The 119,312-nt window shown below is 49.7% G+C and overlaps 6 protein-coding genes and 1 non-coding gene across 20 annotated transcripts; 5 read left to right on the forward strand and 2 right to left on the reverse strand.

The window, feature by feature from the left end:
• Positions 1 to 923: 923 nt before the first annotated feature.
• On the forward strand, positions 924 to 17,204 carry Ano9 (anoctamin 9). Of its 2 annotated transcripts, XM_021227860.2 has the most exons (24): positions 924 to 1,020; positions 8,309 to 8,383; positions 8,602 to 8,727; positions 8,855 to 9,000; positions 10,576 to 10,622; positions 10,719 to 10,777; positions 10,865 to 10,938; positions 11,161 to 11,295; positions 11,401 to 11,497; positions 11,669 to 11,729; positions 11,841 to 11,923; positions 12,024 to 12,128; positions 12,204 to 12,356; positions 12,436 to 12,472; positions 12,653 to 12,764; positions 13,692 to 13,749; positions 13,838 to 13,935; positions 14,031 to 14,173; positions 14,264 to 14,416; positions 15,108 to 15,255; positions 15,842 to 15,943; positions 16,018 to 16,111; positions 16,242 to 16,354; positions 16,446 to 17,204. In XM_021227860.2, exons 1-24 carry the CDS (start codon positions 1,015 to 1,017, stop codon positions 16,471 to 16,473), a joined length of 2,253 nt encoding a protein of 750 aa, XP_021083519.1. In that variant the 5' UTR covers positions 924 to 1,014; the 3' UTR covers positions 16,474 to 17,204. The 2 variants fall into 2 exon arrangements, with proteins under 2 accessions (XP_021083519.1, XP_012967486.1); XM_013112032.3 differs by lacking the exon at positions 16,446 to 17,204 and having other exon boundaries at positions 16,242 to 16,358.
• LOC121135743 lies at positions 13,448 to 13,554 on the forward strand. Its single transcript, XR_005872852.1, has one exon. It is a non-coding gene; the product is annotated as a U6 spliceosomal RNA (small nuclear RNA).
• Positions 17,205 to 17,635: 431 nt separating the features above from the next.
• Positions 17,636 to 26,303, forward strand: Sigirr (single Ig and TIR domain containing). 12 transcript variants are annotated; one of them, XM_013115743.3, is made up of 11 exons: positions 20,274 to 20,955; positions 22,200 to 22,481; positions 22,582 to 22,723; positions 23,710 to 23,908; positions 24,242 to 24,372; positions 24,454 to 24,594; positions 24,854 to 24,997; positions 25,100 to 25,202; positions 25,279 to 25,429; positions 25,546 to 25,735; positions 25,978 to 26,303. In XM_013115743.3, exons 3-11 carry the CDS (start codon positions 22,717 to 22,719, stop codon positions 26,139 to 26,141), a joined length of 1,230 nt encoding a protein of 409 aa, XP_012971197.1. In that variant the 5' UTR covers positions 20,274 to 20,955; positions 22,200 to 22,481; positions 22,582 to 22,716; the 3' UTR covers positions 26,142 to 26,303. The 12 variants fall into 12 exon arrangements, with proteins under 12 accessions (XP_012971180.1, XP_012971186.1, XP_012971202.1 ...); XM_013115726.3 differs by lacking the exons at positions 20,274 to 20,955; positions 22,200 to 22,481 and adding an exon at positions 17,636 to 17,778 and having other exon boundaries at positions 22,568 to 22,723; XM_013115732.3 differs by lacking the exons at positions 20,274 to 20,955; positions 22,200 to 22,481 and adding an exon at positions 17,638 to 17,778.
• A 593-nt stretch (positions 26,304 to 26,896) lies between these two features.
• Positions 26,897 to 37,728, reverse strand: Pkp3 (plakophilin 3). Its single transcript, XM_013115717.3, has 14 exons — positions 37,566 to 37,728; positions 35,903 to 36,098; positions 33,778 to 33,857; positions 33,011 to 33,642; positions 32,801 to 32,924; positions 31,897 to 32,101; positions 29,572 to 29,746; positions 28,953 to 29,070; positions 28,709 to 28,879; positions 28,436 to 28,621; positions 27,967 to 28,120; positions 27,620 to 27,812; positions 27,444 to 27,531; positions 26,897 to 27,253 (listed from the first exon to the last, which is right to left on the reverse strand). Exons 1-14 carry the CDS (start codon positions 37,674 to 37,676, stop codon positions 27,218 to 27,220), a joined length of 2,469 nt encoding a protein of 822 aa, XP_012971171.2. The 5' UTR covers positions 37,677 to 37,728; the 3' UTR covers positions 26,897 to 27,217.
• Positions 37,729 to 43,434: 5,706 nt separating this feature from the next.
• B4galnt4 (beta-1,4-N-acetyl-galactosaminyltransferase 4) lies at positions 43,435 to 54,834 on the reverse strand. Of its 2 annotated transcripts, none has more exons than XM_040751743.1 (20): positions 54,650 to 54,834; positions 51,870 to 51,973; positions 51,477 to 51,572; positions 51,288 to 51,383; positions 51,112 to 51,202; positions 50,937 to 51,037; positions 50,718 to 50,785; positions 50,436 to 50,514; positions 48,859 to 48,925; positions 48,622 to 48,756; positions 48,433 to 48,542; positions 48,252 to 48,352; positions 48,064 to 48,161; positions 47,105 to 47,993; positions 45,236 to 45,519; positions 44,931 to 45,084; positions 44,739 to 44,811; positions 44,491 to 44,644; positions 44,078 to 44,204; positions 43,435 to 43,841 (listed from the first exon to the last, which is right to left on the reverse strand). In XM_040751743.1, exons 1-20 carry the CDS (start codon positions 54,798 to 54,800, stop codon positions 43,718 to 43,720), a joined length of 3,102 nt encoding a protein of 1,033 aa, XP_040607677.1. In that variant the 5' UTR covers positions 54,801 to 54,834; the 3' UTR covers positions 43,435 to 43,717. The 2 variants fall into 2 exon arrangements, with proteins under 2 accessions (XP_040607677.1, XP_040607679.1); XM_040751745.1 differs by having other exon boundaries at positions 54,715 to 54,832.
• A 47,073-nt stretch (positions 54,835 to 101,907) lies between these two features.
• On the forward strand, positions 101,908 to 103,048 carry LOC106021809 (interferon-induced transmembrane protein 2-like). Its single transcript, XM_040751755.1, has 2 exons — positions 101,908 to 102,149; positions 102,688 to 103,048. Exons 1-2 carry the CDS (start codon positions 102,003 to 102,005, stop codon positions 102,829 to 102,831), a joined length of 291 nt encoding a protein of 96 aa, XP_040607689.1. The 5' UTR covers positions 101,908 to 102,002; the 3' UTR covers positions 102,832 to 103,048.
• Positions 103,049 to 107,782: 4,734 nt separating this feature from the next.
• On the forward strand, positions 107,783 to 108,954 carry LOC101840863 (interferon-induced transmembrane protein 3). The gene is made up of 2 exons (XM_013116299.3): positions 107,783 to 108,122; positions 108,653 to 108,954. The coding sequence occupies exons 1-2, from the start codon at positions 107,874 to 107,876 to the stop codon at positions 108,812 to 108,814; spliced, it is 411 nt and encodes a 136-aa protein (XP_012971753.2). The 5' UTR covers positions 107,783 to 107,873; the 3' UTR covers positions 108,815 to 108,954.
• The last annotated feature ends 10,358 nt before the right edge of the window (positions 108,955 to 119,312 follow it).

The raw sequence follows: 119,312 nt of genomic DNA on the forward strand, positions 1-119,312 counted from the left end.
CCCTCTCCCTCCCTCCCTCTGTTTTCTGTTGTTTTATTTCTGACAGATCACAATTCAGTCTTAGAGCCTGCTACTGTCCCTAAGCAGAAGTAGGGGCATGCCATTCTTCCAAGAAACCTGAGCAAACATGCATCAACTCAATGTTTGAACTGCAGGAGAGTAATACATGGTGACACAGTGTTGAGCAGGTGACATTGGGTTCTTCCTGGCTGCCAGCCACCCTGTGATACTTTCAGAGATCCTGTCCTGACTAGCAACCTTGTCCCTGTGCCCTCAGCTTCACATTGGTTTTCAGATGTGACAACTGTCATGTTTGCAATGGCATTTACAGCTCAGTGTCCTACGTTCCCTCCCTGATGGAGGCCATCCACCCCCTGCCAGCTTCAGTGTCCTCAGGCTGATCCCACGTGTTGGTTACTCTGAAGCTGCCCATAGCCTCCTTGAGCAGCTGCCTCAGTGCAGGGTGCACAGTGGGGCTCATGATCTCAGCATCTTCCAAGATTTAAGGCTTCGAGCCATCACAGGTGGGTGAGAAGACCGCTCCCTTTGAGACCTCCCTTGCCATCCCCTTGCCCCTTTCTCCCTGTGGAGTCAACAGTACATTTGGAGGGGCAGAAATGAACTCTGCAGATGTCTTGGGGTCAGGTGCTACTGAGTACTTGTCTGTTAAGGTCATCTATGCCACCGTTTTCTCTGGAAGGGGAGTGCCATGGACCCCACCTTAGAGCAAATACATCCCTATAGGGAGAATGATAGGGAACTAGTGCTCTTATGCCCTCTTGCCCCACCCTCACCCCTGAAAGGAAGGTATTGGGGTTGCCAGACACTGGAAAGGATTTTCTTGGCGGGCCTGCTGCTGGCTCCTCCTCAGCACACTTGGGCAAGCTATCAGAGGAGAGGGCGGGGCAAATCACACACGGAAGTCAGGTAACAGGCAGCAGCCCGGCAGTCACTCTCATACCTGCCAGCACCAGCATCCAAAGCCCCACGTTGACTCAGGGACCAGCCACCAGCATGCAGGTAAGCCTGGGTTCTAAAGATACGTGCCTTCAGCCCTTACAGCTGCCACCCTTCCTTGGAAGGTTTGGTGACAGGCAGTTCCCAGCAACCTGCCATCCAGGGAGAACGTGGCTAGCGTTGGATCAGGACCTATAGGGCATGAAGTAGCTTCCTAGCCATATCTTGGAATTTTGGAGATCACAGGACTGGGCTCCTATGAGTGTGTGACTTAGGGTTTTTCTGCCAGAGTTGTCTGTGCAAGGTGAGGACAGATGCTGTGGTGGAACCCCTAGACCTGCGACTAGCACTGGGTGGGAGGGACTATGCACACTGGGATAGACTGGCCTGGGTAGCTGTGTGCATGCTCCAGGCAGAGGCCAGCCCTAATTGAAGTCTAGGTGTAGTGTGTGTGTGTGTGTGTGTGTGTGTGTGTGTGTGTGTGTGTGTGTGTGTGTGTTGGGGGCTACTTTTTTAGAAAGCATCATTTCCCCTCTTGTCAACCAAAAAAGTTCACCTGTGGCAGAGGCCAGCACTGGCATCCCCAGGGAGGAGGGAAGGGCGAGGCAGAGAGTGAAACTAACTTCCCACTCAGGCCCAGGCCTCCTGGTGTGGGCTGTATGGGTGGCTGCTCTCTCTGCTGTTACTCAGTCCTCTCACTGGGCCTTCCAGAACCCAGCTCTGGGAGCACCACTCAAGCCAGCACATAGACACCCCTTAGCCTGACCCTGTTTTCCAATCTGAAAGGGATAGAAAGGGAGAGCATAAGCCTCTAGGTACCTTGAGGACTTGGTGGTCCCAGCTCCTGGTTGGATCTGAGCCTGCCCTCCAGTGTCTAAATTTCTTCCATGGCTCTCCTTTGCTTTTACTGAAGTCTAAGAAACCTTCCCTGACCCGGCTTCTGTAAACTTTTAGTCTCACCTGTTAGTTCTGTCCCTGTTCTTTATATTCCTGCAAAGTTGACTGAGTCACCAGGAGTAGTGAGTACTGAGTTCCCAGGGGTGCTGAGGACTGCGTCCTGTCAGGACAAGCATGGAGAAGGTCAGAGGACAGCTCTTTGGAGTCAGTTCTCTCCTTTGACTATGTGATCTGAGGCTTGCTAGCAGGTGTCTCTGCCTGCTGAGCTATCTCACTGGTCCAGGACTGAGTTCTTGAGAGCAATAGCTATTGCATCCTCTGAGGTGGAAAGGACTGAGTCTCTGAAGGGCTGAGAACTGAGTGAAAATTCCAAGAGGCAACCTGCCTCTCAAGACTAACCCCACATACATTTCCCTCTCTCAGAAATGGTGCTCCAACCCCTTTTCCCCTCTTGCTGGTCTCTGGCCTTATGAGGTAAAGACTGGGACCAATTCTCCCACCAGGTAGACATGACTCCAGTCCCTGTGTGCACCGCCCTCCAGGGCTCAGCTCTGAGAACACAGAATAAATTGACTGTTTAGTGTCTAGGGATGAGCAGATGGACCAGCACACAAAAGGATGGACTGATGGGAGTTGGTCAGTTACAGACAGCTGCGAGGAGAGAGACAGAGGCCACAGGAGCCCCTAGGAAGCAGAGGAAGCAGAGACGGTGCCCAGAAAGGCAGTGGGAAAGCAGAGCCCTGGCCAGCAGATGTGGCCTCTATGTTGCACACTGTGGCAGGGCAGGTGGATCCTCCTGTAGAAAGTAAAACTGAAGAGTGTGGTGGGCCTCAGAGCACTAGCAAGGGAGGCAAACATGACCTTAGGGTAAGGTGGGCCACAGAGGAGGTGGGAAGTGAGGTCCACATGTCTTTTGTGTGTGGCTGGGATGCAGTCATGTGTGTGTACTGTGTACCCCCAGGTCAGGCTTGCTTTGGAGACGGATGGCACCTGTATGCACAACTGCTGACCAGGATGGCGGAGAGGAGATATCAGTAGGGAGCAGGACCGCCCAGCTCTGGTTTCCTGCATTCCTGGTCCTTCAAAGGGAGGATTCCTTAGGTGCTATGGTGTCCCACTCACTGCAAGGGTGGCCTGTGTCCATAGCAAGGAGCTATGGGTCCTAGCTGGGCCCTGAACCCTGAGCCCCAGCCCACCCTGTATGGCTTATAGGATTGGAAGTGGGAAGGGCTGAGGAAAATGACAGGAACCTTAGTGTCTAGGCACGTGATTTCCTTACTCCTTTTCTGTCTGTGTATGTTGTCAGGGTTCTTTGTTGCAGAGGTGATATCCTATAGGTGAAGAAATAGAATCTCTGAGAGGACTGATACCATCAGAGCGAGGGTGTCTGCCTGAGCTTGAATCCTAGTCTGACTATATATGACAAGGTTGGGACTGAAGGTTCATGGCCCCAGTTGAGTGTATGGGGACAGCCTGCCCCTACCTTGTGTATCCTGGAGTTTCAGGAGCCCACACAGCTTCTTGGAGGTGAAATCCAATGGATTAGGATCCAGAGATTTGGAATATTTCAGGAACACTGAGCAAGCTGCTGGCTGGAGGTAAAGATAGCTTCACCAGCTGGTCCCACCATGAACAACCCAAGGGCAGCACCAAGATGCTCATGGGTATCATCATCCATTGGGGATCAGCAAGATGTGACCCTGTACACACTGGCCCTGTACCGCCTGACCTTGAAATCTGGGTGTTATGGTTGTGGGTGGGTTTGTAAACCCTGTATACATGAATACAGAACTTAGTGACTGGCCTTGGCTTGCTGTGGGCTGGAATGGATGAACCAGGGCTCTCTAGGGAATCTCTGGCCTTGCTGATAGACTAGCCACTGTCCCTGTGCTATGGTGGCAGCTAAAAACTGATACAGCCCCCAGCAATGTAAATATTGCTTTGCCATGTATATATAAATAGTGGTCCTGTCCAGAGTGGCATCAGCTTATACTGACTGAAGTGACATCCCCAGCCCCATGAGGCTCCAGGTAATTGTTCCAAAGCTGCACACATCTCTAGTGGGAAGGGGCTTTCTAATCTAAGTTTTAGGCTGACTAGAGACAGTCTTCAAAGATATGCTTTGTGGACAGTCTCCTCTTCCTAGGACCCCTCTCAGTTTGGATTCCAAAGACCTACAGGTTCCTGATTCTGACTTAGGTCTTATCTCCATTCTTTTATTCCATACATTTTAACTCTTTGGTCCCATGCTGATGATTGTAGCTTATGGAAATGGAAGTCAGGAGAGGATGTCTGCGCAGGTCCAAAGTCAAACATATTTCACTCACCAGTTCATCCCACATGACTCTTGCTATGAGCCCTTGTGGTGGGTGGATTACATAAGGGTCCCCTGGCTACCTATCCTGTTGGTTGAGATGTCACCTTCTTCCCAAGTTGAGGCACGGGTGCTCACCCTGTCTTGCAGCTCTAGGTATAGGTTTCTCTCCTGGAGAAGTTTCAATCACTGCCCACAATACCTGGGTACAGGTGTCTGTGGGCAGTGGATGGGAAGCCAAGAGAGCCCAGGAGTCTGGGGAATGTTGTCAGAGGAGGGAGGGTAGGAGCAGACCGAGATGCTCCCCTGGGAGCCCAGGTGAATGAGGAAGTATAGCACACAGGATGCACACATGACAGGGAGATGATGTTCTGAGGTCTGTACTCCCTCCAGCAGCTAGATGGAGATGCAGGAAGGGGCAATACCAGCCCATCCTCAAACCAGAAGCCCCTTGGGGATGTGTGAGTGTGTGTCTGTGCACTGACGGGTACAGTAGGGTGTGGATTCAGCAGCAAGACAAATAAATGAAACAAAGCACCTTAGGTTAAATTGAATTTCAGATAAGCAATTTTACCCCCTCAGTATGAGTATGCCCAGGAAACATTGAAATATACTTTTACTTAAAGACAAACAAAATCCCTTCATTTTGTATTGCTTTGAGACAAGGTTTTGCTATGTAGATCAGGCTGGCCACAGACTCACCACAACCCTCCAAATTGCTGGCGTGTGCCACCATGCCCATCGCAAAGCCTGTTTGCCTATCTCAAATTCCTACATAACTGGGTGGCCTGTATTTTACCGGCAGCTCTTGAGCTGGCCTGTTGGAGCAGTATGGTGAGACTCTGGAGGAGGTAGGAGGAATGTGTTTGGGCAAGGGAAGCAGGAGCCAGACCTGGCATTGGGGTGACTTCAGGGATGGGAAGATGCAGTGTGGGGATAGAGGCAGGGACCACTGAGGATGGACACTAGGAACTGGTAACAGGATAAGCAAGGCTTGGGTCTGGGACATGGGATATGAGAGTAGCATCCCAACCTGCTAGACAGCCAGCTTCGTTTGGCTCATGTGCCTCCTAGGCACCTGAGTGTACCTGCTTCTGGGACAGTGGAGCCACAAGGTCCTTGTCACTCTGGAGTCCCTCCATCATCCCCTGTTGCTCTTAGGGACATGGACAGGATTGTGTTACCCATGCGCACAGAGCCAAAGGACACATCATGCATTACAAAACTGGCATCCTCAGCATCTACCAAATCCTGACTCCTTAGCCAGTGTATCTGTCCATTCCACCCTTCCCTCAGTCTTTACTCCATCAGGTTCAGGAAAGTGCAACCTGCTCCAACCTGCCTGGCAGCCCCCACCTCCCCAATTCTTCCTCCCTGCTTCCTATAGCCTACACCCTCAGGAAAGAAGCCCCAGCTGCCACCAACTTCAGTCCTCAGGCACCTTGTGTGTTGAGAGTAAATGAAGTCCTAAGAACCTAAGACCCGGCACTCACTGAGACAAGAGACCATAGCACCCATTGCCCTGACTCTGCTCCTCCCTTGGTAGTGTTTTGGTTTTTTGTTTTTGTTTTTGTTTTTTTGGTTTTTTTGAGACAGGGTTTCTCTGTGTAGCCTTGGCTGTCCTGGAACTCCACTATTTAGATCAGGCTGACCTCAAACTCATAGAGATCTGTGTGCTTCTGCCTCCCAAGTGTTGGGATTAAAGGTGTGCCACCACCCAGCTGGTAGTGTAGTTTTGTTACATTTGTGAGTGTTTCTAAAAATGTACTACTTTACTTGTGAGGATGAAAAACTTAAGAGCAGTCTGGGAGTCATATTAAAACCCTATTTAAGAAAAACAAAAACCCAGGCATAGTGTCCCTTACCTGTAATTCCAGCACTCAGGAAGTAGAGGCAGGATGATCAAAAATTTCAGGTCATCCTCCCTCTTAGCCAATTTGAGGCCTGAGTTACATAGCCTGGGGCAAACAAACAAACAAACAAACAAGCCAAAACAAACTGGATTGGGTATGTAGTTCAATTAGAAAGCCTGCCTAGCACACATGAAATCCTGAATTCAATCCCATGTACCACACAAACTAGGCTTGGTGATGTCTACCTGTAATTCCAGGGCTGGGGACATAGAGGCATGAGGATTAGGAGTTCAAGGTCATCCTGGACTACTGAAGTTAAATCAATCTAGGCTACATGAAACTCTATTTCAAAAATAAAATAAAATTGCAGAGGATGTGGGTTCAATTCTCAGCACCCACACAGTGGCTCACAACCATCTGTAATCCCTGTTCCAGAGTATCTGATGCCCTTTTCTTACGTCCACCAGGACCAGGCACACACATGGCAAATAGACATACAGGAAGGGAAAACAAAGAAAAACAATAAAAAACAAATAAAGATATAAAAAATAGGCCGGGCGGTGGTGGCATGTGCCTTTAATCCTAGCACTCAGGAGGCAGAGGCAGGTGGATCTCTGTGAGTTCGAGGCCAGCCTGATCTACAAGAATTAGTTCTAGTACAGCTAGGGCTACACAGAGAAACCCTGTCTCAATGGGGAAAATGGGGTCAGGTGTAGTGGTATGCACTTTCAATTTCAGAACTGGGTAGGCAGAGACAGATGGATATCTGAGTTCCAGGCTAGCCTGGGCTACAAAATGAGACCCTGCTTCAAAAAAAAAAAAAAGAAAAGAAAAGAAAAGGAAGAGAGAGAGAGAGAGAGAGAGAGAGAGAGAGAGAGAGAGAGAGAGAGAGAGAGAGAGAGAGAGAGAAACAGGTTGGAGAAATGACTCAGTAGTTAAGAGTATTGGCTGCTTTTCCAGAGGACCTGGTTCAATTCCAGGCACCCACATGGCAGCTCACAGCTGTCTGTAACTCCTCTGGTTCTTCTGTATTATCTACCATGGGCACCAGCCAAACAAATGGCAAAATAGACTTAGCTGGCAAAATGCAGGCAAAAATACCTATTCTATGCACAGTTTTTTAAAAAAGGCTATCATGGTAGATGTAGATTCCTAGGGTTTGTTTTCTTCAAAGCAAGCTTGTTTGAGATTTTGGTTAGCAGTAGAGCCAGAAGGTCTTTCTGGTGTTCCCCAGCCCTCCATTAACTTCCCATGATTAAGCACAGGCCACACCTGTGCTGCCCAGCACCTCCAGTTACACACCCGGTGTCTTCTCTTGTCACTATTCACCTATCCTTGTCGCTCAGGATTCTGAGTAGCTTTTAGTCACCATCCTCTTACTTCGTCTTGTGTTGGCGGCCCCTGAACCTCTCTGAGGACTTGCAGCGGGATGGGTTATAGGCTTCAGGACCGGCACTCACTTCCACACCCTGTTGTCCATTCCTGACTCCCAGGGATGTAAGGGGCAACCACAGCCTTCCTCACATGGATTGGGGTGATCCTGGTGCCCACTGTGTTTCCCATGCTCACAGCTTTCTTTAGGCGCTGCACCTAGCCTTCAGTGGGGAGAGATGTAAGCCTGTCTCCCAGAAGATCTGGGATCATCACTGTGGTCCAGTAGTGATCAAGTCAGAAAAACATCCGTCCTCCTGATTCCACGCATGGCTCTCAGTGATGGGGAATATGCCTGTCCTTAGGTTCTTGTCTGTGTCCTCAAGGATGACCAGGACACAGGGTCTAGTACCGTCCAGTTAAAAAAAACAGTGCAAAATGTCCCCCAAGTTTGTGTGAACCACCAGCAGTACACAAGTGCATCCCTGATGTCCCCTGACTTTGTCATCTTCAGACTCTTAAAGTGTATGCAGCTAGTGTCTTCTAGCCCGCTGGCCTGGCACTTCCTGGTTGCCATTTCTTCACCCATCAAGTGCTCACAGCGACTCCCTTTATTTAGTGACATCGGTGAGCCACTGTCGGTCTGCCATGGAGGAATGGGGCCATCTGACTTTCCTTAAAGCCCTGACGGAACTCCTTGGGTTTTCCACACAGACTGCCAGTTCTCTTGTCACCTTCTGCTACCTTGTGACAGCCTCAGCCTCACCCCCACCAGGAATTACCTATTTGCCAACAAGTTTCTGGTAGACCAGTCCCCAGTTGGTTCAGTGTGCCTGTGTGTACCTGCTCAGAGAGTGTAGGAGGAGGCTTGTGAGGGGCTTATATGCTCATCTCCCCATTTTTCTCTGTTCCCCAGGGTGATGAGAGCCTCCAGATCTTGGTGGGGTCAGAAGGGGACAGCTTGCCACTGATGGAAATGGGAACTTGTAGGGTGAGTCTGATCAGACCCCCCAGGCTTGATTCCACCGACCCCTCACCTACTCTGTGTATTCTGGCTTGGTTATGGTCCTACACTATTCGCATATCCATATCCTATGCTGGGTTCCTGCCCCATACATTTCCCATCCTGTGTCTTGCAATGGGATCCACATTGACATTTCCTCCTATCTGTGTCCAGTATTGTTTCTGCCCTATACCTTCTTCTTCCAGGTTGAGGCCTTTCATCAATGGGACTGTGTCCTGGTGGCTGATATCCAGACCCAGAAAATCCAGAAGCAGGTTCAGAGGCAACAGCAGTTCCTGGAGAAACTTGAGAGCAAGGGTTTCCACTTCAAGGTGGGCTAGTTTGCATCAGGGGTTGAATCATGGGCCAGAGAGTTGTGGGGAAAGTCATGTCATATGCCCCAGGAACAGGGGACAGGATAGTGCCTGTGGATAAGTTGGTTCCTTTGTGACTCTCAAGATGATAAAGGACCAGAAGAAGGTGTTCTTTGGGATCCGAGCTGACAGTGGGATCTTTGACCTGTACCGGACTCTTCTCATGAAGCCAGAAGATCCTGGCCCCAGAACCAAACTGAACAATATGAACTCCATTCCAGCAACCACAAGGTGAGGGTGTATCTAGAGCCCAGGCAGAACCCTTGTCCCGTGTCCAGGCAGAACATGGGCCACATCCCACCTGTGGTAGGACAACACCGCTCCATAGTGTGGATGTCATAGGGGATCAGAACCCAATCTTTGAGCAAGGCTCTGTGCCCCAGTTTTCATTTTGAAATAGTAATAATGACAGCTTGTACCAGGCTCTTTCTTTTAAGCCACCAACCAACTCCTAGATCATGGCATGGAAACTTATTATTAGTTTTGAATGCTCTGCCTAGCTTAGGCTCATTTCTGGCTAGCTCTTTTAACTTCAATTAATGTGTTTCTTTTTATCTAACCTTTGCCTCGTAGCTTTATATCTTTCATTCCTTCTGTATATCTTACTTTTACAGTTTCTCGAGTCTGTCTGTCTGGCAGCTGTCTGGCTTCTGGCTCTGGGCATCTCCCTCGTTTTCTCCCCCACACCTAGATTTCTCCTCCTTATTCTCTCTGCCTGCCAGCCCCACCTATACTTTCTCTGTCTAGCTGTTGGCCAGTCAGTTCTTTATTAGACCAATTAGGTGACTTAGGCAGGCAAGGTGAAACAAATGCAACACATCTTTACATAATCAAGCACACATACTTACATTGTTAAACAATGCAGCATAAACAAATGTAACCCATCTTTGCTCAGTTAAAATAACATTCCACAGCAACAGCTCACTTCTTGACACCCTGTGAAAACTCCTTGTGGTCCTTGAGTCAGAGTCAGCAGTGAAGTGAGCAGACATCCCCTGCAGATGCTGAGGTCTTTATCTCCCACAGTTCCCTTCCTTATCAGATCAAAGTCCCCTCTCTGGACATCTGGTCCTGACATCTGACAGGGAGAGCCTCCTGGGCCCGCAGTTATCTGCTCCTCCATGAACACTCATGCAGTCCTTTCTGGTCCTTCTGTGTCACCTACCCACCTCTAGGCAGAGCTGTCTGGAGGCCTGGCTAGTTGACTCTGCCAAAGGATAGTTCAGACTCTGTTCCAGGCACCAGAGACCCATGAACACAATTTTTTTGTGTGTGCTGGGAAGGGAGGGGAAATCAGAGGAACAGAGACACCTTGATGGGGACGAAGAAAGACAGACTCACGTGGGGGGGTGCTTTCCATGTGTTCACAAGGAGGCTGTATCTCAGACACTTAGGATGTGTCTGAATATGGCTCTACAAATGCCTGTGTGGCCTTGGGCGAGTTACCCTACCCTCTGAACATCAGTTTCCACATAAGCAGAATGATTCATAACCATGTAAGAGAGTTTTTGCACTTAAACATTCAGCATATGCAGGTGAGCATGGCCAAAGATGGGGGCTCTCGACCCTGAACCTGGGAGAGATGTGGAAACCTACAGTGAGGACAGGACCCCATCCTGGAGGCCAGGCAAACCTGACCTGAGCAGGCTTTCAGGGTGGTTTATGGACTCTGGGTTCTTATCAGTATTGGTGGGGTTTCTCTTCTAGAACAGAGAGGGCCTGGGTGTGTGGAGAACAGGGCCTTAAGGGGCAGGGTCCACTAGGCTACCATGGGGCCATTCTGATCCTTGGACTCTTGGGTTTCAGAATCCGAATTGTGAGTTTTGTCGTGAACAACAAGATGAAACCTGGTGGTGAGCACAGACGGCAGATGGCCTAGGAGGGTGCTGCTGTGGGCTGGACTCTCCTACCCTCCATTGCACTCTGACTGAGCCTCCTGTAACCCCTAGACACCTTCGAGGATCTGGTGAAGGACGGGGTTTTTGAGACCATGTTTCCTCTGCACGAGGTGAGGGGTGACAAGTTCAGAATGGGCCCGAGGGCGGGAACCTGAGGTAGGAAGCCAAGCTTTCATTGTCTGTCTCTCATGACACAGGGGGAAAAAGACCTGAAGAAAAAATGGGCCCGATGGAGAAACATGTTCCGGAAGCAGCCGATTGATGACATTAGGTAATACCACACCAAGCAGCTCATCTGTGGGCCACAGATACGTCTATGCTCAAACCAGATAACCTGTGGCCCAGCAAATCCAGTCCTAAGTGACAGATACAGTTCCCACTTACACTGATGCTAGGCAGTACCCTCCCTCCTACCCTACCCTCATATGCCTATACCCAACCAGGTACTGAGGCCACTGGGGAGGGTGGCCTTGATGGGGAAGCTTTCCCACAGGAACTACTTTGGCGAGAAGGTGGCTCTGTATTTTGCCTGGCTTGGCTGGTACACCTACATGCTGGTGCCTGCTGCTGTGGTGGGCCTCATCATCTTTCTGAGCGGCTTTGCCCTGTTTGATTCCAGCCAGATCAGGTGGGTTGGGGCTTGAGACCTATAGTCTCATGAGCCAGCAATGGAAGTGGGAGCCTGGGCGGACCCTGCACCTGAGAATCACTGGTCTTGTCTCTATACTCACAGCAAAGAGATTTGTCAGGCCGATGACATCTTCATGTGCCCCCTTGGTGACAACAGTCGTAGATACCAGCGGCTCTCAGAATTGTGCACGTTTGCGAAGGTTTGATGCTACTGGAATCTTTCCAGGGCTTATGCAAGGGTTGGTACAGTGTGTCCATCTAGAAGTGGGGAAGGCAAGGCACGTGGATGCCCTGAAGAACCAGGCCCTCCCTTCCCCACTGGGGACATGGTTAGGGGGCACAGCATGAAGCCCTTTTGCTCCTGTCCTCAGCTCACTCATCTCTTTGACAACGATGGCACTGTGCTGTTTGCCATCTTCATGGCTCTGTGGGGTGAGTTGCTGCTGGGCATTCCTGGAGGGGCCTAGGGCCAGCCAGCCTAAGCTCGTCAGCCACCCTGGGCCGCCCCAGGTGTGCTGTGACACTTCCCCGTGCTCACTGCAGCCACAGTGTTTCTGGAGATCTGGAAACGGCAGCGTGCCCGTGTGGTCCTGCACTGGGACTTGTATGGATGGGATGAGGAAGAGGTAAGACGGGGCCATCGGTATCAAGGTTGCTTGTTTCTGGTGTCCCATGTGGCCTTTACCTGTGTCCTTGTGTCTGAGGTGTGCCTGCTGACCTTCCTAGGAGGAGATGGCCCTTGAGCTCATTAACTGTCCTGACTACAAGCTGAGAACACATCATCATTCCTACCTGAGCAGCACTATCATCCTGATCCTGTCCCTGTTCATGGTACTGCTGGGAACCATGGTAAGGGCTGGAGATCCAGCCATCCCTACCCTTCATGGCCAACCCTACCCCTTGCAGATCTGTTTCATGATTGGCATGGCCCATGTGCTGGTTGTCTACCGTGTGCTGGCCGCTGCTCTCTTCAGCAGCCTCCTGGAACAGCAGGTGACCACTGTTGTGGTAGTGACCGGAGCCGTGGTGCACTACGTAATCATAGTCATCATGACTAAGGTAGAGGTCAGGCAGGGGAAGCCCTGGGGGACTCGACTGAAGTTCTAGGTAAGTTCCACTTGATTCAATCTTCCCTCAGGTCAACAAATGTGTAGCCCTGAAGCTTTGCAACTTCGGTGAGAAAAGGCCACGGCCTCTCTCTGGGAGCTGGGGAGGACTCAGGGCTGAGAGTCATGGAGCTGTGGTCAGACATGGGGTGGGGGCTTCCTGCCCTTCCGGGACCTCTTACTTGAGAGGTGTAGGTCATGCTGTCCAATTGGTCTAGGGAAAGACAGGATGGCCGTGTCTCTTTCCAGAGGATCCCAGGACCTTTTCGGAGCGAGAGAGCAAGTTCACGGTCAAGTTTTTCATCCTGCAGTTCTTTGCCCACTTCTCCTCTCTCATGTACATTGCCTTCATTCTGGGCAGGTACGCCCCACTGCCCCACTGCCCCACTGCCCATTGCCTTCATTCTGGGCAGGTACGCCCCCCACTGTCCATATGTCCATTGCCTTCATTCTGGGTAGGTACGCCCCACTGCCCCACTGCCCATTGCCTTCATTCTGGGCAGGTACACCCCCACTGCCCATATGCCCATTGCCTTCATTCTGGGCAGGTACGCCCCTACTGTCCATATCCCCATCCTCCACCCCAGCCCCTAGTGCCTTCAGCCCTCCAAGCTTGTTTCTTGCTTTTAAAAGTGGCCAGATCTCAGTCACACACCTTTAATCCCAGCACTCAGAGTTGGGGGGGCAGAGGCAGGTGGATCTCTGTGAGTTTGAGGCCAGCCTGGTCTATATATCAAGCTCCGGGAGCCAAGACTAAGTAGGGAGACTCTGTCTTAAAAAACTGAATGAGGTAAATACATAAATATGAGAAATAAGTAAAAGTGGCCAGATCTTGAGGCTGGGGGTATAGCCTGTGTAGTGTGAGTGACCGCTAGCACCACATAAACTGGGCGTGCTGGCAATACTCCTGTAATTTCAGGGTTCAATAACTGGAGGCAGGAGTGGGCTTTTGGTTATCCTGGGCTATAAGACCCTGGAAGGAAGGAAGGAAGGAAGGAAGGAGGGAAGGGAGGGAGGGAGGGAGGAAGGAAGAAAAAAACTTGCAAGCTCGCTTGGGCATCATATATACCAAAATTGGAACAATACAGAGAAGATTAGCATGGCCCCTGTACAAGGATGACATTCAAATTTGTGAAGTGTTTCATATTTAAAAAGAAAAAAAGGCCCAGGTGGTGGTGCCGCACGCCTTTAATCCCAGCACTCGGGACGCAAAGGCAGGTGGATTTCTGTGAGTTCCAGGTCAGCCTGGTCTACTCAACTTCCTCACAGACCTCGATTTTCTCCCTAGAATCAATGGTCACCCTGGGAAGTCCACGCGCCTGGCTGGCCTGTGGAAGCTAGAGGAGGTCAGTCTCTCGTCAGACCCCACTGCCTAGTTCCCGAATCCCTCTCCTTCCTTGAGCTCCATCCCTGACCCTCACATTGGCCCCACAGTGCCATCTCAGCGGCTGCATGATGGACCTGTTCATCCAGATGGCCATCATCATGGGGTTGAAGCAGACGCTGAGCAACTGCGTCGAGTACCTGCGCCCGTGAGGACCCTCCCACCCCACTCCAGCCTCCTGCCCTGCCTGTCCCTGTGCCCTGCAGTCTTTCTGTGTTATCCACACACTCTTGGTGCCCACAGGTTGTTGGCCCATAAATGGCGCTTAATGCGGGCTTGTAAACATGGTCACGAGTCCAAAGACCCAGAACTGGAAGAGTGGCAGCGGAACTACCGCATGAATCCAGTCAACATCTTCAGCCTGTTTGATGAATTCATGGAGATGAGTACGTCAAGCTCCAGTGGGCTGAGCAGATGGGGTGGGTGTGCAGGGTGGGTGCCCGTTCTGGACCCAGGGTGACGTTTCCACCCCACAGTGATCCAGTACGGCTTCACCACCATCTTCGTGGCTGCCTTCCCACTGGCACCATTGTTGGCACTCTTCAGCAACCTTGTGGAGATCCGCCTGGATGCCATCAAGATGGTCAGACTACAGCGGCGCCTGGTTCCTCGAAAGGCTAAGGACATAGGTCAGAGGGCAAACAAACTGTACAGTGGAGGAGAACAGTCAGGGCATCCAGAGGGTCAACTTCCAACCCTGGGTTTTTCACCAGTCAATATCAGGCCACCTTCAAGCAACTTGTAAGAGCTGGGCCCCTCCCCCTTACTCCAGAGACAGTCCCGAGGTATTCCAGATATGGGGACTAAACCTCATGGGATCAAACCCTGGAAAAAGGCAGGCTAGAGTACACCTGACAAGGCCCTCCCCTGAGCCTCCAGCATGTGGCTGAAGGTCTTGCAACCTCCAAGGGGACCATATGGAAGAACTGGAGTCTGGTCACGTGGCAGGGAACAGAGAGCCCAAGGCATCAGTCATCCTGACTTTCCATAGTGAGAATGGGGTTTAGCTGCTAGATGTGGGAGGAACATTAGGAAGACCCCCAGGAAGGGCCCAGGTTTAGGAATCCTCACTTGGGTGGGGTCCAGGAGATAGAGTGGGGATGGGGAAATCTTCACTGCTTACCTTAAGGAGAAAAGGGTGCAGCCATGCTGTGTCTGTCTTAGTTGGGATTTCCTTGTGGATAATTTGGCCCACATGGTTGCAATGGGGCCATGAACAGAGATGTCCCAAAGTTCCTTGAGCAATCAGGCTCTAAGCTTTTAGGGTGGGGGATTACCAATGATCAGGACTGGCTGCTTCACTCCACTGCTGTGGTTCAGGGACCTGGCTGCAGGTACTGGAGACCATTGGAGTGCTGGCAGTCATTGCCAATGGGATGGTCATCGCCTTCACCTCTGAGTTCATCCCCAGAGTAGTCTACAAGTACCGCTATGGCCCGTGTGGACAGAGCAGGAACTTCACTGAAGAGTAAGGCATTAAACTGTCAAGCCCCCCCTGAGAGACTGGCTCTTCCAGTTAAGCTCCTGGAGCCTAGTTGTTGGGCTCTCCTGAGTATATTTGGGTGCTTCCAGGGCTACCTGGGGCTGCACTGAGGCCGGGATTCGGCTACTCCTTGAACTGTCTACATGATTTACATACCTTGGTTAGATCCCAGGAATAACTGATGGGCCTTTGTAGGGAGACAGGTACCAGGCCCATTTGGTAATGAGCAGGGAAAACCTGAATGGCTTTCCTGCAAAATTGTACACGTCTGTCTTGCTTCTGGCATGGGAAGGCAGAGCACAAATGTGTCCAGCTCCCACTGCACCTGCACACTGGCTTGGCATTAGCCCTAGGCGTATTCTTCCAGCCTGGGAGGGAAGACAGTTGGTGGCCCCTCAGCCTCTTTTACCCCTCCCAAGAGTGGCCTTGTGCTTGGACAGCAGGCCTTTTCTCATGAAGGGAAATGGAGAAGGCCTTTCATGGTATGCACTCCCCCTCGTGCCCCCTAGATGCAGGTGAGTTCTTAGGAGGGACCTCAGGTCATGAGTATCCCACACTTCTCTCTCCCCAGTTGCCTCAAGGGCTATGTCAACCACAGCTTGTCTGTCTTCTACACCAAAGACTTCCAAGACCATAGCAGGATGGAAGGCCAAGAAAATGTGACCGTGTGCAGGTTTGGAACCTCTCATCCCCCATAAATGCCTTCTAAACTCCTGGTTCCTGACTTTAGGGACTTCTCTACCCCAGGTACCGGGACTACCGAAACGACCGTGGTTACAACTTCTCTGAGCAGTTCTGGTTTATTCTGGCCATCCGGCTGGCCTTCGTCATCCTCTTTGAGGTGGGTGGAATTGCGAAGGAGAACCTAAGTAAAGGCGGGTCTCTCACTTTTCTCTCCCAGCCTCCAAATCCTAAAGGTTCTTTTTAGCCACTGACCTTTCTGGGCCTTTGCCCTCCCTCCTACCCACCAGCACGTCGCCTTGTGCATCAAGCTCATTGCTGCATGGTTTGTGCCGGATGTGCCCCAGTCAGTGAAGAACAAGGTTTTGGAGGAGAAGTACCGGATACTTAGCGAGAAAATGTGGTAGGGATGCAGTGGTTTACTTGGCTGGGGCGGGTCTGTGCCTGGGGACAGGCCCAGCCTCTGACTCATACCAACTCCATCCTTCCCGCAGCTTCAGTTCTAGGAGCACAGATGTATAGACAACCCGGGGCAGGTGGAGAAATGCTGATATCCAGAAGCCTGGACTAGGAAGGAGTCCCCATCTCTACAGCTTGCCCCGTCCAGGACAATGTGCATCCGTGTGTTGAGGGAGGCTGTAAAATGTATATGTAGGGTCCTGGGTGGTCTACATATGTCAGCAAATGAAGTTCATAGGAGGCTGTGGAGTATAGTAGGTATAATGTATATATGTTAACCAAGGGAGTCTCTCGTATATGTAGGGGGGTCACTGGAATTCCATGTATATTTATGGTATTTATGAACAGCACAGATGTGTATGTGGGGTTTGCTCCAACTTTCCTAGGGTTTAAATGTGTCACAAACCTGACTTGAAACTTTTTTTTTTTTTTTTTTTTTTGGTTTTTACGAGACAGGGTCTCTGTATTGTTTTGGAGGCTGTCAGTCCAGCCCAGCCTCGAAATCACAGAGATCCGCCTGCCTCTGCCTCCTGAGTGCTGGGATTAAAGGCGTGAGCCACCACCGCCCGGCCTGACTTGAAACTCTTGAGTGGCCCTGGTACCCATAGAACTTCAGGCTGCTCATAAGATCCCATTGCAGTAAAATTAGCCCAAGTTCCATGGACCTCCTGGCTTCTGGGCCCCCATCATGCTCTGTGGCCTCCTGCTTGGTGCTTCCGGCACCACCCCCCATTAGCTGGATTCCCCATCGCCGGTGAAACTTTTTACAAACGAAATAAACTTGTGTGTATTGATTTCTGAGCCTCACGATGTAGATCCAGTTTCTAGGGATTATTTCTGCCCTGGGCTAGACAGAGAAGGATGCCCAGTGTGGGCAAGTCTGAACTGTGGTAGCCTCGGGCCAACTGACTTTTCTCTGGTTTGCCTTATCTCCTAGTCTGTAAGGCACACATTATTGAAGAAGGTTCTCCTTTCCAAATAGCTGGATTTTAGGATGGCAATAGAAGACCCAGGATCAGTTATGGTTGGGGTGTGGATCAAGACAGACTTCCTGGACGAAAGGGGAGAGCTCAGGCTAGAGAGGCAGAATACCATGACGGCGGGAGGGTGGCCTATTGTGGGCTGGGCTGGCTGGGCTGGTTTGGCCACTGCCCCAAAGCCAAAAAAGCTGAACTCCCTAGTCTCCAGTACTAGCTTCAGGCACAAAGCGGGCCACTAGGGTCCGCCCTCTCCCTGCCTGCGGGGCGGGGCTGCACCTGCCGCTGGGTCTGTCGCTGCTGCGCACCTAGGCCAGGTAAACCGCCAGCCTCCGCGCGACTCCCAGGTCTGAAAGCAGGTGGGTGACAGCCGTGAGTCAGATGCGTGGAGGTGAGTAGAGGTCATGGTTCCTGAAGTCGCTCCAGTTCTAGGGTTGGGGACCTGGGTGCACTTTGCTCCGAGAAACCTCGGGGCCATGGTCCCGCAGGAAGTAGCTCTGAACCAGGCAGGTTTCCTGAGCAGCCCGGAAGCTTGAGAGCGCTGCGTCTAGTCCCCTTCCCTGGCCTTGCTCTCTTCACTATGCCCGACGTGGTCAATAGCTTCCTCTTGACTTCAATACCAGCTTGCAGAGGTGGGCCAGGGGCTCAAGACCCCACCTTCGCTCCCAGGAGCGTTTCTCAACTTTGAGCAATTCTAGGACACCCTGGACCGACTGAGGGGCTGGCTGGGCTCCGGCTCGCAGGGACCCCAGCAGAGTTTCCGCCTTCCGGGGGAGCGCCCCACTCGGTGAGCGCCCAGGCTAGCTGTCGGCGCGCTTCCGCTCTTCGTGTGCGTCCCCGTCTTCTGCATGCTTGCTTGATAGATCTGCTAGCAGCACCTGTTGGGTCGCGGGGGGTGGGGGGACGGGGGGACGGGGACAGGTCTTGCTCCAGTCAGAGAAGACGAAGGGCAAGTTGTAGGAGCATGATGAATTCGGGGAGTCGGTCCCCTTGAGGCCTTTTATGCACAGTTCTTCCTTTAGAAAAGGATATTTGAGGACCCAGCACACACCAGGACCAGGGGCGGCATAGGTCAAGAGTTGAGCAGGAGTAGCATCCAGGTCCGGAGGCTGAGCAGCAAAATAGATCCGTAAGAGGGGAGCGGGCTCTGGCTTTGGGGTCCGCAGCCCCAGGGTACTAATTCTTCCAACAGCTCGGGTAGAGCTCAAGGACTGGGCCTGGCAGGAGAAGGACCTGGGCTTTCCAAGAACCTCATAATATGGAGGCAATGCTTAGTGATGCCAGGGTCCAGACTGGGATTTAAATTCCCAGTCCCTGGAGCGCCTCCAAAGGACTGCGGGGTAGGGGGGGAGCAAGTGCTTGAGGCAATCTGGGCTTTTTATGCAAGACTGGCCTGAGGCTGGAGTACTGGATAGAGCAGTGGTTCTCAACCTTTTTTGTTTGTTTGTTTCTTTTGTTGTTGTTTGTTTGTTTTTTGAGGCAGGGTTTCTCTGTAGCTTTGGAGGCTGTCCTGGAACTTGCTCAGTAGACCAGGCTGGTCTGGAACTCACAGAGATGTGTGTGTGTGTGTGTGTGTGTGTGTGTGTGTGTGTGTGTGTGTGTGTGTGTGTGTGTGTCCTGTGCTGGGATTAAAGGTGTGCGACCACTGCCCGGTGCTTCTCAACCTTCTTAATGCTGCCACCAGTTAATACAGTTCTTCATGTTGTGGTGGCCCCCAACCATAAAATTCTTTACTACTTTATAACTATAATCTTGCTACTGTTATGTATTGTAATGTAAATGTCTGCCTTCTCCGGACGGTCTTTGGCGACCCTGTGAAACGTCCCGACCCTTGGGTTGAGGGTGAGATAGAAGTTAACAGAGGAAAGGAGACTAGCAGTGACTCAGACCCTTCGAGGCTGACGGAGAGCAGGCGCAGGGGCTCAAACATTGTGCCAGGCTTGTTAGGAGGCAAAGGTGTTGGAGGGCACTGACCTTGGTGCTCCTGAGCTTTGCTGCATTTCACCTTCTTTTTTCATTTATTTATTTTTATTTTATGTGCATTGGCGTTTGCCTGCATATCTGTCTGTGTGAGGATGCTGGATCCCCTGGAACTGGAGTTACAGACAGTTGTGAGCTGCCATGTGGGTGCTGGGAATTGAATCCCGGGTCCTCTGGAGGAGTAGCCTGTGCTCTTAACGGCTGAGCCATCTCTCCAGCCCTGTTTCAGTTTCTTAATTTACGATGTGGGAAGCACAGAACAGCCTCTGGCGAGGTCATCTAATTACTACGTGAGCTACTCAGGAAGCAAGTGTCTCACAAGTGTAGAGGAAGGGAATACAGTCCCTTTCTTCTCTTTTCTAGCCCTGAGCCTAAGGAGCACCATTACCCAGAGGTCACAGGAACTTGACCAAGGCCTGCTCCTGTATTAAGCATGCTCCTGGGTGGCCTGAACCAGGGGCAGAAAGACCACAGGAGAGTATCCAGGACCTACTCCTGCAGCTGTGAGAGTGCAGGAGAGACAGGAACTGGAGAAGACCCTTGTCCAATTCTGTAAATAAAGCCCTTGGGCCGGGAGGCTCAAGTCAGTCTGGAGTCAGCGGTAACAATGGGAGAAACCAGCCGTGTTCTTCCCCTCCCACTCAGAGTCAGAGGCTTGTGGCTCTTGTGTTTGGCACTTTACCTTGAAAAGAGGCTCTTTTCTCTCACCCCCCCCTCAAGCTGATGTCTATGAGATGCCACAGCCTTCACAGCTATTCAGCATACGAGTCTGTTGCCTGGGAGGTGGACAGGGTGATATGCTCTAGGTTTCATTATTGGTCACCAGTTTCTTTACTACACTAGGTCAGAGGTGAGTCACGACTGGGGCTTTTGGAGGGGGGGCAGATAACATAATTCTTCCTCTCCACTCCTGAGTATAGTATAAAAAACGAGTGTTGCCAGGCTTGGAGCACGCCTTTAATTCCAGAACTTAAGAGAAAGAGGCAGGTGGAGCTCTATGAGTTCAGGCTAGCCTGGTCTACATAGACTGTTCCAGGTCAAGCAGGACTACACCAAGACCTTGTGGTGAAAAGGTAGGAGGTGAGGGATGGAATCTAGGAGGCCTCCTACCCAGTGTATGTTTAGGACAATTCTGGCTGGGGTCTCCTTGCCAGGATCTCTGTACATCATCACAACCTCTGCCACTTGAAGTGACCACCTACACTCTAGCACAGGCGCAAATGTGGTGCTTAGGGACTGGCAGTTCTGGGAGGAAGGGGCCGCTTTACTTAGAGTTACAGGAAGAGCCAGGCAAGGCGGGGCAAGGACCGCCAACAGCCCGCCCCACCAGGGGAAGGGGTGGGTACCTGGGTGGGGTTTAGGCTTAGGAGAGGATGTGACTGTAAGGCCAGGAAACTAAGGGGGAAAGTTCTGACTAAAATATATGTCAACAAAAGCCAGGTCCTCGCCCAAACTTGACGATGCATCGTGGGTAGCCACAATACTGTGGCTCCTCTCTGGGGCCGCGCAAAGGGGACAATTTGCTCACAAGTGCATGTTACTGACCTCAATGACCATCTCCCCTCTGGAGGAAAGATCCGGAAACCAGGTGACTGTGCCCTCGATATTGCTCTGAGTGATCTTGTGGCCTTGTGATCTGTCCTTGGAGGTAGGCTTGGCTGAGGAGAGGCCTGTGGTGCTGAGTTGCATAAAGGCACACTCTGTGTGTGTGTGTGTGTGTGTGTGTGTGTGTGTGTGTGTGTGTGTGACACATGAGTACTCATGTACGGGTGTACTTGTGACCCCTAAGGTATTTGGGAGTGAGCCCGTGGGGTGAGGTGCGTGCACCCATACATGTGAACTCAGTGCGGCTGAGTGGGGGCCAGCGGGGCTGTGCATGCATAGAATGTGAAAGAGAATGGGGCCCAGGAGAGACACCTGCTGCCTCAGTGAGTTACACCCTGGCAGGCTGGGCTTGATGTCTGGCGGTGTCTGTGGCTGCCTTTGCTGGGGTCAAGGTCTTCTGAGCTTGAGGAGGTTGGGGGCTATTGCAGGGCATGCTTTGGGACCTGCTGGGCTGGGGTACATACTTCTGATCACTCTGAGGGGTCAGTTGAGAAGCCTGTCTTCTACAGGCCCTTGGTGGGTGGTTCTGCTTTCAGGATTGTAGTAGGACTGCCCTTCACCCCAAAGGGTTTCTGGAAGGATCACCTTGCCACCTCTGATAGTAGTGTGCCTCTTACTGAACTAGCTCCCAAGGAGACTGATGTCTAGCCAAGCATGAACTTTCTGGCTGAGCATTACCCAGTGCAGAACAAAGGGAAACAGTAAAAAAAAAGTCTCTGGGGCCTTAGATATAGGAGGGGCATCCGAGGCAGGCCAGTCCCAGGGTCTTGGGGCTTGAACCCATGTTCCTGCTGCCCATGTGTCTGTACAGCATGGAGGAGAGTAGGAACTCAATTAAATGCTTGTTGTATAAAGAGAGTAAACTTGGGGCACCCAGGAAAGAGGGGTCACCTAGGGCTCTGGGTTGCTAAAGAAGAGAACTCTGAATTTCCTGCAGTCATGCCACTGTAGAACTTTTAGAGTCCCAGGTGTATATAATTGTGGGCTGAGAATGGCCCAGGACCCTAGGTAAGAGTCACCTGTGTTTTGGGTACACAGAAGGGGTTCCCAAGACCTTTCAGAGTGGCCTGTATACTAGCCTGGTCCCCATTTACCTCTCCCAACCCAGATGAGCCTCAAGGTGTCTGCAGGTGTGATGTGTCCATTCACAAGTGCATGTGTGACTGCATCCAGAACACACACTCACAGTTAGGTTTCACTTATGGCTCATATCCCCTTAATCCCCAGGTCCTGGCCAGGTGACAAGCACCCATGCACCCACCTGCACACAGCAGCAGTCCATTACAGGGGACAGCCAGGAGTGAGGCTAACTGCTATCTCCTGAGGTCAGATCCATCTTGGAGCATGTCTGCTGTATCCCTGAGTCACCACAATGGCTCCAGGACAAGTGAAGGCGGTCCATGCCACTGCCCCTCCCAAGCTGGTGAGGCAGAGTCTGCTCTGGCCTCGTGGTATCTCGGAGTTCACACAGCACTCTGAGACTGGCCGAAGTTACAAGAAAGCTCTCTGGTATGCAGCCAGTGCTGCTAGTGGCTGACAGTTACTGGTTAACTCATCCTGTTCCTGTTTAACTTGTCCCCTGGGGATGGTGACAGCCTCTGACCTCCAGGTACCCTGTCCAGCTGGATGAATAGACAGAAAGGAGTCCTTCTCAGCTTCCAGTGGACCCTTCTGCTCGCTTAAGGAGCCCCCGTGGAGTCAGGGGTGGAACCAGTGTTCGGCCTGAAGAGGCCCTGGAAGAGCCATGGCAGGTAGGCAGGTCAGAGAGGGCCATGACCAAGTCTCCACCCTAATTTCTGCCTGTTAGGCTGGCTCCACATGCCATTCTCTGCTGAGCTCTGTGCTTGGATACATGCCAGAGGTCAAAGCCTATGCTCATTTCTTCTCTCTAGTACTTGGTTCTGAACTTAGGGCAGGCAAGGATGATGAGAGCCTCTTCTTCTCTCATGCCTGAGGCCTACAGAAGAGCATACAAGAATCAGTAAGCCTGCCAGGCATGGTGGTGAATGCCTTTAAATCCCAGCACTTGGGAGGCAGAGACAAAGCAAGTTCCAGGACAGCCAGGGCTGTTACAGAGAGAAACCCTGCCTGGGGGAAGGGGGAAATTAAGTCTGGGAATCTCAGTGGGGGGTCTTGGGGGTGTGGGTGTTAAGTGAGGTGATGCAGTGTACCTCTCCATTCTCTTGCTAAGGTCATCAACCTCACTTAGAGCTGAAAAGGTTTAGGCCTCAGAGAAGTGGGAAAGCGGGTCTGTGGTTAGTGGAGGCTCTAGCTTGCCCTGTCCCTGTGAAAGATGCTTGTATGTATATGCATTCTTTCAACATTTGGTGTTTATAGTCCCTGCAGCTCTTCAGTAGAAGCTGACCAGGCTGTGGGAGGCGGGAACTGGCCCTGCTCTGAGAGGATAGTGTGGAGGCTGGACTCATGTCCTGCAGGGATAAGCTAACAGATGGGCCCCTGGGGCTGGGCTGGCTCAGCTCAAACATGACTCTGGCCATTCCTCTCCCTGTTAATGTTCTCCCTGAGCTGTCACATGAGGGCCAGAAGAGCACAACTGGCCACTACTGAGAGAAGAATGCAAGCCTGGGCTCTGGCCGGCAGGACCTACGGATGCATGTAGCGTGGTCACTGACACCATGTGCCCATTGCCTTGTTTCTCTCCTTGATCATAGAGCATCTATGAATAGCATGGGAGAAGGCATTCCGGCATGGCTGACCTGTTGTTCTCTTCCTGCAGGTGTCTGTGACAGGGCCCCTCACTTCCTCTTCCCACCTGAAGACCAAGCCTTAGGACCTGCCCTTGGCAGTGCAGTTGCTTTGAATTGCACAGCTTGGGTGGTCTCTAGGCCCCAGTGTCCCCAGCCCTCAGTACAGTGGCTAAAAGATGGCCTTCCATTGGGCAATGGAAGCCACTTCAGCCTCCATCAGGATTTTTGGTAAGAGACTGAGGTTTCCAGGATTAGAGTAACCACCAAGATATACCATGGCCAGCAACCTTTCTAACTTACATCCTAAACCACAACAACCTGGACACAGTTTCCTCATGACCCGTGTATATATCTTGTAGACTGTCTGGGAATAGAATCCGAAGTCCCGAGCGGGACATTTGCTAGCTAAGCCTGCAACCAGCGGATCCCCAGGATCCAGGCCCGAATTCTGATCACTTAGCCCAAATCTGCAATCTCCTTGGGTGAACCCCAGACAGGTGGGACTTGGGCACCCACTGATGTTCTTGGTCCCAAGGTGAGGGTTTGGTCTGGTTTTCCCAGGGTCAGTGCCAACTTCTCAAAGGTTGTGTCCAGTGTTCTAGTGCTCAACTTGACCAATGCTGAGGACTATGGAAGCTTCGCCTGCTCTGTCTGGAATGTCAGCTCGCCCTCCTTCACTCTCTGGAAAGCTGGTGAGGGAGTTCAAGGTGGCGGAGGGCAAGGGTTCCCTGAAGTCCTGAGGTTAAGGGAAGAGTGACTCCTCCTGTCTGCAGGCCCTGCTGGCCACGTGGCTGCAGTGCTGGCTTCCCTCCTTGTCCTGCTGGTCCTGCTGCTGGTGGCCCTGCTCTATGTTAAGTGTCGCCTCAACGTGCTGCTTTGGTACCAAGACGCCTATGGGGAGGTGGAGATGAACGGTGGGTTTGTGGAATCCCGCATGGATTAGGGCACAAGATTCTGTCAAGGGCCTTACTGAGGTGCCAGCTGCATGCTGTGTTCAGCCCTGGGAGGAGGGAGTTGCAGCTCTAGAGGGCTCTAGGTGTACAGTCTGGAAGGGAACAGAACTGGGGTCAACAGAAGAAAGCGTTCTGGGGTCTGGTTCACTTGTCAGAGAAGTGCTGGGCATGGGGAAGGGGTATCTCTGTAACTGACCGCGCTGAATGGCCTTCTCTGCAGATGGGAAATTATACGATGCCTACGTGTCCTATAGCGACTGCCCGGAGGACCGCAAATTTGTGAATTTTATTCTGAAGCCTCAGCTGGAGCGGCGTCGGGGATACAAGCTCTTCCTGGAGGACCGCGATCTCTTGCCGCGCGCTGGTACCGCCCTTGCCCGGCCTCCTGGTCCCCACCCTGTTCCCTGAGTCCCGCCCTTGTCACTGGACCCGCCCCTCATCCGCCGGCCCACGCCCTTGCCCACAGAGCCCTCTGCCGACCTCCTGGTGAACCTGAGCCGGTGTCGGCGCCTCATCGTGGTTCTTTCAGACGCCTTCCTGGGCCGGGCCTGGTGTAGCCAGAGCTTCCGGTGCGTCGGGTGCTTGGCTTGGGGAGGGGTACTGGGAGGTCTGGTCCTGCCCTGCCTGACGATCTGGTCCCCACAGGGAGGGACTGTGCCGCCTACTGGAGCTCACGAGGAGACCTATCTTCATCACCTTCGAGGGCCAGAGGCGTGAGCCCATGCACCCTGCTCTCCGCCTCCTTCGCCAGCACCGCCACCTCGTAACCTTGTTGCTTTGGAAGCCTGGCTCCGTGGTGCGAGGGCGGGGGGTTTGTGAGTGGGTGCCTGAGGTGGTCTTTGAATCTGGGTTGCTAGAGGCTTCCAGTTCATAAATCCCCATGTGTTTATCGGTCCAAACCTGGCCCCGCAGACGCCTTCCTCCGACTTTTGGAAGGAGCTACAGCTGGCATTGCCACGGAAGGTGCAATACAGGCCGGTGGAGGGAGACCCCCAGACGCGACTCCAGGATGACAAAGATCCTATGCTAATCGTGAGAGGACGAGCTGCCCAGGGCCGGGCCATGGAGTCAGAGCTGGATCCAGATCCTGACGGAGACCTGGGTATGCTCATCTGGCCACACTGCAGATTAGGGGGCCAGATACAGCTCCAGTGTCCTAGTCCGGCACGGAGAGATCCTGCGTCCTCTAGAGATTTGACCTCCAATGGCAGTGCCCTTAACTGCCTCTTATTGGGGAGGTGCTATGCCCCTAGGCCTCTGTGGGTGAGCTTCGGGGGTTTCTAGTGCCGTTGTGGCTGGTGGATGAGCATGGAGTAACCCCTCAAGCCTTGTGGTGTCCTGCAGGTGTTCGTGGACCTGTCTTTGGGGAGCCACCGACTCCACTGCATGCAAGCAGGGTCTCCGTGGGAGAGGGCCATGGCAGTGAGATGGATGTGTCTGACCTTGGCTCTCGTAACTACAGTGCACGAACAGACTTCTACTGTCTGGTGTCTGAGGATGATGTGTAGCCTTTACCCTAGCAGCCCAGATCATGGGGTCATGGCGGCAGCTTCTAGGGTAGAGGCAGACACCCCTTCTCCCTGGGACCACAGCCTTGCCTATTGCTCTGAACTCCTCAGGGAAGGAGTGTGGCTCTAGGGTGTCACAAAATAAAATCCTCTTTGCTCCTGCCTGGGCCTGTTTCTCTTCTGGGTGGTAACTGCTATGTCTCCTCTTGCCCTGGCCCTTCTTGTCATCTTCACAGGCACCAGGTTTCCCAAGCTGCTGGCCACTAAATTTGCCTTCTATTCTCAGCCACCCCTGGCATATCCCTTGCTCTAATAGTCTCTGGTATCCCTTCTTGGTTCTTGGTTGGTGTGACTGCCCCTAGCCCCTTATCATCTGGACAGGTCCTTCAGTAGGAAGCTACCGTTGATACTTTTACAAGGAAAAATGGGTAGCCTTGTTCCTGATGCTGCTGGACTTCAAGCCTTGGTGGCCAATCTGATCCTCTAGCCAGGGTACCTCCTAGCATCAGCTCAGGGTGGACAGAGGGTGTTGGATATCTTTAAGGTATGGATACTGCTCATGAAGTCCTCTCTGCTGCTATGTCTGTGCCTCAAATAGCAGTAACCCTGGCCATCCCTACTGTCTACTCCTTCCCTGTCCTGTCTCTTCTGTGTGTGGGCCTGGAGTTAATGTCTTCTGGGACAGTTAGGCATGTTTGGGGACAATGCACACTTGAGGATCTGTGGCCTGTTGTGGAAACACATGGAGCTGGGGCTATGTTCAAAACCACTTTTATTCCCAGTGTCGCTATCACAAGGCTGCCAGGCCACAGGCAGCCCCACTGGCCCTGCCATCGTGACTAAATCACCCAGAGCAGCTCAAGCCCCGCCCCCTTCCCCTGCCCCGCAGAAGCCAATCAATCCCCAGTTGCAAGCTCCCATTCTTTCCTGGTGGCCCTGGTCCCTCACGGGTACACACAGGACTCCAGAGATAGAGAGGTCCTGTGGCCATCAGCTCCTCTTCCATGGGCTGTGGAGCAGTAGGAGCTGAGCCTATCTGTTGGAAGCTGAATCACTTCACCTCCTGGAGGCTTCACCTATGGACCCAGGAAGTCCTCCTTCCGATAGCCCTTCTGCAGGGAACAGGAGACGGAGATCAGGACTGCTTTTGCTGTCCCTGAGATCCTGCCTTCCCCATAATGTTCTGGGCATGGCGTGGGCCCCTTGTCTCTGCGTTCCAGGCTTGTGTCCCTCCCCTGGTGACCTACAGCTTGCTCTGGACCCCATGCCCCGAGACCCTGTTCCCAGACTCTGTAAACATACCGCCCTGAAGTCACGGTGGAGCTTGCTGTACTGCCAGAGGTTGGCCAAGAGACTGGAGGCTGCCCGGGAGGACTTCTCACTGTCAGGGCTGGGTGCATTCAAGAGGGTCAGGGTCAAGGCTAGGAGGCAGGATGGTAGGGTGTACTTTGGCCATGTTGCTGTGGGCTGTTGCTCACCTGTCCCTCTTTTTTTTGATGAAGACCAGCTTTCGAAGTCCATCAAAGTAGAGCAGGTCCCGGGCAGCAATGGGACTGGCTACCACCAGGTTGTTGAGCACAGCTATGATGTTGACCAGCACCTCAGCTGGGGGACACTTCTCACCCACACTGCCAGGGAGCTTCTCAATCAGGTGGCTCACTACCTTCGTGGCTGATAAGGGGTTAGGGTCAGTCTGCCCTGGCACCTAAGACCCCTGCCTCCCCTGGAGGCTGGCACACACACCTGCCCACTCTGACTTGCTAGCTGGAAGCCAGCTTCGTGGGAGACATGGGCTGTGTGCTGGGCCAGGGGCAGAACAACTCACACATCTCATCCTTGTTCCTGGCATTCCGAGACAGGTTTCGGATGAGTCCAGTCAGTGAGCGCAGTTGGTTGTGGTCAGCGGTGCGAACTCGGTCCAGCAAGGGGTTCAGGATGCGCTCCTGTTCCAGGGCCAGGCGGCTCAGCACTCCTGCCCACTGCAGGGGAAGGCGGGAATGTGGTGAAGCCCAGCAGCACCCCAGCCCTGCTCAGGATGAGGCAGAACCACTTCTTCACCTCTTACCTGCCACCCCTGCCTACTCTGCCAACTCAGGACATGACCAGGTAACATGTTCAGAACATCAGAACCCAAATCCACAGAGGTCCCGTTCCTCAGGCTGAGCATGGGTCTCATGAGTCTTACTCTTAGGGATCCTTCCCTCAACAGACCATGGACTCCTAGGGTGTGGCTCCCATCCATGTGCCCTAGTGCCCATCCCAGGACCAGGAGTGGGGCTTGTCAGCTCACTGACCCTGCGGTCGCCGGCGGTGATATTCTGTAGCGCCCCTGCAGCCGCCTCTGTTGTATGCCGGTTTAGTTCACAGCGCTGCAGCAGTCGGTTGTACAGCCCCACAATCTGGGGACTCCACAGCCACTCAAGGCCCTTGGGATCCTTAGACACTTCCGCAAAGGTGAGTGCATCAGCTGTAAGAGGAAGCTGAGTGGGAGGGACCAGGGGTCAGCCGGGGCCAAGGGTGCACCTGAGGTCAGGGCACGAGGCTGGCACCCCCAGGGCTGTGCTCACCTCCCGCAGCCTTCTACTCTGTGGGGTAAAGCAGCCCACCACTTCACTAGGTGGTGCCCCCGTCATGTCCCTGCGGCCCCGGCCTTCAAGCCGCTGCAGTGCTGATGGTGGCATCTCATCATAGAGGCGGTAGGACAAGTTCCTCAGCACACAGACAGCATTCTCCACACTCTGTAGGGAACAGAGGGGGGGTCAGAGTGGGCCGAAGCCCCTGGGCCCCCTCAGCTCACCAGCTGCCCCTCACCTTGTCCTCACACTTGCCCACGTCCAGGGCATGGTTGATGTAGGTGACCAGAGCATCCACTAGCCCATGACACTCACGCATCTTCTGTCGAGTGGCCTGGGAGGCTGAGCTGAGGTTCCTGGGGATGGAGGCAGATCAGAGCTCCCCCAGGGATACCAACACAGTCCCCCCAGGGACCTTAGAATGCCACCTCAGGACCCTTAACTTGAAGCCCCTATCCTGGAGATGAACTCATCAGGCACTGATTCTGACTTGGGACTGTTCCATCCTTTTCCTAGACCTTGCCAGACACTTTCGGCCCTGCCTGCCCTTCACAGTCCCTGTCTCCCATTGACTTCTCAAAGGTTAGGAAGATGGATATCAGGACAAGTGGCTTGATCTAATGAGTCATAAAGCTCCAGGGTGTCCTGATAGCTACACCTGGTAGTCACACCTGGCCTATCCCACTCTTGCCTCAGCCCCTAAACTTTCCCCTGTGGTTACTTCTCCCTGCAGGCTTGGCTAACTGTCCTTGTCTAGGTGGAAAATGAACATACTTCTAGAAGCTTCCTTGATCCTTCTCTGGCACCTGGCTCTTTCCCCTCAGCATTACCGGGCCCAGTGGCTCCTAAGTGCACACCTGAGGAAGCCAGTAGCATTGTAGAAGATCTCTGCCTCAGAAGCATTCTGCTGGATGAGGGGGGGCCCCCCTGCCCCTGACAGGGGGCTTAGCACCAGGTCTGTGAGCTGCTCCAGTGTATCTCTGGCTAGGCGGTCCTTCAGGTGGTCACTGGAGGACAGATTCCACAGGATCCCTGCACAAGAGGTGGGGCCAATGTCAGCTCCCTGGCTCTTCTGCTCACTCTGGAGATGGTGCAGAGGAGGCTCTCCACATGTTTCTTTTTATAAAAGATTTGCTTATTTTTTAAAGCATGTGTGTGTCCATGCATATGAGTACAGGTACCCATGGAGTCCAGAAGAGGGCGCCAGATCACCTGGGGCTGGAGTTACATGAAGTTGTGAGCTGCCTGATGTAGGAGCCAAGAACGGAACATGGGTCCCTTAGAAGAGCAGCAAACACTCTTATTCACTGAGCCACCTTTTCAGCTCTTGCCCCCACATTTTCTTGGCCTTAATCTAGAGCTGCCCTGGAGAGGCCCTCAGTGTGACCTTTGGAAGCACGGGGTAGGAGCAGAGCAAGAGGGACAAACAAGGTGTGGGAGATTTGAAGGCCTGGGAGTGGAAGTGACTGGAGAGAGAGAGAGCCTGGGCTAGAAGATGATGCTCTGTGGTAGAGCACTTGTAGCCCTGCTTGTATGCATGAAGCCCTGAGTACCACACCCAGCACCACAGGAAATAAGAATAAAAGCCACACACCCCCCAAAAAAGTTTTGTAGGTATAACACTTGCAATTCCAGAATTTAGGAAGCTAAGACAGAAGGATTGTTGTGAGTTTGAGGCCATCCTGGGCTACATAGAGAGACTCTCTCTCATAAACAATAGCCAGGCATAGTGGTACATGCCTTTAATCCCAGCATTTGGGAAACACAGGCAAGCAGATTCCTGTGGATTTGAGGCCAACCTGATCTACATAATGAGTTCCAGGTTAGTCAGAACTACAAAGTGAGACCCTGTCTCATAAGCAGACAATACACACAACAATAACTACAAGTACCAACAACAATAAGGTGCTTGTAGGTAGAAGGATTACCATGAGCTTATGGTCAGTGTCTGATACATAGTAAGACAGAAGCCAGTTTGATGTGCAGAATGGGACAATAAAAATGGGGTGGGGCGGGCTGGAGACATGGCTAAGTGGTTAAAGGCTCTGGCTGCTCTTCCGAAGGATCTGGATTCATCTTCCAGCACCCACATGGTGGCTCACAATCATCTGTGACTTTAGTTCCAGGAGATCTGAAGCTCTCTTCTGACTTCCATGGGCAGCGGGCATGCATGTGATATACAGACATTCATGCAAGCAAAAGATTCATGTATATAAAATAAAGTAAGGCCGGGCATTGGTGGCGCACGCCTTTGATCCCAGCACTTGGGAGGCAGAGGCAGGCGGATCTCTGTGAGTTCGAGACCAGCCTGGTCTACAGAGCGAGTTCCAGGACAGCCTCCAAAGTCACAGAGAAACCCTGTCTCGAAAAACCAAAAAAATAAAAAAAATAAAATAAAATAAAGTAAATAAATAAAATGAATATATATATATATATATATACAAACATGCACACAATTCAGGGGCTGCAGAAATGGCTTAACAGATAAGAACATTTACTCCTCTTGTAGAAGACACAGATTTGGTTCCAATTACCCACATGGTTTTTAATAACTGTCTGTGACTCTAGTTTCAGGAAATCCAGTGCTCTTTCCTGACATGTGTGGGTACCAGGCGTGTATATGGTAAATGAAGATACATGTAGGCAAAAACTTCATGTACATAATAAAAATAAACAAATATTTAAAAAATAATGAAATAAGTGGGGCATGATGTCACATATCTTTAAACCTAGCACTCCGGAGGCAGAAGCAGGCAATCTGTATGAATTTGGGACTAGCCTGGTCTACATAATGAGTTTCAAGACAGTCAAAGCTACATAGTGAGTTTCTGTCTCAATAAAAATAAATAAATGGGCTGGCAAAATGACTCAGCAGGTAAAGGTGCTTTCTGCACAAGCCCAATTACTTGAGTTTGACTCCCCAGATCCCATGGTTGAAAGAGTTGTCCTCTGACCTTCACATGGGTGCCTGTGAAATGCATGCATATATACAAAGTAGTAATAAACGAGATAGAAAAACCCAACCCCCCAAAAACTTGAATATGGGGCAGGGAAGGCATAAGATAGACAGATTGTTGAGAACAAGGAAGGGAAAGAGAGGCGTAGAGGAAGAGAGGAGCAAGGACAAGACAGGAGAGAGGAGAAGAGGGGACCGAATGACGAGGCTGGAGGGACAAGGGTACCTGTAACGTTTTTGCGTAGCTCATCATCTTGCTCTCGAAGTGTCCGCAACAGTTCAAAAATGCCATTCTCTTCTACCAGCGCCAGCTTGTTGTCTGCATTGTCATAAATGAGGTTGCGCATGGCACCTGTGGCATGGCGTTGCACCTCTTGGTTGGCGTGGTTAAAGAGTTTCACCAGTCTAGGTACCGCCTGAAGGCTGCGAGCCTGTGGCACATATATACAAATGTATGTGGGCATATGCAGACTGAAAATGTATGCAGACATGTCCACGTGCATGGAAATAAGTGCATAGCCAGGCATTGGTGGTGCACGCCTTTAATCCCAGCACTTGGGAGGCAGAGGCAGGCAGATCACTGTGAGTTTGAGACCAGTCTGGTCTACAAGAGCTAGTACCAGGACAGCCTCCAAAGCCACAGAGAAACCCTGTCTCAAAAAACAAAAAAACCCAAAAAACAAAAAAAGGAAATAAGTGCATATGTATGTAGGTGACCCAGACGGTGCAGGTGATATGCAAGTCTGCACGTAATATATGTAAATGTATTTTGGGGGTGCAGGTGCATGGAAATGGTGACTATATACGCTACAGGTGGTGCAGGACTGTACATGCATATTCAGGTATATGGAGGTAATCCAAGTACATGTCGAGGATGCATATATGTGCCACAGGTATATGTATATGTATGCAGGTGTATATAGGTGATGCAGGTATATACAAACAGGGCATTTCTGCCCTTTCTCTGCTGAGGATATGGAGTGGTGAAGTTTGCTCAGCCAGCCTAGTGATCAGCAAGGGGGGCCAAGGAGCAGAGGTCAGGGAGGGTAGGTGAGGATAGTCAGTAAAGGCATCGGGCACAAGTGGGGCAGTCACCAAGAGATAACGGGACAGTCAGTGGGGTATGTCACCTGCTTCTTGGCTGCTGCATCACTGTAGCACCTGTGCTGGATGTAAGCTGCTCCCAGCACCTGCAGGTTGGGGTCTGAGGCCATGAGGTACTTGACTGCTGAGGGCAGGTCAATGTCATCAAAGCTGCAGAACGGGGCTTAGTCAGTGTTCAGGTAGACCTTAGGATTGGGCCAGATTGTCCCCTCCCTGCTTCAAGCCCAGCTCCTCACCCACTGCTGAGCCTCTGCAGGGTGCGATGGCCTGTGTAGCTGTCCAATCCACGTACATCTGGCAGGTGACCTGAGTCAGCCAGGCTAAGACTGAGACTGCGCACAGACGGGGCTCGGGCCACGGGTTCCAGGCCAGTACCTGACACTGACCCAGTAACGCCACGGCTTCGGTGGCTGCTCTGAAATCTCTGCAGGGTTCGCATGGCGGGTGCACGGATGGTCCGGCTGGGTGGGCCCTCAGTGGCCTCTGGCCAGTCCAGGCCTCCTGCCCTGCTAGAGCCAGAGCTGGCCTGGCGCTCATAAGCATAGGCCCTGTAGGTGGAGGCAGCTGCAGGCTCCAGTTGCTCAGATACCACACTGTAGCGGTCGTCCAGGCCTCCAGGCCCCAGCCTCAGCGAGCGCAGGGACAGTGTGTCATAATCGGCTCTGCTGGCTCCTCCACCTCGCTCATGGAAGGACACTGGGCGGGTGGGCATAGGCGGAGTGGGCTGGGCACCCCCATATCCCACAGCCCCAAAGGCACTGCTCCCATTGTGGGCAGAGCTCAGTCTCCGACTGCAGCTCAGGTCCACGGCTGAGCGGGAGGACCAGGAGGCTGGGCTGTAGGCCGGCTTGGCGATGGGCCGGATGGTCTATGGGAGGGGAGGGCACAGTGAAGGGGTATCTGGGGTTTACCCAGAGCCCTCCCCCTCTGATTCAGAACTCCCAGCCTCCCCATGGGGAGCCTCCCCCTCAGTGTGGACTGCAGAGCTGACTCCCTGACTCACCGAGGTCTTGTCCCCACTCAGGCCCTGGGATCGGGAGCTGAAGCCAGCCTGCATAGTGTGGTATTGACCCCTGGGCATGCCTGTGGACAGGGACAGTGACAGCTTGACCATGACAGATAACAAAGTGCTGGCTTTTCTTCTCCCTTCTGTCAGAGGTCTCTGGTCACAGCTCTGAGAGTGACATCAGACCCAGGGCAGGGAGGCCAAGTGGGCTTTGGGGCTAAGGCCTTGCCCATGTCTCTGCCGTGGCTGCAGCTTGGTTTCATCCAATCTGTTCTGGTAGGCCCCCTTTCTCTAGAACTCCAAAGTTCCTTCTCTGCTCCAAGGAATTCAGACTACTCAGCCTGCTGACCTCTGGCCTGCCTGGAGAAGTCAACAAGGCTCTCCATTAGCTGTCCAGTCCCCGCCAGAGCATAGCATCTGGCCCCCTCCAGGAAGCCAGCCCAGCCTGCCCCAACCCACAATGACCTCCTTTGAGATCCTCTTGTGCCCAGACTCCATCTGTACTGCAGTCACAGGGTAGTGACATTGTGCAGGTCGAGGATGTGGTCTCTCTGGTCCATCTGCTCTGATGGACAGTGGGAGAGACACCTGGTAGCGCCTGAGGCAGGGACCACACCTACCCCATCCAGCTGTATATTGGCTGCGGACAGGGCGTCGGCCCAGCTCCATGGTCAGTGGACAGAAAGGTGGGTGAGTGGGTGGGGAGAGCTGGTCAGAAGCTTGGAATGAGACACAGATGAACGGATTGGTGGGAAAGAGGGAGGTGAGAGGATCACACAGGAAAATGCACAACCAGACAGTGGGTGCAGAGGTGAGACCACCCAGGAACATCACCCCAAGATTGATGGTGACAGTGGGCGGGCCTGGGGTGGACTCAGCCTCTGCCAAGAGTCCTCTGCTCCCTGAGCAGAGCTACTACTATGAGGTCAGTATGGGTATGGGGAAGGGGCCTTCACTCCTCCCAACCCTGCCCAGGGGGTGGACAGTCTGGTGTTCCCCAGATCCACCCAGGTTAATGAGGCTTCTGGGCAGGGGCTGTTAACCCTTTGACGCTAGTGAGGGCCAGCCTAGGGGGCACACCCCAGCCTGGGGACCTTACGCCCACCCCCAAATTACTATCCTCCTCCCCCTAATTGGCAGGGTAGCCAGGTGGTAATTAACCCCTCCCTCTGTCCTCCCCCACCCCATGACCCCTGGGCATCAACTTGGCTCCAGAAAGGCTTAGGCTCAGGAAGATTTCGGGCAGCAATCCAATTCCTGACTAGCCCTTCTGCCAGACAGCCCTCTCCCTCTGGCTAGCAGCTAGAGGCCAGACATCATGTGGACCACTGTGAACTGGGGTCTGGACCTCTGAACAGAGGTCCATTGTGCTATCTGAATTTAATGCCTGTTGCTGTAGCCTGGCAGGTAGGGAAATGATGTTTGTGGAATGACTGCCTTGAACCCAGCATATCTGAGTGACCCTCTAACACACACACACACACACACAGAGAGAGAGAGAGAGAGAGAGAGAGAGAGAGAGAGAGAGAGAGAGAGAGAGAGAGAGAGAGAGAGAGAGAGAGAGAGAGAGGAGCCCCCCAAAGAACACCCTGCAGGCTATTCTCATGAAGAGTATCTGGGTCACTTCTGGGAGGCCCAGTTCTGAAATTCCTCAGGGAGCCCCTGCTCCAGACAGACCTGGGCTCTATCCAGGATCATCGTTCTCTCACACTACTGTTAAACTCACTCCCATCTGGTTAGAAGGCATTCTGGCCTCTGTCTGAGACCTCAAGTGAGCCTGTGGTGATGGGAGGGAATGGTTGGGGGTTTGCCCGATAGGTGGACCTGGCATTCTCCCTGACCCTCTCGGGTCTTCCCAACTTAGAGAGTGGGTGGGCCCAGCCTTAGGACCCCTGTCTTGGCTGGGGAAGAGGTATGCCCCACCCAAGCTGTTCCCCATGCCTACTGGGGCGGGGCGGTGACTCAGAGCAGGCCTCAGTGAGGTGAGTCAAGGCCTGAACCCCGAGCTTGTATGGCCTCTGCCCCTGGCACCAACACTCCTGCCCTAGCCACCTCTACCGGCCACTGTCACCACTACCACCTTCAACACCCTCTCTTGCCCACCGTGCCCAAGTTGGCGTACCTCTGGTGGTCTCGATGGCGCCATCAAGCTCAGCAGACCCATTGTGCCGCGACTGCTGGCCCAACTGCAGGAGGCGGGCTCGGACTTGCTCCTGGACTCTGGCAGCTCGAAGCCTATCAGCCTCCGGCCCCTCAGCACCCCGGCGATCCAGCTGCAGGTCCGAGGGCAGTGCCAGGGAGCAAACACCAGTTTCAGGCTGCAGGGCAGACAGCAGGAAGTTACCTTCCTGCATAGTGACAGGGGCGACTATCCACCCCACCTGTTCTGGGCCTCTTCCCGGTCTTGTCCCTCAAGGCTCGGTTCCAGAAGTCTCTTCCTGGCTGGCTCTCTTAGACAGACGCCCGCCCAGCCCAGAGCTTGGCTGGGGGCGGGGACACCTGGGCCAGGTGGGAGGGAGGGGCCTCTGCCTGCTTAAGGTGGAATTTGGGCGGAAGAACAGGCCCAGCGCGTCCTCAAGTCATGGCCCGGCCTTCTCTTTCCTCCTATCCGAGAACAGGGTCACAGAGACTTGGGTTCTTCTTGCTCTCCGCCTTCCAAGCCCAGACCAAGCCCCGTGGGAGCCAGCGATCTAAGTATGAGAGTAGGGCAGGGAGCCTGTGGAGGCCTGTCACTCCGAGCACATGAGAAGGGGTGTCCCAGCCTCGGGGTTGGGAGCTCTAGTGCATCAAAGACCAGGCAGCCTCCAAGACATCTGGGCCCCCGGCTTGGTGAAGTCCCGGCAGGGTTGGCATCTAGAGACAGTTCTGTATTTATAGAGTTCTGGTAAAGGATAAAGAACTTGAGTGCTGGAATTTTTTAAAAGTCAAAAGCAGCTCCATCAAGGTTCTAAACCTGGGCCCTACGACTCAGTAAGACTGCCCAGTGAGGTAGATAAATGTCCACCCCATGACCTGCAAACCTAGAAACTCACTCAGCCTCTACCTCTACAGAGGCTTTAGAAGAACTGCCTGGCCCTCTCTGGCACCTCTCCCCAGCTTCTGCCCCCCAGGCCTGGGGTGGGAGGCCCGTTCCCAACATATGAGTCAGGGCAGGCAGGCGGAGCTGCCCCAAGGGGTTGACTCAGAGGGGCCTAGGCTCATGTCAGCGCCTGCCAGGCTGGGGGGCCAGGAGGTTGGGGGTTGGGGAGCTGGCTTAGAGAAAATGGGAGGGCTGGGAGTGGGGGGCGTCAGAGCTTGTCCCTAGAAGTTCTCCCAAGTACCCCTGTCAGGTAGACTAGCTTGTGAGTTAGACTTGGCATCCAGGCAGATGGGGGGGGGGGTAAAGGAAAGAGCTAGGAGAACTGGAGGACGGGGACAGCTGCCTCCGCATGCCCCATGTACTTCCCTTAAGCATTCCTAGGACTCTATCCTAAGGCTCTGTCTTCCCAGAACCTAGTGCCTGTGCTCAGCCTGAGTTCTCCCTCCCACACCGGGCCCTTAGCCTTGAGTCCCTGTCTTTTAGAGACATTTGCTTTAACAGCTTGTGGCTAGGAGCAGAAGCCTGGAAATGGAGAGTGCTCGGAGAAAGTAGGCAGCATCAGGGACGAGGTCAGGGTGAGTGGGAAGGGCTTGAGGATAGGAGTCAGAGGTTGCTGAGGAGCGAGCATGGAGGGTGAAGCCCCTCCAAGAGAGAGGCTGGCTTGGGTCTACTGTTCATGGGTGGAGGCAAGGGCTGGGCAACCTACCTTGCTGCTGGCCTGGATCCCACAGGCCCCTTGGCTCATTCTGGAGGTCACTGCTGTAGGACAACTCCTCCTGGGCTCCATCCGGGTCCGAGATTCTGTGGTGGGCTCCATCAGGGCCCAGCTCCTGTGGGCAACAGCTTCTGTTTGTAGATGGTACCGTGGGGGCACCCAAGGGTGGGGTGGGAACATTGCACACCCATCTCATCAGACCGGTTGCTTCCCTGGGAGACGTGTTTCGTGTGGAAAAATCCTGGGAGACAAGTTTGTGCGGCGCCGTGCGGCCTGGAGGCACACGCCTGGTCTGAAGAGGCCCGCCCTGTATGCCCTAGGTCCACCCAGAGCCCTACAGCAGCCAGGCTGGGGGGCAGAGGGGACAGAGGGTTCCAGAAGAATGCACAGTGGGTGGGGGGCTTAATTACACATGACTTCAGGGGGCTTAGGTGTGGCTGTAGCCAGACAAGATGGACCTGGTAAGCAGCTGGATAGAAGGCCAGAGTCAGCTTTGGGGGTCCACTTGGCAGAGGGCTGTAGGTGCCACAGCTGTGACCAGTCTCCTTAAGGACATGGAGACTGAGAGCTGTGTCCACATCTGGGGCTCAGTGTCCTTAAAAAGCTTGAAACCTTGGGTACTTCCTTTAATGGCTATATGGTTTAAGGGATCAGTAATGCTCACTATGTCTGTTCCTCTCAGTCCTGTTTGGATCTGTATCTGACCTCTGTGACCAGCATCGCCTCAACTTTTGTGAGTGTCCCTCTCCCTTTTCTTGGAGACAAGATGGGAAGGATGCAGCAGGGCTTCCAGGAGGAGCTTAGAGATGGATGGTTGAATTTCTGCTATAATCAGCCCTAGAACCTGGAACCCAGGATCATGAAGAGTGAGTAAAGCTGTTGGTAGGCTGTCACTCTCCTTGTCATCCTCTCAGTAGCTGTCACCTCCCAGAGAGGAGTGCAAACTGGGGGGGGGGTTCTGAATGGAGGAGGAGTGGGAGAATTTTGCTGCATGTGGGCAGGCACTTGAGGAGAGAGCTGGGGGAGGGACACAGCGAGTGAGCCTATGGGCTGGGAGACTGTGCGCAGCATAAGCAGGAGGGATGGGCTTACTAAGGAGTGGGAGCAGAATGCCCAGGAGTGTGTCAGGATAGTAACAGCAGTTTCCCAAACACAATGTCATGAGTGTGCTGGGGCACAGACAGGTTAAGGAGGTTCCTGGTGCTCCTGAAGCCCGAGGGGCAGGGTGAGGGCGTGCCAGCACCGCTTTGGGATGAGCTGATGAACTGGCTGGGTGCAGCAGCCTGACCTGAGACCTGTGGTGCACATCCTTGTGCTGGTGATGTCCAGAAGTCTGAGAGTCATCACAGGCTACCTCTTTCACAAGGCCTACTCAGACTTGTCACTCTATGTCCCCAGACATTATGGCCCCCTATCCCATCCTGGGCCCATGGATGTGCTGGTTTTATCATCACTGCCCACGCTCCAATCACAGACTTACGCCCCAGGGGTGGAAGGTAGCTGAGGAGTGCCAGTCCAGGTCACCAACACATGTGGGAACATGTCCACCTGCCGGTTAGTCCATCCACATTAATCCATTCATTGGTCAAGTTCACCTCATCCTGTGCACCAGGCACGAGGTCCCTGTGACATGACACCAGGACTATTCCCTGAGTATTCCCTCCAGGACTTGCAGTGATGTGAGCAATGCAGGGCAATGGCCAGTTTGTGGCAGAGCAAAGTACCAAAGCAGAACCAAGTACCAAAGACAGTAGCACAATAATAAGGTAAAAATGGGAGGTTATGTGCTTGTGCACATGTGTGTGTGTTCATGCTCCTGTGCTCGTGTGTGTGTGTGTGTGTGTGTGTGTGTGTGTGTGTGTGTATTTAGCCTCTGTAGAAAAGGAATTAGGAGGGAAAAGTTGGGTGGCATCCTGCAGAAGGTGTGGTAATAGGAGGAACTGCCCCATGGCAGTGAGTTGTCCCCAGAGTGTGGCTAATGCTGATCCCTGAATGATGATGTACCACCAGGCAGGATGATGAACTCTTTGTTCATACTCTGCCCTTAGTCCTCACAGAAACTCCAGGAGAGTGGAGCTATGACTACCTCCATTTATAGATGGTGAAACCAAGGCTCCATAAGGCTAAATGAGTTTTCATAAGTTACACAAGTTGTATAGCAAGTCAGAATCTGTCTCTCTCTCTCTCTCTGTCTCTGTCTCTCTGTCTGTCTGTCTCTGTCTATCTCTCTCTCTGTCTTTCTCTTTCTTCCTCTCTTCTCTCTCCTCTTTAGCCAGAGTTTTGGGTTTCTCTGTGTAGCTCTGGGTGGCCCAGAGTTCTCTGTGTAGACCAGGCTCATTTTGAACTCACAAAAATCTTCCTGTCTCTGCTTCCTGAGTGCTGGGAATAAAGACGTGTGCTAGCACATGCAGCATCTAGAGACATTTCTGACTTTGAGTAGCAGCAGAACAGGGGTGATCAGGGTGTTACTCTCTAGCAGAATGGGGTCTTGGTAGAGTTGTTGATGGTCCATCTCTGTCTGGATACCTCCTCCAAGGGGACAGTCTTTTTCTCTTAGTGGTGGGGTTTTAGTCTGTCTTGAAGACTGCATCTTTGGTCCTGTGAGTCCCCTCCTGAGGTTACTGCCTCTATGGATCTATGGAGTTCTTGGCTGGCCCTAGTGATATATATATATATATATTATATATATATACACATGTATATATATGTATGTATATATGTGTGTGTATATATATATATATTTATTTATTTATTGTGTATACAGTCTTCTGCCTGCATGCCAGCAGAGGGCACCAGATCTCATTCAAGGTGGTTGTGAGCCACCATGTGGTTGCCGGGAATTGACCTCTAGAAGAACAGTCAGTGCTCTTAACCGCTGAGTCATCTCTCCAGCCCCCGCCCTAGTGTTTTCTTGAGGGTCACTTTTTTTTTTTTGAGAAAGGGTCTACGTATCCTGACTGTCCCTGGAATTTACTCTGTAGACCAGGCAGGCCTTAAAGTCACAAAGATACACCTACTTGTTCTCCCATTCCCCAGAGGGCGAGGAAGGCCTTTGCAGGCTTGCTTTTCCTGCCCACAACAAATGCAGTACCCGAATATACTTTCTTTTCTGGCCTTATTCATTGTAGCACTTGCCATTAACTGATACTATGATGCTAGACATTATACTAGTGTGTCTGCTGGGTGAAGCACCCAATAGCACCACCCAGTACTGTGCTAGGATGTAAGTTCTCCAAGGATAAATCCTATGCTCTGGCTGGTGCCCATTGAAAACACCTTAACATAAAAGCTCGAGGAGGCACACACCTTTGGGAGGAGAGCACTGGGAGGCAGAGGCAGGTGGATCTTCGTGAGTTAGAGGCCAGCCAGGTCTACATGGTAAGAACTAGAACAGCCAGGGCTATGTAGAGAGACCCTGGGGGAGGGAGGGGGGAGGGAAGGAGGGAAGAAGGAGGGGAGAGAGAGAAGGAAGGAGGGAGGAAGGGTGTGCTAGTGTGAATTTATAGTGTGAGCATAGCCTGCTGGCTTGGACTTCTGATATTAATCTGGTTCACTTTCCTTTTATTTATGGCTCCTCCCCCCCTTTTTAAAAAATCATTTGAGAACGTTTCTTTCTTGATATCATGTATTCTCTACCCCACTTTGGCACAGTCTTGCTAAATAGTCCATGTTGGCCTCAAACTTGAGACCTTCCCGCTTACTCTTCTGAGGGGTGGGGCTTGCATGTGCACATCATCACACCTGGCTTGTCGTCGTCGTTGTTTAATGTAAAGGATTTTATTTTTATATGTGTATATGTGTATGTATATCTGTGTGTGGGTGTTCACAGAAACCAGCCTGGATCTGAAAGTTACAGGAAATTGTGAGCTGCCTGGGTCTGTGGGCTGTCCAGTCTCTGGTTCTTGACCATCCGCAGTGGCAGACGTGGGCTTCCTCTTGTGATGTGGGGCTCAAGCAGGACCAGCCATTGGCCCACGGCTCCTACAAGTTCTCTGCCACCATTATCCCAGCACATCTCACAGTCAAGACAGAAGTTCCTATGACTGGGGGGCTGGTTTGATGTCCAATCCCACTACTCCAGAGCCTTGCCTGCTTCTAAAAGATGGCCAGTTTGGGCTCTGTATCCCCTGTTACTAGGGGACTTCAGTAGGCTCACTCCAGTAGATTCCAGGGAATTTCTACTGCACCAGCTATTTTTATTTTTTCTCTTAAATCTTATTTATTTATTTATTTATTTTTTTATTTATGGTTTTTCAAAACAGAGTTTCTCTGTGTAACAGCCCTGGCTGTCCTGGAACTCACCTTGCAGACCAGGCTGGCCTTACAGAGATCTGCCTGCCTCTGCCTCCCGAGCTCTGGGAGCAAAGGCGTGTGCTGCCACCACCAGCTCTAATTTGACACCTTTAATTGGCTTATAGGGGATAGGTGACTGCACCTGACTTGGGACAGGGTTAGGGGTTAGGGTTCTGTGCCTCAAATTCTATAACACTAAATTAGTACAGCAGGCAGGCACACGACAGAGACTCAACAGAGCTGCCTGATGTGGATGCCAGGACCCTAACTCAGATTCCCTGGAAGAACAGCAGTGCTTAAGCGCTGGGCTGTATCTCTAGCTCAGGTTTTGTGTGTATGTGCTCACGAGTGTGTATGTGGATGAATATCATGCCTGGATGTATGTATTGTACCACATACATGTGCATGCCTGGTGTGTATGGAGATCAGAAGACGGTGTTGGATCACGTGGAGAGAGTCCTGGATGGTTGTGAGCTGGGAACTGAATTCTATCCTCTGCTAGAGCAGCAAATGTTAACTGCCTAGCCAGTTCTCCAGTCCAGCCCATATCATTTTTTTAAAAGAGAGGTTCTTTATCTGGCAGCACTTTATTTTAAAAAATGTTTTAAAAAGTGTTTTTGAGACAGGGTTTCTGTGTATAGCCCTGGCTGTCCTGGAACTCGCTCTGTAGACCAGGTTGGCCTCAAACTCATAGAGATGCCTCTGCCTCCCAAGTGCTGGGATTAAAGATGTGTGCCACCACCACCCACAATTTTATGTTTTTATCTGCACATGTGCCATGGCAACTTGGAGAAGTTAGTTCTTTCTATTATAGGGGTCATCGGGCCATCAGATTCAGCAGCTGATTCATCTTGCCAGCCCTGGTAGCATGCGCCTTCTTTTTTTTTTGAGATCCGGGCCACAGAGATGTGACAGTCTTTTTTCCAACTGCTGGGATTAAAGGTGTACGTCCAGTTTATAGCACACCTTCTTCAACGTTCTTTAAAAAGAATATATGTATGTGTATGCATTTTGTCTACACATATGTATGTGTACCAGGAGACTTGAGATATCAAGAGGGTGCTGGGTCCCTGGAACTGGGGTAGGCGATAATTGTGAGACACCATGTGGGTACTGGAGACTGAACCCAGGTCCTCTGCAAGAGCAACAAGTGCTCTTAACCACTGAACTGTCTCTCCAGCCCCTAGGACATGTATTCTTAAACGTAATTCTTTTCTTGTAAAACATCTGTAAGCAGGAGCACTTCATCTGAACTAGATATAGAGAAGGCACTGTGGGTGACTGGGGGCTTCCGTGTGTCTGCTCTGGCTGTGTGGGTCATCCCCCGTGGAGTGACAGATCAAGGTCATACTGGAAACTTGGTGTCTCACATATGCTGGCTCAGCAACAGTTCCTGTGTGGGAAGGTCTCAAGCAATGTCTGTTCTGAGTAGCTGGACTCCACAGAAACCAGGTGGAAACACAGAAGCTAAGGGCAGGAAGTGGGTGTGGGGGGGGAGGCTGCACTGCACACAGCCACCCCGGTAACCAGGGCTCTGCCTCACAAGAGAACAGTCACAGAGAACAAGTCAGAACTAAAAAAAATATTTCATTTCATTCTGAATAAAAAACAGAACAGACAGAACTCTTGTAAATTCTGAAAACAATGTCATTGCTACAGAAAATTTCACAGAAATCATCAGGGAGTGTGGGGATCAAGGTACCAGCCCTGCCATGAAGGCTACCTATCTGGAGTCACAGAGGAGGCTTGGAGGGGCCAGCACAGGCAGTAATAGAGCCTGAATCAGGCTCAGGGTGCAGCATCTAGCTGCTGCCTCAAAACCCAGTGGCACGGAGAGGGCTGCCAGGTCTTCAGGATCGCTGTGTGCGGGCACTTTTGCGGCTGCGTGTGGCCCACATGCCCCGCTTCGAGTGGTAGTGGTGGTAAAAGTGTCGCAGTCGAAGCCGCTCCACCTCCAGCCCTGCCTGCAGGACCCTGGGAGGGGTGGGTGGGTGTCAGAGCCCTGGTTCAGGCGCTGCGGCTCAGGCCTTCCTTCCCTGAGGCTGCAGGAGCCTGGGGGCGGGAAGGGCTCTTGGGAGAGGGGCAGGTGGAAGGGGTTTTGTGGGTCTCTAAGGTCCTGTTAGGTCAGTTTAGCAAGAGGGGCCCCCTGTGGGGCTCTCCCGTTGGAAGAAGAGGAGATGTCTCGGTATGAGGTAGGGGAGGGCAGTCACCTGTCGAGAAGTTCCCAGTCCTCGCCTCCCCACTGGTCACGGAACTCCTCGGTGTTCATGCCTCCTACTCGGTCGAAGTCTGACTTATAGATCCCAAAGAGGCCAAATCCGTTCACTTCCCAGTAACCTTGGGGTGGGGAGGGTGACCATCAGGCAGTGGTCCTTAACATTCTCTCCCTAGAGAGGACTGGAGGACCTCAGCAGGAGTTCCAAGAAGCCTCCTTCTGTTGGAGTCTTAGGGGCACTGGTATTTGATAACCCACGGAGGAAAGGGTCGAACGAAGGCTGCACAGCCCTGCACTTCTGGGTACTTACTAAGAGCTATGGACAGGGTCCGGGGCTTACCCGGGAAGTTAGGCTTGCATTTTGCCCTGTGAGAACCTGGAGTTCCTGGGGAACACTCAGGTCCTTACCATGTGGATCCCACGGTGAACTCCCACATCCCAGACGCATGACCACAGGGGCGAAGGCCAGCTTGCCCTCCACACAGTGCTTGCGGATGCTGTCCAGGATGCTAGGCGGGAAGTGGATGTGCAGGTCACAGAGGAAGACGATGCTGCTGGGGTCCTGTGGGTCGGGAGGTCTGAGCCCTGCCCGCCTCCCCAAGGTGAGCTCAGCCCCCTTCACTTCTCTCCCCTAAGCCCTTGACTGGCCCACAGACCTCCACGGCATCCACTCCAGTTTGCAGGCCCGCAGAGCGTTCGAAGTTTCCAGTTCGTTTCAGGTACTGGTACCTGGGGAAGTGGAAGAGTCGCAGGGAATCTTCAAGGGAGGCAGATGGTATCAGCACAACCCACCTCCCACAAGAGGAAGATCGCTGGCCTCACTAGGTGGTGGCGGCAGTCATCATTACCGAGGTAGATGAGCCGAGCGCAAGGCCCGCTCCACATCCATGTCCTCGCTCTCAAAGTCCACTAAGATGATGTTGAAGTGCGAGTCCCCAGTATGCAGATGCAGTGCCGTCATATCTGCCAGGAACTGTACTACCCAGCGAGCCTGATTCTTCACTGGAAGAGAGGGTGCCTCTGAGCCACCATGACTGGAAAGCATGGTTTCTCAAATGAAGATCCTCTTCACAGTCACCCATGCCCTTGGCATCCCACACGGCCGCCACCGCCGCCATCACCACCGCCACCGCCACCACCAAGGCATACATACCTGGCACAATGAAGTGAACCATGACATCCTGACGCCAGGCCAGATGCAACGGCCTGCAGAGCCCTGGGCGACTGTCTGGGCGGATCGAGGCAGCAGGAGGGGGCTCAGGGCTTTCTCCATACTCGTCCCCAATACGTGCTCCAGGCAATCTCAGGAAGACGTATTCTGATAGACGCTGGCGGCTGCCTCCACGCTCTTGCAATTCCAATTCCAAGAGGAAGCGGCTTCCACGTGCAGAATCACGGCGCTTCTCCACATTGATGATACGCAGAAGAGAGAAGCGCCTGCCAGGCAGGGCTGATTAGCCAAAGGGTGTAATTCCGCCTAACACCCCCTGCCCCTCCCACTTCACCCCGAGAACCATAACCATGCACTGCAATAGTGATCCTCAGACTGCATGTAACACCTGCAACCTGCTCCGTCCTCCCCAGATGCAGGCTGACCTTCCTATATCTCACTTCCTCAGTCCAGCAGGAAGTAGGGAAGGCTACACTAGGAGGTGCTGTGAGCCCAGGGCTGCCAAGGTCTCCCAGATGACTTCCTTGTCTGACTTTCTTTGTCCTGGGGTGTTCTCAGTCTCTCAGTGCTATAATTAACCTCCCACAGAGCCGGTCCTTCCCTGGGGCCACCCCATCTCCAGCATGCCCATTCATTTTGACGCAGACAAGAGTTCTCAGGCCTTGGGCTATTCCTCCTTCTTCCCACCTTCTCTTGACAGCTAGTACTTCTCTACAGTAATCTGTCAGTGGGACTAAAGACGGACCAGACTCATACGTGTGGCTCACTGCCACTCCAAGTCAGGAACCTTTGCCCTCACAACCAAACACTCTTGGTTACTCCTTGGGGCTACCCACACCCTAGCACCCAGATGTGCAAAAGTGAGGCTATGCCTTGACCACTCAGGGTGGACAGTCCTGTAAAGAGACCATGGGACTGAACCCACAAGCTGCTTTCAGGAAACCTGTCCTCTGAACTACCTGGGACTGTACTGCACCCCTAATGATGGGAGGGTCTTAGGCCACCTCACCACTGCCCTATTTGAGGACTTTTTTTTTTTTTTTTTTTTTTTTGGTTTTTCGAGACAGGGTTTCTCTGTGGCTTTGGAGGCTGTCCTGGAACTCGCTTGGTAGTCCAGGCTGGTCTCGAACTCACAGAGATCCGCCTGCCTCTGCCTCCCGAGTGCTGGGATTAAAGGCGTGCGCCACCAACGCCCGGCTGAGGACTGTTATGCTCTTGACCTCTGGAGCAGCAGCGCACCTATGTACAGCTCCTGCCCTGTTCATAACTTCCTGTTGAGCCTGGCTCTTTCTATCCATTATCTAGACAACTTGTTCTTTTATCAAGACCCATACAAGTTCCTACCTTTCCTCAAGGCTGACAATGTACAGAACAGACTCGCATAAGAACTCCCTCAAAGACAAATTATGGCCCTAATCTCCCTCAAAATTGGGTAGAAACTTGGATTCCTAAAACCTGGAAGGCAGGGGGTCAGTGGGACAAGAGCCCTGGGCTTTCCCCTTGAGTTAGACATAGTCCCCTAGACCCTTCAGTGCTCTACGAGGAGAGATTTGGCCGTCCTGAGCTCAACCCTTCAGTGTCTCTTAACCCTGGCTGACCCTGAATACTGTTCCTCTGGATTCATCCTAGAGTCTAGGTTCAAGGGACGGATTTGGGGCTTGCAGTGAAGCGCTATGAAGCCAGTTTTGAGTGGAGCTTCAGGGAGCCCTTCAACCTGGGCAAAGCAGAACAGTAAGACACTCCTCACTGGAAAGGGAAAAGGGGATCAGAGAGCCACTGAGAGCCAAGGAAGGTCTGAGGCTCACGCGGGGAACAGCATGCTCTCTCTCCAAGCAGCAACCTGCCCCATACCCGCCATGGCGTGCATTAAGCCGCTCCATGTACTGAGCCACCACATCCACCGCCTCCGCCTCAGGAAGCTGCAGGTTCCCCGAGACATTGCAGCGCAGGTCATTCCAGTCAGAGCGCAGCAGCTCGAAGTCCATAGCACCCACGCTGAATGTACGCTGCCAGTCAATGGCGTCCTCGCGCCAGCGGCCCGGGGGGCGCCCAGCGGCCTGCTCTTCCTCTTCCTCACTATCTTCTGATGTGGCCTCATCACCCGGGACCCCATCATCCTCCCCTTCTTCACCCTCTCCAGGCAGCTGTGGCCTGGACACCTGAGACAAGCTCAGGAAGGAAGTCACTGGCTGTGTTTCCGCTGAGGAGTTCAAGTCCACTGTGGGCACCATGAGCCCCTGTCCATGCAACTGGCCCTCTTGGCCTCCCTGGGTGGTCTGTGCCCTGACTGGGGGCTTCAGTTCTGTGACCTTGGAGCTACTGGTCCTATAGCCCTGGGTCCGCGGCGGATGTGGGGGCGCCCGCAGCTGCACTCTGGGCAGAGGCTTGGGGCGTAGGAAGATGCCAGGGAAGGGTGGCCAGGGTGAGTCTCTCAGTGCCCTCGGGGAAGCCCGCTGTCCAGGTCGCACCCTGGTCACATACACTTTTGAGGGAGACTTTTCCACAGTTCGGGGAGGTGGAGCTCTCCCCAAGAAAAGGGGCAGGGGGCGTGGGGCCCAATTCAGTGCCCGGGAGTGTCTGGGGGTCTGCTCATCCAGAGGACTGGTCATAGGTGGGGTAGGGGTGTCTGTAGTGCCGGGGGAGGCTGTTGGGGTGGGGGTCCTGTGGCTCTGTCGCAGGGATGCGTCAGTGGGCTCCAGACTGTCTAACAGTTCCTGCTCATCCTCGTCATCAAGGAAGTCTGTGGAGAGTGTCTGGTAAGTGAAGTATCTGGCAGATGGGTGGGAGGACAGCAGGAGTGGGGTACTCACCATCTGGGTTGAGGAAGAGGAAGGCTCTACGCTGAACTTCTTCCTCATCTTCCTCTCCCTCCTCCTTATCCATCTTCATGTATTTATAGAACCCAAACCTGAGGGAGAAAGGGCATCAGAGCCCTTCCTCACTGAGGCTCCTCCTCCTCACTTCTGATAGGACGAGCTCCCTCCCCTCCCATACCTACCTTTCCAGGTATAGTGGAGACTCACGGTAGAAGCACTTGTTGTCCGTCTCCATGTGAGTGAGGCGGGTGTGGTCATTGGGATAGATGAAGGACAGGTACACCTGCAGGCAGGGCCACGAGCTTAGGGGCAGGGCTTGGGGGAAACGGTTGCTTTAGGAAGCCTCTCTCACTGGGCACTTACAAACTGCAGTCCTTGGTATCTGGCTATGGGAAAATCCTTGAGGACATAGGTAGGCGCATAGGCACAGGGCTCTAGTACATTCTCCAGGCTCAGAGGTTCCATCCGAGGAGCTATAACAAAAGAGCAGTCACTTGGTGGCCTGGCCCTCACCCCCCTCCGTCCTCACCCTCCTCCGGAGCCTCCTCTCACTGAGGAAGAAGGTGTCCCTGGGGTCTGGCTGCAGCATGTCGGCACTGGGTTCCTCGTGTGGTGGGTATCCCCCTACGTGGCTGGCTGGAGACTGAGGCACGTGGGTCACATGGTCCATCTTCAGAGATGACTCATCTGAGAGTAGAAGGATGTCTGAACTTCAGCCTACCCTTCACCATCCCCATGCTGAGCCCATCAGAACCCAGCCGTTCCCCTGAGGGAGTACCCAGCCCGCACCTGTATACAAGGATATGTGAGCAGAGCCAATGATCTCGAACTTCAGACCAGGCAGGAAAGCTCGCCACTGAGGGTGTGGGGATAGGAAAGAGGTTGGGTCATGGTAGGCAGCTTTCCTTAGTTCTGGGGTGAGGGACTAGAGAGTGAAAATCCTCCAAGGATGTAAGAAGCTCGGTGGGTAGAGAGGGAAGGCGGGGCTTAAGGAAGAGGCACCTGACAGAAGCCCCAAAAGGTTGAGGGGCTCAAGGGGCAGATCCAGGCCCCATCCAATTTCCCCCCCACTTCCTTTCCTCCAAGGACTGCTGGTTTTAAACTATGGCCCTATTTTCTCTCTGGTTTTGCATGTTGCCTTCCTGAGGTCACTGCTGGACTCTTCCTCGGCCCCAGACCTAAGACCTGCCACCAGGCGGCCTCCCCATGCCCCAGCTCCATGGTTGCTCCTGAGTCTCCTTGTAGATGTGTCCCTCCTACCTCTGTAAATGTGGGGTTCCTGGGGGGGGCTAACTCTGCACTTCTGTGGCCAGCCTGTCTTTGACCTTCATACCAATACCTCTGCTTCCCTAGGACCATCAAAACCCCGAGTCTCCATGCAACTGAGTTGGGGTAACATGTCATATCCTACAGTGCTGAGGCTGAGAGCCCCCATTCCTACTGTGGTCACCGCACCTTGTCTTCTAGGCTCTTCTATGTTGCTGTGAAACCCTTCTCCCTACCTCCCAGTTACCCGTCTTTCTTCCCCGTGATGGCTGATACTGATTTTAGACCTGACAGGATCTACAATCACTGGAGACAAACTTCTGGGCAAGTCTGTAAGGGGTTATCTAGATGAGGTTAATGGGGGAGAAGACCTACCCTACAATGTGGGCAGTACCATTCCATGGACTGTGGTCCAAAACTGAATAGAAAGGAGAAAGTGAGCTGAGAACCAGCATCCATCTCTCCTGTTCCAGACTGCAGATGCAATGTGACCAGCTGCCTCATATTCCCGCTGCCAGGACACCCCCACACCCCACAATGGACTGAACCCTCAAACTTTGAGCCCAAACAAACCCTTCCTTAAATTTCTTCTTGCCAAGTACTTAGTTACAGCGATGGTCATGGCAATAGAAAGACAGCAATACACTCTCACTTAGCTTCCCTCTGTTCCAGAGGCTGGGGGTTCCTGGCATGCAGAGCTCACTGCCCCACTGGCACATGACAGACAGTCTGAGCAGCTCAGCACAGCATTTACAGGGCAGGCCTGATCTGGTTACCAGACTTCTTGGGGTCTCAGAAGATGCTAGAAAATGGGGGCCAGTTCTCCAGGTACAGAATTTACATGCTGTACTTCCTGCTATACACTTTCTCCCCCACGTCTCCTGGTGAAGGGCCCCTTTTCAGTGCAGCCCCTCTGAGCATCCAGCAGGCACAACATGCCTCCGGAGCCTGGCCCATGTCCCTGAATATCTGCTTTATCTCCTAGGCTGGAAATCCCTTGTGTTGTGGACCACCCTGCAGTGACTGTCCAGTAAGGACATGGGAAGTGGATGGGAGAGCTGTGGTCTTTGGAGCTCCTCCAGGGGGCAGGCCACACTCACACCCACTTCCACATGGTCTGAGCCCTTGTCGTCTTGCTTGTGAAGCAGTTCAAAGTAGTATCTCCGGGAGGCCATGAGCCTGTGGACATAAGGAGTTGGGGTTGTCTCCCACCAAACAGATTAAGAGCCTGAAGAGTGGAGAAAGACTCTCACATCCCTCTAGGAGGGTCCCTCAGGAGGATGACGCTTGTGTAGTATGGGCAAGGGTGATACCCAGCCTCCCTCTCACATGCCAACACATATGTGTATACACATGTGATGCATACACCCTTAGTTACTCACCGCCGAGGCTTAGACACCTGGGAGCTGAACTTGGTGAATTCTCCAGGCGCTGTCCATTCAGAGCCAGTCTAGGGGTGACACAAGTTGGGTAGAGGAGCGATGGCATTTTCCTTGTGGGCATCTGACACATTCAATCTGTATTTTCAAGAGGCTGCAAGAGGCCCAGTGGAGAGAGGTGTGGTACTGATAGAGAAGCGGGGGCAGGAGGGCAGAACCTACCTTGCCCACAAAGGCTATAAGCTGGGCAGCTGCTGGGCTCTCATCCAAGCTCAGCCAGAACTCAGAGTTGTCATCCGAAGCCACAGAGAACTGGATGTCTCCTAGTCCATGGGACAGAGGCTCAGAAGCTGGATTGTTCAAGACATCTTGTCCCTGGCATGCCCCACCTACTCACCATCTCTGGCTGGGTGGATGAAGCCGAAAATCCGGAGTCCATAGTTCTTCCACTTAGGGGACACAGCTAGCTTTGTCACAGTAGTGCGAGTCTGCCGGTAGTGGGACAGCCATCGACTCACAGCTCACTGCATGCCATGCCCACTTCGCCCACCCATCCTTTCCTGGGGTACTCACATGAGGAAACAGCGGGAAGTGTAGATTCCTCCTCAAGTGGCCCACAGCACCCCCACACCAGTCCTCAAATACGTGCAGGTTCACCTGACCCTTGAACTGGGGGCAGAGGGGACTTCAGCTGCTATACAGACTGCCTCACCCGTCCTCCGCCCAGCCCAGCCCAGCCCCACTCAACCCAACAGAGCTCACCTCTTCCCGCCATGGAGGTGTCTGGTGGGTGAGGTTCAGTGGTGGTGGCTTCCTAGCTCCTCCAGGAAACAGCATGCTTGGGACCCGCCCCTCAGGCTGCAGGAAAGGGTAGCTATGTCAGAGTTCTAAAGACAGGAAGTGTCACAACTGCACGGTCCATCTAGGCACACGCAGCAAAGCAGAACTTCACGGTCTGCACACCTCTCCACACAGACACCCCCAGCCAATTTGCCCAGGTAGATATGCACTGACAGGACGCACAACATAAGCAGATCGCCCGTTGCCCAGACAGAATCCAGCCTGGGACGCTGGATCTCACATACCACCCCTGGCTCTACCGATCCGTCCAGGAGAGTGGCCTCCCGTGCAGAGTTATTTCTGGTCATTGCTCACCGCCTGCTCCTCTTCATGACTTTCACTGGAGTCCTCTGCCCTCTGCGTGGATGACACCAGTCGGACACCCCTGCTGTCTGTCACACCAGTCAGCTTCTCACCATCTGCAGGAGGCATGTGAAGCGTGTCAGGGTTGTTGGGTTCAGCTGGAGGGGTGGGGGCAGGAAGAATTGCTGAAGCTCCTGAACTCGTGCTCCTTCATTTTGGGGCTCTTCTAGAACCCACCTTGGCTGGGCAGTGCAAAGTAAGAGTCCTGCACCAGCTCTTCTCCAGCCCTGCATGAACGCTGGCAGCAGGACTACATACACTCCGGGTGCTGTGAAACTCTACAAGCTCACCCGCCTCTCACCCCTATCTGGTGACCTTCTGAATGGCTTTGCCATGGGAAGAACTGCAGGCGGCCTAGCACCCTCAATGCCTTCCCCATGTGCTAGGGTGTTTGCCTCCGGACTCTCCCCAGACCTAAGGAAGACATGGCCACAACTGCCCCTCCAGTTTGGGATAGACCACCCCTGTACGTTGTTTTGTCTCACTTCCTGGACCTTCTCCCTAAGCTGATTGCCCACTGCATGCCTGGGTGCCCACTCAAAGGAAGGTTTCACTTTATCCCAGTCCTGTCCCTCCTGGTGCTCCCAATGAGACACTGGACCCAGGAATCCTTTCTGTTTCAAAGTATGCTTTGCATCCACATCGGTCCCTCAGTGCAGATCTCAGAACCCAGGCTCGTGTACAGGCACAGCTGGTATCAGATGGGCCTGAACTGTCTCTAGGTGAGGGGCTGCCTGTGGTCTCCTCCCTTGAAATTCCTGGGGTGCCTCTCACTTGCTCCACACCTACAACCTTTCCTGAACAGACAGGAAGTGAGCAGCTGAGACTAGCTAGGTCAAATACCCAGAGCCTGGGGCTGGAGAGATGGTTAAGAGCACTGGCTGCTCTTCCAGAGGTCCTGAGTTCAATTCCCAGCAACCACATGGTGGCTCACAACCATCTGTAATGAGATCTGGCGCCCTCTTCTGGCCTGCAGATATACATGGAGGCAGGATGTTGTATTCATAATAAATAAACAAATCTTTAAAAAAAAAAAAACCCAGAGCCTGGCCTGGTGCCCACAGCCCATCAAGCTAAGTCCAGGCATCTGGAGTACACTGGGTTCCTTCTGTAGTGGGGTCTCAGCCCAGGCCACCGTCACCATCTTGCAGGAGCTGAGTCTCAGCATGGATGGTATATGGACAGGCTTCTCCCCCAACCTGACTTAAAGAAATCTGGAAGCAGAGATTGCTGGACACCCACTGAATGCTGCCTACCCCGAAGCCTGACTACAGTCAGAAAAGCCTTAGGCAGCCGCAGCTGCTCAGCTTCTCACAAGCTTTGTAGTGCCTGGTGGGATCCCAGGTGGCCAGACAAGAGATGGGGCTTCAGCCCAGAGTAGAGTGTGTGTGGTTGGGGCCCCATCTGTGCAGCCCACTGGGCAGCACTGATCTTCAGGAGCAGTCAGAGCCAGCTGCCCTAATGACCCAACCTTCAGCACTGGAGCTCCCTGTCTTCTCCCCTTCCTGGTTGGTCTCAGAATAAAAAATGCTCAGGGAAACCCTGTCTCGTAAAAACAACAACAACAAAAAATGCTCAGGAAGTCAGCCAGGAGGAAGGGAGGCCTGCGGCTGTTGAGAAACCCACAGGGGGAGCAGATGGGGGCTGGGTTTATTCGGTGCAAGGTCAGCTTTGGGTTCAGACATATCAGCTCACAGCTGAGGCAAGGCTTCTCTTAGGGATAGAGTCGTGCCAGGATTATCTTGAGGATGTCACAGTCATAAGGCGTATGATTGGGATGACCCACAGACTTTCTTTGGGGCTGGGATCTGTCTCAGATCATTGGCCCGGGATCTGCCGGAAGATGTATGGAAACAGGTGTCAGGCACATGAAGAGACAGAGGGCCTTCTGCAGGTGGGAGACAGGAGCAGGGCTGAACGGAGAGCTTTGGATCCATCAGGCAGAGTGGACCAGGATGCCATAAGTCAGTGTCACTGCTCTGAGTCTCTAGGAGGACACACACTTGCTCTCCTCGTCCTTGTATTGTCAGCTCACCAGCCTCCATCACAAGAGCCTGGCTGGGCTCTAGCCAGCTTGGTTGGGCTTCTCAGGTCCATTCTCTGGTCTTTTTCTACCTAGCTGTCATGGATGCCCACCCTGCTCTGGAGCTTTTCCACCAAAGTGTGGGTCAATGGCCACCATCTCCAGAGGCTCTCCCTACTTCTAGCCCACAGGGCTCACCAGGCCTGGGTTGTTTTGTGCATCCTCTACCCACTCTTAGATGTGCAGACTACAAGCATTTACTCAAGTTAGCATTGGTCCCTAGCACACAGGCATCTCAGTCCACAGTCACAGGTGTACCCAGGGTTTCCAACTGTTTTGGCTACTCTAGGCAGCTAGATCCCTCAACGCCACCCTTACCCCCACAGCAGACAAGGAAACTGAGGCCCTGCTAAGTAGGCAAGGAACTGCCAGGCCTCTTGGCTGCAGGCACCGGTGCCCGCAATAGCCCACCGTTAACTCCATCACCACTGGATCTAAGCCAGATTCCAGGGTCCGAAAAGGTTAGGGATGCGCCCCAAGACGGGCCCCCAGCGTTACTGCTGACGTAATCGGGAGTCCTGCCGAACAGAGCCGCGACCCCTCCCCCAAAATAGCGGAGCTGGGAGGAGCAGAACAGCGGGGGCTCTGGGCCATCAGACCCCCCGCGCCTTTTGAGGCCCGGGCCCTCACGCCGTGCGCCCTCGCGTACCTCGCCCGTAGCCCAGACGCTGGCGCAGCGCGCGGCCCGGGCGCACCAGGCTCCGGTGCACGTACGTGAGCCACGCGGCGCAGGTGAGCAGCAGCAGCAGCAGCAGCAGCTTCATCTGCTTGCGGACCTTCTTCACCGGGAACCACGGCATCGCGGCGCCACACTCAAGGGCGTCGCTACGGCCCCCCGGCCCCGCCTGCCCCGCCCCACATCCCCCGGCCCACCCTGCTGCGCTCAGCTCCTGCAGCCCCGCATGGCCCTTTGTCCGCTGCCGAGGCTACGGGATTCGGTCGCGACTGCCAGGCTGTTCGGGCCGCGGTCGGGGTGGGCGGCGGGAGCGGCTCCTCGAGGCGCTCCCCCGCCCGCCCCTCCCGCCTGCTCAGGCTCCTCTGGCTGCCGCGGGACCGAGCAGCATCCACTCTGCGGCGCTACCCACCGTGAAACGGGACCGGCGGCCGCGCGGCCCGAGCCAATCGGCCGCGGCCAGCCCGCGTACAACCAATCCGTGATGCTCGGAGGCGGGGCGGCGCGTTAGGGTGTGCCAGTGGTCCTCACGACGCGCGCACTCACCTGGTCTGCGCCGGCCGCGCGCCCGGGCATGCGGGGGTATTGCGGGGACCGAATCCGCGGTGAGGGACACCAGGGACGTTCCGGGAGAGGGATGTAAGAGGTTGTTGTACGGTGGAGGCCTTGGCAGGGGCGAAGGGTGCTGCGGGAAGCTGGCTGTATGTCTGGGAAAACCTTGGGGATAATGAGCTCGCAGAGAAAGCTTGCAGACCAAAGAAGAGCTCAGTCTATCTCTCAGTGGGACTTGAACCAGGCTCGGGTGTTCTCATTTAACTGTGATGGAGGGCAGGTGAGTGGAGGGTGGTTCTGTGGAGATTGTTTTAGTTGTGCACTTTATTTGCTTTCTTGCTGGCGCATCTAAACCCTCCTGACTACCACTGCTCTTCCATCTTGCAACCAACCGATTCTTCTTGAGGTTCCAGCCTATTGACCACAGTACATCAATTGGTGTAGCAGAAGGTGCTGTGAGCCTGCAGAACTCGTGGGTTAGGAATGTGGACTGGACATTTGAATAGTCTCCCCTCCTCTGTGGCCTTAAGTGGAAAGATGCCATCGGAACGGGGTGGGGCCACATAGAGACCTTCTCACTCTGGAGTGGTTGTGCCCCAATGGAGATGACTGGGCGCCTTCCTGTGTCTGTTCTAAGGGGTGACCTCCCGCTCAGCAAGCAGTGGAGCTACCCCACACCGCCTGCATCGGTCCTGTTTGTGAGGTTACTTTGTTCTGCCTTCTTTTCTTTTCTTTCCTTCCTTCCTCCCTTCTCCTCCCCTCCCTCCCTCCCTTTTTGTTTTGTTTTGCCACAGGGTCTCACTATGTGGCCTTAGCTGGCCTGGAACTCTTAGACATCTGCCTGTCTCTGCCTCCTAAGTGCTGGGGTTGAAGGCACGTGTCACCACGCCTGGCTTGTCTTTTGTTTTAACATTGCCCCACCATCACTGTGTAATCTTGGGACGTAAAATCAAATTGACCACATTTCTTTTTTTTCTTTTTTTGGTAAACTTTCTTCCAACCATCAGCTGCTGTTCTCATCAGCTTGCCCCTTGTTCTGATTTGTTTCTGTTGCCTGCATTTGTATATATCCTAAACATTGTTTCAATCAAGTGTTCTGTTTCACACACACCTTACATGCCACATGTTGTAGCTGCTTTTGTATTCTCATAGTCATTCAGCTAAGAAATGTTACCTAGTATTGTTACAACTGGAAGACTTAGTGCAATAGTGAATAAGAAATAAGGTCTCTGCTTTTGTAGAACTTATGTTTTACTGGGCAGAGACAAAATAAGCAGAATTTTTTTTTTTTTTGGTTTTACGAGACAGGGTTTCTCTGTATTGTTTTGGAGGTTGTCAGTCCAGCCTGGCCTTGAACTCACAGAGATCCGTCTGCCTCTGCCTCCCGAGTGCTGGGATTAAAGGTGTGCGCCACCACCGCCTGGCAATAGCAGAATTTTAAAGAAAGCAAATGTTGGGCTGGAGAGATGGCTCAGCGGTTAAGAACACTGGTTGGTTTTCCAAAGTCCCTGAGTTCAATTCCCAGCAACCACATGATGGCTCACAACCATCTGTAATGAGATCTTGGGTGTCCTCTTCTGGCATGCAGGGATACACACATACAGAACACTGTACACATAATAAATAAATAATTAAAAAAAAAAAGAAAGCAAATGTTAGGAAGCAGGTACTGGCAGTTAAGTGTTTGGTCCCTAGCTAGGGAATTTCCTCTGTTCATCTGGAATCCAGCAAGTAGTGTAAAGGGTGGTGGCAGAACAACTGAGTAGGTAATCTTTGACAAGCTAGACAGCTATTCCGCTTGCTGGCACATCTGGCTGTGACCACATCTCACCCCAACCATGGAGGGAAGTGTTCCAGTCTAACCAAGCTGACAAAAGACAACAGTCCTGATGAAAGCATGCATGAATATTAAAAATCTATTTACTAAAAAAATTAAAGTGTTTCATGTGTATGGGTGTTTTGCTGAAAACTCAACCTGACTCCTTTGCAGAGCAACTAGTGCTCTTAACTGCTGAGCCATCTCTCCAGCTCCTACAACTATGTTTAACCAAAGCAAAACCACAGTTAAACTCTGATAACCAAAATCGGCTGTATCTCCAGAGGAACCGGATCAAAATTTCACATTCACCTTTGGGTGCTATTCATTCCTGTAGCTGAGTCATACCCGCTGAGCACGTCCAAGAGGTAAATGATGCAAACACAGGAACACATTAGCCACTGTGAATACATGTTGTGTTAGATGGGAGGGGAACCAAAGAAGGAAAAAGGAGGCAAAGGAATTGGTCACCGGAGGGTAAGGGAAAGCACTTACCATTCAGTCACAGGCCTGTGGTGGCACTGACAATTACCGTGTTTGTTTGTTTTAAGATTTATTTATTACATATACAGTGTTGTGTCTGTGTCCCTGCATGCCAGAAGAGGACACCAGATCTCATTATAGATGGTTGTGAGCCATCATGTGGTTGCTAGGAATTGAACTCAGATCCTCTGGAAGAGCAGCCTCTGCTCTTAATTGTTGAGCCATCTCTCCAACCCCACAACTGTCCATTTTGATGGAGCATTCTGATACCTTTGCCCTCTGAAAAAGGCTGAGGGTCTTTGCTTGGTGTGGAAAAAACGAAGCCTGACTTCTCAAAAGATCTGTTCTTCAGAAGTTTTGTTTGTACAGGATGGATCTAGTTTTCTGTAGTTATTTCCCACGGGACTTACAGGTGCCAAGGGACACCCTCATGGAATTCCTGTCTTCTGACTCTCTCATCTTGTCTATAACACGGCTCTGATCTCCCCTTGATAGGACCTAGCATCCTGGACAGCACAGTGATGTTCTCTCTGTAGATCGCCTGCCATGACAGCCTTTTGCAGGATATGCCCCCTGGTAGAACACTTGTATTTGCTTGGTACTGAAGGGGCCCAGAAGACCAGGCACTTTTAGCTTTAACCCAGGGAGGTCGTGGATGAACCAGGATGAATTGATTGGTCCCTTGGGATCTGAGATCACTAGACTAGTGGAGCCCAAAGTTGTAGGAACAGGAAACAAGATAATTACACTGTTTCTCCTCCTGATGCCTGCACCTGTGAACCCTGTCTGTGGCGAGCTGTAGCATAGACTCTGAGCATCAGGCCTATCCTCGGTACATCCCAGCCCCACAGTGTGGCCACTGTGCTTGAACCAAAACAGCTTCTAGGAGCCATTTTACTGTTCAGTGGGAACATGGCCAGACAGACTGATGCTTGTGAATAGGCCCTCCTCTCAGTCCGTAAATTGCCCCTGGGGCAGAAGCATTCAAGCTGCCGGGGAAGGTGCTTGCACAAGCAGAGTAAGCAACTATCCTAGGGAGAGCAAAGCTCTGTGGCCTCCAGGATGGAAGGGGTTGGTGCCATTCTCAGCTGCAGTAGCCATAACTGAATGAGCCCCTGTGATGGGAAATCCAAGCTCTGATGCACATTGGTTTGCTCTCTCAGTTCCTGTGATAAAACATTCTGACGAAAAGCAGCTTGGGGAGGGAAGGGTTTATTTTGGCTTGCAGGAATCTGGAAGCAGGTACTGAAGCGGAGGCAGCAGAGGAGCACTGCTTACTGGCTTGCTTGCCTACTTTTTTTCATGCACAACCCCAGCCCACCTGGCCTGAGGATAGCACCACCCACAGTGGGCTGGGCCTTCCTGCATCACTTAGCAATTAAGAAAATACCCAAAGACAGGCACACAAATTAGTCCTTCAGTTGAGGGTCCCTCTTCCCAGGTGACTCCAGTTTGTGTCAAGTTGAAAAAAGAAAATAGCAGCACCTGAGGTTGTTTCTAACATGTATTCATGCTGCCACTGCGCTCTGCTTTTTTTCTCCCTGGTTAGGAGCAGTGTGCTGGGGGAACATGATAATTCCACAGATGGTCTGTCCCATTCACTTTGTTCTTAGTGCTTGGGTCAATATTCACATGGGGTGGCTCCCATGGAGTCATTGGTGTGTATAGCTTCAGAGGAGCTTAATGATATGGCAGGAGTGACTCTTGCCTTATTCATGGTCTGCTTCCTGGAGTTGCCTACTTGGGCCTCCAGGACCACTATATATCTCATTTCATTAGTAAGGGATATGACCATGAACTCCACCCTGAGGTTTAGTGGGTCAGATGTGCTAACAGTGGCTTAGGATGGATGCTCAGTATCTAGGGCACCGGTTGGAACCAGGATAGTTCTCTTCTGGTGAGGGCAGTACTTTGCAAAAGTCATTGCAATAATCATCTGAAGAGCTAGCCAGAGGCTCCACTGAATTAGTTTGTTGACAGCCTAGACTTATTGTAGAACACCCCCACTCAACTAAAGGTTTTGTTTTAGTTTGAGTGTTTGCCTGCATGTGTTTATATGTACCACTTGCACTCAGTACCCTCTGAGGCCAGAAGAGTGCCTTGCAGTCTGTTGGAACTGGAGTTACAGATGGTTGTGAGCTCCCAGGTGGGTGCTGGGAATCAAACCCTGGTCCTGTGCAAGAGTAGTAAGTGTTCATAATTGCAGAGCTTTCTCTTGTTTGGGGCTATTCAGTTAGGGGATTGCAGTGAGCACCCTGTCAGGAGTGACTGATATGTGAGCCAAGCAACTTTGAATTCAACTGAGCTCTTTGCAAAAGATCGTTCCAGTTGGACTTATTGACGATTTGCTCCCCTCATAGAGGGGTGGAAAAGGTTACGAAACTCCCACTTGAGAATCCAACTGCTTTCTAGCTTCTATTGTATGTGACTCTGCCTTAGTTGCCTGTGATCTTGGGGAGGGGCTAGAGGATATAGGCTGGGACAGCTAGGTGTGGGGGGAGACTGTCCATCTATGCTGCTATGGGAAGCTCTTACCCCTGCCAGATAAGGCTTTGCAGATGTGGCCTGTTGGGTGAGGAACATTCACACCCTGCAAACAACCCCTCACCTGTAGAGAGCTGCGAAGTGCTGCACCCTTGAGATGGTGCTGGCTTCCGCCTTCTGCTAGCCCGACAGCAGGTGCTCTCTGTGACAAACAACACCTGTATTTGGTTAAGGCTGGATATCAGGCTTGCTTCTGCGTACGTGGACCTATCTGCATGTTCCACGTGGCATACTGGGGTTGGCCGCCCAAGGGCTTTTAAGCTGTGGGTTGGTGCTCCCCGGGAGAAGAAGATTGTTCAAGGTTCCTGAATAAACTGCTTAAAGAAGAGTCTGGGCATTGTGTCTTCCTTGCTGGTCGAGGCGGCGCGACACTCACCTACACTCTAAGGACTCCAATAAGCGCACTGGTTCTCCTGAGTGAACTTGGGAGGAATTGTGCCTTGGTGTCACTGGGACCTTAGGAGAAAGGGTAGACATTTATTATATCTCTCCCTGGGAAGGAATTTTAGCATGTTGGTTAAAAAAAAAATGTCTCTCAAATAACAGGGATGTACTAAGCATGCTATCTGTCCTATGCTTGAGGAGACTGGATGCCCTGGACCCTGATATCTTCATTACTTTTCTATTGCTATGAAGACACAGCAAGACTAACGCAACTTAAAATAAAACATTTATTGAGATTCATGGTTTCAGAGGGCTAGAGCCCATGACCATCCTGCTGAGGAGTCTGACAGCAAGCAGACACGTATGGACCTGGAGTAGTAGCTAAAAGCTTACATCTGGACATGTAAGTTGGATGCAGAGAGAGAAAACTAGGAATGGCATAGGCTTTTGAAACCTCAAAGACCACCCCCAGTGATATACCTCTTCTAACAAGGCCACGCCTTCTAATCCTTCCCAAACACCATTCTAGTTCAAGACACCACACCTGGAATTTCAGGCTCTGTGAGATCTACTCTTCAACACATGAATTTTACTAAGAAAGATAGTAACATCTGATGTGGGATGTCCTTTTTTGGTATGTTTTGAATATATGTTACTTTTATTTGTTGATAAATAAAACTGATTTGGCCAATGCCCACGCAGAATAGAGCCAGGCAGGAGATCTAAACAAAGATGTGAGAAGAAAAAAAGTAGGGTTGGGAAGATGCTGTGTAGCTACTGAGGAAGCAAGATGTGAGGTAACAAGCCACAAGCTTTGTGGCAAAATACAGAGTAATAGAAATGGGTTAATTTAATTGTGAAAGCTAGTCGTCAAGAAGCCTGAGCCATTGACCAAACAATTATGACTAATATTAAGCCTCTGAGTGGTTATTTGTGAACTGGTGGGCCAGACAGAAAACACCCAACTACAAACATCTGCTTCCTGTCCACCCAATGCTGTCACCATTGTGTCGCCACCGGGATGGGGAGGAGAGGCAATGAAGGTCCCTCTGAAGTAGGGGATGACTGGGTCCCAGGAGAAAAAAAGCTGGTGGGGCATGAATGTGCAGCTGTCTGTTGAAAGTCATGTCTTCTCCCTCACTTCGTCATCCTCACTTTTATAACAAGTGTGGGAAAGGGCACCTGCACATCAGTCCAGCTGTGGGGTGGGGGTGGAGATGTGCTGTAAGTGTCTGTAGCAGTGGAACTAATCGGGAAAGGTAGTTGTCAGAGCCGTGGTCTGGTCACGTTTACTGTAACAATCCTGTAACAATCCTTCATTCTCTAGGAAGTACTGTTTTCTATACAGGCCAAGCAGAGGTGAAGTGTAGGGTGATGTGGAACCATAGCAAGTCTTTTATGGGAACACATGCCCCAGGGTGCAGTACACTTTCACTGTCCTGGTTTCTAGGTGTAGGCATTTCAACAACTTCTGCCTGGGTTGGGTTCTTCCTTTATGCCTGGGCCATAGGAGACTAAACAAAACATGGGCCCAGGAAGCCCTAGGCCTTCTGAGAGCTGGGCCTGGTTGAGAGCCCATGAATACACTGTCCTCCGTAAGCCCCTTTGACAGGTGGATTTCAGGTTCCTAGGAATTCATCAACTCAGAGCCAAAGTCCCTGGAAGTTCTCCCTGTTTCCCCTTCCCAGGCTCAGATTAACACAAGCAGAGTGATCATTCCTTCTAGTGATGGTTCTGCCTTGGCTCTTACTACAAACACAGAAGTCCCCACTGCATATGCTGGGGTCCTCAATTCCAGGGTCATGGTTTGAAGTGGTATTTGGGGGAGGTAACCAGAGTAAGGTGAATTCTCTTATAAGGGAACTCAGTTCCCACCTGCTTAAGAACAGAACAGGAAGGAAGTGTGATCCTGGCCTGACCATACTCACACGGGGATTTCAGACTTCTGGCCTCCAGAGTGGTGAGAAGTTCATTTCTTTCTCTATGTATGGATCCAACTTGCCCTGGCTGCAAGCATTGTGTGTTGTAACTACCATGATGCCTTGGGTAACCCTAGTTTCTTTTTCACTACAAAGTTTTTCTGCCAAACTATAAACAGGCAAAACCGTTAGGGTAGTGCTACTATACAACTGGCTGTTGGTGCTATCTGTGCCAGAATGTGCTCAATGTCATTGATAATAACTTGAGATAAACCGGCATTGGTGGCGCATACCTTTAATCCCAGCACTCAGGAGGCAGAGGCAGGCAGATCTCTGTGAATTCAAGGCCAGCCTGGTCTACAGAGTGAGTTCCAGGACAACCTCCAAAGCAATACAGAGAAACCCTGTCTCAAAAAAAAAAAAGTAGCTTGAGATGAACCAAGTGCATTCTGGCTTAGATGAGGTCACTTTTGTCTTGTCCATGTTCTTCTGACTCAAATATTTGGGATCCAGCCTGGTGCTGGTGGCGCATGCCTTTAATCCCAGCACTTGAGAGGCAGAGGCAGGCGGATCTTTGTGAGTTTGAGGCCAGCTTGGTCTATAAAGCAAATTCTAGGAGAGCTAAGACTGTTATACAGAGAAACCCTGTCTCAAAAAAAATTGGGGTATCACTGAGCTTTCTACTGCCAAGGGCCATACTTTGGTCATCAAGTCCCCAGAACCTTGTGGGAATATCTGCCTGTTTCTCTGGATTTGAACATCTTGGAGCCTTTCCCCATGCTCTAAGGTCAGAACTTTTCAGGACTTGGTTATGAATGTCCTAGCTGTCCAGCAAGTTTCTATTTACTGACTTTCTGTAAGTGAATACTGTTATAAGAAACTCGGCTCATTGGGGGAGCGGTCTCTTTCTCCAAGGCAGGCCTTGAACTCACAGTCTGAGGTTACAATTGTATACCACATTTTGCCTCAGTTTTTTTTTCCCACCATCTAACTGATTGGCCTAGATAGAGGGAAAATTTAACAGCTGCTTTTTGACTTTGTTCCTCTGGACACTGTGACAAACTAGCTAACAGCAAGGATGTTTGTGGCACAGGCATTGTGAGTGTGTGTGTGTGTGAGTGTGTGTGCGCGCGCGTGTGCATTCAGGTGCATTGTAAAGACAAGAGGACAACCTCAGCTGTCCTTCCTCAAGTGCCATCCACCTTGTTTTTTGAGATAGGGTCTTTCACTGTCCTGGAACTCATTCACCTAGAAGGCTAGAGTGGCTGCCACTGAGTCCTAGGATCTGCCTGTCTCCACCGCCCTGAGGCTAGGAAATAAGCATGGCATGCCCAGCATTTGCTACATAGGTTATAAGGGATCACACTCAGGTCCTCATGTTTGCAAGACTTCCTACTGAACTTCCACCCCAGGCCCTCAGCTGTGAGTAGTTTCCCTTCCCTTTTCCCCTCTTCCCCTTTCCCCTTTTCCCCTTTTTCCCTTTTCCCCTCCTCCTCCTCCTTCTCCTCCTAGCCTCCCTACCCCCCAGCTTCTCCTTCTTGGTCTGACTATATAACCTTGGCTGGCCTGGAGCATGCGCTGTAGACCAGACTGGTCTCTAGCTTGAAGCTGTCTGCCTGCCTCTGCCCCCTGAGTGTGAAGATTAAAGGTATGCACCGTCATGCCCGGTTCTGTCTCTTTAACTACTGCCCATTATAGTTGTCATTCTCCCTCATCTTTGGAGGTGAAGGCCTTTTGGCCCTGCCTTGCTGTAGCCCACTTCAGTGGCATTATTACCAGAGCTCCTAAAGCTGTCAGAAGGTCCTTGCCAATCAGTCTCAGGGCCCTTTGAATCGGGAGGATCTTCCAGATATTTCTGGGGGAGGCCATTCAGGAAAGGATTGGGTAAACAAACACGGAGTTCAAAAAAATGCAGCATTGAGTGTTGGCAGGAGCGGTGCCTGAAGAGTACTGAGGCTTCCAACTTTGCAGCAGACCTGAGTGTAGTAGGGCTTGGCGCAGTGCGATGTCTGACACCTTAAAATAATACGCTACCACAGGGTCACTATGTAACTCTGGTTGACCTGGAATTTGCTCTGTAGACTAGGCTGACCTTGAACACACAGACATCCATCTGCCTCTGTGAAGCTGTGGTTCTTTGCCTTTCTAAAACACCTGATGGTCTAACAAAGAGCTGAATGGCCAGTAGTGAGGCAGGAGCAAGGATAGGTGGGTCTGACAGGCAGAGAAGATAAATAAGACAAATGGGGAACGGAGGAGTAATGGGAGAACAAGGAGAGGAGGGCAGCAGGGCCAGTCATGCAGCCGCCCAGCCAACCCCAGAGTAAGAGTGAAAGCAAGGTACACAGAAGTAGGAAAGATAAAAGCCTAGAGACAAAAGGTAGTTGGGATAATTTAAGTTAAGAAAAGCTGGCAAGAAACAAGCCAAGCTAAGGCTGAGCACTCATAACTAAGAATAAGCCTCCATGTGGGATCCATTTGTGAGCTGGGTGGTGGTCCCCTCAAAAAAGAAAAGAGTAAAAAAACAAAACAAAACAAAAAAACAACATAGTACTACAGAACTCTGTCTCAAAAAACCAAAAGCCATGTCTCAAAAAAATAAAAAATGAAATCAAAAGCCGAGTGTGGCTGCACAGGCCTTTAATTCCAGCACTCAGGAAGTAGAGACAGGTGATTTCTGTGAGTTTGAGGCCAGCCTGGTCTACAGAGTGAGTTCCAGGACAGCTAAAGCTATGCAGACAAACCTTGTCTCAAAAAACAAACAAACAAACAAACAAACAAACAAACAAAATAGAATCAAGGCAAAGTGTAGTGCACACTTGTAGCCTCAGCACCGGAGGCTGGCAGAAGAAGACTGTGAATTCCAGGCCAGCCCAGGAATCATAGACTTCCCCAAATAATAGCAACTTTATAGAACACTATTACATTTACAAAAATTCAGAACATACAATACAGAGTTTGAAGCCATAATTTTTCTTTCCTGTGATATATTTGTTACTGTAATATCAATATATTATTGTCTGTGTGGTACACGCACGTGGGGTATGTGTGTATGAGTGAGTGCATGTTATAATATCAATACAATACTTTGTGTGTGGTGCATGCGTGTGGTATGTGTGTAGTGTGTGTATGAGTGTATATTATAATATCAATACATTACTCTGTGTGTGTGGTGCATGCATATGGTGTGGTATTGTGTGTGAGAGAGAAACAGACAGGGAGACAGAGGAGAGAGAGAGAGAGAGAGAGAGAGAGAGAGAGAGAGAGAGAGAGAGAGAGAGAGAGAGAGAGAGCTCACATGTACTTAGAGGTCAGGGGAAGACATCAAGTGTCCTCCTCTATCACTTCTGTCTTACTGTCTTGAGACAAGATCTTTTTTTTTTTTTTTTTTTTTTTGGTTTTTTGAGACAGGGTTTCTCTGTATTGTTTTGGAGGCTGTCCTGGCACTCGCTCTGTAGACCAGGCTGGCCTCGACCTCACAGAGATCCGCCTGCCTCTGCCTCCCGAGTGCTGGGATTAAAGGCGTGCGCCACCACTGCCCGGCTTGAGACAAGATCTCTTTCTAAACCTGGAGGCTCCTGTTGTTGGCTAGTCTGGCTCTCCAGCAAGCCCCAGCCTTTCTCTGGTTTCTGCCTTCTACTTCCTCAGTGCTCAGGTTAGAGACCCACATGGCCTGATTTCTAGAGCCAGAAAGTCAGGTCCTCGTGTTTATGCAATCAATGCTCTATCAATGCTGTCTCCCCAGGCAAACGCATGATTTAAACTAAGTTCATGCTCTATTCATATTTCCTCGGTTTTCTCGTATTTCCCGCAGTGTCCTCCTCTGCCCCAGATACCCACCCAGATAACACGGAGTCATCCCATCTCTTCAGGTGATGACAGAGGCCGTCTCTGATGACCTAGGTGGTTGAGAACAAGACTGGTCAGCCTCAGGATGGGGGAATCCTGAGATTTGGGGGCTTGGGAAGGGAGACTCCAAAGGCAATGTCCCCAGGGATCCTCACTGTTCTGCTCTGTGACTCAGGACTGCGGATACTGACACAGAGCATCCAGGGGGTGTTGTGTCTCTTCGGAACATTCACCTCTAGGAAAGGCAGAGGAAAGAGTGGAGGTGTGGGAACAACAGACTTTGGCCAGAAACCCACTCCTCCATCAGCCTGGGAGCAGGCAGCTGTGAGACAATGTTTTACTGAAAACATGCTTACTGAAAACAATCCAGTGCCCTAAGAAATGTTTACCGGGGGCTGGAGAGATGAGATGGCTCAGAGGTTAAGAGCACTGACTGCTCTTCCAGAGGTCCTGAGTTCAATTCCCAGCAACCATATGGTGGCTCACAACCACCTTGAATGAGATCTGGTGCCCTCCGCTGGCATGCAGACATACATGGAGGCAGGATGTTGTATTCATAATAAATAAATAAATCTTAAAAAAAAGAGAAATGTTTACCGGAGCTATAAGTTCCCGATAAGGGCTCAGTAAGGGCTCGCTTACTGAAACACCCTGACTTTGATCTTTCCAATGGCTAGCCACCTCTTCTTGCCCCCTGCTGCTGCCGATTCTGGTGTCAGGGATTTAACCACCAGCCAGCCTGGAGGAGGAAGGTGTGTGTGTGTGTGTGTGTGTGTGTGTGTGTGTGTGATGTATGGCAGAAGCTTTTCTGGAGGGAAGCGTTTTCTTGGGAAGTTCTCTTGAGCCTTCTTGGGGAGCATAAAGTTTTCTTAACGCAACCGTCTGGTCTCTGTGTCATCAATCCCGACACCCTGGCCACATTCTCGGATACAGGCTGCGCAGCGGGCGCGGCATGGAGGTTTAAGTCTCGGTGAAACCTGTTCTTTGCTGTAGGATTCTTGGTAAGAGCCGCTCCCGTTCGTTGATTTGGTCGCGAAGACCGAACTCCTGGACATTACTTTCATGCTTTTGAATATTCTAACACCCGGTGCTCTTCTTGCTGCTCGAATTGTTAAGCTTTGACCACCAGAGGGCTCTTTTGTCGGGTTCCCCGTGTTGCTGTGACAACTTCTCCTTATGGGCTTTGTTTTACTGAGTTCTTGACTTTATGGCATTTGGGGACTTTCCAGGCTCATCTTTGGGCCTTTTCTGTACAGGAACCTGCCATTGGCCCTATTTCTCTGTTTTGTCCTTAATTCTTGTGGAGGTGGCTACCTTTCCCTGGAGATGAATGGGTTTCGGGGACTTGTGCCCAGACTGCCTTTGCGACCCGCATCCTCTCCCTCCCTATGCTCAGTACACCCTGCTCCAGACCCTAGGGCCAACATGACCCCGACCTCTGTTTCGTGTCGCAATTCCACCTTCCTCCAATTACCGTGCCTGGATTTTTGGCTTCAATATAACCAAGAATGCTTGACATCTGGAAGAAATGAGGGCGGCTGGGGTCCTGACGAAATGCATGCCTTCTGGGGTAGCCCATTCCCCTCACCTACTCCCTCCCACCCCTCATGCTATCCGCACTGCCCTTTCCCCCTCCCTTCCCTGAGCCCCACCCCTCTGTCCGTGAGTTCCCTGTTAGTTAGAATGGTCACCAGGTGGCGCCACAGGCTCGCAGTTTGGGCCTCATAGTATTCAGGGCTTTGCCCCGGGTCAGGATCTGCATCAGGCTAGGACACATCTGCCAGAGTGCTCTGGAGTGCTGTTGGGAGTGAGTGGCACATTTTCTGATGTGCTTGGCGCCTGGCACACAATGTCAGGAGGGTATGTCCACGGTATCCTCGAATACAGAGGCCCCTAGTCTCCAGGCTGCAGGAAGGGACAGTCCGTGGATCGGGAGGGCAGGGGCATGGGACAATGTGGGCATCCAGCCAGTTACGCTGGAGGTCAAAGAAGGGGTGCGTGGGAATGTGTAGGGAACACGTGGAAACAGAGGAAGGGGCACACAGGGAGCAGGCCCGTTTGGATAAGGGCGGGAATGGGTGAGGGGCTGGAGCTGGGGAGCTGTGGTGCACCCCGGCATGTGCGGGGGCGTGGGAGGACAGAAGACTGGCTGCATCCCAGCTTTCCGCCTCCTCTCTTCCGAGAAGAGACAGTGACTGCCGGGTAGAGCGAATGGGGGCCTGGGGGAGGGACTTCCCAAAGAACGGGGTGGGGGAGGGGACCAGGAGACTCAAGCCCCAGGGGAGGGAGATCCTCGGGAGGTGGGAGGGGTAGGAAGAGGCCTGGACTGTGGAGGAGTCAGTGACTGGCCTGGGGTTGAGGGCCTCTGGAGCTCTGACTCCCTCCCTCCCGAGGAATGTCCACCCTGCTTGTCCAGATCCAGCTTCTGCCCTTGGTCCTAGAATCGTTCAGCACAGGGTAGAAATTAGGGAGTCCCGGGTGGGGGTGTTGCCAAGATCCCCTTCAATGCTCATTTCCCTTCTGAGGGAGGCTGGAGGAAGGAAAACCTCAGCCTTGTAAATTCATAGCTGGCAGCCTCTCGAGAGAAGCAGTGACAGGAGAAGAAAGGTCACTTGTGGCTGGGTCTCTGTCCTGAGCAGTACTAAATTGAACAGCACTAAATTTTAGAATGACCAGACAGTCCAATGAGCAGCTCAGGACTCAGAGATGGGGAAATTACTTGGTGTGGCCACTCCAGGTCCTGTCTGTGGAACCCTGTGCTCAGCCTCTCTGAGCACAGCGGGCAGAATTCCTTAGGCCAAAGGTCACACCAACTGAAGTATCATTCTGGACTGTGACACTGCAGGCAGGTGACCTTCTCTTCCCCAGGTTGGGGGATCCACAAGGTTTGGATCTCATTCGAAGACTCTTGTTCTCTGCTGGTTTCCAAGAACCTGGCAGACTCCCTGTTAGCTTTTAGTGGGGTGGGGTCCATAGCAGACCAGAAGCCTTGCAGCTCGGAATGTGGCAGCTCCAGCAGGGGAGCTGAATTTGTTTCAGGCTTAGGCCTCTCCAGGGCTGTAACTTCAAAGAGGGCTGTTTGGCCTCTTTCCTCACAGGCAGAAAGCCACAGTCTCTAAGCAAACATTGAAGCAGAAAACTGCTGTGGTCACCTAAACTAACTTAGCTAGTTAACTAACTGAGCTGACCAAACTGCCCAGAACCCGAAGTGAACACACTTGCTGCAGCAACCTTTACATTCCACTAACCCGAATCAACCCCTGTCTCTTGATGCCATCCCAGACCTTCCCACCCTTGTTCACAGATGAGTTTATCTTTGTCTTTCCTCCAGATCTAGTGGCTCTTTGTCTCGAGGCTTGCCTAGCACGCACCAAGCCCTTGGTATGACTGCCAAAACAGCATAGAGGGGGTATGGCCATACACACATTTAATTCTAGCATTTGGGGGTGTGGGGGCAGGAAGATCAGAAGTTCAAGGTCATCCTGGGTTCTGCCTTTTAGAAAATTAGCTTGTGAGCACATCGTACTTTGGTTTTCTAATCTCTTTTTCATAGACTGGCCAGGTCAGGGCACTTAGGCTTGACAGATCCCCATGACCCACACCGTAGGAGAGAACCGTCCTGTGACTTCCACTTTTATTTTATTTATGTGCTTATTCTGGAAGAAAAATTCTTACAATATATTCTGATCATGGTTTCCCTTTTCTCAGTTCCTGGCAGATCTTCTCCACATTCTTTTTTGATCTTAGAAAACAAACAGGAAAAAAAAACCCAAACAAACAAACAAAAAAACAAACCAAACTCTCCAAAAGTCAAAATCACAAAAATAAACACACATACAAATAAAACCTATAAAAACCCACAAATTTAGAAATCATATACGCAGAAGACCAACAGGGCCAAAAATGTACAAAGAAGGCAATATGTGACGAAGTCTACTACCAGTGAGTTCATTTGTGTTGGCCATCTACTGCTAGGCATGCGGCCTCCCCTAAGTGCTTAATATATCCAGTGAGACTCCCTTGGAGGAAACTGAGTTTCCATTTGAAAGTGGATGTGCAGAGAGAGAGCTTCTTGGTTAGGGCTGGGGTTCGTGTCCACTTCCCTCTGTCAGTGCTGGGACCTCATCTGGCTTGAAGCTGTGCAGGCCCTGAGCACGGTGCCTCTGTCTCAGTGAGTTCATATGGTGTCAGACTGTTTCCTTGGTGTCATCCATCCCCTCTGGCTCTACAATCCTTCTGCCTCCTCTTCCACATAGATTCCTGAGCCCTGAGGGGAGGTGTCTGATGACATCTCAGTTAGGCCTGAGTGTTCCAGAATCTTTCACTCTCTGCATTGACCAGTTGTGGTTCTCTGTGTTCGTTCCCAACTATTGCAAAAGGGAGCTTCCCAGATGGTGGCTGAGCAAAGGCACTGATCTGAGTCACAGCCCAGTGTGTCCGACTTCTACTTTTTTATGTTTTTCTCTTGTTAAACAAGAAATGGATTAGCTGTGTTCTTATATCTAGCAAAGAGTCCATCCAGGCATTAAGTGAGCCACAGGGCATGACCGTCCCTACCCTGTTCCAGATAGGAAGAACCCTCCTGGCTTCTCCAGAAATGATGAGGACCTCCCAACAGCCGTTTGTCATTGTCTGCCGTTCCAGGTCCTGTTCTTGCAACCAGTTAGACCTTGTGCTGAGTCAGCCACATGGCAAAGGCCTAGCCATCAGGCTGGGCATTCCTTCCTCAACAGACCGTAGCCTCAACAGGATCCTGGGGCTGCCCATGTCAGAGGTGGAGTGGAATGGACAGAGGGAGTGTTTGCCCCCTAGCATCCCAACATGAAAACAAAACAGCTCGTTCATTAGATTAACTCTGTATGACATGCAGTGACAGCAATTGAAATGACCATGTTTGAGTATAAACCCTTTCCGAAGGGCCAAAGTCTGCACATCACATCAGGAACATGGACATATTTTGTGTTTTCTCCATGATGACAGAGTTTATTGAATAAAAATAAGTTTACAAACTATGTTAGTTTTATTGGTTGTAATTTGAAGTGGTCCAGATTTCTTTTGACAGTATGGCCATGATGATCAGAGTTCCTTTATTTGTTTGTTTGTTTTAGGCAGGATCTCATTAAGTAGCCATGGTTGCCCTGGAACTCAATAGTAGACTAAGCTGCCCTCTATCTCACAGAGATCAATCTGCCTCTACTGCCTAATTGCTCGGAGTAAAGTTGTGTACCACCATGCCCAGACATTATTTTAGTTTTTTTTTTTTCCGAAGGGGGGAACGGGAGGCAGGGGAGTTTTTTTCCCCCCCCAAGACAGAGTTTCTCTGTATAACAGTTCTGACTGTCCTGGAACTCACTTTGTAGACCAGGCTGGCTTTGAACTCAAAGAGATCCACATGCCTCTGCCTCCTGAGTGCTGGAATTAAAAGTGCATGCCATGGGCCTGGAGAGGTGGCTCAGAGGTTAAGCGCACTGACTGCTCTTTCAGAGGTCCTGAGTTCAATTCCCAGCAACTACATGGTGGCTCACAACCATCTACAATTCAATCTGGTGCCCTCTCCTGGCTGAACACTGTATGTGTAATAAATAAATCTTTTTTTAAAAAAAGTGTATGCCACTACTGCCTGGCTTATAATCTTATTTGCTAATATTAACCTAGTTCATATATTACATTTTACCCAACTATATACAGATCACAGTTCAAAGACACCTTCCTGAAGGCAGAGTCAGAGAGCTGACATGGATGCTTAGATTTTTTTTCCTTAAAATTTTTTTTAATTGTTTTGAGATAGGATCTTATTATGTAGCTCTGACTGTCATGGAACACACTATGTAGACTAGGTTGGCCTCGAACTCACAGAGCTCCTTCTGCCTCTGCTGGGATAAAAGGCGTGCACCTCCATAGATTTTAAGGAACTCAGAGAGCTGCAGTAGGTAACAGAGGCCAGAGGCAGAGCTGAGCTGGTACAGGGTAAGTTGGCAGGAAGCTCAGGGCCAACCCAGATCAACATGGCAGTTCCAGAGGACAGACACATCATGCAGTAGGCACGGTACTGAGCTGAAGTCCCAGGGGCAGAAGTTCTCTGCCTATCTGCTCCTTCATGCAGCAATTGGATGGTTGAGCAACTGGTTGGTGGGGTTACTGCCGCCCCAGTGTTTCATGTCCCCCATTTTACATGAGCTAGGTGAGAGAGTGGCATCCTTTAGTTGGTCTGGTGTGCTTAATAAGTCAACAAGCCTGGTTTTTCTGAGATGCTTTTAATTTGGTCCACGTAATCCTGATCTGTTTTGATAAGGTCATGGGTGGTACTTCTTAACTTGTGTGAACAAGTTTTAATTAGAACTGTGCCTGGTTATTGATGCTGGACAGGTTGGGGTGTATGTGCACACATGCGAATACAGACGTGCACACAAATGAGATACAATTTTCCTGTGTGTACGCACAAATGAGATACCATTTTCCTCTGTATGTGTGTACAAAGGAGATACAATTGTCTTGCCTCTGTACCCTGAGTGAAGCCTAATGCTGCTTTGTAAAATGTAGTCTTCCAGGGCAAGGCACAGCCTAAAGTCACTATTCCACTCAGTATGGGGTGTCTTAAGCCATAACAAGACATGGTCCAGCCGGGCACAGCTGATATCCATAAATGTCCCAGGGAAACGTTTTAGTGAGTGCAAGAACGAACTTTTCCCTTAAGTAAGCCAAACCCCAGGGACCCTACAACTTTATTGATTTGTTCATATTTGAGATAGAGTCTTGCTATGTAACTCATGCTGGCCTTCAGCTCATGATCACCTTGCTAGGATTTCAGGCCCGAACCACCATATTCTTAAGGACAAATCCAAAATAGATTGCAATGGAGAAATATTCCAAACATGTGACGATAACAAAACTTGATCAAAAAAAAGACAAAGTGTTCCACTGCTGCTTCTGATTACCACTTGTTGTTGCTGTGGCTCATGATTTTCAGGCTTCCCCAGAGCTGGCACAGGGCCCTGGCAGGATGGATTCGTTGGTATGTGCAGAGAGGAGATGGTTTCCTGCCCTGGGGAGCTGGGACCAGCAGGGCAGGGCCCTGGAGCTGGTTTCTTGGCAGCAAGTCTGAACTGCAGCCTGGAAGCCTGCTTCACTGGGAGTCTCTTGTTCAACAGTCAGGAAACCCGAGCTGCTATTTGTTTTATTTAAAAAATCTTTCTCGGTGTTTTATGTGTGTGCCTCAGCCGAGGTTGCCCTGACCACTGGCTTTTAGTCCCTGCCCTGGGAGATGGGGCTTGAGACCCTCTTTGGCTATAGCAATAGACCCAAAGTCTCTTTTGAAAAAGTTAGAGTTACTTGGATGAGATAAGCTTCGTGGCACTAAGTTGACAAAACACAGTTTGTAGGGGAATTTTCAGGAGAAAAGACAGTGTTCCTCAGATCCTGCGGGAAGGAAAGGAGGGCCCAGGAAGGGAAAGGCTCTGGGCAGTCCAGAATGGGGGAAGAACAGACGGTTCCTCCCTCAAATCCACTCTGGAGCAGCTGGCTGCCAGGAACCATTCCTCATGGGGCCTACTGTCTGGCTTTGAATAGGAAGGATGAGGGAGGGTTTCGGCTTCCCACCCCTTTCGAAGCAGGGCTGGTGGAAGAAGAGGAGTAGAGCTTTGGCTACCCACAGCCCTGGACACTGGGCCTTGAGACAGATGGGTCAGTGACCCCCAGGGGATTCTCAGAAGCAGCTCCTGGGTTCAAGAATGGGAACAAAACCAAGGAAAGGCACAGACAGGCAGCTCAGGCTACCCCACAGACTGGGCCCATACTGAAAAGGCCCAGGGACACAAAGACACAGGCACTGAGCAAGAGCTGGAGGCCATGGAAGATGCTCAGCTAAAGCTGGCTGTGCCCTCTGCACGAACATAGATGTGGGGGACAGACAGAACATACTAATCCAGATTTGAACCAAACACAGGAGGCATGTAGTGTGTGAGGTGAGCGTATATTCTTCAGTGAATGGTGCTGGGGCAGCTGGGGGGCGGGGCTGGGGCAGCTGGGGGCGGGGCTGGGGCAGCTGGGGGCGGGGCTAGGGTAGCTGGGGGCGGGGCTAGGGCAGCTGGGGGCGGGGCTGGGGCAGCTGGAGGTCTCGGGGCAAGACAACAAGAGACCTGTATTTCAGACCATACACAAGAGAAACCCAACCCATCAAGGGTCTGAACAAGAAAGCTGAGACCACACAAGCATCAGAGCACAGGAAAATTCTAGCCTCAATGTTGACAAGTCTTTCTAAGGCTAGATGCAGCAAGGAAATAAAGGAATGCACATGGTTATATAAATATGTTAAAATTTGTATGGCAAGTGCTGCGCATTGATGGCACATGCCTTTAATCCCAGCACTTAGGAGGCTGAGGCAGGTGGATCTCTGTGAGTTCGAGGCCAGCCTGGTTTACAGAGGTAGTGCCAGGACAGGCTCCAAAGCTACACAGAGAAACCCTGTCTCTTGAAAAACCAAAAAGAAAAAGCTGCTGCTCTGCTGTTTGTCTGTTGCTGTGATAAAATGCCCCAACAACATCAACTCAAGGGAGAAGGGTTTATCTCGCCTCAGGGTTCCAGGTTACAATCAATGAAGGCGGAGAAGTCAAGGCAGCAGGAACTTGAAGTGTTTGGTTCCATTAAGTCTGCAGTCAGAAAAGAGCAACAAATGTAAGCATGCAGCTAGCGCCCAGCTCACTTTCTCTGTTCTATGAAGTTCAGAATCCCTTGACCAGGAAAGAGTCCCACTGGCAATTCGTCTTTCCTACACCAATTCACTAATGGAGATAATCTGATTCTAGGATCTAGCAAATTCCCTTCTGGATTAGGAAACTCTTTTCTTTCCAGATTAAGATATTGGAGTGAGTGTATTATATTATAGGTATATGTGAGTGTTGTATTGGAACCTACAGCATACCCCAGCATGATCTGCTCTCTCTCTCTCTCTCTCTCTCTCTCTCTCTCTCTCTCTCTCTCTCTCTCTCTCTCTCTCTCTGTCTCTCTCTCTCCACCCCCCCCCGCCTGCTCAGAGAGTCCCTGAACAAAGGAAAGGCACCAAAAAGCCCAGTATTGAAATCTCAGTCATTACTGCAGCTTCCTTCCCTGATGCCATGAGCCAAGTCCCCACCTGAGCGCTTAGTTTTTGGCCATACTTGTGCCAGGCAACCCAACAGGTGACCCATCTTCTAGTAGCCCCATTATCCATTGTTGGAACAAGTCTTGGAAGGTGGCTGTGGCTAGCTAGGGCATTCCTTAGCTCAGTGGCCAGTTTGATTGCATTGAAAGCAAGGCCAGAGGTGTGAGGAAGCTGGGCCATCAGGTGGTAAGTTGAGCTTTGTTTTCTTGAGAGTTGCAGCCAGCAATTGGAAACTGGCATGGTATTCTCTCCTATCCTCATGTTCCTTTCTGACATCCCCTCTGTTGTTAAAAACTTTAAAAAGTCACATCTAGTGTTGAGGACCAGGTTACTGAGTATCTTTCTTGCCCCAAGGCACTTCCCAAAACTCAGGTGCCTTCCCACAGGTGGCCTGGCGCCATAGAGATGACCCAACAATACTTCATTAACACCTGCACTCCCTGGTGAGATCTCCTGCCCAACACTTATCAAACACTCCCCGGGCCTCACTTCTCCTGTCTGACAACCTCCACCCCATGGCCAGTGCCACATTCCCTATTTACGCCTGTCTTGATGAACATCTCTCTTGTGTCTCTTGTCTCATTCATTCCAGGTTCCCGTGGGCTCCATGTCCATTCCCTGGGTCAAAGTCCCAGACAGTGGACACTGGTGCTAAAGATTACAAAAGGGACCCTAACTCCTCAAGATGACTCCTAGGTCAAGCAGTGGTGAGTGGCACATCCCAGCAGAAGCAGGTGGATCTCTGAGTACTGGGCCAGCCTGGTCTACAAAACGAGTTCCTGCAGCCAGGGCTGTTATAGAGAAACTCTGTCTCAAACTGTTTTTTTTTTTTTTTTTTTTTGGTTTTTCGAGACAGGGTTTCTCTGTATTGTTTTGGAGGCTATCGGTCCAGCCCAGCCTCGAACTCACAGAGATCCGCCTGCCTCTGCCTCCTGAGTGATGGGATTAAGGCGTGCGCCGCCGCCGCCGCCGCCACCACCACCCAGAGAAACTCTGTCTCAAAAACAAAACAAAATAAAACAAAAATGACTCCTAGATTGCCCTGCTGGAAATGGACATGGAGCAAGAAAGTTCCTGGGGGCGGGTGTGTATACTTTGTTGTTGCCTCAGTAAGATGGGTTAAGTAGTAAAGAGTGTGCTTTCCCCTGGGGCCCTGAGCCGGGTGTTGGTGGCGCATGCCTTTAATCCCAGCACTCGGGAGGCAGAGGCAGGCAGAGCTCCGTGAGTTTGAGACCAGCCTGGTCTACAGAGTGAGTTCCAGGACAGCCTCCAAAGCCACAGAGAAACCCTGCCTCAAAAAAACAAACAAAAACAAGCAAACAAAAAACCTTCCACTGGGGCCCTGCGTGACTTTTTAAAAAAGATTTATTTATTAGGTACACAGTATTCTTCTTGCATGTATGCCTGAACTCAGGGCCTCTGGAAAAGCAGCCAGTGCTCTTAACCTCTGAGCCATCTCTCCAGCCCATGAGTGACCTCTTTTGGGGTGTCTAAGTTAACTCTAGAGTGAGTATTATGCTGCATGCCCTCCCCTAAATAAGTTACAATTAACTGCTGGCAGGTGTTTCTTCCCAGCGCCAGTGTGCTGATAATTCCAACTTGTGTCCCTCACAGGGACTGCCTCCGTCATGAGGGCAGAGTGTTATTTTGTTGATGGTGTTCATCAATGTGATCCCCGACTGTCTTCCAGATGTGGTCCTTTGCATCTTGGGTGAGGATAGAGGTCAGGATATGGTAGATATTGTTAACTCCACTGACCCATTTTTTTTTTTTTACCAAATTAACCAAGCTTTATTTCCCATCAGCCACAGCTGTCTTCTGAAAATGGGGTTTGAAAGAACAGCATTGAACATAGGAGAAAACTGGATGTATGTATCTTAAAAACTACAGGACTAGGGGTTTTTCCAGGGTTGGGGGATTTCCAGAGATAATGTTGGTTACATAGGAACTTGGCAGAACATCTCAAAATTATTTGGCAGAATATCTTGTTAGGTTGGAAGTCAAGGTATAGGGTGTTGAGGTGTTGAATATGTCAAATTAAGAAAATGGGTCAAGACATGGTCAAACCCAAGTTTAACAGAAAAGGGGAATGAGCTTATTTTGACCTTGTAACCAGTTGGCTTCTAATTCTAGCAGTCAGACTTGTCCATCAATATTGTGCCAGGTAGATTTGAGTTATTCAGGTGAATTGTTTTTGGAAATGAGGTTGTTTTTCAGAGAGTGACCCAAGGTTTTATTCTGTGACATCTGTTTCTGCCCGTGTGAAAGGCACTTGATCCCTTCCTGCCACCTCAAGTGGTGGGGACATTGTTACCATGGATCAGGTGTGAGGACAGGAGGGAAGTGGGGGGGAGGTTGGGGGAAAGTGTCTACAGGGGCTGGTTGTGAGGAAACTGGAGCAGCTGATAGGAGGGTGAGAGTTGAGGGGATGGGTAGGACTCTGAGGGTTGGACAGTAGGGGGGGTTCTTATCGGCAGGGGGTATTGTAGTGAGGAGGTTCATAAGTGGGATCCAAAAGCTAGGGAACTGGAGGTGGGCAGAGCAGGAATTGTAGAGAGAGGAGGAAGGGTGAAGGGCGAAAAGTCTTAGAGTATTTGTTTGATACAGTTGTCTAATTCTGTAAGAATGTTAAAATTGGGGGTTGGGGATTTAGCTCAGTGGTAGAGTGCTTGCCTAGCAAGGCCCTGGGTTCAGTCCTCAGCTCTGAAGAAAAAAAAAGACAAAATAACAAGAATGTTAAAATAGGGGCTGCAGAGATGGCTCAGAGATTAAGAGCACTGGCTGCTCTTCCAGAGGACCTGAATAGAATTCCCAGAACCCACATGGTGGCTCACAACCATCTTTAATAAGATCTGGTGCCCTCTTCTGGCATGCAGCTAAACATAAACATAATCAATAAATTATATATATATATATATGTATGTATCCAGTCAATAAAAGTGTTCCCTTGAGCTGGGTGTTGGTGGCACACGCCTTTAGTCCCAGAAGAGAAATGAGTGAGAAGGTATCCAGCTGGTGATGTTATTAATATAGTCCAGGGGTCTTGACTGTGTTTGTTTTCTCTGCCAGTTAAAGAATTAAAAAGTTCCGGGTGGTTGCACACGCCTTTAGTCCCAGCACTCGGGAGGCAGAGGCAGGTGGATCTCTGTGAGTTTGAGACCAGCCTGGTCTACAAGAGTGAGTTCCAGGACAGCTTCCAAAGCCACAGAGAAACCCTGTCTCTAAAAACCGAACCAAACCAAACAAAAAAGCAGGCTGTGCAATGCTGACACACGCCTTTAATTCCAGCACTCAGGAGCTGAGGCAGGTGGACTTGAGATCAAGCCCGGCCTGGTCTACAGAGGGAGTTGGGAGAAGGTCAGGGCCACTCAGAGAAACATTGTCTCAAGGTAAAAAAGAAGGAAAAAAAGGCAGAAAAAAAAACCCTCAAATGTGATAAGCAGAAGGAGGAAAATCTCGAACACAGCATACAGAATCAGATGGTAAAGAATTGCATTTCATAGGTATGTGCTCATACAAAACCTCAAACACAGCATACAGAATCAGATGGTAAAGAATTGCATTTCATAGGCGTGTGCTCATACAAAATCTCGAACACAGCATACAGAATCAGATGGTAAAGAATTGCATTTCATAGGCGTGTGCTCATACAAAATCTCAAACACAGCATACAGAATCAGATGGTAAAGAATTGCATTTCACAGGCATGTGCTCATACAAAATCTCAAACACAGCATACAGAATCAGATGGTAAAGAATTGCATTTCACAGGCATGTGCTCATACAAAATCTCAAACACAGCATACAGAATCAGATGGTAAAGAATTGCATTTCATAGGCGTGTGCTCATACAAAATCTCGAACACAGCATACAGAATCAGATGGTAAAGAATTGCATTTCATAGGCGTGTGCTCATACAAAATCTCAAACACAGCATACAGAATCAGATGGTAAAGAATTGCATTTCACAGGCATGTGCTCATACAAAATCTCAAACACAGCATACAGAATCAGATGGTAAAGAATTGCATTTCACAGGCGTGTGCTCATACAAAATCTCAAACACAGCATACAGAATCAGATGGTAAAGAATTGCATTTCATAGGCGTGTGCTCATACAAAATCTCGAACACAGCATACAGAATCAGATGGTAAAGAATTGCATTTCATAGGCGTGTGCTCATACGGGGCAGGCACACCGGGGAAGAGCCTGGGCAAAGGAGGGTGCAAGTGGCCATGTCAGAGGAGCTGCAGATAGCAATAGTCCTTACAGCATTCAGCCCAGAGGATAACAAAGTACTCTGGATGCATCCTGGAGAGGCAAAGCCCTGGGAAGATGGTTTCCAGAATTTCCCTTCCTTCTGCAGCGTGTTCCTGCTCTATTTGGCATGGTGTGATTACTATATGAAAGGATCCCACTGTATCTAGTATAGTGTAATTGTTTCTTGGGAAAATGCCACTCCTCACAGGGCACTTTACTCACAGATCATAATGAAGATGATTTTTAAAAGAGCAATTGTTGTGTCCAGCATTTTGGTTCACATGGAAGTCTGGAAGTCTAGGATGATTTTCAGCCTTTGTGGCCTCAGGGGACTCAGCTTCGGGTGAACTGACTGCCTGTAGCTTTTGCAAAAGGCATTTTTATTGTTATATGATTTGCACCTAGCAAGTCAATTTCTGAATACCTCTTATCTGAAGCTCCACAAAGAGACAAATGCCAAAGCAATTCTCAGCCACAGAATGACCCCGCCCACTGATGCTCTCTTACTCTTAGCTCTCTCCTCTTGCTTGGTCTCTTGCCCTTGGCTTCCCAACTCTCCACTTCCTCTGCTTACCCTCTTGTCTCTCTCTCCTTCTTGCTCTCCTGTGCTGTAATAAACTATGGTTAATGTATTTCTCCTACCTCGTGTTCTATCTCGCCGTAGTAAACTTAAACAAAAGCACAACAGTTAGGACAGTTAGGAAAGATGATTAGGAACACGATTTAGGTCATTCTGAAAATTGCTCCAATAAGAGACACAAAAAAGGCAGAAATAGGCTAAAAGTTACCTTCTCCTTTGTTAGATGTGAGGTTTTCAGAAGATGAAAAAGAACATGCCTTTAATCCCAGCACTCAGAAAGCAGAAGCAGGTGAATCTTTTTGAGTCTCAGACAAGCTTGGTCTACACAGGAGTTCCAGGACAGCCAGGCTACATAGAGAAACCCTGTTGGAAAAAAAAAAAAGAAGGAAAGAAAGATAAGAACAAGGAAGTCTCATGCATTGTAGTCCCACGAATTCTGCTTGTGGAAAAACAGGCTGATGATCAAAGAGAACAGTTACACCCAGGGTTAGGCCTGAGTTCCTTGATCATGTAATTTACAGAATTAATCACAGGCCCTGGTAGGCACCTTGAAAAAACAAAGTTGTAAAAGGAAATTAAACGACCCTATTGTGTATAAAGATCGTTAGCTCGTTAGCTGGCCTCTCGTTTAAAGTTTCTCTAAAGTAGGATAAAGAATAGAAATCTACACTGAAACCTCAAACAGCTGCCTTCCAGTACAAAAGAACCAGCGGAAATATACTTAGTTTGCTTAAAACTTTGTTAATCAGTAATAAAAGAACCATTGCTATGGGGTGAAGATGTTATGGTGAGAAAATACAAAGAAAAATGTTTAACTACTTGTGGGCTTCTAAGGAAAACTTGTAACTTGTGATCTTAATATGATTTCTTCTGTAAAGAATTTAATTTGCTTTTGGAAAATATGTAACGTGGTTATGAGGTAATCTTTTTGTAGCACGAGTTCTGATAGGTCTTAATAATAAAAACCTGTAGTCTGATATCAGTGGGTGGGGAGCTGAAAGATCAGAGAAGCAAAGCAGCCAGCCACTAGCTCTTACCTCTACCTCAGAACAAGGGCGACCCTGTCCTCAGACTACTTCAGATTGCCCTGCTGCTCAGACTGCGTCAGTCTCTGGAATCCTCAGACTGCCTGTCTCTGTCTCTGTCTCTGTCTCTCTGTCTCCTCCCACCTTACATTCATTCCTCTCTCCTCTGAATCATGTCCCTCCTGTCTCCACCTCCCTAGTACTGGGATTAAGGTGTGTGATCCCAAGAGCTGGGATCCCCTTTGTGTGAGCTGTTTCTCTTTTAGACTGGATCAGTTTTGTGTAGCCTAGGGAGGCCTTGCACGAACAGAGATCCATCTGCCTCTGTCTCCCCAGTGCTGTGATTAAAGGTGTGTACCACCAGTGTCTGGCTTCTTTGTCTAACTAGTGTGGCTAGGTCTGCATGCTGATCTTCAGGCACGCTGTATTTTTTAGATCATAAATGAAACATCACCACATCTTTTCCTGAAATAGAAATCTTTGTCTTTGGTGGCATTAAAGGGATAAGGGGAAAATATAAAACGGAAAAAGAGCATCCAGCAGAGAGAAAAATAAAGTGACGAATTAAGCTTTGGCCCTCAGGAAAGTGTCTCCTGTGTGTGTAAGCAGTTCCAGCCCACAGTATACCTCCTTTCCCGTTTCTCCGACGTTGCTAAAAGCTGGTCTTCCAGCAGCAGGAAGGCTAGGGAACCAGAAAAAACTTTGCAAGGTCTTCTTCCCTGGTTTAAGCATTTGTCTGTTTGAACAAAGACAAGCTGGTTGGTTGTCTCGCCAGTGTGTGTAATCATGTCCTGATCTGGCCTTCATTCATCTTTCAGGTCCATCAGCAAGGTGGTATTACTGGAGGGGAAAAAATCTGCCAAGCTTTGTTTTCAAGTGGCCAGGCTTTTGTCCCAACTCAGGATGGTGAGGAAATCTGTCAGCTTTATTACCCAGTCGTGGCCTCTCTCCCTGTCTGCCTGCCTGTTTAACTCCCAGTCCCTTAGTGTCTGAGGCTGAAAGGTTGCCTGCCTTCTTCCGGGGTCACAGAAGTGTTCTGTGTACTTGTAGGACTGTAGTAGGAGATAGTAGATTTTTTTTTCTGTATTCAACTAACCAAGAAACAGCCCAGAGACCCAGGATAGATCCAAATATTACTGGGAAAAAACAGAGTCTTCTTTCCTTTCCTTTTCTGTGCCCGTTACAGTAGCCTCAGGCTATCAAAGCTTTGGCCCCTACTTGCAGTTTCCCTGGTGACACTAGAAATGTAAACATCAGCTTTGCCCTTTCCTGGAATCTAAATTACATTATGAAAAGGTGATGGTATCTGGGTTTTGCTCTAGATTCTACTCTTTGGTCTTGGGTGAAGACCAAGCTAATGGAAAGGAGATGGGAGGGATTGCTATGTGATTAGTAAGATAATGTACTCTTTCTTCCCAGAAGCATCTTCTACCAGGCAGCTCTGTTGAGTCTCTGTCGTGTGCCTGCCTGCTGTACTAATTTAGTGTTATAGAATTAATTTGGGGCACAGAACCCTAACCCCTAACCCTGCCCAAGTCAGGTGCAGTCACCTATCCCCTATAAGCCAATTAAAGGTGTCAAATTAGAGCTGGTGGTGGCAGCGCACGCCTTTGCTCCCAGAGCTCGGGAGGCAGAGGCAGGCAGATCTCTGTGAGGCCAGCCTGGTCTACAAGGTGAGTTCCAGGACAGCCAGGGCTGTTACACAGAGAAACTCTGTTTTGAAAAACCATAAATAATTAAATAAGATTTAAGAGAAAAAATAAAAATAGCTAGTGCAGTGGAAATTCCCTGGAATCTACTGGAGTGAGCCTACTGAAGTCCCCTAGTAACAGGGGATACAGAGCCCAAACTGGCCATCTTTTAGAAGCAGGCAAGGCTCTGGAGTAGTGGGATTGGACATCAAACCAGCCCCCCAGTCATAGGAACTTCTGTCTTGACTGTGAGATGTGCTGGGATAATGGTGGCAGAGAACTTGTAGGAGCCGTGGGCCAATGGCTGGTCCTGCTTGAGCCCCACATCACAAGAGGAAGCCCACGTCTGCCACTGCGGATGGTCAAGAACCAGAGATTGGACAGCCCAGAGACCCAGGATAGATCCAAATATTACTGGGAAAAAACAGAGTCAGGAAAATGATTCCTAATGGTATTCCAGCAACTGATGGGAACAGATGAAGTGACCCACAGTCAGAAACCCTTCAGAAGAGGGGAAGGAAGGGTCCTGGGAGACAGAGGGGATGGGGACACCATGAGAACATGAACCCACTAAGCGGGGCTCAGAAGGACTCAGAGAGAATGAGGCAGCAATCGTGGGTCTTGCTTGGGTCTGAACCAGGTCCTCTGCGTATATCGTGTGGCTGTGTGACTTGATGTTCCTGTGGGACTCCCGACAGTGGGAGTAGGGGTGTCTCTGACTGCTTGCCTGCTTAGGAAACTTTTACTCCAGCCTTGATACTAGGGTTTGTGCCTGGTCTTATTGTAATATGCTACATCATGTTCACTTGACACCCCTGAGCGGCCTGCTCCTTTTTAGGGAATGGAGGAGGAGTGTATCCATGGGAAAGGGGAGGTAAGAGGGAACTGGGGGGAGTGGAGGTAGGGGAAACTGTGGTCAGGATGTAATGTATGTAAAAAATAATAAAAAGATTAAAAGAATAGATTTTTAAATAATTACTTAGGAGTATTCTAATTTTAGTTCTATTATTATATGTTAAGATATTTCTAGCTGGCCAGTGGTGTCATAAGCCTTTGATCCAAGTACTCTGGAGGCAGAGGCAGAGGCAGGTCTATAGAGTGAGTTCCAGGACAGGCTCCAAAGATACACAGAGAAACCCTGTCTCCAAAAACCAAACTAACAAACAAGATATTTCTAGGATCAGGCAGTGGTGACGCATGCCTTTAGTCCCAGCACTTGGGAGGCAGAGGCAGGCGGATCTCTGTGAGTTTAAGGTCAGCCTGGTGTACAGAGCTACACAGAGAAACACTGTCTCAAAAAAAAAAGATTGATTAAAAAAAAGATATTTCTGGGACTGGAGAGATGGCTCAGTGGTTAAGAGCTTGTCCTGCTGTTGCAGAGGACTGGAGCTTGGTTCTCAGCTCCAGTAGCTCTGATGCCTTCACCTAGCCTCTGAGGGTTCTCACACACATGTGGCTTATAAACATTAGACACACACATACCTACTATTATATTATCTAAGCAGCCAAAGAAAAGTTACCATCAACTTAACACAATTTCTACACTATGACTTACTGAACATTGTTTCATATGAGTATTCAAATATATGTGAATGTGTCCATACAGACCTGTGTCTACACAGATACTGACTAGGTCAGTCATCCTTAAAACTGAAGGCTTAAAGTTCAAAGCAACAATAATTATATGCCATGACTATTTTATGGCTTAAATATCAAATGGATGTGATATTTATGCAAATTACAGACTCTAAGGGCATTTCAAATTGATGCAGAAATATGACCTTAGTGATTTTTATAAAAAATTTATTTATTATAGAGACAGTGTTCTGGCATTTATGCACCAAATCTCATTATAGATGGTTGTGAGCCACCATGTGGTTGCTGGGAATTGAACTCAGGATCCCTGAAAGAGCAGTCAGTGTTCTTAATCTCTGAGTCATCATTGTAGCCACAACCTCAATGATCTTAAAGCCTGCAGAATTGCAATTGCTGGCTGAAATAGCAGTAGATTAAGGTGTCACTGTGCCGAAATTAGAACAGGTACTGACATGGGTTTTAGGTTTAAAGAGAGGGCAGGAGGTATGCATAGCTAAAGAGTCCAGGTAGAAGCCTGAGCAGTAGTGGCGCACGCCTTTGATCCCAGCACTCTGGAGGCAGAGGCAGATGGATCTCTGTGAGTTCAAGGACAGCCCGGTCTTTAGCGAGAGTCCCAGGACAGCCAGAACTGTTATATAGAGAAATTCTGTCTCAAAAAAAAAAAAAAAAAAAACAAGGGGAAAAAAGTCCAGGTAGAGGCATGGTCCTGCTCGCCATTGACCTGCCATTGTCTTACTCCAGTGTGTTCACAAGGTGGTTCCGTAAGTTGTCAGGATGGTGCAAGTTCTCGTCATAGGAGACAAAGAAATTCTTTTCCAGCACGAGATTCCTGGGTAAATTTTAACGAGGCCTATTGTTTCAATAGTTTGATAGCCAAAGGGTGGGGCACACATGGCCTGAAAGCCTCCGGCATAAATACGGAGTAACTTATTTTAGAGCACAGTCTGATCTCCATGTTTTTATGCCAGACCTCCCCTGCAACCATTCCCTCTCAGACCCAAGCAGGGGCACTTCCTCTGGTGGCCCAGCAGAGGGACTGCAGCTACTGGTGCAAAAAGGGGCGACAATCTCATGATCAGTGTGTAAACACAGTCCTTCAGTTGTATGAATGTCTTGTGATTGGTGCAAAAACCCTACCCCTCACCCCCTACCCCTTATATAAGAGTTGCTTGGCTCACTCTGTGAACTGTCTGAGATACCCTTCTGGGCTGCTGCCCGCTGTTCAATTAAAGTCTTCTTTTGAATGTGAAGATTGGTGGCCCTTGGAGTTGTGACAATGAGGACGAGAATGGCAGAAGTGACGTCGTTGGTTACCTCAGTAGCAACAGCTGTGGCAGTGGTAATAATAAGAACAGGCAGCTGAAGAGTCCTGGGGAGCTAGCAGGGCAGAAAGAGGAATGGAGGAAGAAAGAGGAGGAGAGAGAGATCAGAGCTGAGACTGAAGGGCAGAAAGAACCAGAGAAGCAAAACTGCTGGTCGCGGTCACTGAAAGAGTTCCAGACAGCCACAGGGCTGGAAGGACCGAAGGTTTCAGACACCTAAGCTCTAGAAACTGTAACACTAGCTTCTGCCTGGGCCTGGTGATTCCTGGACTCCTTTAGGCCTTAGGTGTAACACCTGTCACTGTAGGACTAAGTTCCAGGCTGTATGTGAGCTTCACCACTAGGGGGAGCGGCTTTGGCCGCTTGTGGTTGGTGGCTGCTGTTTATGCCTTCAAAAGCCAAAGGAAATAAAAGCTGCCGGGACCAGGGCTGGGAGAGATTTTCCAGGCCTGCTTATGAGTTCTGCTTATTCCATCCTGGGTAGAGGAGACAGACCCTAGGTCTGCTGACTGCCCCTAAGAGACCAAAGAAACACATGTAGAAACCCTGTACTTCAGGCTGTATCTCAGGACGTCCTTGGTTTGGGGGTTTTCCTGCCCATCCTTTGAACCTGGCCTTGACACACCCCTATCTGTTTTGGTTTGACAAATTATATTACGTTAATCCTTCAGTCTTTAAGATGCATGTTTTAATATAAACGATTACATTTTAGAAAGTTTTCTTGCTTTAGGACCTAAGGGGAATCCTTTCATGAGTCAAGTAAGATAATACTGTTAATCCAAATGGTGAGAATAAGACAATTTGAGCCAAATTTTAAGCAAACTTGGTTTTTATTGGGATGCCCCCAAGAGATGGCCAGCATGGATAAAAGAGAGCAGCCCTGAATCCTCCTCTTGGGCCCCTTTTAAGGAGTAAAATTACAGTAGTTTTACAGAAGGGAGACAATGGGGCAATAAGGAAATACAAAAACCTTAAAAACAAACTTTGTGGTCACCTACCATGGGATTAGGGAGAGGCCAGACAGGGTCAGGGTATTCTCAACAACAAATCAAGGTCATAGGCTGGGGAAAGTCAGGTTCCAGGAAACAGAGCAACTTCTCACAGTAAATAGAAACTTATTTTTTTTAAAAAACATAATAATGGCTCCTGCCTTCAAAATGGAGCCAGGCATGTTCCTCAGTACAAAATGTGCTAGTTTATAAAGGGCTGGTTGGCTTCAGATCTTGTTAATAGCTAGTTTTTAATGATAATTGTACGAAAGCTAAGATTATACATCTGCCCAACTTCCAGTCTTTTTTGTTTCTTTTGTACCCAAAATCCATATATCAAAGGGATATCCCTTCTCATCTGGCTCATGGCTAAGATTTTATAATGTAAATTATTAGATCTGCTTCTGTGTGTGTCTCTTTTTTTTTGTATTTTCCATCTTTTTTTATTATTAATATTTTTTTATTTTCCATTTTAAATTTAGATAAGAAACAAGGTTGCTTCACAAGTCAGTACGAGGTCCCTCTCCCTTTCCCTCCCCGAATGGCAGAAAAACACTTTTTTTTTTTTTTTTGGTTTTTCGAGACAGGGTTTCTCTGTATTGTTTTGGAGGCTGTCCTGGAACTCGCTCTGTAGACCAGGCTGGCCTCGAACTCACAGAGATCTGCCTGCCTCTGCCTCCCGAGTGCTGGGATTAAAGGCGTGCGCCACCAACGCCCTTTTTTTTTTTTTTTTTTTTTTTTTTTTGAGACAGGGTTTCTTTGTATAGCTTTGGAGCCTGTCCTGGAATTTGCTCTATAGATCAAGCTGGCCTCGAACTCACAGAGATCCACCTGCTTCTGCCTCCCAAGTGCTGGGACTAAAGGCTTGTGCCACCACCACCTGGTTTGTGTCCCTATTGAAGGGGACTCTCTCACAACTGGGGCTCCCTCTCAGACTCTGGATTAGGCACAAACCATACCCACACACCTGGTTTCACAGAGGGATCCTTTTTTTAAGCCGGGAAGAAATGTTAAAGTGGCTGCTTCCTGACTCAGGCGGAAAAACAGCTACAAATGACCCTGCAGTTGTAATTGTTAAGAAGATAAAGGGGAGGTCTGTGTTAGAACGGCCTAGACTTTCATGGTAAGGGAGACAGGAAGAAGGGGAAAGGGACAAGGGAAAGGGTGCAGGGCATTTGTCCTGGAGGGACAAAGGACTGCCTCTGGATAGAGGAGACATAGACACATAGGCAAATATCGACTTATAAAGGTAAAAGGGGGAACCTCCTGTTAGGATGAGGTATTTAATTTTAATTGGGCATGTTTAATTAGGTGAACCAAAGAGGCGTTTTGATTGCTGGACTTCAATACTTTGATAGCTGGACCTTGGTAGTCAGCCTCAGGAGGAGAAAGTGGTCAAATAAGGGAATAGACCTTGGTGGCTAGCCACAGGAATGTAATATGCCTTTAAGAAGGCAGAGGGAGCTGGCCGTTGGTGGCGCACACCTTTATTCCCAGCACTTGGGAGGTAGAGGCAGGCGGCTCTCTGTGAGTTTGAGACCAGCCTGGTCTACAAGAGCTAGTTCCAGGACAGGCTCCAAAGCCACAGAGAAATCCTGTCTTGAAAAACAAACAAACAACAACAACAAAACAAAAAGAAGGCAGAGGGAACTGGGGAGAAAGGCAAAGCCTGACAGAGCCACATGCCTGCGTGGCTTAGTGTCCCTTCACCTATGGTCTCCACCACTCTCCAGGGTCTTATACTGCAGCCCATACTGACTTGTTACTTACGGCCCAGGTTGGTTTTACACTCTTGGGAGTCTTCTGTCATAGCTTCCTTAGTGTTAGGGCTAAAGATGTGAGTCACTATACTCCACCCCTGTCGAATTTCTTTCTCTAGTTGGCATTGTCAAAATGTTTTCAGTTTTTGAACCTGAGTTCAGGGTTATGTTGGGGACCAGGTCTTAGTAAGTCTCTACTTCTCAGCCCAAGGCCACTTCCCATAGCTCAGGCGCCTTCCCACAGATGAGTCTGGCATCATAGAGATAACCTATCAACCCATTGCTTAACAATGCTTTGTTAACACCTGCACTCCCTGATGCAAACTCCTGCTCATCACTTATCAAATGGTTCCTGCCTCTGACAGCCCCCTGCCCATTCCTCAGCGCCTCCTATCTAACATCCTCTTGCATTCCTCTGCCCCACCCCATGCCACATTCCCTATATAAGCTTGTACAAAATCCTCAGTAAATGGAGCTTGATCAGCCAGTTTGTCTTGCTCCCATTCCTTGTGTCTCCTGCCCCTCGTTTGTCTCCCCCAGGATAGCCCATGTTGACTTGTCCCCGTGGGTTGGGCCAGAGGTAGGGTTAGGGTGAGGGTTAGGGTTAGGGTTAAGGTTGAACACACTAATAGACTCAGGCTGGGAGGAGCACTCATCAAGGGCTAAGAAAGAAGCAAACATACAAACAAAAGAAATACCTGTTGAAGGAACTTGCTGTGTCTGATTGGTGGTCCTTCAAGGGGAGGGAACGCCTCTGCTCCTTAGGTAGTTTTCTAAAAGCTCTCAGTTAGGTTTTACAAGCAAAGCATCTAAAACAGAGCAGGCTATTGACTTATTAAATAATACAGTTGCTAAAATGGTAACTCAAAATAATCCCTCACTGATAAAGAGCCTATAGAAAGTATTGTGCTGCTAGATAAAGTGCAAGGTGGTTATTTGTTTCACACTGGCAATAACCAACTGGTTATATTAGCATGTTACTTGGATTCTATGGGTAATTATCCAAAATTACCTTTGTTTTTTTTTTTCTTTTTTGATACAGGGTTTCCTCGTGTAGCTTTGGAGCCCATCCTGGAACTAGCTCTACTAGACCAGACTGGTCTCAAAACTTACAGAGATCTGCCTGCCTCTGCCTCCTGAGTGCTGGGAATAAAGGCATGTGCCATCACCACCTGGCTGAATTCAAGACAGGGTTCCTCTGTGTAGCAACTCTAGCTGTCATGGAACTTGCTTTGTAGACCAGGCTGACCTCAAAATAACTGAGATGTACCTGCCTCTCCCTCCTGAGTGCTGGGATTAAAGGTGTGTGCCACCACCACCTGGTGATTTAGGGTTTTTAAATCTAAAAGGTATTGCTTCAGTGCTTTTATAGATGACTCTTTAAAAGGACAAGGAACACATATTCTACATACAAATTCTACATGTTCATCAAAAGTTGTATCTAGTTATATAGCTCAAAAGTCTAAGTTTGCAATAATCAATTCTAATTAGATGTTTTTCAGATGTTAAAATATTTTAACTGACTTTGCTATTTATTTAAATTTGGATGATAGTTTATTGGATAGACTAAAAAAAAACAAGAGTCTTATAGTTATAAGGGATAGCTCTGCATCTCCATTTACACACTCTCATCCAAAATGGGTATACTGAAAAAAGATTTAAGTAACAGCCACATAGTTTGTCTTTATCTTCGCTGATGCCTTATCAGGATAGAAAGATGATAAGTCTGGTAGCCATCTTTACTGAGGTTGTAAAATACATACCGCGCCCACTGCGCAGCCTGTATCGGAGAATGTGGCGAGGGTGTTGCGGGATTGATGACACAGAGACCGGTCGGTTGCGTTAAGAAATGTTTATGCCGCCTTTAATCCCAGCACTCGGGAGGCAGAGGCAGGCGGATCTCTGTGAGTTCGAGACTAGCCTGGTCTACCAAGTGAGTTCCAGGACAGCCTCCAAAGCCACAGAGAAACCCTGTCTCGAAAAACCAAAAAAAAAAGAAAAGAAGGCTCAGGAGAACTTCCCAAGAAAACGCTTCCCTCCAGAAAAACTTCTGCCATACATACACTCACACATCTCCCACACATCTCTCTTTCTCCTCCTGGCTGGTGGTTAAATCCCTGACACCAGAATCGGTGACAGCAGGGAGCAGTAAGTGGCTAGCCATTGGAAAGATCAAAGTCAGAGTGTTCCAGTGAGCGAGCACTTATTGGGAACTTATGGCTCCAGTAAACATTTCTTAGGGCACTGGATTGTTTTCAGTAAACATGTTTTCAGTAAACATTGTCTCACAGCTGCCTGCTCCCAGGCTGATGGAGGGGTGGGTTTCTGGCCAGGGTCAGTTGTTCCCACAGAAAGATGATAAGTCTGGTAGCCATCTTTACTGAGGTTGCAAAATACATGCTGGGCTAGAGAGATGGCTCAGCGGCTAAGAACACTGGCTGCTGTACCAGAGGTCCTGAGTTTAATTCCCAGCAACCACATGGTAGTTCACAACCATATGTAATGAGATCTGGTGCCCTCTTCTGGCCTGAAGGCAGATATTCAGACAGAATACTCTGTAAATAATAAATAAATCTCCTCAGCACTCAGGAGGCAGAGGCAGGCAGATCTCTGTGAGTTTGAGACCAGCCTGGCCTACAAGAGCTAGTTCCAGGACAGCCTCCAAAGCCATAGAGAAACCCTGTCTTGAAAAACCCCAAAATAAATAAAATAAGTAAATCTCTAAAAAAAAAAACATGCCATGTAATTTCATCTAAATATGACCCCGTAATATAAATTAGTCAAGACAACACTCTTGAAACTTAGTCTTATTAAGTGTTCTGTTTATTATTATGTAGGAACTCATCTTTGTGGGCCTTGAGTTGGATCCAGCCGACTTGCCGAGGTCATACCTGAGAGGGGGAGTGTGGATTGAGAAAGGACAGGTAAAGATGCTAAGAAAAAGACAGATACACAGGATAGAATCTGGAGGGCAATCCAGAGAATACTGAATGCCCCAGGTTTATTCTTCAACATTCTTTTTTTTGGGGGGGGGTTTCGAGACAGGGTTTCTCTGTGGCTTTGGAGGCTGTCCTGGAACTCGCTTGGTAGTCCAGGCTGGTCTCGAACTCACAGAGATCCGCCTGCCTCTGCCTCCCGAGTGCTGGGATTAAAGGCGTGCGCCACCAACGCCCAGCCTTCTTCAACATTCTTAAGTACAGCAACCAAAAAGGGGAGCATGGCAAAAGACTTCTTTATCATGTATAAGGAACAAACAGACTTTTTTCTTAGTCCTCCAAGCATTTGGTAGCTACCTTTAGAGTCAATTTCCTGTTACCTAGCCTTGAGGGTCAAGAGTAAACACACTTCAGCCCAAGTCAGTTGTTATTTAGATAAGACATCTGCTACCAAGACCAAAACATCCCGCAGTAGCCAACCCTTAGACCTTTTAGGTCTTTTTATATACTAAGGACAGTTTTGAACTCTCTGACCTTGAGCCAAGAAGTAGCAGAGACGTCTTTATGGGCCCCAACATTATTATATCTTACTTTTAGACTAAAGAGACAAGTCTCCAAGATATTTTAGATTAAAATAGATTTTTATATTATAAATTCCTAAGGGTTAACAAAAATTAATTTAGGGATGTATGTCAAACCTAATCTTACAATGTTGTGCCCAAAATCTAGACGCCCCCCCAACCACCAACAGATTAGATCCGATGCAAAGTGAACTTAGCTCAAAGCTGAGTTTGCAGTCATATTGAGTACAAATATGATTCATTTAAAAAGATGCTGGGCAGTGGTGGTGCACGTCTTTAATCCCAGCACTCGGGATGCAGAGGCAGGCGGATCTCAGTGAGTACGAGGTCACCCTGGTCTACAAGAGCCAGTTCTAGGACAGTCTCTAAAGCTACACAGGGAAACCCTGTCTTGAAATAACAAAACAAAACAAATAAACAAAAAAACCCCAAACAAACAAAAAAAGAATTAATTTGTGTCCTCCATCAGGTTCTGTCCCCTCCATCAGTCCCTCACCGCCTGTCGAGTAGGAGGGACCTGAGCTGCAGTGGGACAGGGCATATATTGGGGATAGATTAAGAGGGGTGTCTGCTTGTTACATAGCAACAGTCTCAGGATTGGGGCACCTCTGGGCTGGGGGAACCTGTCCTGAGTTGATTGGTCATCAGTAGCTGTGGAAAGATTGCTGTGCCTAGAGGCCATCAGAGGACCGTTGCTATGCACTGCATTCCACTGTTGTCAGTAAAGCACATCCAGAGCCCACCAGCTAACTTCTGATTGGTTCCTTATCACCTGGAGGGTATCTGGTAGTTTCTTCTCAGTAAGGGCAAGGTTGGGCAGAGTGTGTGTGTGTGTGTGTGTGTGTGTGTGTGTGTGTGAGTGAGAGAGAGAGAGAGAGAGTAGGGGGGTATTCAGCACATCCTGCTGAGTCGGGGGCCTACATCTTACTGAGTCTTTTCTGCAGCCTGTTATGGCTGCCAAAGCGGGGGTGGGGGTGGGGGTAGGGATTAGGTGAGGGTCTGGGCCCTTCACTCCCACCATTAAGAAGTACTGATGACAGGACCCAATCATGGGTCCTGCCTGCCTAGGGGATCAAAGGGGTAGTAACAGGACCTAAGAGCCATTAGTGGACAGATTTTTCTAGCTACTAAGTTGTAAAAAATTAAATATAATTGAGACATACAAATTAATGATCAATCACTTTATAAATGATCAAAACTTTTTTCACTTTGAATTTTTTTTTTTTTTTTTTTTGGTTTTATGAGACAGGGTTTCTCTGTAATGTTTTGGAGGCTGTCGGTCCAGCCTGGCCTCGAACTCACAGAGTGCTGGGATTAAAGGCGTGCACTACCACTGCCCAGCTTCACTTTGAATTTTTAAAATTTTAACATTGTAAAAATTTACTTTACATACCAACTAGTTTCTCCTCCCTCCTCTCCTCCAGTCCTCCCCCCTTTCTCTTTCCTATCCACCCCCTCCTATCCACTCCTCCTCCATCTCCATTCAGATGGGAACAGGGGACTTGCACAAAGCATGGAGCATCAAGTAGAGGCAGGACTGAGCTCGTCCCCTTAAGGCAAGGCGGGACTAAGTAATCCATCATGGAGAACAGGTTACACAAAGCCAGCTAAGTGCCAGGGAGAGGTCCTGCTCTCACTGCTAGAAGCCTCACTAAGAGACCAAACTACTCAATTGTCACACACATGCAGAGGGCCTAGGTCGGTCCCAGGTAGGCTCCCCGACCATTGGTCCAGGTCTATGAGCTCCTTTGAGCTCAGGTCAGCTGCCTCTGTAGGTTCCCCCTGGCTGCTACAATCCCTCCTTCCTTTCTACCACAAGACTCTCAGAGCTCAGTGCAGTGCTTGTCTGTGATCTCTGCCTCGGTTTCCATCAGTTACTGGATAGAGTATCTCTGATGGCAATTAGGGAAGTCACCAATCTGCTTACAGTAGATGGCCAGTTCCGGTACCTTCTCCACCATTGCTAGGAATATTAGTTGGGGTCATCTTTGTGGATTCTTGGGGGTTTCCCTGGCACCAGGTTTCTCCCTAACCCCCCCATTGTAGATTGGATTGTAGGGTGGTTAAAATTATCAATTTTTCTTTAATGTGCTAAAAGCTAAGTTTGTAGTCATATTAAGTACAAATATAATTCATTTAAAAAGATGCTGGACAGTGGTGGTACATACCTTTATTCCCAGCACTCAGGAGGCAGAGTTCAAGGCCAGCCTGGTCTACAGAGTAAGTGCCAGGACAGGCTTCAAAGCTACACAGAGAAACCATATTTCAAAAAACGTAAAAAATTAAAAAAATAAAAAATAAGACAAGTTTTGACTTTCTATATTTGTTTTCAAGGTTATGCCTAAAGCAAGTAACTAAAAACAAAGTTTGCTTAGAGTAAGATACATTTATATAGTCTAAAAATCTGTTACATCACACTGCCTACAAAATATAGTAAAAACTAAAGCCCTCTAACAAATTCTTCCTCTGTGGAGCTGTTATGCTTTGATACTATTCACATTTTTTGTTTTCATTTACAGTATCAGTTGGATTTAAACTTTCATGCTTACATGGAAAACCTCAATTGTTTTCTCCTTCAAAATTTCCTGTTACCTAATAAAAGAGCCTTAAGCTCAAACTTACAATTACTCTGAATTTCAAAGATCTCAAATCTTATAGCCTTAAGTTTAAATCTTAAAAAAATTATCACCACTGTTAATTACAAAGATTTTGCTTTTTAATTTTATACTTATCCTTGGTTTTATATGTGATTAGACACTGAGAAGGAAAATAATTTTAAAAGGTTCACAAAAGCCTAACCTTTGAAGACATTGTTTTATACAATGTAAAGACATTTTATTCCAAGCTTCTAATGCATAATTAGTAACGAATGGATGTCAATGTGATACCTGAGACTATGGCTGTCTGTGTCTTAGACATTTTCTACTAGCAGGTATGTAAAGATCTATGCTAAAACTCACTACAGACATACATAATCCCTTTACCTAATAGTCAACACCAAACATAGCCACAGGCATGACAGGAGGCCCTAAAAACTCCAAAAATACTATTATATCTTATCTAGAACTTGACTGTCAAATATCTTGATACATTTCTTTTCCATGCAGAGGACCTAGGTCAGTCCCATTAGCAACTAAATGCTAATAATGGTTGTGCTTAGACTACCAAATAATTTAAAAATTTTAATATCAATCATGTTACAAAAATCTCTTACTATACACAGGGTAAAACTATTATAAAATACCATCAAATACTCACAACCTTGTGATCCTTTGCTGTCTGATGGGACAGGCTCTGCCTTATCTCCAAAATTTATGTTTTCACTTATCCAAGACCGTTTTTCCTAAATTGTGAGCATTGTTTTTAAACCATAACCCCACTCTTATAAGTGAGGCCACTTTTGCTTTATAATAGCTTAAGTGACTTTTATGCTATCTTAGGGCTAGGCCAATCATAACACACACAGGTGTTATGTTTATCCCGGTCAAGCTCCCTAGACCTTAAATCTCAGGCACTATCTCTGAGTCAACAGTACCCATTCTTGTGAAGGAACCCAGATGTACTTTGTAAGGAATCTCAATGTAAACATGTCTTAAATTTTTATGCACTTGGGGATGAGTTAATTGTAATCTGAATACTTTTTTTTCCCAAAATTGTGCTGTGCCTAAATATGAGTAAAGTAAAATGATCTGGGCCAGATTCTAGGAGTCCTGGTCCAGCACAGTAATAAAATTGGGTTGAGCCTAGTTTCATTATTGTTTCTTCATGGAACCCCTTTCCCTAACTGCTGCAAAGCCTAAAGGGGAATCAACACACCAGTCTTTGGTAATTTTTGTCCATAGATACTTTCCAGGTTAAATTAAATGATGTGTGATCACTAAATATCTAGATCTCTCAAAATGCAGATACAATTGGGAAATGTGTGTACTCGAGGCTGCTTCATGTGGGAGAGCTGCACAGTTTTGGGTTTGTTTAGCAAACATGATTTTGGCCAACAGTAAATCTTATGTGTGGAAAAAGCAAGATTACCAGAAATTATGAAATGACCCAGTTCACAGAAATTGTGAAACAGCACAGTTTCAGGTGTGCCAACTTGAAGAGTGCTGTACACAATAAACAGCTCTTAAAGGCTTCCTTCCTGGCAATCACTAGAGAATGGAGGGGAATAAGGATTTCGGGTTCTGCCTGATGGGTGGTAACGGATAACCCATGTGAGTATGTGAGAAGCTGTGCATTTGTTAGGATAGCTGTAAATATGAGACCAGGGACACGCTTCCAACTGCAGGAGTTCTTTGTGTAGTCTTGGGGTTGTTTAAGGTTTTTCCAGCAGAAATGAATGAAGAAGCAAACAAAATGGAGAACTAGAAGGGGAGAGGGGCCTCTGCCGCTGGCTGAAATGGAATTTTATGAAAGGCTGCCAAAGTGACTTTTGTTGTTTGTTTTTGAGACAGATTTCACTTTGTGTCTGGAACTCAGCAGAACTTTAGTCTCAGCGTCTCAAGTGCTGGGACTATAAAGTAAACCACCATGCCCAACCAAAATGAATGTTAATATGAAAGGGAGCAGAAATCAGACCTTTTATCATCCTGCTAAATTGATGAAATTTTCTTAGCTTGTTCTGGTCTCAGTAAGGGATTGAAAAAGTTTTTCTTTTTTTAAGTTACTGACCTAGGGAAGGAAGATTTTAAGTTTTATCAAGATGCTCCCCTGTGCTGTGTGTACATGATGTAGATTCCTGTCTAATAAAAGGGCTACAACTTTCAACTATTACAACAATGTAACTTCATTTGCCTTTGGATTCTTTATCGGCTTTTGAAATAGTTAAGCTATGATTTTTGTTTAAATGCATAACTAAGATGTATTTCTCAATTATCTGTGACCCTGTATAGTCACAAACTTACCCTATTTTATTTATTTAAATTTGTTTATTTATTTTGAGACCAGTGTCTCACTGGGTAGCCATGGCTGACTTGGAACTCAGTATATAGACCAGGCTGGTCTTGAACTCCTGAAAACCAGTATCAAAGGAGTGTGACACAAGGCCTGGCTGATTTTTTTTTAAATAAATGTCCCAAAATAAAATTTTATAGTTTCTTTGTTGTGGATTTCCTCTAGCATTTTTCCAGACAGTTCCCTGGAACATTGCTTAAAAAAGACAAAACACAAAAAACAGCTTGGTGTGGGTGGTGCAGGGATTTGATCCTAGTACTTGGAAGGCAGAGGCAGGTGGGTCTCTGTGAGTTTGAGGCCAGCCTGGTCTATGGATGAGTTCCAGGACAGGTTTCAAATCTACACAGAGAAACCCTGTCTTGCAAAACACAACAAAACAAACAAACAAAATACAAAACAAACAAACCTACAAAGAGAGATATTAATTAAACTAATTAGGCTGACCAGCTATTCGTTTCAGTGACAACCACTGAGCAAAAGTCATATTTGACCTTCTTTGATTTGATGGCTAGATGCTTTTTTGGTTGCTTGTTTTTGTTTTGTTTTGAGATAGGGTCTGACTGCATCACCCTGGCTGGCCTAGAACTTGCTATGTAGAGTAGGCTGGCCTCAAACTCACAGAAGTCTACCCGCCTCTGCCTTCTAAGAGCTGGAATTAAAGGCATGTGCCACCAGGCCCAGCATCAAATTACCTATTTCTAAAATTAAAAGGTGCCATGCCACAAACTTAGCAATGCAGACTGGGAACATATGAGCACAGGGACGTAGTAATTGAATTAAGAAAGCTGGGGCCAAGGAGTAATTAAACACACCAAACCAAGTGTGGTCTGGAAAGAGTGCAATAGTCTCTTCTGGGCTCTACAAAAAAGAAGACAGCTAACATTGAGATGGCAACAGTCCTAACAGTCATCTGACCTTCAGCATTGAGGAACCAAGAGAACTCCTAAGTAACCCAGGGGTTCAGCTTTGCTACCCCTGCTTCTGTATGGCTGGAACCTACTTGAAGTGCCTTCTGTTTATCCTCCTAGCCATTTATCTGGAGGTGGTTTTACACCTTGCTTCTGTAGCTTGACTTGACCCCAAGACTCAACTCAAACCTGTGACCATGGGGCTTGTATCTGTAGTGGTGTTGCCAGTCAACTTCCAATGGGAGTTCACTATGTGACTCTCTGGCCCTCTGCAGAGACACTCTTCACAACCCCAACAGCTTCCTGCTCCTGTCTCTCAGGGATACTCACCAGAACTCCCCAAAATCTGCTGCAGCCTCTTTCATCCCTTGTGGTCCTTCTCTACAGCAATAGATACTAAGAATGTATGTGAAGTATAATGCATGACCCAAGAGGTAATATTAGTAATGAAGATTGGAATTTAAAGGCTGGTTTGCTGCTGAGTGGTGGTGGTGCACACCTTTAATTTCAGCACTGAGGAGGTAGAAGCAGGTTAATCTCTGAGTTTGAGGCAAGCCCTGTCTACAAAGTGAGTTCCAGTACAGCCAGGGCTACACGGGAGAAACCCTGTCTCAAAAAAAACCAAACAAGCAAGCAAACAAACAAAAAAGTTGTTTTGCCGACAGTCAGCTGTCAAGAACCAAGCATGGTGGTGTGTGCTTTCAATCTTCAAACTTGGGAAGCAGAGGCAGGTGGATTCTCTGTGAGTCTGAGGCCAGTCTGGTCTACATAAATAATTCTAGGCTAGCTAGGATTATACAGTGAGAACCATGTCTAGAAGGGAGGGAGAGAGAGAGCTACAAAGATACACACACACACACACACACACACACACACACACACACAAGAGAGAGAGAGAGAGAGAGAGAGAGAGAGAGAGAGAGAGAGAGAGAGAGAGAGAGAGAGAGAGAGAGAGAGAGAGAGGCGGGGAAAGCAGAGAGACAGATAGAGAGGGAATGACTGCAAATTAAACTGATGTAGCTTGTCAGTTTATTGCCAGTCAGTGCATTCTGTCATTGTGGGAAAGCTACAAATATGCCTGTCTGTTTCTGGCATAGCACTTCCACAGTACGTGCTACACTAACCGTCCCCTTTCAGCCCTCAAGCAGGACTCTGACTACAAGCACAGACAACTGTTCAGATGAGGAGCAGTAACTGGGAAGGTGAGGGGAGGTCCTGACCCCAGGGCTGGATGTTTCTGGGCAAGACTTGGGTGTGTGTATGGGATGGCATACTCACTCTTGTCCCCAAGGCATACCTTGTGGCTGTGAGACCTACACAGTGTTCTCAGCCCCCTTTGGCCACTGGAGACATGGAGATGCAACAGTGGCTTGGGTGTGGCTAGTTTTTTACCAGTGTTCATGTTGAGGTTGGTCATCAAGTGGATGGTGCTGAGGGGTGCTGGTAGGGTACTGGCTGTGCTGTCCTAGGCCATATAGTGGGAAGCAGCCTTGACCTCCAACATGTTTGAGTTTTTAAAGGCAAACCTTCAATTGTGATGTATACAGAATGCTGTGCCCACTCAGAGGACCCCAACACTTCAAGAAGCCTAACGACACCGAATGCAAGTACAAGAAGGTCCGTTTATTTCCAGAAAACCAGCTATCTGGGGCTCAACTCTGTCGGGAGAGTTGAAGCCCCAACCCCAAAAGCAAGGCACTTTTAAAGAAAAAAAAAGGAGGGGAGGAGTGTCCTGAGTATGTAAGTCCCAGTCCACAGGGTTCCATGGTTACAGAGATTACCATGGGATTCCACGGCCGGAGCACATCCTACAATTGTGGGCTAGGGAGCAGCTGCCAATGCTGTTGCAGCTGCTCATGGGTCTGAGCTTCTGATCACGTAACCTCACATAACTCCCCTCACTTAGTTAGGGACTTTTATTCTCCTTTGTTTTTTCCATCCATTTTCCTTAGTGTCCCAGAACACATCACAGAAAAGTAGCTGTGGGCATCTGCAGCAAGCAAGCATTGGTTACAGAAGCAGAGAGATAGCAGTTCAGTGGCCAAGCAGTTCTCATAGCCTTTAGTCAGGGACACATTGCATAGGAATTTATGGCTGGTCTAGAGACCAGCTTACCCAAGATAGTTTTAGCACTTAACATATTCTTAGGAATACTTTCATGAGATGGTATAACAGTATTCAGTAACCCTTTAACTGGGCCTTGAAGAGGAATTCTCATGGTGAGGGATTCATCCTTGCAAAGGGATTATCATTGGAAAGCTAGTCAACTTGGTGACTTCTAGTCTCCAGGATTATAAGCCTAAAGGAACCTCAATTCTTTACTATATCATTATTATACAGTTTCAGAGACTGCGCTTTAGCAATGGAAACCAGGCAGAGACAGGCAGGAGTGCCTGGAAAGCATGAGAGGAGAAAGCCAGCAGACAGGTAAGCAAGCAAGGATGCATTTCTGTTTCTGCTCTTGAGTACAGACGTGATGTCACTAACTTCTTGAGTTCCTGTCTTTACTTTTCTGAAGCAATGGTGGTAACTTGAAATTATAATCAAATAAAACGCCCTCTCCCATTTACGTTTTTTGTCAAGGTGTTTGCCACAGCACCAGAACCGAAACTAGAATACCAACTCTTCAAAATTCGGAATGTGCTTTATACTTCATGTGTCTGGTGAGTACAATTCACCACACTCAAAAGGCTCATGGTCACAGAAACCATATTGGAGAAGAGCCAAGAAAGTAGCTTCATGGAACCCAGAAGTCCAGGCTGATAGGACAGGACAAGGGGGTCCCTGGTGGCCTTGCCGTGCTGGGTACTCATGGTCTTGGGGCTTCTGGGAACACAGCAGGAGGAGCAGATAGCCTAGCCCCCTGCAGTGTGGCAGAGGGCCGAGGGTCAGGGCCAAGGCTCAGGGGTGGGGACCATTGCAGGATTCTGCTATTTAGGGGAAACAACAGCACATTCATCACTTGCAAGCATTCATTTATCTCTCTGATCTGATTTCCCCATCTTTCCGTGAGGATGTGCTGAGGCAAGAAGAAAAGACTGCAATTTCAGGAAGGCCTTGGCCAACTTAACATTGCACCTCCTGCAGCCCCACTGGGGATGGCCCAGACCCACCCACCTCTCCCCCAAAAACTCCAGGCTTTTTATACAATGATGAAGGATGAGAAGGAAAGGTAGGATTGCACAAGTATGTTAGTCTAGCACTGCAAAGAATGCCATGTGCCTGGAAAAAGTAGCCTAGTCTCCCAGCACAGCTCCTTTTCAGCCTATGGGCAGGCCTGAAAGACATCATATTGCCCAGTGGCTCTGGGACAACAAGAATGGCAGTGAGGCGGGCAGTGGTGGTACATGCCTTTAATCCCAGCACTCGGGAGGCAGAGGCAGGTGGATCTCTGTGAATTTAAGGCCACCCTGGTCTACAAGAGTTAGTTCCAGGACACCCTCCAAAGCCACAGAGAAACCCTGTCTCTAAACCCCCCCCCAAAAAAAGAATGACAGTGATCATCAGCTCTCTTCAGTACTGGTCCAAAGCACTTGTCAGACAGTAAAAGGCATGGATTTCTGCAGAGAAGGCTCCTACAGTGAAGACTAGCTTTTGGGGGGCTCTAGGGATGGCATGGTAGAGGGCTATGGGGTCCTAGCTAGGAAAATGGCTACTGTAGCTGTTGGCCTGGGCTGGGGAACAGGCTTGGAGAAAGCACCAATATTCTCATTCTAAGACGGAGGTAGAGGGTCAAGTCCTGGCTTGGGTTCCAGTACGAGAGGCTCTCCTGACCCTTGCCCTTCTAGAACCCTCCCTATCCTAGTAATCTGTTTCCACATCCCACCTGCCAGATAATTCACTGGTTTACAAACACCAAGAGCAGAAATTTCTGAAAAAGCAGAACTTTAAGAGGCTGTTGAGAAGGGGGGGGGTCATATCCTGCTTAGCCCATCCTGCAGCATCCGGACCTCACTATGCACACGGTTATATAAAGTGCTCAGGACTTCACTGTCCACACGAACTTCTAACTACCTTGAAACAAGAGCTTCCTTTAAGCACAAAACATGGTCAAAGAAGACAGCTCCAGATCCACCGTGATTAACATCAGCAGCGACAATGTCCCAAAGGATTATATTACCTGGTCCACATTTAACACAGTGTTCATGAACAGCTGTTGTCTGGGTTTCATTGCCTACGTCTTCTCTGTGAAGGTGAGTGTCATTGTGGTGGGAGTGATGGGACAGAGATATGTGTGAGATTAAAGCTCTTCCTGCCCAGAGGGTACCTCTGACGTGTACAGCCTTGTGTTTGTGCATGGGTGACACTCTGTGTTTGGTGTCCTGTATGTGTGTGCGTAGGTTGTGTATATAGCATATAGTGTAGGGGGTTTTATGTGTCTTGGAAACACTCCTAGGTAGGCAAAGGGTGAGGCTGCCTAAGGATTCTGGGTAAGACTGTCTCCACTCTAGTTTAGAGGAATGCTCCTTATTGCTTACTTTCTGGACTCCTCTTCACCATCCAGACTGGGGCACCAGTCTGTGTGAAAGTGGGGCTTACAGATAACCTCATGGTGGGGTGAGCAGACGATGCTGGGCTATGCTGGACAGTCTGAGTGTGTGAAAGGGAAGGGGTCCTTGACCTGAGGGAGGAGATTGCAGGGGATAGGAAGACAATGGGGGAACTGAGGCAGAGAAGCTGGCTCTCAGATGACTTGCTCCAAGGCCACACTGATCATTTGGTCTCTTCCAGTCCAGGGACAGGAAGATGGTGGGTGATGTGCCTGGGGCCCAAGACTATGCTACAACTGCCAAGCGACTGAACATCGCTGCTGTGGTCTTCTCCATCATCTCGTTCATTGTGCTTATCATTATAGTCAGCCAACAAAGAGGATAGGATGGGCGCACTCCACGAAGTATGTGCTCTTCGTATACAGGGTCAATGGATTAAATTCTCTCATACACTGTTTTCTTGGGGAAAGTGTGCAAGTGCTCCACCCTTCCCAGCTGTCCCTTATCCTGGCTAGAGGTCCTGACCTGTCACTGCCCCTCACGTGATTGCTATCCTCACACCTCTGTTCACACTGGGGTCAATAAAACGCTTGTGGTAGCAACTGTGTGGTGACTCTGTGCTGGTCCTGTGCTGCACTTACTCAGGGTTTCCCTGGTTTCCTTCCTGTCTAGGAGGAACTGTGGGGGGCATAGGGCAGGGCACTCGCAGCTCGGAAGGGTTCTGGCCTCTTGCTGGAGACAGCAGCTGACAAGCATCCCGCAAAGGTCCTCTCTTACTTAGCAGGCACAGGCAAGTAGTAAACTAAGCATTGTCTATCTCTGCCTCCACATACCCAGACCACCCGGGAAGGATGCAAAGCCAGAAGCTAGGGAGTCCTCATTCCAGGGATAAAGGGCCTGTCCAGGGTCCTCCCATTTCAGGAGGAAGAAGCCTCAACCTAGACAAACTGTGTCCAGGATTTCTGTGGTGGCCTCTGGCTTGGATTCTGGGTAGACTGTTTACACCACCCGCTCGATGCAATGACCCTTACCTTCTCAAACACTTCTCACAGGTCAGGGGGTGGACAGGAAGTGTTCACTGCCAGGCGCCACCTGCTGATGGCGGAGCACATTATCACTCTGTGGGTCTTCTGATCTGATGCGGGGAGGGCAGGACTTCACTAGTCTTGGCACCCTTCACCATCAGTCTGTACTTGAAATTCACCTCTCCTCTTCCTGGATTCCCTTGGTGCCTCATTTTGGGCACCCCAAGATTACAAGTCTTGGACAGGCAGTGGTGGCACATGCCTTTAATCCCAGCACTCAGGAGGCAGAAGCAGGTAGATCTCTATGTTTTTGAGACCAGCCTGGGCTACAAGAGCCAGTTCCAGGAAAGGATCCAAAGCCACACAGAGAAACCCAGTCTCCAAAAATCAACCAGCCAACAAACAAACAAAGATTACAAGTCTTTGGAGCCCCTGGTGGCACTGTCTTTCTGTGTTGGTACTTGGATTCTAGTGCTGGGTTCTGACCACCTTGTGATGCTAAGCAGGGCTAGAGATGCCCTCTTCACCAAGGTCCAGGGCTTTGGAACCGAATCACTTCCTTCACTGGGAGCTGAGTTTGTCTTAGGAAGACAGGAACACTAATAGTAGTGAAGACAGAGGGTCCCACTGGGAGAGCGGTTATCATACTGGAGGAGAGTGAGTGACTCAGCCAGACTAGGTCTTAGGGAGAAATTAAAGCCTGTTCAGTTTGCACCAGCCAAGGAAAAAGAGTTTCTGAGAAGGACCCAGTGTGACATCTCCACTAAAACTCATGGCTCTGGGCCTTCAGAGTACTCAACCTCAGACCCAGGTCATGACTGAATGAAGGTAGTGACTTCAAGACAAGGAACATAGTCCCTATGGTTACACTTCAGGCCTTCTTAATGCTGCATATGAGCAATGCTTGGGCAACTACCCCAAGGGCATGGAAACCTCAGACGTGTTAGGCACTGTTGGGCACAGGAGCCAGGCAGTGATCTCCAGACTGAACACCATTCTAACCACTTGTCTCAGGAGGAACATGTGGGGCTGGATATGGCTAGTGTTTACTATAACCCATGAGTGACGCCACAGTAGGGCTGCTCAGCCACAGAGAGTCCCCATGCCCACTTCCCACTCACCAATGTATAATTGGAACAGAAGCAATGGAAGTTGTTATAAATTCCCTGATGGGAGATGCCATTCTGTAAATCTGTCTCTTATTGGTTGTTGAATAAAGCACTGTTGGCCAATAGGGAAGCAAGATAGGTGGGACTAGGAGTCGAGGAGGACTCTGGGAAGGAGAAACACAGGGAGTCATCATGTAGCTGCCATAGGGGTAAGAAGTCCGGACCCTTTTCTCTGGTAAGAGAAATATTTAGATTAACAATTATGGAGTAAATACTTAAGTCAGAACAAGCAAGGCCAACAGCTTCATAATTAATACAGCGTCTTGTGTGTTGTTTGGGGACTACCACGAGGCAGAGCCCAGGCCACTGGCAAGGAAAAGGCCTCAACAATTCCCATTGTGTTGGTGACCTGTAGTACAGGGTAGGGTGGTCAGCTTGCTGGGGAGACTCCAAGTTGCTCCCTAGCCAAAGCCAGAGAGTAAACAAAGCAATGTCTCCTCCTGAGAAGAAAGCTGAGAACCCCAGCCCCCCCCACCTATACTAAGCAGGGTTGCTGGTCCCACCCATTTTCCTCAACTGTGTGGCGGCTACAAGACAAAGGGTCTCTGTTAGGAGACAATGGACTCCTGCAGACCCACCAATAGGAGTCCAGTTAGAGAAGAGTTCCACATAGAGGATGCTGTGGGTCTGAAATGTACAGGGACACGAAACCAGAAAACGTGGCCTCTCAATTCCATCTCTACTAAAGGACACCGGCTAGACATATGCCTGGTGAGCAGAGTTAGGACAGAACCTAACAGATTAAGCGTCAACAATTTGTGTATCATGTCAGAAATGGGTCATTCAAGATGGAGCAAAAGGCTGACCCTGGCCCTTGATCTTCCAGCTGTGTTTGTCAATCCCTGTCCCTCTGATGACCTTTGGGGCAGCAAAGATTGCCCATAGGACCAAATGAAGAAGATGGAAAAATCCAAGGATGGCTTCTCAAGGAATGTGCCACATGGGAAAGAGCAAGACAGACAGGAAGAGGCCTCTATCCAGCCCACTTGGGGGGGGGGCATGAAGACACAGAACATACATGCAGGACTGGGTATAACTCCCCACCTCTGTGAACAGGGAGATAGATGTGAGGGCCTGGATATAGCAATACCCTCACAGCTCACCCAGCCACCAGGAGAGAGGAAATAGGGTCCTAGTGACTGAGGATGGCAGAGAAGTGGCCCCAAAGTTTGAGATGACCATTAACTTTCAGTATAGTCTCTGTCATGGCTGGGGATAGGAAGACAATGGGGGAACTGAGGCAGAGAAGCTGGCTCTCAGATGACTTGCTCCAAGGCCACACTGATCATTTGGTCTCTTCCAGTCCAGGGACAGGAAGATGGTGGGTGATGTGCCTGGGGCCCAAGACTATGCTACAACTGCCAAGCGACTGAACATCGCTGCTGTGGTCTTCTCCATCATCTCGTTCATTGTGCTTATCATTATAGTCAGCCAACAAAGAGGATAGGATGGGCGCACTCCACGAAGTATGTGCTCTTCGTATACAGGGTCTGGGAGCAAATGTGTTTGACTTCAGGAATAGTGTGAGACCATAGTAAACAGAGCTATGGTTGAAATTAAATATTGCTGACTATAAAAGAAAAGTTTTACTGCTGGGTGGTGGTGGCGCACACCTTTTATATCAGCACTCTGGAGGCAGAGGCAGGTAGATCTCTATGAGTTCAAGGACAGCCTGGTCTACAGAGTGATTTCCAGGACAGGCTTCAAAGCTACATTATGAAACCCTGTCTCGAAAAATCAATCAACCAACCAACCAACAAACAAATAAATAAAAATTTATATCAAAACCCAACATTCCTGAAGCCAGACTGTTGTGACCACAGGACAACACTTGATGTCATTTACAAGCTCAGGGGTTAGTCATATTACTTCAACACCCACAAGGCTGAAAGGCAACAGGAAAGTAAACTGCTGGCCATCAGCTCAAACTTTCCCCTCATGGATGTGTGAGGAGTAGTAGGCCTTGTTGGAGAATTTTTTCCCCACAGGACACAAAGGAATAGCATGTCAGAATCCAATGGAACCAGCACTCTCAGGCTCCAGTCCGAGTCTCCGCACCCAGACCAAAGCCCCATTCTGGACTTGGTGGCACTTAGCCTAAGGCAGAGAGGGCAGGAGCCTCTGTGAAGGAGCAGCAGATGAGCACATGGATATCACACTACCTGTTCTAACAGGCAGGACTCTGTCAGGGAAGGTGATTAAGCCAGCATCAGCTAACAGGGTTGCAAAGGGGTGACTGTAGGAGGTGCTGGTGTCCCTGCGGGGGAACTCAAGGAAGACAATGAATGATAAGACTAGAACCTGGCAACTGAAGAAGCCACAAACCCCAAGACCCAGAGCTCTAGGAGGGGTGGGTGCTGCAAGGCACACTGAGGCAGGTCTGGTAGCCTGGTCCTCACAGTGCCACCAAGATAGAAAGTGGGTACAACTCCTAACAGCAGAGGCCAGGCCAGGCCTCCCTTCTGTGAGGGAAGGGTAGAAACTGAAACCCTTCAGCATGATCCCGAGTGGCTTTTGGTGCCGTAGCCCTTACCCCACCATGTACTTGAGAGGGCTTTTCTGGCACAGTGAAAGTCCTTAGTGACCATTCCACTAGCACTAATACATTGTGATCGGGATGGAGCAAAAGGGAGTTGGAGTAGCACAAATATGCTAGCCCTGGACCATGAGGTCATAGCCATGTGACCTGGGATCATTCAGTCCTAACACCAAAGTCCAGTACTGACCACACTTAGGGCACTAGGTCTTAGTAAAAGGAGACACAGACCAGTACAGTTCATCCCAACCTCTACCTGCAGCAAAGTCAGTAGAACTGGCCTCCATAGTGGGTATGGTGGGGTCGGTGGGCACCCTTTATTGCTGGGAGAGGGGAGGGCTATGTGGGGCCTCGCTGGGACCTTTGTCAGGCCAGTGAGGTTCTGCAGCTGTTAGCCTGAGCTTAGAAGACTCCAGGACCCCCTCACTCATAAACAGTGAAGTTTAGGCCCTGGGACAAGTCCTGACTTGGGTTCCTGGACAGGAAGCTCCCCTGATTCACAATCCCTCCTGACATCCAGCCCTGGAGTAATTTGATCCACAGGACTTTTAGATCCACGCCCCTCAGGACTCAGCCAATTCTCATTAAGCCAAAATTCAGGAAAAGGAAACTTCTGAGAAACCGAAACTGCTGGAGAAAGGGCAGACCCACAGAGCTCTTCATCCTTCGTCCCTCACTGCTGGTTCTGCTCTGCACCATGAACCATACTTCTCAAGCCTTCCTGACGGCTGCCAATGGGGGGCAGCCCCCAAACTACGAACGAATCAAGGAAGAATATGAAGTGGCTGAGCTGGGGGCATCCCACGGCTCAACCTCTGTCAGAACCACTGTGATCAACATGCCCAGAGAGGTTGCTGTGCCTGACCATGTGGTCTGGTCTCTGTTCAACACGCTCTTCTTGAACTTCTGCTGCCTGGGCTTCATTGCCTATGCCTACTCCGTGAAGGTGAGTGTGGTGGAGGAGGGAGTGTCAGTGTAAGAAGGGGTGTGGGAGCCTGGAGCTCATCGACTCAGATGGCACCTGGGTGTGTGTGTGTGAGGGGTCCTTTGTTTAAAATGTTTGTGTGCAATCTACTTCTGTGTTGTGTATGCATGCTGCGTGTGTATGTGTGTGTCTGTGTGTGAGTGTGTGTCTGTGTGTACTGGCTTGAAGACTCTCTAGGGCAGATATGGGGTGAGGCTGCCTGGGGATCCTGGAGTCAAGACTGTCCCAATGTAGTCTAGAGGAATACCTAGAGTACCCCTTCACCTTGCACACTGGGATGCTAGCCTGTTTGGAAAATGCCCAGGAGATCCATGGGAACAACACTCTGTGGTGGGGTGAGCAGCAAATCCTAGGGCCTCCTGCATAATCGGAGTACATACAACGTTCTTGACCTAAGTGGGAGAGATGCAGTCCACAGGGAGGGTGATGAGAAAGTTGTCGGGGCATTAGCCCATAAGCTCCAGGGCCACTGACCACCTGCTCTGCTCTAGTCCAGGGACAGGAAGATGGTGGGAGATGTGACTGGAGCCCAGGCCTACGCCTCCACTGCCAAGTGCCTCAACATCAGCGCCCTGGTCCTCAGCATCCTCCTGGTTGTCATTACCGTAATTGCTGTCGTCTCCATTGTTTTTTCTGCTCGTCTTTACACTTAATAGAGGACTCTGGCTTTTGGTCCTGACGTGTGCTGCCACCACCCACAGCTGCCTTCCTCCTTGTTCCTTTACTCCTCCCTATACGCAGATACAACACTCACACATCTGTCCATAGTGGATTCAATAAAGTACACATGGTAGTTATTGTGCTTTGACTGGTCATATTCAGCTCGCCCCTCAGTCTTCCTCTTTCTGAGGTGAGCCGATTGGTTATTCTCAATTTGGCAGGTTATCTGGCTCACTGCTGTGGACATTTGCTGGCCAAAGTCCTGGATGGTATTTGGCTGCTCCAGGCAGGGAGAACTTGAACTTCATCCAGCCCCTGGCCCCATGTTCCTATGGCAACCGGCCCAGTTCAGAAGTGGAGGACCACCAGGCTAGGGTCCTTTCCTTTCAGGAAGAAGAAAACTGACCCAGACAAGACATGTCACGGGTTCCATTGGTGCGCTCCAGGTGGATCACTGGGCTCACCCAGCCCAGGATTTGCTGGATGTCTGGTGGGATCCTGGTGTCCCCTGCTGGTCCCATAGCAGAGCAGCAGTTCATTCTAAGTGCTGGAATCTGGACAGACCCTAAACAAGGTTCATATTTTCTGCCCTGGTGCCCCCTGCTGGCGTTCTGAGGATACGGCGATCACGTGACCCGGCGGGTACTCCCCCACATCCCAGTAAGGGTGAGTTCTGAACCCCCCTCCTCTGCCAGGGTATGCACGACTCACTTCTTGGTTCCCGGTGGCCCTTGTACCCACGTTTCCACTTCACTTAGGTGCACTGGTTTTATGAATCTTCTGGGGGTGGGCGCTCACCCTTGTTGGTTTCCAAGAGCACTTATTTCGGGTTCCCAGAGGCAAGCACCTTAAGAGTTGCCGAGTCTTCTCCTAGTGTTTTTGGACTCTGCCTGTCCTGTCCTCCTGCTCCTGGCCTCCTAAATCGTTGTGGTTGGTTTCAATGTAGCCAAGCGCAGCGGGTCTGAAGCGCCTTGGGTGCCAGTGAGGGAGGCGCTGTAATGGTTGCAGTCAGGAGTGGAACAGGGTCTGCAAGTTCTAACTGGTTTGGGCTTCCCGTCCAGGATGGCAGAGACCCCACAGCAGGTCAGGACCCCAACTTGCCCTCCAGCGCAGACTCTGATGGAGCTGACCTGCCCTGCAGGGAATTTAACCACTAAAGAGGGAAACAAAAGAAGCGTGCCTAAAGGCAACTGCTTGGGAAGTGCTGCGGGACTATTCGACCTCACTGGATGTCTGGCTCACCTGGAGAGTGTGTGGAAAGAAAAGTCTGGAACTAGCTCTGAGGTGTGGGCTCCTCTGCTGCGGGCGCCCTACCCACTCCCCGAGCAGTTTTTGTTTTCCAGCAAGCACTGTTATGAAGGGATTTTGTTTTACTGGGGATTGGCTGAGTACTGAAGGGGTACAGAGGAAGCAGAATAGAGGACAATTAGAAGGACTCGGGAAGGAAGGAAGCCCACCCGGGGAGCTAGTTTGTCTTCTTCACTGACTGAGAGTTAAGAAACTCCATTAAGAGCAGATTGGTGGTGGTGCATGCCTTTAATCCCAGCAATCGGGAGGCAAAGGCAGGCAGGGTCTCCCTGTGACTGCCAGTCCAGCTTGGTCTACAACAGCTAGTTCCAAGACAGCCTCCAAAGCCACAGAGAAACCCTGTCTCAAACAAACAAACTAGACACTTAATAAGGACAAAATTGGCTACAGGACTTTTTTTTTTTTTTTTTTTTTGCCTTCAGAGGGTTTTTCTGTGTAGCCCTGGCTGTCTCACTGTCCTGGAACTCACTCTGTAGACCTGGCTGGTCTCGAACTCACAGAAATCGCCTGCCTTTGTCTCCTGGGATTAAACACTTTCTTTGGTAAATTGCTTTGGTCATAGAGTCTTATCCCAGCAATAACAAAGTAACTAAGACACTCCCCAAGTTGCTTTGGGTCATGTTTATCTCAACTAGGACAGACACACACAGACACACAGACACACGCCTATAGAAGCAAAGCCTATAGAACAACCACACAGGAAACGCCATGTCTGTCCTGGCAGGAGCAATGAGGGAGCTGAGTGACTGCCAGAATGAAGGAAAGTTCCTTTGTGATGAAGGGCACAACAAATCATTTGGCACTTTAACCTGTTCAATAACTTCTCATGGACCCCAAATTCCATGTCACTGCATGGCAGAATGGATGAAGGAGAGGTTGAGAACATGACTGCAGGGCCTGCTGTTCTCCTGATGTACCACCGCCCTAACCACCAGAGTTGCTAGAGTGGGATCATCTATGCTTCCTGCTGTTCTCCTGATGTACCACCAATCCCTAGAGTGGGATCATCTATGCTTCCTGGCATCTGTCTGAGCACTGTCCACTTCCAGCGCAGCCGTGACATCCTGGAGGGGTAGTCAGTTTGCTTTTGAAACCCTGAGGGTGGAAGGTAGGAACAAGAGACAGAATCCACATTGTTTTGATGCTGTTTCCTTGGCATCTGCTTGAGTCAGTTCTGTCCAAGCCTTGAAGGATGCCTCATGCACCTTGATGAAGGCAACTTTTAGAAAGAAGGATTTATCTGGCGTACGGTTCCAGAGGTTAAGAACATTCAGGACTCTACTATGAAGTGTGGCAGCAAGCTGCAGACATATTGGCTGGAGCAGAAGTTGAGACTTCAAAGCTTGGCCCCAACCCATACTTCCTCTAAAAGGCCACACCCCCTACGCCTTCCGGTCAGCCACAAACTAGGGATCAATTATTCAAAAGTTTGAGAAAAGGGGCACATTCTCATTCATACTACAGGAGCTTCACTCCCTATGAAGTAGGAGGCTTGCTAGGCTCAAGAAAGCTGGTGCATTAAAATTTACTTATTCAGTTGGCAACCTGTCTTTCAGGTGACACCACACATATGACCCACGAGATAGGTCTGAATAACCCTTCTGTGTTATAAAAGACTTCTAGATCCTCTGAGTCCTGGGATGTAATGCTTCCTCTGGAATTTGGATTGGGTTTATTGACAGTTGGCATTCCTTCATAATAGTAGGAGAGGGTGGGGAGAGCCACTGGACTGTCACCTGAGAGTCCAGCCACTTGGTCTTACACCTGCCCTGGGTGTCCTGGAACTCACTCTGTAGACCAGGCTGGCCTGGAATTCAGAGATGCACCGCATCTGCTTCCCAAGGTATTAAAGGTGTGCACCACCAACTCTGTAGTGGGCAGCAGGTGTGTTTATGGCTATGGTGCTACCAAACTTCACACTGAGTCTAAGGGCTAAGGATGTAAAATGAAGACAAAGACAGCGGCTTGTTCTTACAAGGAGATGGCTTTATTCTTGCAGGGGTAGAGCCTTAAATACCCAAGGCAGGCATGATGGAAAATCCCCAAGGTGGAAGCCTCTGTTCCCAGGGCCCTCCAGCAAAAGGTGGGCCCCAAACAGGAATTAGCATTTAAACAAAGGATGGATAACAGGAACTTGCTGCAGGAATTGCTGAGAGGGGGTGAGAAATGTTTAGCTAAAAGCCCCTAGCACAAGCAGTCAGCAGACAGACCCCCATGGGGGAAGGGTGCAACAAATCCCCCTTTTATATATAATTAAAATGAGCATCTGGCTTAGGTTGCCCGGGACGTTAACATCTATCTTACCCGTCATTGAGAAGTCTGTCCAGGCCTCACAGACCCTCTGTCTTAGGTTGAAAGATGCCCCCCGGAACGTACCCGTCACTGATAACTCATTTGTCTTGCTGGCTCAACCAGGCCTGCACTGAGGGGTTGTCTGTTGACAAGGAAAGCATGATCTGCTTTGTAAGAAAATGGCTCTGGGCTTGTGGCCTTTCCAAAAGGCAAACTAGGGCTGAAGACTGGAGTTGCCCAGGGTCATAATCCCGAGGGCTAGTAACCCACTCTTAAGTAACAGACCTGTCTGTTGCAGTCCTGTTAAGAGGGGGAGTCTCCCAAAAGGGAGGCGCCCTGATTCAGTTAGAATAGCCAATTAAGTCCAGTTGTTAATAATTAAGATTTAAATTGCCCAATTGTAATTAATAAATTTGGGAACTAGGGTAGAGGCATTCCCCCCGGGGTTTATCCAGCTTGACTGCTGTGGTAACTGGCTAAGAGATAGGGAAGCCAAAAACTGCAGCCACTGTGATGATAAAGTCACTCCAGTGCCTTTTGAGGACGAGTTGGTTCCACTGGAATAAGCATGACACCTGGAACATGGACCACCAAGACTCATCAACAGCTTCTCAAGCAGCATTCCTGGAGGAAATAATAAAACATTTCTCCTGAGGGAGTATTATTGAATATAGCAAATGTCCAAGCAGGCAAATCCATCCTGAGGGCGGCCTTTCCTAGGCTATGGTTGAGGCTGATTATAGCTGGACAGGCAGGTTCCTCATTAAAGGCTAATGAATCTATAGGTGGCTGATGAGTATCAGCAGGAACAACACACACAAAGCTCAGCATCCCGTGGGAATACACACCACCCTCCGGTCCTCTCCAATGATGTCAGGTCTTTCCATTTAACTAGAGGTTTTTGCTGTACAGCAGGCCGCCAATGACGATCTGCTGCGGAGTTGCCAGAAGCATCCACAATTAAAAAATTTAAGATATAGAGGATAAATGATAGAGTAGAGTGAGGGGAGCCAAGGTGACCTCCAAGATCCCCCTTCTTTACTTTAGCTAAATAGGCTTTTAAAGTGCGATGAACATGTTCCACAATAGCTTGTCCTTGGGGCTTGTAAGGAATTCCAGTTTTGGAGGAGATATCAAAATCTAGACAAAAGTGATTGAAACCTCTGCTGACATAGGCGGGGCCATCATTGGCCTTAATCTGTTTGGGGACCCCCATGTAGGCAAAAGCCTGTAAACAGTGGCTCTTAACATCTTTCACCTTTTCACTAGAGTGGGCAGAGGTAAATATCAGGTGGGAAAAAGTATCTACAGAAACATGGACAAATTGTAATTTGCCAAAGGATGGCACATGTGTTACATCTATTTGCCAAATGTGGTTAGGCAAAAGTCCACGAGGATTGACCCCCAGGTGAAGTACAGGAAGAAATTCTATACAAAGAGGGCAATCCTTAATTATTTGAAGAGCCTGTTCTTTGGTAATCGCAGTATGAAAGCGCAAAGACCCTGCACTAAGATGAAAGTGCTTGTGCAGGGATTGTGCTTTAGTGAGTCCTTGTAAAACCACACCAATTGGAGCATACCTGTCAGCCGTGCGATCCTTCACTGAGGGGCCCTGGCAAAGGGGTGTAGGCCCTAAGATGTCCCACATATATAGGTTTTCTCTGTTTCCATAGCAGACCTTGTACCTGTAATAAACTTTCTTGTATCTTAGAGATGGGAACGACATAGGCAGCAATCTCTAAGGGTTGGATAATATAAGCAACATATTGACTATTAGTATAAATGTTTAATGCTTCTGTGGGGAAGAGTTGTAGAGCCAAGGTCAGGGCTGAGAGTTCAGCCATTTGGGCAGAAGTTGCAGGAATTCTGGCTGTCTTAATGATCGGATAAGACATGACTACAGCTGTACCTTTAGAGTTACCATCTGTGAAAACCACTCGCCCCTTAGAAATAGGCTGAGGGACCACAATTTTTGGGAAAATTAAAGGATGAATTTTAAAAAAGGAAATCAAAGTGTTGGATGGATAATGATTATCAAAACAACTCTGAGTAGCGGAGAGAAAAATGGCCCAGTCACAATTATTATTTTGTAGCCATTTTATTTGTTGACAGAACAAAGGTGTAACAACCAAATCTGGCTGGGGCCGGCAAGGCAATCCTCTGTGCTCTAAACAGGAGAGCAACTATAGCCTGGGGGTAGGACACCACAGATTTCTTCGGTGTCACCTGGAAGCCAGCCAATCCCAAGGTGGTCTGAAGATTCCCAAAGGCAGATAGTAATAGCTTTTCTTTGGCCCAGCCAACAGTAAATCATCCATATATAATTGAGGATATTTTTGTCTGACTGGCTCTATAGCCTGAGAAACATAAATTTGACACATAGTGGGGCTGTTAGCCATGCCTTGGGGCAAAACTACCCACTGATATCTCTTATAAGGCTCTCTTAAGTTTACAAATGGAACACTGAAAGCAAAATTCTGACAATCAGCAGGGTGTAAAGGAATATTAAAAAAACAATCCTTTAAATCTATTACAAGCAGGTGCCAGTCTTTAGGGATGGCCACAGGGGTTGGCAGCCCTGGCTGGGTGGCACCCATGAGCATCAGTCTTATTAACCCATCTCAGATCTTACAGCCTCCACTTACCTGATTTGTTAAAATTGGAGGTATTTGAGGCTGTGGAACAATAGGCCCCCACTAATATTGTCCCAATCCTCTCTGGTCTCCAGATCTCTGCACTGGGAGTTTCAGACACAGGCAGGGGATCGCCTTGTAGACTCTTTCCAATATCTTTGCCTGGGCAATAGCCTTGCTCCCTAAGCATATGTTGTACAGGGGATGTGGTCAGTACGGGCCCCATGGCCTTTAGGACATCTCTGCCCCAGAGACTGATCGGGATGTGAGGCAAGACAAAGGGCTGAAATACACCAGAGTGTCCCTCATCATCTTTCCAAGTTAATAGACGGGAACTTTTACTAGGTGACTTTGCTATACATATGCCCTGTAAGCTGCTATCTGATTCTTGTAGGGGCCAAGCCTGGGGCCAATGGTTAAGAGAAATGACAGATGTGTCTGTAGCAGAATTTATGAGTCCCTGAAAGGTCTGTTCCTCAATAGTTAGGGTCATCATTGGTCTGGACTCCATAGTGAACACCCAACAAGCCATTGGTCCTGTAGATCCAAACCCCCCTTCTCCTCTTACAGGCTTAAGGAAGGGATTATTAGTTGTAAACTTAGGGGACAAAATTAATTGAGCAATTCTAGCTCCTTGGGGTATAACAGTGACTCCCTTGTCAGCTTTTACCATTATTTTGATCTCTCCTTCTGTATCTTCATCAATAACTCCCGGAATGACTCTGACTCCCTTAAGTAGAGTGCTACTCCTTCCTAAAATCAACCCAATTGAGCCCGGTGGTAAAGGGCCCTTGACTCCCGTGTGCAAAGCTTGGAGTCCCATCTGAGGAGTCAAAATTGCTCTGGTGGAGGAACAGAGTTCCAGTCCTGCGTTACCTGGGGTACCTCTGACAAGGTCCTGGATAGGGCAGGGAACAGGTGTATCCAGGGCTCCGTACACCTGGGAGTAAGGGATCTGGGGGGGACCTTGACTCCCATTTTCTGAAGGTGGCAGAGGGTAGCCCTGTACAGCAGTCTTAGATCGACAGTTTCTGGACCAATGATATCCTCTTCTACAGAGGGGGCAAAGACCTGGCTCTGAACGAGGGGGTGCAACGGTGTCCTTAGCAGGACAGTTTTTCTGAAAGTGGCCTATTTGCTTGCATCTGAAGCATGTTCTAGGTCTAGGCCCCTCACTGGCCTTTCTATTTCCTTGTATAGCAGCAGAGATAACTTGTCCCATAATGTGATATTCATCTATATCTCTACAAATGCGAATATAGTCATTGAGGCTCCTGGTTTTGTGAGGCCGTAAAGCCTCCTTACAGTATTTATTAGCATTTTCAAAAGCTAATTGTCTTACTAAAGGCATAACATTATCAGTATCCCCAAATATACGACCTGTAAGTTGTAGGAGCCGGTCCACAAACTCAGAATAAGGTTCAGAAGGTCCCTGTAGGATCTTAGAAAATTGGTCTCCTGCAGCCTTATTAGGCAAGGCTTTCCATGCACGGCCAGCGGCTGCTGAGATCTGTGCATAAACAGCTGGGTCGTAAAGAATTTGCTGGCCCAGAGTTGAATAGGCTCCTGTGCCGGTAAGCATTTCTAAATTCCTATCTGGAAAACCGGCAGCCGCATTGCTCTGTGCCGTCTGGTTACACAGTTCTTGGTATTCACCCCTCCAGATCAAATAATCTCCCCCAGACAGCGTAGCACGACATAATTGTTGCCAATCACTGGGGGTACAATTTAAGGCTGAAAAGGATTCAAAGATGGCCAGAGTGAAAGGGGCATGAGGCCCATATGCCATAACCGCCTCCTTTAACTGTTTTATATCCTTAAAGTTAAGAGGGGAGTGTTCTCTCTGATTCTGGCCTTGAGGATTAACTGTCTCTACCACTGGAAACATCACTCTGCCCTTCTGCATTTCAGGAGGGACTGAAGGAAGACAGAGAGAACTGGAATGTTCAGGATTACAGGCAGGGGGACGCGGCTCAAGGGAACATTTTTTAAACTTGTTTTTTAATTTGAGGAAGCCTTTCCCAGGGCGAGGCTCTTCACCTTCCTCCATCTCCTCCCCCGAAGAGACTGGAGAAGACTCAGAGGAAGAAACATTAGAAGTTTGAATTGATCTAAGTTCCTCAGTTTCATCCCCCGAAGAAGAGGGAGAGGACTCGGAAGGAGAAGCATTGGAAACTTGAATTGATCTAACAGACTCTAGGTCTTGAGCCTCTGTAAAGGCATCCTTAGTTTTCCTGACCTGCTCCTTTGTTACCGTATTATCACTAATAATCGCGCTATTAATAAGACGCCACAGGGCAAAGGCAACAATTGGTATGGCGTTTGACCCTTCTTTATGCAAGGTTCTTCGTAGGTCTACTCTAACCTGATTCCAATCAAGGGAATTAAGATCACCAGAGACCAAAAACCAAGGGCTGACTTTATGTATAGTTTTTAAGAAGTCCTTAGCTGTCTTATGTCTGATAACTGTGCCCTGACATCGTAACAATTGTATCAAATGGTCCTCTAAAAGAGGGTAGGAACTAGCAGCACCCATACCTAATATACTTACTCCTAACCTTAAGGAGAGTGCTGGCTGGCTTTCTGTGGGGGTGGGCTCTCAGGAATTCCCTGACAATTATGAAGCCAATGGGTCAAGTCAGGGCTGGAGCCTAACTTTAAACCACCCCTCTACGGGGCTGACCCACCATCTGGGGCCTAACCCAGTACCCTAAACTTGGTACCCCTATCCAAATACACCCTCCTACCTTACTTGCTGGCCAGCATTCGAGTGTAATTCTTTAGCAATTTTTCTTCTTTTCTAGTCTTTGTGGGACCTCCATCTGTAGCGAGTCGCAGGTGTATTTGCGGATATGGTGCTACCAAACTTCACAATGATCCGAGTCTAAGGGCTAAGGATGTAAAATGAAGACAAAGAAGGCGGCTTGTTCTTACAAGGAGAATGGCTTTATTCTTGCAGGGGTAGAGCCTTAAATACTCAAGGCAGGCATGATGGAAAATCCCCAAGGTGGAAGCCTCTGTTCCCAGGGCCCTCCAGCAAAAGGTGGGCCCCAAACAGGAATTAGCATTTAAACAAAGGATGGATAACAGGAACTTGCTGCAGGCATTGCTGAGAGGGGGTGAGAAATGTTTAGCTAAAAGCCCCTAGCACAAGCAGTCAGCAGACAGACCCCCCTGGGGGAAGGCTGCTACACACCTCCTGGCTGAGAAGGTTCATGAGTCCATGTTCTGGTAATGGTTGTTTTGGCTCTATGCCTCCTCCTCCCCCTCCTTCCCCTCCTCCCCCTCCTCCTTCCTGCCACCTCTTCTATGGAAATATGGTCTCACTATGTTGATTATAGAGAAACATTTTGTTCCAAACATAACATACACTGGCTTGACATAGACTCACCTGGTCTAGCCTTTGCTCATTCAAGGCTAAAGAAGTTCACTAACTACCATGACCAGAAACATCAGGCCATGAAAAGAGTGAGGAGATGCTACTGGGGATAGGCAGCAGGTTAGCTTTGAGAGAATGGGGAAAACGGCAGCTGAATCTTGGTAGTTGTCCTTCCCATTGGTCAGACCGTGCTTCTACTGTTGAACATCCTTGACGATGCATTAGCCCTTTGCTGCTGCATCAGGAGCTAGGGCCTCTAGACTTTCCCCTCGCACACAGCTGTGCACCCTCCAAGATTCAGGCTTCGCTGTAGTACCACTTTCATCGTGGCTTTGATTCCTTCCCTTGGGCTTTTCTGAAGGACCACAAGTGCTTGTACATCTAGACTCCTAGCCCTTCTCTCCTCCTTCACCCTAAACTCCCTCCAGCTCTCGGGCTTCCCTCCCCACAGCTATTCACCCTGCTTACAACCTGGCTACCTACTCTTTTTTTTTTTTTTTTTTGGTTTTATTCGAGACAGGGTTTCTCTGTATTGTTTTGGAGCCTGTCCTGGAACTCACTCGGTAGACCAGGCAGACCTCAGACTCACAGAGATCCGCCTGCCTCTGCCTCCCGAGTGCTGGGATTACAGGCGTGCGCCACCAACGCCCGGCTGTGGCTACCTACTCTTGCTATTCTTTCTTGCTTTTTGCTCTTCTCACTATCCTCTCTTCTCTTGCTACTCCTTGTCTCTCTTGCCATCCCCTGTCTCTCGCTGTCTCCACTATTGTCTCCCGCCTCCCTAGCCCTGGCCATGTCCAGTCTGCTCTCTTTGCTCTCGGCACTGGACTACTCTTCCAAGTGTCTCTGGATATTCTCTCTCTCTCTTTTTTTTTTTTT

The sequence above is a fragment of the Mesocricetus auratus genome, unplaced genomic scaffold, assembly GCF_017639785.1.
Source record: "Mesocricetus auratus isolate SY011 unplaced genomic scaffold, BCM_Maur_2.0 Super-Scaffold_4256, whole genome shotgun sequence".
Taxonomy (NCBI): domain Eukaryota; kingdom Metazoa; phylum Chordata; class Mammalia; order Rodentia; family Cricetidae; genus Mesocricetus; species Mesocricetus auratus.

Bases quoted from the DNA above. Each gene is read 5' to 3' on its own strand.
- Pkp3 (XM_013115717.3), bottom strand. From the start codon at position 37,676: ATGGAGCCCACCACAGAATCTCGGACCCGGATGGAGCCCAGGAGGAGT. The intron at 36,099-37,565 runs GTAGGTTGCCCA...TCTGCCCTGCAG, and splicing joins GGATCCAGGCCAGCAGCAAG to CCTGAAACTGGTGTTTGCTC. The intron at 32,925-33,010 runs GTGAGGAGCTGG...CCCGTTCTGCAG, and splicing joins CTGCAGAGGCTCAGCAGTGG to CTTTGATGACATTGACCTGC.
- LOC101840863 (XM_013116299.3), top strand. From the start codon at position 107,874: ATGAACCATACTTCTCAAGCCTTCCTGACGGCTGCCAATGGGGGGCAG. The intron at 108,123-108,652 runs GTGAGTGTGGTG...GCTCTGCTCTAG, and splicing joins CCTATGCCTACTCCGTGAAG to TCCAGGGACAGGAAGATGGT.
- Ano9 (XM_021227860.2), top strand. The intron at 10,778-10,864 runs GTGAGGGGTGAC...CTCATGACACAG, and splicing joins CCATGTTTCCTCTGCACGAG to GGGGAAAAAGACCTGAAGAA. The intron at 12,473-12,652 runs GTGAGAAAAGGC...GTCTCTTTCCAG, and splicing joins CCTGAAGCTTTGCAACTTCG to AGGATCCCAGGACCTTTTCG.
- Sigirr (XM_013115725.3), top strand. The intron at 23,909-24,241 runs GTAAGAGACTGA...TGGTTTTCCCAG, and splicing joins AGCCTCCATCAGGATTTTTG to GGTCAGTGCCAACTTCTCAA. The intron at 24,595-24,853 runs GTGGGTTTGTGG...CCTTCTCTGCAG, and splicing joins TGGGGAGGTGGAGATGAACG to ATGGGAAATTATACGATGCC.
- LOC106021809 (XM_040751755.1), top strand. From the start codon at position 102,003: ATGGTCAAAGAAGACAGCTCCAGATCCACCGTGATTAACATCAGCAGC. The intron at 102,150-102,687 runs GTGAGTGTCATT...GGTCTCTTCCAG, and splicing joins CCTACGTCTTCTCTGTGAAG to TCCAGGGACAGGAAGATGGT.
- B4galnt4 (XM_040751743.1), bottom strand. From the start codon at position 54,800: ATGCCGTGGTTCCCGGTGAAGAAGGTCCGCAAGCAGATGAAGCTGCTG. The intron at 51,573-51,869 runs GTGAGCAATGAC...CCTTTCCTGCAG, and splicing joins GTCATGAAGAGGAGCAGGCG to CCTGAGGGGCGGGTCCCAAG. The intron at 50,786-50,936 runs GTAGGTTCTGCC...TGTCACCCCTAG, and splicing joins TTATAGCCTTTGTGGGCAAG to ACTGGCTCTGAATGGACAGC.